Source organism: Mya arenaria, chromosome 4 (genome assembly GCF_026914265.1).
Source record: "Mya arenaria isolate MELC-2E11 chromosome 4, ASM2691426v1".
In the NCBI taxonomy this organism is placed as follows: domain Eukaryota; kingdom Metazoa; phylum Mollusca; class Bivalvia; order Myida; family Myidae; genus Mya; species Mya arenaria.
Genome location: NC_069125.1, coordinates 9,330,941 through 9,475,119, shown reverse-complemented (window position 1 = coordinate 9,475,119; position 144,179 = coordinate 9,330,941). Strand labels below are relative to the sequence as shown.

General features: G+C 32.9%; 2 protein-coding genes and 1 long non-coding RNA gene across 7 annotated transcripts; 1 reads left to right on the top strand and 2 right to left on the bottom strand.

Annotated features, from left to right (window-relative positions):
* Positions 1–30,985: 30,985 nt before the first annotated feature.
* On the bottom strand, positions 30,986–81,176 carry LOC128233028 (rhodopsin, GQ-coupled-like). 5 transcript variants are annotated; one of them, XM_052946884.1, is made up of 3 exons: positions 81,083–81,104; positions 72,953–73,023; positions 30,986–36,012 (listed from the first exon to the last, which is right to left on the bottom strand). In XM_052946884.1, exon 3 carries the CDS (start codon positions 35,161–35,163, stop codon positions 33,688–33,690), a length of 1,476 nt encoding a protein of 491 aa, XP_052802844.1. In that variant the 5' UTR covers positions 35,164–36,012; positions 72,953–73,023; positions 81,083–81,104; the 3' UTR covers positions 30,986–33,687. The 5 variants fall into 5 exon arrangements, with proteins under 5 accessions (XP_052802844.1, XP_052802845.1, XP_052802841.1 ...); XM_052946885.1 differs by lacking the exon at positions 81,083–81,104 and adding an exon at positions 71,649–71,720 and having other exon boundaries at positions 72,953–73,010; XM_052946881.1 differs by lacking the exon at positions 72,953–73,023 and having other exon boundaries at positions 81,083–81,176.
* Positions 64,793–65,206, top strand: LOC128229906 (uncharacterized). The gene has a single exon (XM_052941809.1). The coding sequence runs from the start codon at positions 64,793–64,795 to the stop codon at positions 65,204–65,206; it is 414 nt and encodes a 137-aa protein (XP_052797769.1).
* Positions 81,177–93,633: 12,457 nt separating the features above from the next.
* Positions 93,634–94,615, bottom strand: LOC128233029 (uncharacterized). Its single transcript, XR_008260599.1, has 3 exons — positions 94,519–94,615; positions 94,183–94,279; positions 93,634–93,886 (listed from the first exon to the last, which is right to left on the bottom strand). It is a non-coding gene; the product is annotated as an uncharacterized LOC128233029 (long non-coding RNA).
* Between the last annotated feature and the right edge of the window lie 49,564 nt (positions 94,616–144,179).

Below are 144,179 nucleotides of genomic sequence, written 5' to 3'. Positions count from 1 at the left end.
TCTTTAAATAGTTCTAAGGAGAGTGAAGCATTATTTCTTGAAAGGTGCGTTATAACTGTTTTATGGTGACATTTGAAGCGAGAAATAATTAATTAGCGTTCTAAATATTACCACAAGAAAATGTTTCCATAATGCTACAGTCTTTAACAAGTGAGGTAATTACAATGTGGAGACCATTAAAAAGAAGTTCCATACGGGCATTTTATCTTCGCCCCGTGGACAATATAAGAATTTCTAGCATAGCTAAATTATTGGATCTACTTATCTTAGAAGAAAGATCTTGAAAAAACAACCCATCCTTAATACTAGTGACATTTACTTTTTAACTACTTTTGACACAGATTCGAATAATAAACCGGCGATGTTTTATTACATTATATAATCTGTCATTTTTACCAAGCCCTACGCCCCCCGCCCCTTCCAAAATTAATAAACTATTTAATAATAAATTTATTGGATCACATTGTATTATTTCGGACAATAATAACATCATATTTGTCGTTTCCGGTTGAGGGGTCGCACAAATTTCAACGTGTACATCTCTTAAATATGTGTACTACTGTCAACGCAGTTGACGTTAAGATTTCCGAAATCCCCCGATCAAAAACAGTGGAATTCCAATCCAGCAGGGCGTCATCTCTAGCCGCAAATGAGATGAAATGTGAACAAGAGGATTACGTTGGACATGTTGTCATTGTTAATGGAAATTGAGGTGTCATGTTAATTCCAAATCTCTTCCTTAATTGTCTTTTGTCATTTTCTAAGGCTTAATGTGCTCAACCAAGTTTATAATTGAAATCCTTTTAACGTCTCTTATTTCTTGTGCTGCAAAAGTGGCATCTGACTTATAATGTATTTTAACTGTTTTTGACATATGCTATAACGTTTTTAGAAATTATGTTCATCTAAGGTTATATATTATACATATATTGCATTGAGCGCTAAAGAATACGCCAAAGTTTATTATTTCTGTGAAACATAACTTTAATAAAAATACACGTCATATCACAACAATAAACTATCATTACTTTTACTAACTTTCGAACTACTTTTATTATTGCACCAGTATACATCCGAGGATCGTCGTGGCCGGAAGTGGCCAATGTGTTCCAATTAACATTACTTTATCCTTTTGAGCGTTGTATCAATTAAAACAAAAGTAATCCTTTAAAGTAAAAATAAATTTAGTCGAGTGGAATGTAATCTCATTTCATGCCTGAGTAATACGTACATACAAGTTAAATGAAAGATGAATCCTTCATTGTGACGAAATTGTGTTCTTTACAATAGTTTTGTCCAAAGCACTTGGTAATAACCAACACCATACCCGCTGAAGAGATATGAACAGAATGGTAAGATGTTCAAGACTGTTAACCTAACTAAAGCTTTGAATACCCTTCCACCCCCACCCCTTTCTTTCAAATGACTTTAAACATGATCACACACTTAAGACTTAGATTAAATAAGTAAGTTTTTTTCTTAAAAAGTATCGAAATAGATCTTTGTTGAGTGAAACTTACTGCTTTATTCTTAATTATTTTCCAGGGGTTCTATTGTTGTGTTTTTTCTTCGAAGTCTTGATACATCAAATACCAAAGAAGAGTTTTTTAAACATCAATAAGTGTTTGTCTAATTTAAATAATACTATAATAACATGTTTACAAACATGAAATAAATAACAAAAACAGTTTATATCAACAAACAAATATGACGTTCTTTCAAATTAATTAACTAACATCTAACTATAATATGTGCCTGTGTATGGATCAAACCTTGAATACATATTTTATCTTAAAATGTTTACTCCATGATCGAAGGAAATATTTTTTGCTTTGTGTATAAAAAGACGAGTACATAGAAGTCACAGTGCATTCAATTGTGCATAAATTATATCAAAGGTGCGCTATGGACCCTGAACTGTGCTCTGCAGCAGTAGTCTGAAGACAAGAATTGATCTTCCAGCCGCTCATTTGCATTGGATGATTATATTACCTTAATATCAGTACATGTACTTGGATAGCATTAAGGCTCGGTACTGCTACAATTTATAGGCGTTTTATTTTATCTCATTTCGTGTCGTCTGCAGCAGTGTTCTAAACATATGATTTGATTCAAGCAACAACCGGTCATTTCCGATTCGAACACTCAAGTAATTGCAACTTAGGATTAAAAGATTAGGATTAAATAAAGGCTATAAAATGCTTTTGGTTTTGCATTCAGTACAGTTACTTTTGATATTATCTAAATGAAAGAACTGCAAACTGCATACAAAGGCATGTTTAACACAAACAATCGACGATCAGGGACATATGCTGAACAGTTTCTTTGAACTCGAATTTGTTCTTTTCTTATTTTTACCATGGTAAACCAGATTTCTATGCATTGATAATTTTAAAGATATATAAAAAAACATGTCCTATTTTGTCTAAAAATGTATATTTTATCGAACGCACAGAAAATAGTCAATCTGGTAGAGAATTGAGGCCATTAATCATCAAGTTTCAAGTTCAGAAGAATCACTAGGTACAAGAGACATAAACGAAATTGTAATTATGGCATTAATAAAAAATTCCTACTCGTAAATACGCTGTATGATAATAAATGTATAACTTAATGTAAACAACCACAGCTTATCACGCATTTGATGATTGAGTTGAAGTGTAATTCCGATTAATGTCTTGTTAGCTTTGCCTTTACAAATAGCAAATTAGTTCAGTTAGGTTGCCAGCCCTTTGCATACAAACCATTGGTTAATGTTCACTTAATACACAACCTCTCGTATTGATATTGTGTTTGTAGGTAAGTGGGCGTAGAACATGAACACTAAACTAGAAAAAGAAGATTTAAAGGGCAGATGTTAAGTCAAATTGTCTTTTGATATCTTATTTTAATGGCACACGGTATTAAGTAGATTTAAACATATTTATTTGAACAAAGGGTATAAAAATGCCAATAGAATAAAAAAACCATTTTCAATAATTGCCATAAATATATATATATATATTTTTTTTCAATATTTATGAGATTTTATATTACAGAGATTTGCGTTACAATTGATCTTCAAGTTAAACGAACAAGAGATGCTTGAAATAAGAAAAAAAATACATTTACAAGCATTAAACAGATTTTGAAAATTGTTTATGAAATATCAAACAATGCTCAACTAGCATAAACCAACACTTTGCATTGTAAATATAATTTGTGACTTCAATAATTTTAACTCAAATATCAAAACATGTCATCTGAATCTATCCGAGGAATATTTCCTAAAACTGGCCATGTTCAGGAGTAATACAAAACTTTGCTACTTCCGGGTTTAGTACATTATTCGAGCGAGGACGAGTCATGGAGTTATGGCTTTTATATGCCACAGTTAAATTCGAAAACAACGAAACAATTCCCTTTTTCGTATGACGAACTAGCTTAGAGTAGGGGTTATGACAAAACACACATTCAAGAGCAAACTGCACCGAAAAGCGCTGCAAGTTTGTGAGCCCTGGATATAAAAGGATTATGTAACTGGCACGCTATGGTATGATACTTATCCCAGTTTAATGCTTTAATTGTCCATAATACAACCAAAGTCAACGCCATGAGGATAAATATATATATTTGACAAATCATTAAAACTCCTCTCAACGGTGCAATGTACAGCAGAGGTGACGAAATTGCTGCATATTGTGAAAATCAAGCCTTTACATCGATATCCTTAATAGACTTAACATATATTTCGCATTGAACGCTAATGTATATTTCGCACTATTGTCATCAAAATGAATGCGCTGACAGCTACTCTTATTGCATTTTGTGTCACCGTCGTCCCGTCTCTGGCCACCTTCGGTACGGCCCTTTGAACAACGTTAGTGTATAGAAAATCATCCATGACAACGGGATCGAGAAATCATCCAAATCTTGTAGATAGCGATCATGATTTTCTAACATTTGTGTCGAAGGCGACGGAAATATTGTTCGATCATGCATTACTCTTTCCTGCGACATTTCAGAAGATAACTATCATCAGATCGAATTATATTCAAACAGTTATTTCCACTGCAGTCTTTCATATTTATCCCCAACGTAAATGCTTCTCATATATTCTCAACAAAGACAATATTTGCTAAATTTAATGAGTAATTCTATACCACAAAAAAGATTAACGATGGTTAATTACATACTTGTGTCAAGGACATTATCTGTTTTCTTCTGATTACAAAAAAGTTCAAATTCGTTGAAATTGTTGTAGTTAGATATTTATCCTCTCACTGTTTATTAGTTATGAACAATGACTTGATACTGCTTATCCTGGATTGATATTTCAAACTTTAAAAATATTACTTCCATTGCAAATTATGTAATTGGTCGTATATTATTGTCTTACTTTGATTGAGAATTCGATTATAGAGGAATAAGTTTAAGAAAAGAACCAATAAAATATTAGTTTTATATCATTATGCTTTCATGCTATTATTATTTTACATTCATTTTATACGAATCTAAAACATACAGCGTGTCTACACAATGTTAATCGAAAAGTTTTAGAACGCTATCAACTTGTTATAAAAATTCGTACTTATTAACTGTCGGTACTTGTAAATCTTACTTACATGTATCTGCAATGGCTACATTTATAACTATCATACAATGAACAATTGTAACATATTCTGAATTATTTGTTAGTAACTGTTTTGTTCAAACAGAGAGCGGATGTTCAAAATTGTCCATACACTCCTGTTAATGCCTACTTTGATGGGTGTGGAATATATGTACACATTTATCCGGAAAAGACGATCCATTACATGCAAAACTATGACAATATCGCCCAATATCTAACAAATTCTGTTCAATTTCGTACATATATCCGGATGAAACGATGCCTTGGAATGTTGTAAAACAGAAGATTAAGTTGGATATGTTGTCAATTTTGATAGTAATGGAGGTGTCATGTTTCATTCCAAATCTTGTAATTCCTGCATTATCTTTTGTGATTTTTAAAGGGTTGAATGTGCTGGACAATGTCTAGAAATCCTTTTAAGATTTCTCAATTCTTGTTCTTCAAATATGACATCTGACTTGCAATGTGTTTTGACAGTTATACATAAGACCGTATTGATAAATCACATTCATTTAGGCTCTTGGGTTATAAATAAATCTCTTTTCCTTCCACGTTTTTGCCTTGAACGTTAAAGAATACGCAAAAAGTTCGTAATTCCATGAAATATAACGGCTGTCGGAGCACCTATTGTTTTCATTTTTCTCGTCATATGACAGAGATGGCCGAGGTGTTCCGATTGACATAACTAAGGGCCGAAATCATATCATCCACTCTCACCCACATTCCAACCACATTCTCGTAAGGAACACTCAAGTGATCACTTGAGTGGAATAAGGGGAGTGACACTCAAGTGATCTGTTTATATTCACACGCCTCGCTAACACTCCACTTCATCAAGTGACCACAGTATATTTACATGTATACATGTTTACATGATCATATAGGATTATCTGTTTGACTATTGTGATGTTTACATTATACATTGTAAACATATGTTTATATGAGATTTGAGTACCTTATTGTTAGATATGACGACAAACAAATGACATTAATTGTAATTCTGAAACTGAAATTTACATTTTAAAACAATTGATTAATAAAAATAAACGTTTCGGATTGTAAGTAACTGTTGCAAAATGCGTTTAAATGCATGTGTTTTGTAGTTGTTGTTGTTTTTGTTGTTTTAAATATGCGACCTGGCGGCCTAGCTGCCTCATGTGACTAGCGGACTAAAATTGTTTCCTATTCCAAAGCATTTTATATACGTTCTTTTCTAAAACAGTGATAAATTAAATGTTTCTATTCATAAATCAACATCCTTAAGCGAATATCAGCATTTCCCAACTTTTTCTGGGCTGCTGAATTGAGTTTTGGGGATTTTCAGGCCACTTGGCCACCAGTTCGCTAACTTCACGCTGCTAGGACGCTGGACTGTTTGATCGATGTTTTGAAAAAAATCGCTCCAGCATGAATTTTGCATAGGAAAACAATTGTTTTAGAATAAAACCCATATAAAAATGCTTTAAAGTAGAAAACGAAAACAATTTAAGGCCGTTTTGTTAATGTACGAATAAAAAAACATTGATTTATCAAATTTCCCGATTAAACGCATGAACATTTATCTTAAAAAAGAGAACAAATTTAGGCCGCTATTCCGCCAACTTCACGCCGCTAGGCCGCTAACTTCATGCCGCTAGGCTGCTAACTACGCGTACATTTTGCTGCCTGTCTTTGCAGCCATCGATGAATTGCAACCATCAACATTGCTGGGCGTTCAAAGTCATTACAAAACAAAACAAATATATGACTGGCGCATCCTTTTGAAAATTTGATTTTTTTTATAGATAGCCACGTTATTGAAGGTACATGTACTTCAATGGATTATCCCGGTCTCTTAAATATTTTCTGGGAACGAGGATGTCCCTTATTTGTTTCAAATATCTGATATATTTCATCTTTTCTACTTTTCTTGTACTTTTTTCACTTACACACATTCAAATCGTATTCACAGCCAATCCTCGAGGGCGGTTCAAGTGCCCTAGCCGAACACCCACAAATGTCCCACATACGCAAAACAATTGAGTCTCAGTCAGACCTGTGAATCCGGATATACCTTTCACTCGAAAATATCTCGACCGTTCTGGGATTACTGAGGATTAACTCATTGAGTGTGAGTGAGAGTGATTGTTCTGAATTCGGCCCTATATCTTTTTAAGTGTTTGATCATTGGAAAGTTATCCTTTCAAGTATAAAGCATTTAAAAGACTTGATAGTCGGATGGAATGTCATCTCATTTCGTGACTGAGTAACATGTTCATACAATTTTAATTAAAGGTGAATCCTTTATCATGACGAAATGTAAATGTTCCTCAATGCTCAGGTTCATGCAGTTCAAAACCCGAAAAACCAATAGCGATAATTTCGAGAGTCATAAACCATTCTGCTATTTCATATTGTTCAGATCATTTTACATCCACTACTCTTTTATTTACAGTTACACACATTTCATTGAATTCCCACTCAAACCAAAAAAAGAGGCTTAGACCACTTAGTCTTTCAAAGAGTTTCTTAAACTTGATACAGTCAATGTCATGTATTAATTGATGCCGTACTCATACATAGGCGCATGTGTTGTTTTTATCTCTCTTAAAGATTGTAAACAGTTTTGTCATTGACAATAGTTTGTATAAAGGAAACGGTATAGCATTGTCAGATTGAAACGAAATAGTCAAACAGTATATTCTGGTCCAAACTGTTGTGCATGGCTTGTGTGGTATATAATTATATCCATTCAATTGAATTTATTGTACTCTTATTGTGTGTGGATGTTTATTTAACTTCCAAACATTTCATACAATCAAACAATAATTACCGCTAAGTATGACCATATAAAAACATATCTAAGGGTTTTGCTTATACTTGTATAAAACTCATTAATGGTTTCTTTGCTACCATGCTATTTATTTGAGTCGAAACACTTCTTAAGTACCGACATCTTTCCCGCTGAAGTGATATGAAACGTTTGATAATATGTTCAATATTGTTTACCTAACTAAGGCTTTAAACACCCTAGCATGTCTCTGCTTTGAAATGACTTCCAACATGATCTAACACGTATTACGTTATTGAGTAACTTAAAGAACAATTATTTCCTTAAAAAGTATCTAAGTAGTATTTTGTGAGTGATACTGAATTTTATTTATCAAATATTAACCTTAGCTTTTGTTGTTGTGTTTTTCTCCATTAAATAAATAACTGAATAAACACTTATTTTCTTAAAAAGTATTTTAATAGTTCTTTGTTGAGTGGCACTGATTTGTTTATTCGCATTTAGTATTTTCCTTAGATTTTATGATGTCTTTTATTCTTCGAAGTTTCGATAAATCAAAGAACAGACGATAAGAGTTATTTTTACTTTTAATTTAAATTTGTCTAATTTCAATAATACTATGATTACATGTTTACATACATAAAAAAGAACTAAAAAACATTAACAACATAGATTCCATTGATTAGCTTTATAAAAACAAAGGGAGTGGAAATATGTGTTACTATTACAAGTTAATATCAACAAACAAATTTGGCGAACATTTCTTGGATATGTGCTTACATTCATATTTGAGTTTTTTCAATGATTTTGGTTATTTAACAACAAGCATCTAACTAAAATATGTGCCCGTAAACGTGTCACACCTTGTATACATATGTTCTTTGAAAAGTTTACTTTATGATCAATTGGAATAGTCTTTCCTATTTGTATAAAGATGACGATTATAAAGAAGTCAAAAGTCATTCAAGTGTGCATGAATTATACCAAGGGTGAGCAATGGAACCTGAACTGCGCTCTGCAGCATTGGTCTGAAGAAAAGAATTGATCCTTGCCCCAGCTACTCATTTGCATTGGACGATTAGATGACTTTCATGTCAGTACATGTGCACGCACAATATAAAAGGTCGGTACCGCTACCGGACAGAGGCGTTTGTTTCCTCTTATAACGTGTCGTCTGCAGCAGTGTTCTTAACCTATGATCTGATTCTGGTAACAGCCGGTCATTTCCTATTCAAACACTAAAGTAAACTGCAATTAAAGATTAAATGAAGGCTTTAAAATGGCATTTAAAAGGCTTACAATCGATTGTTTTGCATTCAATACATTTTTTTTAATATAGTACCTTAAAATTAAATGCATACTTCAAACAAACATATTTTTAACGTACACAATTGTATAAAATAATAATCGACTGTTAGAGGCATAATATTGAACCGTTTCTTTGAATTCATTTTTTACCATGATAAACCAGAGATTTTTGCCTTGATAATTAACAAAAAATGTTGTTGTTTTTAAAAACACACTGTATAATATTTCTAAATGCACAAAATAAATCACAATCGTGTCGAGAACTGATGCCCCTCATTATCAAGTTACAAGTTTAGAAGATTCACTGTATATAGGAGTAAATTAATGAGCTTGTTATTATTATGGCGTTAAAGTCCATTTCATACTCGTAAATAAGCCACGAGCCTATAAATATATCTGATAATGGAAATGACCTCAGGCTATTATTCAAATAGCAAATAATTAATTTACCTTAAGTGTAATTCCAATTAATGCCTTGTAAGCATATCCTTTGTATATAGTCTAAAGCAAATTTGTTCAGTTAGGCTGCCAGCTCTATTTAAACAAACCATTTGTTGATGTTCGCTAAATACACAATTCTTAAATTGGGCTTGCATCTATATGTAAGTGGGCGTAGAATATGAACACTAAACCACAAATAGATGAACCAAAGGGCTTTTTTACTCTTTTTGATATCATATTTTAAGGACAGACCATAACTAAAAATAGCCGTCTACTTATCTTACATACAGTTTGCATGCTAATCTTGTTCTTTTAAATTTTACTTGTTTATGCATTTGTATGCAATGAAAAACACCAAAATCATACTAAGAAATGAAGCCACTCATTTTTGACTGGGAGTTCAGAAGCATTATTATAATTATAAAAGAGACAATACAGTTACGTGGTATGATTGCGTAAAGCCACTTCTAATACTCCAAAGAATAATCTATTGTTATAGATATCTCAGATGACAGACATGCTTATCACGCATATAGTAAATAATTGATTTTGTCTAAGTGCAATTACGTTTAATGACCTGTAAGCTGTTCCATTCTTAACTGTATAAAGCAAACTTGTTCCGTTACGCCTCCAGATTATTGTTGCAACATCCTTTGGTAAATGTTCGCTAAATACACAATTTCTAAAACTGGTTATCATATAAATGTGGGTGGGCATAAAACATACACTCAATTACAAAAAGATGAATCAAAGAGCTATTCACACAACTAAAACTTTGATGTCACCTTTTAAAGCTGCACTCTCACAGATTGACAGTGTTGAGCTTAATTAATTTCAAAATGAGCTGTCATTATCAACAATGCCTAATAAATTATTAAAGAAAACTCACAACATGAATGATCACAATCTATATAAAAACAGCTGTTTTTTGCATTTTTCTTGAAGCGAGTGTTTAGCTTTTTCATCAATTAACGAACGTTAATATTAAAACTGCATAAAAAGGCATAAAATGGCTCATTCCAAGATAAAAACAGTTGTCGACACAATCAATCCGAGAGAGTTCAGCTTTAAAGACAGAAAATTTCCATTCTATGCAACTATACTTATATGAAGTATATATATCTATACTCAATTACTAAAATCATCGATAATTTTTAATAATTATGATATTTTATATTACAGAAATTTGCATCACAATTGATCTCGAAAATAAAACAAACACGAGATGCTTGAAATAACAATAATGAGAATTATTAAACAAGCATGAAACTGATCAAAGCATTTTAATATGACCTCACAATTGTTAATGAAATATCAAACAATGTCCGACTATCTTAAGCAAACGCTTTCTATTGGGAATATAATTTGTGACTTCAGGTAATGAGGAATTATTCTAATACAAACATCAAAACATGTCAACTGAATCTATAATAGAAATATCTCCTTGCAATCACCTGAACAATTGTACAAATGGCTTTTGTTCCTTTCACTGAGGGGCTTTAGGTTTGGCTAATCGGTACACCAGTAGTTTGAACGGCACAAGTCATTCGAATCATGGCTGCTTTTTTAATTCTAGACTGAGTTTTAGTGATTTTATAAGACTTCAAGTAACAAAACACCATTATTCCAGGTGATTTTATAAGACTTCAAGTAACAAAACACCGTTATTGCAGGTGGTTCTTTGTTAACCACAATTAAACAGGACAGGTATATCTTTCCCGTCAAAACACTCTTTCAAAAGGAATAAACCCTTTTTTCCGGTTTAAAGACAAACCGGCTGACTGTTTTGTAATGAAATACAGACGCAAAAGACCAAACTGCACCAAATAGCGCTACATGTATAAGTGCCCTGGAAGTAAATTGATGACGTAGGGGCACGCTGTGGTCTGAAATTTATTCCAGCTTTATGCTGTGATTATCCATTATATAACCAAAATCAACGCCATCAAGAAACATCCATACATTTGATAAAATTAATCAATCTAGTAACTACTTTCCGGTGCAACCCTAATCAACCTGAAAAGACTAAATGAATATTTCGAATTGTACGTAAAGGTTTTATTGGCACATTTAGAAAATCCATGAATGTGTTGAAAGCTAATACTATCGCAGTATGTAGCAACGTCGCCATGCTTCTTTATATTTCCGGTACGGCCGTTTGAACTACATCGGTTTTAAAAAAAATTATGCGTAACCGCGTTATCGTAAACATATTCCAGTTACTGTAGATTTTGCTGTTGATTTTCTCTCATTTGTGTATTATAAGTGAAGGAAATTTTGTTTGAGCATGCATTAGCTTATTCAGCGACATAAATTACCACAAAACCGAAACTGATAATAAACAAATGGAAATTTATTCGAACAGTTATCTCCACCGCAGTAATTTCAAATATATCCTTAACATAAATGCTTCTTATATTTGCTAAACCAAATAATTATATACGAATTTACTTTGTTATTATTTTCCGACAATTAGTTTAGCAATATCGCTCAGAAGAGACTCTTTATAACCTCCAAGTAAAAAGGCGTAAATACGTGTGCCAAGAACATTAACTATCTTCCTCTGAAAAAGTTTACAGAGATCAAATTCGTTTGAATTGGCGTAGTTGAACATTTTTTTCTCACTGCAAATGAGTTGATTATGTACGAACGTATTTCAATTTCAATGATCATACACTTATGATTTTAACGTATATAAGCCATTAACTCGAAGTGTTTCTTGATGTTGACTACTAAGTTTGCATTTGTTTTTCCTCTATGAAAGGCATCAGTGTTCATCTAAATCATTTAACGCCTCCATTCCTTCAAAATGATTTACGTCTCATAACAAATAAACACGTTGGCTTCTTAACTGATAAGCCTGTTTATCTGCTGTATAGATATCTACAAAAAATATATATCACAGTTCTTAGTGGGAAGTTATCCTATTCTATTCGCGCAACCGCTTAGAAGAATTTTCCAAACTAATACTATATATAGCAACATGTAATTTGTCTAGAAATATATATCTGGAAATCGCGTTAATCGGATAGTCTGGTATGATGAATTTTGTCTGACTGAAAGCGTCACGTAAACACTCTCCAACTTTTTCTCTGTAAATTGATCAGAGAACCGAAAAGGAAATTTGAGTTAAATCTTGGAATTTACAATACGATTTGATGCTGCAAATCCTTGAGCAATATTACTCGCAGTACAAAACATGTAATTCTTCGTAAATGCTTGTCTTTACTTTGGCGAAGTATTCGATTATTGAAGAACAACTTAATTTTAAAGAATGACCTTGTAAAACTAGTTGTAAAATATATGGTTTAGTTTCAAAATGCTTTCATACTATAATTTTTTTACATGCATTATTTACGGATCAGAAAAATGTTACTTGTTTGCACAGTAATAATCGAATTACTTAAAAGCTATCATGTTGTCATTACAGTTTTTAAACTGCAAATCCTGGAGAAATAGTTCTTACTAACTTTTGTAACTTAAGAAATATTACTCTCAGTGGTAAACATATTTGGTCGTAATTGTTTGTCTTTAGTTAGGCGGAGAAATATTGATTCGAAAATAAACATCATTCGGAAATACAAATGGATGTACAAATTTCTAGACACATCTTGCAATAATGAGTTTGAGGCGGTTACCTATAAACTACCATTGATTACTGTAAGGCGAATAAGTTTTCGACATTGCGTTGTTCATTAACATATCATATTTTTGTAAAATATCAATCCTTATATTTTAAATACTTGCTATCACAAGTTGTTGTCCACTCCTTGCTTTTTTAAGGCCCCAATGGAATGTGAAATAACCACTTTAGAATGTTGTTAATTCAGGCAATGCCAATTTACAGACGTGAATAAATAAGACATATATCAATTTTTTTCAAAACGGCGTCTTGCGACGAGTAAACAGTGTTTACTTTGTTTACAGAAACACAGATATATCTTTACGATCTTCAATTCTTATTGAAATAAGATCTTGTCTCATTTGGCACAAAACTGTTTACCTTGATTATTTCTAATTAGCAAGGTGAATTTCTGTCTTTGTAGAATGTATTTATGTGATATGTATTGCATTCTTTGCATGTTTGCATGGGTTAAAACAATAGTTTAGGTTTCATGAAACGTTTTCTCCATTGGTTTTGTTTAATCATTATTGGCATATATGTTTTGACTCCAATCGGATTGAATGATGACAAGTACATCCATTGATTTGTTTTCTTATTGCCTCTGAACCTCTTACCGTCTCATAGGTTGTGCTTTTGGTTCTGGATACGCTTTGCATCTGTAATTTAAATAACATGAACATCTAACGAAATTAAAAATGAAACTCCCCTCCAAACACAGACTTCCGTTAACAGGCAAAATAATAAGTCCTTAATACTATCGACATTTACTTGGTAACAATTTGTGTCTCAAAATCTAAAAATTAACTGGTAATGTATTAATGTCGTTTTACTACAGGATACAAAATATCTTTTGTAAACAGACCTACACTTCCCCACCCCGTGCCCACATTTTAAAAAAATATTTTAAAATATTAAATTCAACAAACACATTGCTTTATTTCAGACAAAAATAGCATTATATGTGTCAGGTTAGGTTGAGTGGGCGCACCTTATTTGAATGAGAACAATTTAGAAACATGAGTACTATAGCCAAAGTTGTTTACGTTAACATTTCCGAAATCTCCTAAACATAAACAGTCGAATTTAATTCCTGCAGGGCTTTATCTCTAGCCACAAATGAGTTAAAATGTAAAACAGAGGATTCAGTTGGACACTTTGTCAATGTTAACGGTAATGGAGGTGTCATGTTTAATTCCAAATCCTGTAATTCCTGGATTGTCTTTTGTGATTTAGTAAGGTTTTCGAATGTGCTGAACCGAGTCTAAAATAGAAATCCTTTTAACATCTCTCATTTCTTTTGCTTCAAATATGACATCCGACTTAAAATGCATTTTGACAGTTACACATATGCTATAACGTATTTATAAATCACGATCACTTAGGATATATGGTTATAAAAAATTTAAAAATGTCTTTCCTAGTTACTGCATTATGCACCAAAGAAAACGTAAAAAAAATATTTTATTCTGTGAAACAAAATTCCAATCGGAGCACCTCGGCCATTTTTCTTTAAAACAACCTTTGATGTATAAGAACGGTTTACAAAATTAGCAATTTCTCATTCAACTACACTGCAAGTAGTCGCATTGCAAATTCAATTTAGCAGTTAAGCCTTTAGACTTTGCTCTTAGGAATCTAAATGATTTATGCAATAATACATTTCACAGGAAACCGATTATATAAAACATTTCGTAATAGAACAGTTTTTTTTATTATTATTTACTTTTACTAGTACACCTGTATACAACCGACGATGATCGTATGCCGGAATTGGCCGATGTGTTCCAATTGACATAACTGAAATCTTTATCAATTAAAACAACATCAACACTTTAAGCAAAACGAAATTATTTTAAAGACGACTTGATAGTCGGGTTGAATGTAATATCAACTAGTGACTGTGTAATATGTACATACTTGTTGTTTACACTAAAGAAAGATGAATACTTTATTATGATAAAATATGACTGATTATAATTACTCAGGTACATGCCGTTGAAAGCTCGAATAAAGCAGTAACGACAGTTTTGAGAGTCATCAGTCATTCTGCTAACTCACACAGTTAAGTACGTTTAACTTCTACTGACCATGCATAGGTACACATATTTCATTGAATATCTACTCAAAACAAGAATAGTGTGGTAAACAACTCAGTCCTTCAATGAGTTTCATCAATTCGATACAGCTAATGTCGTATTTGTGTTGATGCCGTACACATACATAGGAAAATGTTGTGTATCTCTTTCTTAGAACTAGTAAGCAGTTTTGTCGTTTACAATAGTTTTGTTCAAATGAAATGTATTATTATTGACCTGTGCAACCAAATCAGTCTTTCCTTGTCAAAACATGTTGTGCATGTTTTGTCTGGTAAATACTCCTATCCAGTCTATTCATTTATAGTACTCTTATTGTGTGTGGATGCTTAATTAACTCCCAAGCATTGCATATGTTCAAGCAATAATTATCAACCCTATGTAATTCTATGTAATCACATGAAAATATCTCTATCGAATTTGGCTTATACCTTTTTAATTACCGACACCATTCCCGCTTAATTGATATGAACTAAATGATAAGTTGTTGAAGACTGCAAAACTAAAAAAAGCTTTGAATACGCTATCACCACTCCTCCCTGCTTTCAAATGACTTCGAACATGATCTTACTCTTAACACTCTAATTAAATAAGTTCTTAATTAAAGAGTCATATTTTTCAAAAAGTTACGAAATAATTCGTTGTTAGGTGAAACTGATTTTTTTATTTGTTTTCCTTTGGTTTTATTGTTGTGTTGTTGTTGTTTTTCACAATCTCGCTACATCAAATACCAAACAAGAAGAGTTTTTTTATCTTTAATTATAGTTTGTCTAATTTCAATTATATTATGATAACATGTTTGCATACAAAATAAGTAACAAAAATTATTTCACTTCATATATCTCATTGATTCATTTTATTAAAACGAAAAGAGTGAAAATATGTGTAACTATTACAAGTTAATATTACCAAACAGATTTTGTTAACCTTTCTTTGATATGTCCTTACATTAATTGTTACGTCCTTTTAATGATTTTGGTAATTTATTAACCAGCATCTAACTAAGATATGTGCCTGTAGACGTATCAAATATTGTATACATATTTCTTGCAAATGTTTACTACATGATAGAATAAAATAATCTTTGCTATGCGTATAAGGAGGACAATTACAAAGAAGTCAAAGTCATTCAAGTGCGTATGAATTATTTTAAGGGTGAGCTATGGAACCAGAACTGCGCTCTGCAGCAGTGGTCTGAAGATAATGATTTATCCTTGCTCCAGCCGCTGATTTGCATTGGATGATTAGATGACCTTTATATCAGTACATGTGCACGCACAATATAAAGGGCCGGTACCGCTACCAGACAGAGTTTTTTTTTCTCTTACTGCGTGTCGTCTGCAGCAGTGTTTTTAACATATTATCTGATTCTGGTAACAGCAGGTCATTTCCTTTTCCAACACTCAAGGTAATTGCAATTAAGGATTAAATGAAGGCTTTTAAAAGTCAGTTTAAAGGCTTACATTCGATTGTTTTGCATTCAATGCATTAACCTTTTATAATATTGTCTAATAAAATGAAATGCATACTATAAACAAACATATGTTAAACGCAAAAAAAATGTATAATATAACAATCAACTGTCAGAGACATATGTTGAACCGTTTCTTTGAATTCAAGTTTGTGTTTTTTCTGTTGTTTTTTTTTACCATGGCAAGCCATAGTTCTTTGCTTCGATATTAAAAGAATTTTTTTTGTAAAATACTGTATAATCTTTCTAAATGCACATAATAAAAGAAATCGTGTCGAGAGCTAAAGCCACTCATTATCATGTTTCAAGTTTAGAAGATCCACTAGATATAAAAGAAAATAAATGGACTTGTTATTATGGCGTTAAAGTCAATTTCCTTCTCGTAAATAAGCCATATGCCTATAAATATATCTAATAATGGAAATGACCAGCCTATCATGCACATAGTAAATAATGAATTTACTTCAAGTGGAATACCAATAAATGCCTTGTTAAGCAAGCCCTTTGTATTTAGTCTAAAGCAAATATGTTCAGATATGCTGCCAGCTCTATTTATACAAGCCATTTGTTGATGTTCGCTAAATACACAATTCTTACATTGGGCTTGCATCTATATGTGAGTGGGCGTAGAACATGGACACTAAACTACAAATAGGTGAATCAAGAGGCTTTTTAGTATTATTGATGTCATATTTTAAGGACAGGCCATTTTAAGTAAAATTAAATATATTTATTTGATTAAAGAGTATAAAAATGACAATAAAAATTATAATTTAAGTCAATCAAAGCCACATTTTGTTAAATATTTCTAATATTTAAAAACCCCCAGCTTAGTTTAAAGATATGCAGCATGAGTTGCTTGAAAATAAACATCGATAAAAAATAAACAAGCAGGAAACAGATTGAAGCCTTAGAATGTGTCCTTAAAAGTGTTAATAAATTTACAAACAATGTTTTGCATGTAGATGTATCGTTATAACCATTTATTTAACATTGTAATGTGCAGAGCGGAACACTTTCGAATTTGGTTCTTACCTTTGTTTATTTCAATATTAGTTTCTTTGGATACAATGCTATTTATTCAAGTACAAGACACTTCTAAATTACCGAATCAGTCCCGCTCAATTGCTATGAGTAAATGATAAAGATGTTCCAGGCGGTTAACTTTAGTTATTCCTTGCAAACACTATCATCCGGCTGCTTTCAACTTAACTCGAGAATAATCTTTAAAAGAACTTTTCATTAAAAAACATCGAACCAATATTTTTTTCTTCGTTAAGATCTCTTAAAAACAAAGACTATACAAGTTCAGCTTTTATGTTTAACTTTGTAAATTTCCATGATACTATTATCACATGTTAAGCTACATAAAAGAAATGACCCCCCCCCCCCATAAAAGTATAGAATTATATTGAATGTCAAATATCAACAACAATTTCGGTAACCCTCACCGGATCCTTACATTTATATGTACCTACTTTCAACCATTTTACTAATGAAATCTATTTATCTAAGTACTGGGATGTATCAAACCTTGTAGAAATATGTCATTAAGCGAATTAATGCTACAATGAAGTCATTGCTTAGGGTATAAAAACAACTTAACAAGACTATTCAGAAGATATTAGAATGAATTACAAGAAAATGTGCCTGTTCTATATGTAGGGTTAGCACTGCTCTGTTTAGATAATATGTCGTTTGCAGCAGTGGTCTGAAGATACTAATTAATACTTGCCACGTCCGTTCATTTCCATTAGATGATTGGCATGAACCAAAGACCAATTAATGTTCCCGAATTGAGGGTCGATACCGTAACGAAACATTGCGCTTTTTCGTCGATCACCTGTCGTCTGAGTTTCTTTTAAAATACGAACTGATTGAGGAAATAGCTGGTCATTTCCGTTGCCAAGACTCAAACAAATTGCAAGTTAGGCTTAAATTTCTAATTAAAAACCTTGCAATTGATAAATTTGTATAAATTACGTTCGTTTATCTTTGACAATATTTAAAAAATAACTGTAAACTGTAGACTGCAAACAAATATATGTTTAACGTAAACCAATTTATAATGGATTGTTGTCTGACAGAGACATGTGTTAAACTTAGATGATTTTTACATCAAACATTACATATTCTTATTTTGTCTAAGAGTTGTATGCACTGATAATTATTAATACATATGACATAAATGGATTAGCAAAACACTGTTAAGATACATACCTGCAATTTGATGTTTTAGTGTCCATTGATAAAAGTAAGCAAATTAAATCAGTTTTAAGAAAATAAAAAAAAATAATTACGTAAAAGTCAATTCTAATACTCCTAAGAATAATACATGGCTATAGATATCTCACATGACAGACATGCTTATCACGCATACAGTAAATAATTGATTTGATTTAAGTGAAATTAGGTTTAAAGGCTTGTCAGCATTCCCATTCTATATTGTAGCAAGCGCAATTTTTGAGTTACGCCTCAAGCTTATAGTTCACAACATCCTTTGGTAAATGTTCGCTAAATACTTAACTCCTGCATTGGTTATCATTAGAATATGCTTATGCAAGAAATGTGAACCCTGAATTACAAAAAGATGAATTAAAGTCTATTGACTCAATTACACATTTTATGTCACCTTTAAAGCTACACTCCCACATGTAAACAGTGTTGACTTTTTTATTTATTTTGTCTCAGAATGAGCCGATTTTGTCAACTGAGCCTAAAACGAAGTCATTAAAGATAACCCACAAAACATGATCTCAATTTATTATGAATAATTTCATTTTATATGAAACGTGAGTAACACTTTTTGATATAAGACATCAATTTGTAACGTAAATATGAAACTGCGATTTTCTTTTTTCTGTCAGCAGTCTTATATAACTAATGCATTTAAAATGGCTTTTCCAAGACCAAAATGTTGTCAATAGATTCAATCCGTGATAGAGCAGCTATAAAGACAGGACATTTCATTTGTCTGCAACCATACTTTACTAGACAAGTATAAAAATATAAATATAAAAAAAATTTTTTTTAAATAATCAATTGCTCAGTTCATCGATTAATTTCAATGATTATGATCATTATATTATTTTACAAAAAATGCCTCATAATTGATAATAAAGATAAAGAAACAAGAGATGTTTGAAATAACACAAATGATAATTAATAAACTAGCATGGAACTGATCAAATAATTGTAATATGACCTAAAAATGTTAATGACATACGAAACAATATTTGTTAAATTTACAGAGTAATTCTATTCTACCAGTAACAATGACGATGGTTCAAAGCAATATCGTCCAGGAGAGACTCTTTATAATCTCTAAGCAAAATGGTGTGAATACGTGTGCCAAGAACCTTTTATTTCTTCCGTCTGAAAACAAAAAAAAGAGTTAAGATTCAGTTAAATTGGCATAGTTAAATATATCCTCCAACTGCGTATAAGTGGTGATTATGAATAAACGCATTTTAAATACATAAGTTATACTCATATGATTTTCAGGTACGTTAACAAAACACACTAAGTTCTTCTAGATTTTGCCTTTTACGTGGGCATTTGTGTTTAACACGCTCTTCGAAAAGCATCTGCATCAATCTCCATTAACGCTTTCATTTCTGCAAAATAATTTACGTCTAATAACGGATTAAAGCTGTGGCTACATATAACATAAGCAGGTTCATCTGTCGTGAGGCATCGACATAGCGTATATGTAGACAAAAATAAATATATATCACTGTTTATGGAAGGAAGTTATCCTATCCCATATCCCATATCGTTCGCGAGATCGCATAGAGGATTAGTTTCCAAATTACTTAAAGCAACAGATATCTTTTTTTCTAGAAATATATATCTGGGAATCGCGTTAATCGTTAGTCTGGTACGATGATTGTTGTCTGACTGAAAGCTTCTCTTAAACTACATCTTTTTGTTCCTCTAAAATTAAGAAGAGAACGGAAAAAAAATTGAATAATAATATCAGGGAATTTTACGAAAAACAATTTGAAACTGCAAATCCTTGAGTAATATTTAAAGCTTAAGAAATATTACGTCCAGTGCAAAACATGAAATTGGTTGTAAATGTTTGTCTTACTTTGGCTGAGAATTCGATTATTGAAGAATAACTTAATTTTAAAGAATGACAATGCAAAACAAATTTACAGAAGCCAAGATATATCTCCTCCATCTTTAATTCAAATTTGAATAAGATCTTGTCTCATTTGACACAATACTGTTCACTTAATTTGTTTGTAAGGGCATTTATGTGTCGCATTGTTTATACATTTTTGTGGTTTTAAACAACATTTTTGATTTAATGAACGTATTCTCTATTTTTTTGTTTTATCGTATTTGAGTTGACTCCAATCGAATGAATTGATTAAAATCATTGTTTATTATTTCTTAGGGCCTCCGAAAATCATAACGACTCGTGGACATCATTTTAATGTGTGTATTACTGACAATATTGTTTACATTAGTATTTCCGAATGCCTCTAAATCAAAAACAGTAGAATTCAATTCCTGCAGGGCGTCATCTCTAGCCACAAATTAGTTAAAATGTAAAACGGAGGATTCAGTTGGACATTTTGTCAATGTTTATGGTAACGGATGTGTCATGTTTAATTCCAAATCTTGATATTCCTGCATTGATTTTTTGTGATTTTCTAAGGTTCTCGAATGCGCTTAACCAAGTCTTAAAAAGAAAACCTTTCAACATTTCTCATTGCTTTTGCTTCAAATATGACATCCAACTTACAATGCATTTTGACAGTTATACCTATCACGTTCAGTTAGGATCTCGAATTATATGTACAACTCTTTTCCTTCCGAGTTATTTGCTCATATAAATCTAAATATTTTATGCCAATAAACATTTCACTGGGAAACAATTACTGTTAAAATACATGTAACAGAAACACATATTCCTTTTAATAATTATCTTTACGAATTACTTTTACTATTGCCCCGGTAAATATCCGAGGATCATCGTATGCCTGAAGTGGCCGATATGTTCCAATTGACACAACTAAATCATTTAAGTGTTTTACCATTTGAAACAAAATCAACCCCTTAAAGTTAAAAACAAAATGATTTTAAAGACGACTTGGTTGTCGTGTTGAGTGTCATCTCATTTAGTGACTCCGTAATATGCACATACTTGTTAATGAAAGATGGATATTTTATTATGACAAAAAATAACTGATCATAATTACTTAGGTTCATGCCGTTGAAACCTCGAAGAAAACAATAACGAAAGTTTCGAGAGTCAACTCTCATTCTGCTAACTTACACAGCTAAGTACGTTTAACTTCCAATTATCATGCATAGCTACACATATCTCATTGAATTTCTACTCAAAACAAGAGAAGTGTGTTAGACTACTCAGCCTTTCAAGGAGGCTCATCAATTCGATTAAGGTAATGTCGTATTTGTGTTGATGTCGTACACATTCATAGAAACTTGTGTTTTTTTTCTTTGTTAGAAATAGTAAGCACTTTTGTCGTTAACAATAGTTTTGTCCAAATGAAATGTATAAGCATTGTCTTATTGCAAGATAAGCAGTATTTCCTGGTCCAAACTGTTGTGCATGGGTTGTTTGGTAAATAATCCTTTCCATCCAACGAAAATCTGTGCCTGTATACGCATTAAACTTAACCATTATATCAGTACATGTGCCCACGTAACATTAAGAGTCTATAACGCTACTAGACGGACGCATTTTTCCATCTTATTGCGTGTCGTCTGAAGCAGTGCTTTTAACATATGATCTGATTCTGGTAACAGCCGGTCATTTCCTATTCAAACACTATAGTAAATTGCAATGAAGGATTATATGAAGGCTTTAAAATGTCACTTAAAAGGCTTACGATGGGTTTGCATTCAATAACTTCTTCTTTTTTTATACAGTCTAATAAAATGAAATGAATACTACAAGCAAACATATGTTTAACCTAAACAATTGTAATAGAACAATTGACTGTCAGAGACATATGTTGAACCGTACCTTCGAATCCAAATTTGTTTTTTTTCTTGTTTTTTTTTACCATGACAAACCAGAGTTCTTTGCTTTGATTCTTTATATAAAATGCTATGTTTTGAAAAGAAACTGTATAATCTTTCTAAATGCACAGAGTAAATCACAATCATGTCGAGAACTGTCGTGAGAATCGTGTTGCACTCATTTACAAGTTTCAAGTTCAGAAGATTCACTTGTTATAAGAGAAAATAAATGAACTTGTTATTATGGCGTTAAAGTCAATTTCCTACTCGTAAATAAGTCATATGCATACAAATATATCAGATAATGGAAATGACCTCAGCCTATCATGCACATAGTAAATAATTAATTTACTTTAAGTATAATACCAATTAGTGCCTTGTTAGCATGTCCTTTGTATACAGTTTAAAGCAAATTTGTTCCGCTAGGCCACCAGCTTTATTTATACAAGCCATTAGTTGATGTTCGCTGACTACACATTTCTTTCATTGGGCATGCATCTATATGTGGATGTAGAACATGAACACTAAACTACAAATAGATGAACCAAGGGGCTTTTTAGTCTTTTTGATATCATATTTTAAAGACAGACCATTATAAGTAAAATAAAATATATGAATTTGAACAAAGAGTATAAAATGACAATAAAATTCAAAAATGAAGCCAATCAAAGCCACATTTCTTTTTTCAAAATTTCTGATATTTAATAAAACCAGCTGTGTTTAAAGATATACAACTTGCTTTCAAAAACAAACATTGATACAATATAAACAAGCATGAAACAGACTGAAGCCTTTGATTTTGTCCTAAGAAAAATGTTAATGAAATCCCAAACAATGTTTCGCAAGCTCGTTTTATTTAGTCCTGGGTAATGAATATATACGTACAACGATTACCATTCTTATAACATTGTAATGTGCAGAACAAAACATTGTCGAATTTTGTTCTTAACTTACTTCAATTCAATAAGTTTTGTTTTGATACAATGCTATTTATTTAAGTACAAAACACTTCTTTATTACAGTGATCAATCCCGCACGGGTGATTTGAACCAATTTGTAAGCCTGTAAACCTTAGTAAGGCCTTGAAAGCACTATTGTACTGCTGTTTTCCTTTAACATATAGCGTTATCTTACAGTTTTCTTGTTAAATTAATAGTACTTTCCACTAAACAAACATCAAAAGAAGTTTGCTTCGTTACAGTCTCCTGAATAAAAGGCTAACCAGATAACCAAGTACAGCTTTTTATCTTTAAGTTCGTAATTCCATGGTACTGTCATAACAAACATAATTTAAGAAAATATATACATTGATTCGTATTATATAAATACACTAAGATTAAAATTATTGAAAACTATTCAATGTCAAATATCAACAACAATTTTGGTGAACATCACTATACCTGTACTTTTCCTTATGAAATGGGCAAACATCTATCAAAGATATGGCGTGCATCATATCTTGCAGTAATATTTCGTTGAGATAAAGAATGCTACATAATATAAAAAAAACATATTCATTGCCATGTTTATGAACAAAACTTAAAGACATCTACATAGAAATCATTAGAGTGCAAGACAACGTGCCTGTTCTATATTGTAAGAACTGTTCGGCTCAGATAACGTTGTCTGCAGTAGTGGTATGGTCACACGAATTGATGCTTGTCCCAGCCGTTTTTCCATCCGATGATTGAAATGAATCAATTACCAGTTAATGTGCACAAATTGCATTAAAAACCGATACCGTTACCGGTACATTGCGCTATTCCTTTGATAACGTGTCGTGTAAAGCAGTGGCTCCTAGTACAGGTCACTTAAACGTATCGCAATTGTTTGCTTTGTATATACTAGGTTCGTTTATCTTTGACAATATGTTAACAATTATACTGCAAACAAATATATATGTTTAGCGTAAAAATATATAATATATTAATTGTCTGAGTGCAGAAGCATCATTATGATCATTATAAAAGAGATACTATAGTAACGTGTTATGATTGCGTAAATGTCTCTTTTAAAACTCCTAAGATTAATGTATGGCTATAGAAATCTCACATGACAGACTTGCTTATCACGCATATAGTAAATAATTTATTTTGTTTAAGTGCATTTAAGTTTAATGGCTTGTCAGCATTCCCATTCTATACTGTATAAAGCAGATTTGTTCAGTTACGCCTCCAGCTTATATTTCACAACATCCTTTGGTAAATGTTCGCTCAATACACAATTCCTCATTGGTTATCATTAAAATGTGGGAGTGCAAAAAACATGAACACTAAATTACAAAAAAATGATTCCAAGGGCTATAAGCACAGTTAAAACTTTGATGTCACCTTTTAAAGCTGCACTCTCAAAGTGACAGTGTTGAACTTCATTTATTTCAGAATGAGCTGACATTATCAACAATGCCAAAATAGAAGTCATTAAAGATAACGCACATAAATGATCTCAACTTATATAAAAATAGCTGAATATTTTCATTTTTCTTCAAGCGATTGTAACGCTTTTTAGCATCAATTGTCGAACGTAAATATGAAAACTGCGATCTGCTCTTTTTTAAGCAGTCACTGATTTCCAGACAAATAGGCATAAAATGGCTCATTCCAAAATAAAAAAAGTTGTCGACACAATCAATCCGTGAGAGTACAGATTTAAAGACAAAAAAATTCAATTCTATGCAACTATACTTAAATAAAGTATAAATCAAATCAATGACTAAAATCATCGATTAATTTTAATAATTATGATATTCTATATTACAGAAATTTGCATCAAAATTGATCTCGAAGATGAGACAAACACGAGATGCTTAAAATAACAAAAATGAGAATTATTAAATAAGCATGAAGCTGATCAAAGCATTTTAATATGACTTCGCAATTGTTAATGAAGTATCAAACAATGTTTGCCTGTCTTAAAAAACGCTTTCTATTGGGTTTATAATTTGTGACTTCAAGTAACGAGGAATAATTCTAATACAAACCTCAAAACATGTCAACTGAATCTATGAGAAAAATTTCTCCTTGGAATCAATTGAAAAATGGTACACATGGCTTTTGTTCCTTTCACCGAGGGGCTTGGCGTTTGGCTAATCGGTTCACCAGTAGCTTGAACGATACAATTTTATCGATTCATGGCTGCTTATTAAATTCTATACTATGTGTTAGCGATTTTATAAGACTTCAAATAACATAACATCGTTATTCCAGGTGATTTGTAAGACTTCAAGTAACAAAACACCATTATTTCAGGTGATTTTATAAGACTTCAAATAACAAAACACCATTATTTCAGGTGATTTTATAAGACTTCAAATAATTAAACACCGTTATTCCAGGTGATTTTAGGTATGACGTCACCATTGCGTCATATGTACTTCCGTTGTGTGGAAAATTCTCAATAAAAAAATAATGTTTTTTTTATGACTGATAGACATGTTTTCACATGCTCAATACACTGTTAATCAAAAATATCATTATTCCTGAAACTTTTATACATTGAGTATCTATTATTCCTTGATTTATCATTTAGAATAAAGATTTAAGCATAACCTGCTGCCCTATAGTCAAAAGGTCATTTGGGAAGAACTGTCATGGCGGACTGTGCAATTTTTAGAGTTTGTTTTTCAAGTGGAGAAATTTTTCTTAGGGATAACTTGACCCCCCTTTTGTATTGGCTTAAAAGGTAATTTAAAGCATGTACTTTAAGAATATATATGTTTATCATAGTCTGCATTCGCTCGAAATGCCTTTAAATGTTGTCTAAAAATAATCATTTCACATTGAATTATAGAGGAAATGACAATGGTTGTGTGTAACCTTAATAAGACTTCAAATAGCAAAACACCATTATTACAGGTGATTTTATAAGACTTCAAATAACAAAACATCGTTATACGAGGTGATTTAATAAGACTTCAAGTAACAAAACATCATTATTCCAGGTGATTCTAAAGACTTAAAATTACAAAACACCGTCAATCGTTCCCGTCAAAACACTCTTTTAAACCAAAAGAATCCCTTTTTCCGGTTTAAAGACGTACCGGCTGACAGTTTGTAATTAGATACACACGGTAAAGATCAAACTGCACACAATAGCGGAAAAAGTTTAAGTTCCCTGGAAATAAATATATGACGTTTGTGCACACTGTGGTCTGATAGTTATCCCAGCATTATGTTGTGATTATCCATTATATAACCAAAATCAACGCCATCCATTTGATAAAATTAATAAATCTAGTAACTACTTTCCGGTGCAACCCTAGACAACCTGAATAGACTTAATGAATATTCGCATTGTACGTAAACGTCTTATTGGCATTTTTAGTTTAACGAATGTTAAAAGCAATATCGCTCAGAAGAGACTGCAAGTACCAATAACCTCCAAGTAAAAAGGCGATACTACGTGTGCCAAGAACATTATCTTCCTCTGAAAAAGTTCACAGAGTTCAAATTTGTTTGAATTGGCGTAGTTGAACATTTTTTTCTCACTGCAAATGAGTTGATTATGTACGAACGTATTTCAATTTCAATGATCATACACTTATGATTTTAACGTATATAAGCCATTAACTCTAAGTGCTTCTTGATTTTGACTACTAAGTTTGCATTTGTTTTTCCACTTACACGCTCTATGAAAGGCATCTGTGTTTATCTAAATCATTTAACGCCTCCATTTCTTCAAAATGATTTACGTCTCATAACAAATAAACACGTTGGCTACTTAACTGATAAGCCTGTTTATCTGTCGTATAGATAACCACAAAATAAATATATCACTGTTCATAGTGGTAAGTTATCTTATTCTATTCGCGCAACCGCTTAGAAGAATTTTCCAAAATAGTACTATTTATAGCAACTGTAAATTTGTCTAGAAATATATATCTGCAAATCGCGTTAATCGGATAGTCTGGTACGATGTTTTTCGTCTGACTGAAAGCTTCACGAAAACATTCGTCAATTTTCTATCTCAAATTGATCAGAGAACCGAAAAAGAAATTTGAGTTAAATCCCGGAATTCACGAAAACGATTTGATACTGCAAATCCTGGAGCAATTTTACTCACTGCAAAATATGTATTTGTCGTAAATGTTTGTCTTTACTTTGGCTTAGAATTCGATCATTGAAGAACAACTTAATATTAAAGAATGACCTTGCAAAACTTGTTTTAAAATATAGGGTGTTGTTCAATAATACTTTCATACTATATTTTTACAATCATTATTTACGAATCTGAAAGATGTTGCTTGTTAATCGATTTACTTTAAAAACGCTATCAAGTTGTCATAGCAACAAATTTCGCAAATCCTGGAAAAACATTACTATTACCTTTTTACTTAACTCTTAAGAAATATTACTCGCAGTGCAAAGCATGTATTTGGTCGTATATTTTGTCTTTACATTGCATTTGAATTTGATTTTTGAAGAAGAACTTATTTTTAAGAACAACTTTTTAAATATTCGTTTTTGTTTCATAATGCTTTCATATTGTCATATTTGTACATGCATTATTGCAAAACTATATATTGCCCAGTTTCAAACAAATTCTGCTCAATTTCGTACATATATCCGGATGAAACGATGCCTTGGAATGTTGAGAAAATGACCAGTGTTATCAAATCAACTGACTGTTCAATATGTTGAGACAATCAGGCGGAGTAAAATTGACCAACTTGTACACTAAAGTCACTAAATTGCTATTTTGCCTCTATAAAGGGAATGGTCTTCGGTCAGAAAAACAGCCTTTATATGTGACTTTAATAATCCTTGACCGGACCGAGATACAACGTTACAGCACAAGATTACTTAATCATCAAGATACCGTCATGAGTAAATGTTGAAGTAATCGCATTGACACAGTCATTGAAAACTAGATAACTACTAAATTGTGATTGACTAATTAAATACATACATAGGGATTCGAAAATAAACACGTTCGGAATAACAAATGAATGTAATTTTTCTAGACACATATTGCAATAATGATTTTGAGGCAGTGACCTATCCATAATCTACCATCATGGATGACTGCTAGGCGAATAAGTTATAATAAGTTGCTTTATTTATTTATAAATTTTATTTTTGTAAAATGTTAATCCTTAACTTTTTTGTAATACCTGGTTGTAACCCAACCCCCCAATGTGAATTTGAATTAAAAAAATAGAATGTTTACAATTGAGGCAATGCCGTTTTACAGACGTAAATAAATCAGGCATGTATCAATGATTATCAAAGCTTTTTTTGCGACATGTACCCAGTGTTTATTTTTGTTTACAAAAACACAGATATATCTCCACGATCTTCAATTCTGATTTAAATAAGATCTTGTCTCATTTGGCACAAAACTGTTTACCTGGATTGTTTCTAATTAACGAGGTGAATATCTGTCTTTTGAGAATGCATTTATGTGATATGTATTGCATTGTTTGCACGTTTGCATGGGTTAAAAATAGTTTTGATTTCATGAAACATTTTTTCCATTACTTTTGTTTCATCAAATATGTTTCGACACCAATCGAATTGAATGATGACAGGTGAAACCGTATTTTTTTTTCTTATTGCCACTGAACTTCCCGTATGGTGTGCTTTTTGTTTTTGATATGCTTCGCACCAGTAATTTAAATGATATGAACACCTTACGAAATTAAAAATGAAATTCCCCTCTAAACACAGACTTCCGTGGACAGGAAAGATAATATTAAGTCCTAAATAATAGTGACATTTACTTAGTAACTACTTGTAACACAAATTCGAATAAAAACCGGCAATGTATAATCGTCGTTATTTTACAGTATATAATATATCATTTTTACAAAGACCTACATTCCCCGACCGTTTCCCACATTAATGAAAATATTTAATAATGAATTCAATAAATCACATTGCATTACTTCAGACAAAAATTAGTATTATATTTGTCAGTTCTGGTTGAGTGAGCGCACCTTCTTTGAATGTGAACATTTTTTAAACATGAGTACTACTTACAACGTTGTTATCCTAAATATTTCCGAAATCCACCAATCATAAACAGTTTAATTCCTGCAGGTCTTCAACTCCGGCCACAAATTAGTTAAAGTGTAAAACAGAGGATTAAGTTGGACATTTTATCAATATGTAAATGGTAATGGAGGTGTCACGTTTAATTGCAAATATTGTATTCATGCACTGTCTTTTGTGATTAAATAAGGCTTTCGAATGTTCTGAACAAAGTCATAATTAGAAATCCTTTGAACATCTTTCATTTCTTATGTTTCAAAGATGACATCCGACTTACAATGCATTTTGACAGTTATACCTATCCTATAAAGTATTGATAAACAACATTCATCTACGATCTCGGACTTTATAACGCCACCCTATTGCAATAACTTTATAACTGAATTAAGAAATAGAAGCAGATATGTTTGCATTAAGGTGACGATATACGACTCATGTCCTTCCGAGTTGTTTGCTCTTAGGAATCTTAATGAGTAATGCAATAATACACTTTACTATTGCACCGGTATACATCGGAGGATCGTCGTAGCCAGAAGTGGCTGATGTGTTCCAATTGACATTACTGAATAAATTAGGCGTTTTATCATTTATAACGAAATCAATTTTAAAAAAAAGAGCAAAAAATGAAAATAAAGACGACTTGGTAGTCGGGCGGAATTTAATCTCAATTTATGTGTAATGTGTACATACTTGTTGTACACACGTATGAAAGATGAATACTTTATTATGTCGAAATATAACTGATAATAATTAGTCAGGGACACGCCTTTGCAAGCTCGAAGAAAGCAATAACGAAGGTTTCGAGAGTCATCAGTCATTCTACTCACACAGTTATGTACGTTTTACTTTCACTGATCGTGCATAGCTACACATATTTCATTGAATTTCTACTCAAAACAAAAACAGTGTGTTAGACAACTCAGTCTTTCAAGGTGTTTCATCAATTTGATGAAGCTAATGTCGTATTTGTGTTGATGTCGTATGCATACATAGAATCATGTTGTATTTCTCTTTCTTAGACCTAGTAAGCAGTTTTGTCGTTTAAAAGAGTTTTGTCCAAATGAAATGTATAAGCAATGTCTTATTGCAACCAAATCAGTATTTTCTGGTCCAAAATGTTGTGCACGGTTTGTTTGGTAAACACTCCTATCCAGTCTATTCATTTATAGTACTCTTACTGTGTGTGAATGCTTAATTAACTCTAAAGCATTGCATATGTTCAAGCAATATTTATCAAACCTATGTAATTCTATGTAATCATATGAAAATATCTCTATCGAATTTTGCTTATAACTATGCATTGGTTTTAGCTGCTATGCGTTTTTTACAATAAACATTTTTTAATTACCGACACCATTCTCGCTTAAGTGATATGAACTGAATGATAAGTTGTTGAAGACTGTAAACCTAACTTTAGCCTTGAATACGCTATCACCCCTACTCCCTGCTTTCAAATGACTTCGAACATGATCTTACTCTTAATAATTTAATAAAATTAATTCTTAAATAATGAGTCATATTTTTCAAAAAGTAACGAAAACATTCGTTGTAAGGTGATACTGATTTCGTTTTTAATTTTATTTGTTTTTCTTCGGTTCTATTGTTGTGTTGTTGTTTTATCGAAATCTCGATACCTCAAATACCAAACAAGAAAAGCTTTTTTTTATCTTTAATTAAAGTTTGTCTAATTTCAATAATACTATGATAACATGTTTACATACATAAAATAAATAACAAAAATAATTTAACAACATAGATTACATTTCGTAAAAACAACAAGAGTAAACATATGTGATACTATTACATGTTAATATCAACAAACATAATTGGTGAACCTCACTTGGATATGTCCTTACATTCAAACTCTCAATTTTTTTGGTAATTAATTAAAGATGCACTCTTCCTCCCAAATAAGATTTAACACAATTAATACAAATGTTTTGATATACCAAAAAGGATGATACAGTTTCGAAAACGATGGTTCTTATGAAGGATAACGGGTTTAATTTGAAAGAAATGTGCGGAAAACACGGTATTTCTACCTTATGAGACTAAAGTATACCACAGTAAATCTTTAAGCATTCACCAATCATTTAGTATATTTGCGTTTCCAGCTATAAAATACACAGTTACAATCTTGTTATCAGTAATTAATATTTTCCATAAATGCATTTTTATGTAAGTAAAATATTAAACGTTAAATGTTATCAGTCAAAAGTGATGTTTGTTATACATGTGTATGTACTGATTATGAACTTTAACTAGCATCGAACTAAAATATGTGCTTGTATACGCATCAAACCTTGCACACATATTTAACTTTAAAATGTTTACTACATAGTCGAAGGAATAAGCCTTTGTTTTGTGCATAAAGAAAACATAAAGGTCACAATGGATTTAATTTTAATGAATTATATCAAATTATATCATGGGCGAGCTATGGACCAGGAACTGTGCGCTGCAGCAGTGGTCTGAAGAAGAGATTTGATCCTTGCTCCGGCCGCTCATTTGCATTGGATGATGAGATTCACATTAGATATGTATATGTGCCCGCATAATATTAAGGGTCGGTACCGCAACCAGAAATAGTTTATTTTATATCTTATAACGTGTCATCTGAAGCAGTCTTCTTAACATATGATCTGATTCTGGTAACAGCCGTTCATTTCCGATTTCAACGCTCAAGAAATTGCAAGTAAGGATTAAATGAAGGCTATAAAATGTCACTTAAAAGGCATAGAATCGATTGTTTTGCATTCAATACGATTACTTTTTACATTATCTAAAATCATAATTGCATACTGCAAACAAACATATGTTTAACGCAAACAATTGTATAATAGAATTATTGACTGTCAGAGACATATGTTGAACAGTATTTTTGAACTCAGATTTGTTTTACCATAACAAACAGAGATATATGAATTGATAACTTACAGAAAATGCTCTGTTTTGTCAAAACACTGTATAATTATTCTAATTGCACAGAATAAAGCACAATCGTATCTAGAACTAGAGCCACTTCTTATTAAGTAAAGACGAATCACTAGATATAAGAGAAAATAAATGAACTTGCTATAATTTTGGCTTTAAAGTCAAGTTCCTACTCGTAAGTAAGCTGTATTACCATAAATATATCTGATAATGGAATTGACCCCATGTTGTCATGCACATAGTAGATAATTGATTTAGTATAAATCGTCACCTTAGTGCAAGAACTCAATCGCTGCTTCTATTTTTGAATGCAGTTATCACGTAATTGCACTAAGGTGACGAAATGTTATACCTATTAATGCCTTGTTAGCCTTCCTTTACAGTCTAACGCAAATTTGTTCAGTAACGCTGCCAGTTTTATGCATACTAGCCATTGGTTAATTTTGGCTAAATACACAATTGTTGCAGGATATTGAATCAATATGTGACTAGGCGAATATAACACTTAGAATACAAATAAATGAATCAAATGGCCTTTTTAGAATAAATAAACGTTGATATAATCTTTAAAGGATACACCATTTAAAGATTTTGCAAACATATCTAATTGAACAAAAAGTATAAAAAGAGAAGAAAAAGAAAGAACAAAGTCAAAATTTAAAGCAATTGATTTTTTCAAACGTTAATGAATGATATTTGATATTACATAACAATGCGTTACAGATTATTGCACATCGGATAGGCATTTTCGCAAATTTTAGCAATGCTAAAAAGTCGCTAGAAGACATCTTATTTCGTTTATTGTATGGTATTGATAATTTTATCATCCTGTTTCAAGACAGCGCAGTTAAATATACGAGGACTTTCAATGAAAAGTGAAAAATAATTAATCGTCAGAAACGCCCTTTTAAGAGATCTCTATGACGTCAACAGTAATCTTAATTTTTTCACGTGTAATGACGTCATAAAAAAGGTATCGCACACTTTTTGGACAAACATACAATATTGCGTTTTTTACGTCTATGTTCCCACAAATTGATACTTTAAGGTAAACAAACTAACATATTACTAATGTATTTCAGATCCGGATTGAAAAATCCTATATTCAGACGCGATGCATGGTCGATACTTTGGCCAGACAGTATTTTATATCCAGACCAGAAACACATGATAAATATTATAAATCATACTGAAAAAAACTATATTTCAAATTAAAGCTATAACAGTAAAATCAGCTGTTTTTAAAGAAACAAACAAGAAATGCTTGAAATAACAAACAGGGATATTAAATATACAAGCATGGAACAGATTAATGCCTTAAAATATGTCCGTAAAAATGTTCATGAAATACCAAACTATGTTTTACTCACTCAAACAAACACTTTGCATTAAAAATATAATTTGTAAATTCCGTTAATGAGGAAAACTTTTTATGCAAATATCAACACATGTCACCAGAATCGTCATCTATATGAGGGATATCTATTGGAAAGGGCTCATCCTCTTCAGGAGTGATACTAAACTTTACTCGCTCCGGCTCAGGATTGAGTACATTATACGAGTGGGGCCGAGTCAACGAGTCACGTTCATCTGGCACAGTCAAATGCACACCGTTTTGCTTTATGCGCGTTTTGATTGGACCGTTACGCATCATACTACCACGAACCGGAAATGATTGAGTCCTTCGTAACGCTCCTTCTACAGCTCTGTTTTGAATACTTCGTTTATTGTTTCCTGCCTTAAATGACGTTGATCGAAATGAGCGGAAAGATTTAACACTGTTTTTACGTTTGTCTTTGTAACAGTAATACCGCATTTTACGTCTCATGTAACGTCGAAATGACATTCGAAGAGTTTTATTACGTAACCCGTAAACAGATGAATGTATAACTGGCGCTGAGAGAAATAGCATGATTATGGTGGATGAAAGAACTTCATTGACATGGAAATCCTTTGGGGAGAACACTTCAATTAACAATATCACAGACATGGGAACATAAACAAGAACAAACGAACCAATCAACTGAAAAATGGTACACATGGCTTTTGTTCCTTTCACTGAGAGACTAGTGGTCTGGCTACTCGGAACACCAGTAGCTTGAATGACACAAGTCATTTGAATCATGGTAGCTGCTATTCTACTAGACTGAGTTTTAGCAATTTTATAAATATGCAAGTAACAAAACACCATTATCCCCAGTGGTACGTAAATAGCTGCTAGTATAAATAGGAAGATGAATATCTTTCCCGTTAAAGTACTCGTGCAAACGAAACAAATCCCCTTTTCTGGATGAAAGACGAACCGGCTGTCCCCTAAGAGTGGCGGTAATGATAAAACACACGCTAACAACCAAACTGCACCGAATAACGCGGCAAGTTTCAGTGCTTTGGCTGTAAAGGGATGATTCAGTGGGCATGCTATTGTCTGATACTTATCCCAGCTTAATGCTGTAATAGTCCATGATGTCACAAATGTCAGCGCCATCAAGATAAATCCGTATATTTGACATATTATTAAACCTCCTATCCACTTTCCGGTAAAACTCACAGCAGAAGTTACGACATTAATACATATTGTGAAAATCAACCCTGTACATCCTAAATGCACTAAAAGTATATTCCGCATTGTACGTAAACGTCTATTTGGCACTATTGCCACCACCATGAATGTGTTAAAAGCTAATCCTATTGCAATATATATCACCAACGTCACTCCTCTAGCCGTTTCCGGCACGGCTTTTGTAACAACGCCAGTGTTGAAATAATAATCCGTAACCACAGGATCAATTGAATTATTCCAATTCTTGTAGATAGTGCTGTTGATTTTTTCATAGTTGCTGTTGTTGTCAGATATGTACATTTCTATCTCAGGCGAAGGAAATTCTGTTTGAGCATGCATTAGTTCCTCCTGCGACATTAATTATCACCAAACCGAAATATATCCCTACAGTTATCTCCAACGCAATAGTTCATGTTATATTTCAAAATAATTGCACACTCAAATTGTTCTTATTGCTTTATAAATGCATCATTTACTGACATGACTTGTAGCTCCTTGCAGCCCGTTAGATTAACGATGGTTTAAAGTAGTTTCGTTCAAAAGAAACTCTTTACAATCTTCAAGCAAACCGCAATAAATTGTTTGCCAAGAACATTATCTATTTTCCGATGATTACAAAAAAAACAAAACTTCAAAAGGTTTATTTTTGATTGAATTAGTGTTGTTAAAGATGTCATCTCATCGCCAATGAGTTTATTATGAATAAACGTTTTCCAGGTACATTGATCATACACTGATGCATTTCAGGTAAATAAGCCATACACTTCAAGTGCTTCTAGATTTTGCTTCCTAAATTTGCAATTGTTTTCAACTGACACACTATACGGAAGACATGTGTGATTATTTAACTCAACTCAACGCCTTCATTCCTGCAAAATGATGTCCCATAATAAATAAACACTTTGGTCACATTATCTGATAATCCTGTTCATCTATTGTAGAGGTATCGACATAGCGTATCTGTATTTTATAATAAATATATCACTGTTCATGGTAGGAATATATCCTATATTATTCGTGCAAGCGCACAGTTTATTATTTCCCAGCTGTGTTACTATTTATAGCAGCATATAATTCGTCTAGAGAGATATATAAAAATATCTGGAAATCACGTTAACTTGGATATTATGCCACAATGATTGTCGTCTGACTCAAAGCCTCACGTCTGCTTCCTCCAATATTCCCCTCAGATGGACCAGAGAACAGCTGAAACGAGAATTTGAGTTAATAGCATGGTATTCAGAAAACGTCTTGATATTGCAAATCTATGAGCAATAATTCTATCTTTAGGAACTTAAGGAAGAGGCTTGCAGAACCAGTTTTAAAATACATGGTTTTGTTTCAAACTGCTTTCATGCTATCGTTTGTTTGATCATTTATTATGTACGAATCTGACCTATGTTGGTCGTAAGCACAATTGAATTACTTTGGAACACTATCAAATAGTTATCTCTGTGTTTGCGTACATTTCCCTCCTGTCCATTTGGCCTCTAGTATGACAATATTACGATATACTATTGTTATTTGTTTCGCCACATTTGTTCACATTTCTGTACAAACAGCGAGCGGACGTTCCAATTATCCTAACACTCCTCTTAAAGCTGCACTATCACAGATTGAATGTTTTGACAACTTTTTTTTATTTATTTTTCTTGAAACGAGAATTTATTCGAAAATGCATCGAAACCAGTAATATAAGACTGTTGACAAAAATTCAGACCACAGATTTTCATATTTAAGTTCAAAAATTGATGTTTTATGCATTTTTCTTAAACCGTTAGTAACGGTTTAAGACATAAAACATTAATTTTCGAACAGAAATGTGAAAATCTAAGATCTGATCTTTTGTCAGCAGTCATAAATCACTAGTTTGCAGATATTGACACAAAAATTGGCTCATTCGAAAACAAAAATTAAAAAAAGTCGTCAAATCGGTAAATCTGTGAGAGTGCAGCTTTAACGTATATTTTGACACGTGTGATATATATTTATATAATCGTACTAAATATACGACACGTATTTTTATTGCCTCAAGTTCGAACATATGCCAGGATGAAACGATGCTTTGGATTTTTTAGCAGAATAACCAATCTCATCAAATCAATTAACAGTTCAATATGCTGAGGAAGATGAGCGAAGTAATATTGACCAACTTGTAAACTAAATATCATTTGCAATGGACATGATATCTATCGTAGGTTTATTTTTGCATTTTTTCTATAGGGGAATGCCCATTGATCAGAAACACGGCTTTTATATTTTACTACCACATTCCTCGACCTAAACACAACGTTATAAGACATAACAAGACAACAAACACGACTCAACTATCAACATAATATCATTAGTGTTTACAGTGTTGAGGTAGTTAGAGCTCACTGCCGGCTTAAACCCGTTAACCTTATAACTCGTAAAATTTCGAAACAAACATCATTCGGATATACCTATACGCGTACATGTAAGTATTTCTAAACTCATCTGGCAATAATGGCTTGGAGGCAATTACCTAGTAATTATAAACTGCTATAGGTTATTGCTACATGAACAAGGTATGAATAGCCATATTTTTATTCATTCACATATTTTCTTAAACAAAGATCATTGCTCACAGCTGGTTTTATGAGCGGTGGGTAAAACAAATGGTTGTCAACTTCCTGCCTTTGATGTCAGGAGTACTCTAATGTGAACTTGAAATTGGAAATGTATAATGTAGATGTAAATCGTTTGAAGATGTATCGCAGTGCATTTAAAGAAGTGTTGTTTCATTTATGTAAATAGAAATAAAGCTGTATCAATGACGTTTTTATCTGAACTGAAACAGATCTTGTTTCAATTGACACAAAACTATTTTATTTAAATTATTTTTGAATTTTTAAAATGAATGTCTGTTTTATCTATGTATTGTGTAATGTGTATTTTGCAATCCTGCACGTTCTGGTTGTTTCAAAACTGCATGAATAACGATTTTATAAAAATGTATTGGCTTTTACATTTTGTTTAGTTGAATATATATTAAATTGTATTCCAATCGATTTGAGAAATAGCATTTGCTAGCAATAAGTGTATGATTCGAAGGGCATCTAATCATCTTTACCACATACACAATTTGCCGTTTGCTTAACATTAGGCTTCGTATCTGTATTTGAAATTGAATGACCTAAAGAGCAACCTAAGAAACAAAAATTGCTTTCCAAACAGAAGTCCTCAAAACCAGTGATAAATACTCGGTTACTCATTTTAACAATTCCAAATTATAAACCGATTGTGCATTTTTTTCGTTGTAATTACAGTTGACAAAGCCATAAACCTTCCACCAACACACTCCAAAAACTGTCTAAGTAAACCTTCCAATAGCAAGGTCTTAAAAAATCAAAAAGTATTATTTAAGACGAAAAGCTGCCTTTTTTGTGTCAGTTCCGGAGAAGGCTGCGCATCTTATTTAAAACTCTTGAACTACTTTCATCGCTGTTTAACATTTGTGAAAAGCAACAAATAATAATTATTACTTTACTTTAATTGAGAGTCATCATTTCCCAACTGAGTTAATGTGTAAAACTGAACTGTAGTTAGGTATTTGGATACTTTGATAGTAATGGTGATGTCATATTCTATTCCAAATCCTGTAGTTCCTTCATTTTTATTTTTGATTTTTAAGATTTTTAATGGTATGCATGGATATTGTGCTGATAGAAATTAAAATATTTTAACGACTCGTATCTCAAATATTAACATTAGCAGTAATGTATAAAACTGGTTATTTCCTTTGTAAGCTGAAAAATATATTGATTGGCCAACATGTATCCTGTAAATACCATAAACCAATTAACTCATTTGAATGTGCAAACTAACTAGGATTATAAAGACAAGTTGTCCGTCCGTTATTTTCTTGAGAATAATCAAAATAATTCGGTAAAAAAACTGAATCCTTTAGAACATATTAACGATGTTTGTGTGAGTAAGAACTTCCTTCCATTTCATTACAAGTTAGAAACCTACAATAATATCCCAACTGATCATCGCAGTTTAGGTAAATCCAAAGGCCTTAGAAAACAAAAACTGTTATCGAGAAAGATCATCAATCATTTTGCTATCTCACACAGTAAGGAACGCTCCATGTCCACTTTTTATGTTTGTATTCAGAATAACACAATTTTCATCTAATCTAAAATCAAATAAGTGCTTTAATCCCAAGGTGTTAAACCTTAACAACAATAAAACACTTCAAATTAAATAACAAATTTCTAATAAAACACATATTAATAGGTCTTTATGATGTATCCGCTATGCATCACCGTGCCTTTTGTTTAATAAACTTACAAATAATTATGTTGTTATTGTATGTGAACTAAGTTACCTCTGATGATTTTTGGTATCCCAGCGTGATTGTTGAAGAAAAATGTAAAGCCATGTTCCTATAATGAAACATTTTTCACCATACAACATTATTAACTAACCACTTTACCATGTGTGTCTAGGTTTACTATAATTGAAGGTTATTAGTGCATATACAAATGTTTCCACGTTACTTAATCATACACTGGCCCTATTCTTGGATACAATCCTCGACTTAATGAATTATAGTCCAGTATTCCCAGTAGGTTGGCTAAAACAGACAATACAAAGTCTGTGCATGACGAACAACACGTACAGTGCAACTGGTATACTGTTCAATTAAGACGAATTTACAAACAAAATACATTCCACAGACACCATACTCTATACAATGTTTTGATTGGTGGACTATGTGCCTTTATACGGTGTTTATGTTTAAACTTTTGACTACTGAACTTTTTAGTTTTTCATATAAAATTTAACTTGTGCGTGTTGCTCGTTCATTGATGATATGGTAGTGACAATTCGTTTACCAGTAGATATAAGCTTAGTACACAATTTTATCGTCTACTTCGGACGAATGAAGTGAATATTAGTCAAACGAGAACAATTCGCTCGAAAGATATAATTCACTGAATGAATATGCATGTATGTTTACAAAATATAAGTTTAATTTTGTTGCTGTGCTCAGAAAAAAAGTGTGAATCATCGGAACAGGTAAAGGAGTCACTACTCGCAAAAGGTTGTTATCAATTAAATAAATCGGTTCCTAAAACGCTCTAAGCCACACGGATGACGTAACTATCTTTGGAACGATCAGTGCCCCTATGAGATATGTACCTTAAAAATAGATATTGCTCATGTTCGTAGTCTTCGTTTTTAAAATAATTTATTATTTGAGTTTATATAGCCACTTTCGCTCCAAATCCCTTCCTATACACTCTGCCGTTCAATCATATATTTATAAAGTCAAAACAACCAAGTCCGATGATACAAGTTTTATTGTTAGCAATTATTTATTTCTTAGTTGCAAATTATTTTGTTCTATCAAACGAGAGCAAAGCTGACTCTCAGATCTTAACCTGGCAGTCTGCCTAAACTCGGTCCGTAGACCTGAAGATTAAAACCAAAATACATTCTCTGAGATGTTTATTTGCAGAATATAACCGGCATTCTATACAAGAAACAGAGTTTTTAACGAACTCCTAAGTGAGGTTTTATACACCCTTACTGGCCCTAATTGTCGTTGACCGAAGTGTTTCCCTAATTCCCCCTTAATAGTTAAACAATATCATATAATATATTTATCCTCACGTGACAATAATCAAAGTACTGGATATCGCCACAAAAAGGAAGTTGTCAATCGATAGTGTCTGTGACGTAAAATTTGACTAGACCAAACCCCTTTGATAGGATTTTAGTTAACAAGGTAATTACACTTATTTCTGGACGGTACTTAAAATAGCCATTAGCGGTTGACCTTAGCCGTAGCCGATTGATCTTCGATGGTACCGAGTTGAGCAGAAGGAAGGTCCTTCGATAATTATTATTCAAGTCTTAGGGCCATTCTAAGCATATGCTAAAGCGATCGACTGTTCCATCTGTTCTCAGAATATCTCATCGACGCATGCCGGTAACGGCAATGAAGCTCCAATGAAAATAAACGCTATGGCATTTTGACCACTTAGTAGCTAAAGATAGGAATGATGACCTTAACAGCGATGAATTAATATTGTCGGTGTGTGTGTGTAGGGGGGGGGGGGGGCATTGTGTAACATTTATGCTGATTCTACATCGTTTATTATAAAACTGATAATGAAGTATCCGCTTACCTATCGCATTTTGGCCTTTCAGGAAATGAATCATACTGAAATGATCTCGTGGAATAACGAGTGGAGGTTCTGATCTATAATCAGCAAGATGTAATATAAATCCGTTGTAATTGGAAAGAGCGTCTTTAGGCCTTTCTAATTGCAAACTAAGCCCTTCAATCAACATTCTAAGAATTGCTTCCGACATTCTGATAAGAGAGGCAGTGTTCTCTCGATATTTTAATGACAACAAAAATATTTCCGCGAAGTTGTAAATTTCCAAGAAGCAAGTTTGAAAAATGAAGAAAACGTTTCATAATTGCTCCATTCTTATGTTGTTGATAACTATTACTCTTGCATATCATTTCGAATAAGTAAAATGTTAAATGTAAGAATGTCAAATAAGTGACCAACTTATTACAAGTTTGATTGAGTTCCGACTTAACTAGATCAAACTAACACTCATGATCCCTATAGAAGTAATATCTGACGAAAGCAAATGCTTATTCAAGATACATCAACATATGAACTTATTTAAACTACTTGAATATCGTTCTTCACAAGCTCCAAACATTAGCAATTTGCTTTGATCAAGTAAAGAGTTGAAATGAAACCCATTTCCTATATTTGAAAAAAATATGGTTTTTTGAATTGCTTTATTTCTTTATTTCGAAATCGTCGATCCGTTCTATACATACAAGCCAACCTAGCTCTAATGGGATTTAAGGTAACATGATTGTCACATATTGTGTTGAAGAAGGGGTGTTGAAACTTTAATGTTTCCAAAAAAAGATTTTGGATGAATTATGAGCATATTGCTAGATAAAACTTTGTGTTTTTTTTCCATGTTTTCGCATAACCTCCAGAGTGAAATATCCGTCTAATCTCTAAAATATATAAACATTGAACAAAAGTAATATAAATTACTATTTTTACATATATATTTTAAATTATGCTTTTAAGAGGACTTTAGGTACATGATATTCTCATGTTCTTCTATATAACCGCTAGAACCTTTTTTATATATTATCACAAATAAAATCAGTAATCCTCAAAAAACTTTTGTAGCATCTCATAACATACAATTTTGTTAAATAAAATCACATTTCACATGAGCAAAAACGCGCATTGTGTGGGGTCAAGCCACTGACCGCCGGACTTTTAGATAAATCGCCAGTAAATGAGTTATCATGCCAACAAGTTAATCAATTCGCAAACTGAAAACCTTACAGTATATATTTAAACCATCGTTAGTTTTTACCTCGATATTTAAGTTTTTAACACTAGACGTTCTAATAATAAAACTACGTTGCATGTTGACGCAAACAATAAAACAAAAATGTGGAAATGTGATACATCCCTTTAGAGTTCGTGGAGGTTTATAAATGAGCACAGGCTATGTATGTTTAAAATGCGTTGAACTATATTTTTAATGTAATTTCATGTGTAAGATGTGTATTCTATCCTATTAATGAATACAAAGCCAATATTATGAAACAAAACAGCTGATATCTGTCCTCAGGGAGTTCAAAAGCCCTTTGAAATAAATGATCTCTGTTTGGAAAGTTTATCAATCATTGTGCTTCACGCTGTGAAGTAGTTTGTATCTCTAGCAATACAGTTTACCTTTCGACTGCAACCAATTTAATGAACGATTGGAAACCTCCAGAGAAAACATTCATCATGCTTAAAACCTGCATTTTATTTCTGATTAAACATTTGTAAAGACTCGCCCATTATCATTATACAGTATTTGATAGTTTTTAAAACCACAATGCTCATATACCGATCGCTCAAATGAAAACAAAAAATCTAATTCCCAAGAAGCACAAACCTATACCTAAAATCAGTTGTGTTAACATTGAAACATTTGATATAAAACGGCCGATTACGTTCTCCTTACGTATCTTATTTCTATAAAAATAACTACTAACCAATACTAATATCAATAGTGGAAATACGTAATGGAAAATATATCAATCAATTGTCTAAAAATTATTATTCTGGAAACATATTATTTCCTTTCAAAACAATAAATTTAATTGAGTTGCCAATACTAGAAAAAAAAACACGTAAATAGACTGTGGTTAATAAGACTGTTTAAACACACCGAATGAATTATTTTATGATTCGGTAGATCTTAGCAAAAATGTCTTAATGCATATAATTGCATAAAATGTGTGTTTTCGGTCCGTTATCGCGGTGTATCACACTCGAGATTTTAATCATTTTGCGTGCCTTTGCAGACGGTAACGACCTCGAAAATGTGTATTAACCTTATAATGATTATTCAAAACGTGCCATTTGATAAACGGCAGTCAGATAATTTACCAACCATTTAACAAGACAATGAATTAATGAGTACGTGCCGTGACAGTTGGTTCCAGATTACCATGCATGTGAATAATCCGTTATTGATATAAATGCCAACTGAGAACTCATTGAATGGCATTATCAAATGATTTATTGTTATCATATATCCATCTTACCCTGTATTAACACAATACTCCATGGGTATATTTCACCACTTCTTCCAACTATCTCTTTGCGTCTGTCTAAAGAACACAACAAAACTGATAATGATCTGTACCCATGGCACGTTTTCCATTCTGTGTTAATTATAGAAACAAATAAAGAACGTTATTGACCCACGTTGTGCTTTTCTAACCATTTTACGAAACAGAAACACATAGCCTGCTTTAAATTCATCGCTTGCCATAAAAATATTTAAATCATTTTCTTGTTTGTGATATTTTAGGGTGGGTAATTTAATGTGTAATATGTCCATACCTTATTATTTACTTTACGTACGTACTAACGAACGTAGGAAATGACCTTTGTATGTCATTTCCTAAGGTTGAACCGCAGTTCAATTGCTATTAAATGTTTTTAAGGTGATACTTGTAAATATATTCAATGGAATTTGCCAAAATTATCGTGTACCGTTTGTTGAACGTTCAGGCAGGTATTTTCCTTGAAACCAACTCATTCCTTGTCTTCGAACTGACTCTAAGGTTCAAACAATAACCTGTTTTAAATCACTCAAAAAGCAAAATGCGTTTTGCTATGTTGAATGAGAAATCACATTTTAACGGGCTTGTTTATTATTAGAGAAAATATGAAACAGGTAACAGATTAACCACACGGGCTACATATGTGCTGGTTACTCCGGCCTGACATCGCAATGACTAGAGATTTCAAGTACATGTAGATTTTAACGTCTATAATATAATATTGAAGAAAATGAAATATACTAGAAAATGATTCGCTGGAACGATATGATTCATTTCTAATAAATCATCGTACGTTTACAAAATATACGTTAACTTTGAAAGTGTATTATGATAAAACACACAAAATACAATGGACACTAAGGGTCCAACTTAAGTAATGTGCTTGATTAATGGTAATGTATCAAGGCCCAATATACACTAAACAAAAAATATCGTACTTTACATGTCCATATACAATATTTTTCAGTTTGTGAATACATTTTAGTGTCATTGTGTTGTTATGCATAGTATGATATAATATTTTTTCTCCCACCTCAGATAAGTAGATCCAATAATTTAACCATGCTAGAAATTCTTATTTTGCCCACGGGCGAAGATAAAATGCCCGTATGAAACTCCTTTTTAATGGTCGCCACATTGTAATTATCTCCCTTGTTGAAGACTGTCGTCTGTAGCATCATGGAAACCTTGTCTTTTGGCAATATTTAGAACGCTTATTAATTATTTCTCGCTTCAAATGTCACCTTAAAACAGTTTTCACGCACCTTTCAAGAAGTAATGCTTCATTCTCCTTAGAACTATCAAAAGACCAATTTGACTATTAACATAATCTGAATCACTGCGCGCATATCCATGACAACTACGAATTAATGCATATCCATACGCAATTTTTTTTCACTAAGAACAAAAGATTTCTAGTAAAAAAATAAATCTCGTTTCTTCAAAACACCCTACGCTCGGGTCTGAATGAATCTATTATACACTCTCGGCCATGGAAGATACTTATAATCTTGTATTTGTTTTATACGAAGCATACCGCAACTAATCGAAATACATAAGGAAATAAAATTGACATTGCGGATCTGATCAATAATCTTGATCACTCTATAATATTGATTCGTAATAGCTGGACAAGGGACCTTTGGGTCTTTCTGATGGCAAACAAAACTATTCAATCCGTCTTTGCCAATCCAACACAAAGGTGTCTTCATTGCAACACATTTTTCAGGAGATACTCAGTTTTCGCGGAGGTAGCATATTCGTATAAGTAAAGAATAACCCTTTTTGTCAAATACCTTGTTCTCTGTTTTGGTGATAATAACAGTGAATAACACATAAAAATGGAAAAGGAAGCTTTGAAGCTGTCTCGCTTTGGTCAATCTAGAAATCTGCATATAATGGTGTAAAGGCTGTTGTGATTTGTTGAAGACCTACGCGATGTAATATGCTGATACATTACAAAGTAAAATAGACAATAGAGGGAAAAACTGAAGGTGAATGTAAGTGGTTAATATGTCTTGGGGATTTCAGGAAGTTGATGTGACCAAAGTATGTCAAGTGGGACTAAGTTCCGACTAATTTAGATTAAACTCACTCTCTTGTTACAAACATCAGCAATATATATCGTTAACATATACTTAGTGGAATTTATCCGGAAAGAATTTATAAGAATTATTAAATCATCACTATTCAAAACTTCCGAACTCGATAGGAGAGTTTATTCATAGGTTACCGTGATGTATGTATACGTAGCATATAAACGGGAAAATGTTTTGTTAATGAGACGTAATTTTCTGAGGCGCAATGATAAAATATATGTCATAAAAAAACTGAGAAGATCATAACAGACAACGAGACAATATATAGGATTCAGAATTACCCCTCCGGCTTCAAATAGCGAAATAGCGCATAGATTATTTTTAAGATCTTGGACCGCATATTTAAAGCCTCTTAGTTAAATATATTCACTTAAAATCAAAATATCCTCTTTCGTAATTTGAAATTAAAGAAACCTTAAAATGATTTTTACACTTAAAAATACGAAAAAAGAGAGAAAATGATAAACATATATACATGAGAATAATTTGATGAAACAAAGAGGGTAATTTTAATAATAGTTTCAAAAAATATGTAATTTTCAACAAGATGCTCTATGAAAACGGCCCCTATATTTTTCCTGTATAAAACTTTTCAGTTAAGAACTTAAGAATAACCGTGATATTTTTTGAGGGGAACAACAAATGCATTAGGGATGTGCATGCTACAAACTTAATGACGATACATGAAATACAAGAACTAGTTTACTCCCACAATCGTTCCTTGGATGAAATTACTAAAAACTGGTGTCGGGTGCAAATTAAAAAAAATCCATACTACGCGCTGAAATTTGATTTCGGGAATTACATTTTCGACAGTTAGCGTATAAATGTAATTATCAGTACTACAGGAATAAAATTAATGAAAACATACTGTATTGTAAATTATGTTTGTTTCAAAGGCACACGAATTAAGAGACGATGATGGTTTTAAAAGTGCATCAATCTAGAATGTTCCCAACATATCAGAAGCCATAGGGAATCCAGAAGACATCGTAGGAATTACTTGGAATGAAATATGGTTCCTTCAGTAGAATTTCAGTCAACAAAATGTCAAACTTCTTCTGCTCACTCGTCTGTATTACATTTTATGTCGGATGTCAAGATAGGAAAAATAGATGCTAGAGACTGAGTTCTATAGAAATGTAGTTGCATTGTTGGTTTTCTCTAAAGGTGAAGCATAATATCGATACTAGTCGTACACGTGTTTCACGGATAATCAGGTCAAAAATAAAGAATACTGTAAATAAACGGCTTCCCGTTTACCATCTCTTATTTCTCATGTGTCAGAATTTACAATACAATTTGCAACTTTTATCTTGTGTATACAGCATTTTCTGGGAAACATTGATTCATCACGTTCATCTGTCATTTAGTCAAGAACTTTCTTCCTACTATTGTCTAAGGGTATTGCCTTGGACAGTAAAGCATGTATATGTTGCCTATATTCCGGTATAATTGGCACATGCCATACTAAAATATGCAATTTCAAAGTTTAGAAGTTTACTAATTGCAATGTTAAAGTCGCGTCAATTTAAGTCATCTACCTTCCGAACGGGGTAAGTTTCAGGAGCATAAAGAGACGTTCATTGATAGATTTGACAAAACTGCTATCTTTAACTAAAGTCTGAGGCATTTGTGTGTGTCATTTTGGAGTTCCATTAACTACAACTGAAACTGACAAGTATCCTCTATTTCAGCGATATTTGAAAATGAATAAGTGATATTTCAAACTCATTTTCCCGAAAATCGTCAATAATGTCGCTTTAGGAATATCTGTTTCTAAATAGTAAAGGTCAACAAAAAGTTCCATATGAATTCATTTGCCATGTGATCTGTTAATTTTATGCAACATCTAACAGACTGAAACTAATCAGTAAACATGATATGGACATTGGATGCCAAGAGTGAAGCTTCTGATCTTTTTCATGGATCCGTTTTATTGAACATAGCATCTCTGGGTCTTACTAATTTAGGAATAAGTCCTTTGACTCTTCGTCTCACTCAAATTTGAATGGTTACATTCATCATAGTGATAAGACAGGCAGCTTGAGCAGTAGCATCGTAAACTGTTTTCTTTTAACGCCGATTTGATTATCTCTCGTCGTTTGTTCTTATAAAATATAGTACGTCTTTTCAGATAGTTTTTAAAAGCCTCTAGTGCTTTGTTATGCTTAATCTCTATTCAGGTATCACCATAGGTTTCAGTTTTTTCAGTGCTCTCTCAGAATTTAAAGGGCATTCGATTGCAATTTGTTAGCACTGTAAACCTCGTTGTTTGTGAAAGGCTAAATGGGTTTGCAACAATTCAATTAAAGAATAATGGCTGGAATAATTTCTTGTCTTTTGTATTGCTTAATTTCTATCCAGGTATAACAGTGTTTTACAGATTTACCGTGCTCCCTCTCAGGGTTTGAATGAGTTCGATTGTCTTTAGTTTATAGAGTGAAACTCATTATTTGTATGCCAAATGGGTTTGCAACGTATCAGATGACGAAAAATGGCTTTTGCACAGGTTATTCCGAAATTTATATGTTATACTATTTTAAGTTTTACATTAAGGTCAATGATCTTTGTTTTGCGCGTATCCCTTGATTAATTCATAGTAGGATACAATTGATGGGTTTCACCTTGACATATGTCGTTACGTTTAAGCAGATATATATGGAAAATATTATCGGCAATTGTAATTAAATCAGTGGTCTGTCACTGAAGTGCGAGAAATAAATATGTTAACAGAGCACCAGTATGCATCTCCCCAGAATATCGTCAACACATTAGACACATTCATAGCACACTATGTGCGAAGAACAACATTTGGAATAAAATATGAGACTTCAATAACCATCATAAACTGTCCAACTACAAATAGGTGTTGTCATAATTAAGCTATAAATAACGTAAGGTATTTAAATCGGAGGTTTTGCAGCACGAGAAATGAATGATGTTAAAGGGGTTTCAATTTTGACTTTTTTCAGCACATTAGAAATATTTGCATATCAAAACGATATGAGGTTTTAGTATGAGTTTAGTATTTGAAATCTAAGAGTAACACTGACAAAATCCCAGTGTGTGTATACCACGTGATAAATTGCGTCATAAAGGCTACGTCGGAAGGCCATATCTTGATTTGAAAAAATACCTCAAACAAAGATAACAGTGTACGCCGCTAATAGAGCCCTACCATTGGTCTTTTAGCAGAGTTTGGTTGAGAGTTTAGTTTCTTTAAACACTTCGACAAACCTTTTCATAACACGGCCGTCTGACGGAGCACTGTCAAAACATGATTTTGGAAACAGGTTTGTCGAAGTGTTTGATGAAACTAATCACCTTATAAAACTCCGGCAATAAAACGAAGGCATGGCTCTTTAAGCGGCATAGACTACCCTTTTTTTCATTTAAAATGATGTTGTAAAAGAAAAGTTATCTTTGAATTCAGTCTTCATTTTAAGCAAAATGTTGCCTTCCGATGTAGCAAATATGACGTAATTTATCACGTGGTTTTATTATTTTATGGTTGCTTTTTTCTCTTTGGTTAAACGTCTGTTTCCCACCAGGATCGGAGCGATAAGAAAGTGTTGATAATATGAACATAAAAGCTGGTCTCCGCTTTAAAGAAGAGCATGCGTAAGGCCGTTATTTCTGTGTGGGTAACATACCTGGATTTAACGTTTTGCGGATAAGCAATATTCGACTCTACTACTTATAAAAAAGGATAACATTTTCAATAGGCAAAAGCAATTAAATAATCTTAAAATAGTGGTTGTCTACTTTTTTTACATTTTCTTGAAGGAAACTCCTACTGTAATGTAAAATTAAGATACTAATATCCAACGAAGAATTTCGATGAAATTAAGAAGCTGCCTTTTTGCACATCGCTTAAATATGTCTTCATGGTCTTTTACATCTGAGTGTGTCGTTTACCGTAATATGTTTCAAAATTCCGAAATACTTATTTGGCAATATTCTTTTTATAATTAACCTTTTTGATATTTATATTATACATATAAAGTTCGCTTTCTATTTTTATGTCTATTTAACTGATAACGTATCGTTTATATTCATTTGAACAGCAAATGTTTAGCAATACATTTGTGATGACCTTCATAAAATGTCGTTAATTCTATAAATAGACTAAAACTAGACGTTCTTTTAGTAAACATAAGAGGTATGCCGTCTGCAGAGTTTATAATCTAGAAATACCTCGGAACATAACAATCCTTTGAACATCATTGTAAGAATAGCAGAATTTGGAAAAGAATAAGACACATACGTGATTTGATTACATCAGGAACTAAATGGATTCTTTACTAGAACATAAAGTACTCCATGTACAGTGAACAAGGCTGTATAACGTAGAAATCAGTGTTTAAGAGTATATTCATGTTTCGACTGTGTTCAAGTATAAAACAATACAGCTGATCATCAGTGCTCAAGATGTACAAAGGCCCTTAGAAAACAATAAGCATTAAGTGGGAAGACAATCAATCATTTTGCTACTAAACCTTGTTAAGTATCTTTTAATTGCAATAGTTTTTATTGTTATCTATTTATAACAACAAAACAAATTCACCAGAGAAATATCGGTTATACTACTAAAGCTTCAATCTCAAGGTTTTGGAAACCTGAGGAAAAATAATAACTCCTGCTAAAACGTTCGTTCTATTTCTTAAAAAACACACATACAGACTCGGTTTATATTATCTTTAAATTACGCCTCAATGTTAACTGCCCTTTAATTACAAATACAAAAACAGTTACCACGCTAAATCGATATAGGTAGTTTATGCACAGAATTCTAATGTTGAAAACTATTCGCCAATAACAAACAGGACATGGTCTAAACGCCAAACAAACTAAGAAGGAACGCCAAACAAACGAAGAAGGAACGTCAAACAAACAAAGAAGGAAGGCCAAACAAACGAAGAAGGAACGCCAAACAAACGAAGAAGGAACGCCAAACAAACGGAGAAGGAACGCCAAACAAACAGGACATGGTCTAAACGCCAAACAAACGAAGAAGGAACGCCAAACAAACGAAGAAGGAACGCCAAACAAACGAAGAAGGAACGCATTAGACAACACACACAGAGAAAACCCCAATGAGCTATGTGTTTTTGTTTATGAGTATGTATAATATGTTTATTGTATTGCCTTTTTTTCCTCTAAGACGTTCTCATTCCTATTTTGTAATAGTTAGTTTGTTTGACTGGATGTTTGACTAATTACATTGAAACTTAAGTACCTTTATGGTACAGTCGGGCAATGGAAACCGGCTTTCATGGGCTAGCGATTGGCTAGTAGTAATCTTAATTATCATACTAGTCCACTATTGCATGTTACATCATGGTGCTCAATAATATATGATATCCTCATTCCCGGTTATTGATCGATAACCAGGTATAATCAGTTTCCAACAATACTGCACATTTTCTCCTTACCATATAATCTAATAGTCCATTAAGTTTGAGAATACCAGTTAACCAGAGTGGAAAGTGTCTAAATGCATTAGTGTCAGTAAAAGATATTTACAAAAAAATGTTTCCTCACACTAATACATTGGTCTAATTCCTTGAAAAGTTTCTGAGAACTCTTACTTGATTTTCTGCTGGTAGTACCTGTGCGTTGGATAAAAGATAAAGATAATTGAAATAGAATTTAATGTCTGTGCAAAGAACAAAACACTAACTGTTCAGCCGGGAAAGCGTCTATTAAGACCATACTAAATTACTTGGCAAAAAGACATGCGCCTCTTTATTGATATAAAGAATTCATCAATGTTTTAAAAAAAATATTGATTACCATGGATTGTCTATGTATATGCTGTTAGAACATGAACCAAACAATGCAAATACATTGAAACAAATACCAAATCAAGATTTAAAACTAATTGGGTTTTTTATCAAATATACGAATTGTAATACCGTCTTCCTATGCCTTTCGAATTCCGCTTCCTTGTAGGTTATTTTTTATTTGCAAAAAAATCTAAATAGAAGTCCAATTCGCTGTAAGCAAATAAGAGTTTCAAAAATGTCTAGTAACGTAACTCTTAAATTACTTATTTCACGAACTGACTAGGTAAACATCAGAATAAAAGAAAAAAAATCAACAAGAATAGATTGTGAGTTGGCGAATGAACAAAATTAGTATTGCTATAAGTGATTTGCTATTCTAATGTTTATCATTCCCAACTGAACTCAATTTGACTGTTTATCATGACAATCCGACAAATTCATTGCGTTTCAAAATCAATGATCAATTATGCATTGCTATTGATTAAACTCCAAGTGTATTTTGAATATTATTGTATGAGAAATGATTCTAACAAGAAATAAGAAGGAGAGATTATCTCGAATTTGCTCAGTTATAACAGAATACTGATACATATAACAAGTAAGAATAAGATTTTCATTATTGAAATTTATTTATTTGAAAACGTTTTGTGAAAAACCCCAATGGAATTTCCATTTTAAAACTATATATTACTTGAAAGCGCACAATGTAGTTTGATGCAGGTTTTAATGCAATATCAGGTTTTACTCATTTGACATTAATGATAAAATAAAACAACCAAACATATGATTTAGATTCAGATAAATAATATTAGAGATATGTTGGCGCTTTTTTAACTGGGGAATTGATGGCTACGTAGCTATTAATTTAAACAACATAGTTATAAAGGTTATCATTTTTTATCCGTAACTTAATGGTTTTTTTGTGGTTTTAATCATTTTAATCAAACCAGTTTAACATGAAAATGCATTACAATTTAAAAACAAATAAAATATGTTCGCATCAACCTATATTGTGCGCCTTTAATTGCCGAGAACTTGAAATGGGCGTTGTTAATCAAATAAAACTAATTTATGAGAGGAACTGCCCTTACTATTTAAAAGCATCGGTAGCCATGGGTAACCATAGATATCCATCGGTAAGGTTTTTTTTTTTTCAAAATATCCTCATTGCAAAATAACTTTTCTTTAACTGCCACTTGAATAATGTAAGTCAAAAGGATTTTTTAGAATTCGACACTGGCGATGAATAAACAAAAATCTGTCTTTATAGGTGTAACCAGAATAACATGCATTGGAATAAACAGCAAGCTTTTATAATACAAATGCCAAAGAAAATGTCAAAAACAACTGATTGTTATCATATATCCATCTTACCCTGTATCAGCATAATACTCCAAGGGTATATTTCACCACTTCCTTCAACTATCTGTTTGCGTCTGTCTACATAACAGTGCACACCTGATACTGATCTGTTTGACTGGGAAGTGATGCTTACTACGTTTATTCTAGACATGAATAAGAAACGGTATCGGACTTTCACGTTTATATGATCTTGTAACAGTTTGTTTCCCATTTTACGATAATGAATTTCATATTTTGTTCGCTAACGGGAGATTTAAATTTATCTCTGGCCATAAATATTCTTGTCAGTTTATTTTTACTTTAACGACTTGCTTGTATAATTATATATATCAGCGTCGTATCAGTGTTTAGATTTGTATCATGCAACAATAATTTATAAACACGTCTTGAAGGGCCTTCCACGGGGCAGAAGTGTAGTTTAGGAGTACAACGTACATGCTTTGTTGCATGTTATGGGCAATAAGTAGTCAATATTAATACGATTTGGTGACAAAATGCCCAAGATTACAAAATTAGCATTATAATGTGTATTCCTGATGATATATTTTCAGATAAGAAAAACTATTGAATAAAATAATAAAAATAGTGGTTACAAAAAACTGAAAATATCCTTCAAAATTAGTTGCAATCACCACAACGGCACCAACACTATATTAATGCGAAAAGCTACAGAAACTAGCTCAGTAGCAAAAAGTATTCATTTTGCATAAAGACTTCTCCAAAACAGACAACTTCAAATGCATTTTAATTGAATATCTGATTAAATCTTATTCCATGTAGTCAACGTATAATCAGACCTACACTTGTTGCAACGGATGCATATATTACGCTTGCATAATGTTGAACTTCAATAGTAAATTGATTTATGTTTAGCATTTTTCGTTTGTTTTGAGTCTCCTAATGTCTTTTGGACTGTGAAAGGTCATTAAACGATTACAAGAGCACACGTGTGGAAAGAAAATAGGAGTTAAAGAAAAAGGTCCTTTCGTTCGTTCTTAAACATGGAGGTACGACCTTACCTTTGACATCTATTTCCACTAAACAAACATTGCATAAATTCCATAGGGCTCTGTCCAATACAGCTTACCCAGGGCAAATAACTGGGCCAATATGAAATCTCTTTATTTATAAAATTATAATATAACTGAACTTAACAGCTGCAGCATATACTCAATTGTAAAATATATAATTTCAATCATTGTTTTTTAAGATTCTATGATTTAGTCGTTTTAGGATTGCTTTTTAATCTCTAGTTATACGTCTGGTAGTAACAAGGAGGAAAATACGAACATATAAATCCATTTTAGTTTCAAAAGCAACAAATGCGTGCGATCGATTCTTCAATGTAGGTCACACAATAAAGTTTTTGCAATCAGACAAATTCGTTGTGTTTCAAAATCAATGATTAATTATGCATTGCAATACAGTGTTGACGGTATATAATATTCGACTACGGTAGCTCATATTCTTGAGACAAAGGCCATTTCTTAAAAAAAAATGAAATAGAGGTTGTCCGTTTTCTCAAGGATCCTCTCATGAAATGTGAAATAATGAAGGCCACTGGAAATTTCCGATGCATTTGAGACAATGCCATTTCCCAGACGTAATAAATTTAGCGGCCTATCGCTATGCTTTTCAAAATACGATGTTATGTAAGAGGTATTTTTAATATTTTAACAGAAACAAAGACATATCACCATGATATGTATTCATAACCGATAACATCAGATCTTGTACCATTTAACACAAAACTATTAACTTGAGGTTTATTCACAAACTGCTTATCTTCAAACCACTTTGGGTAATACTTTTAGGCGATATTTATATCATTCACATCTCACCATCATATATTATAGCACCTTCTATAATTAAATTTTGCTATATAGCATTTGTTATCACCCTCATAAAATACTAAAAATAGAATGTTTAATGATAAACATTAGTGGCATGTCATCAAACAACAATAATGTGGAAATGCAATGAACCCCCGAAGAGTTGTATACAGTTTATAATCTAGAACGTGTTCAGCAAATTAGAATCCTTAGATCATATATATGAAAATAATAGAACTTAAAACAGAACATGATACACGCATTATCATTTTAGCTGACTAGATCCAAGTACATCTAGAATAAAAACCACCCTTAAGCTGAATGTACAAATAACTGTGTAACGGACCGTCGGAATCGATTTAGTGATATTTAAAGTTTGAATTGTGTAATTTGTCACTCTTATAATTAGAAAAAAAACAGGTGATCATCCGCGCTCAAATACTTCAAAGGCACTTTGAAAACAATAACCATTGTTTTGAAAACTCATCAATCATTTTGCTACCACAAAATGTTAAGTAGTTTGTATCTATAGCAACATGAACGCTAAATTATGCTTAAACATTATCTTTTTTTCTGATGCAACACTCGTACAGACACGGTCTATGTAATATATTTAATATTCCTCACATATAGTGCCTTCAAATTGCAAAATATTTGCCAAGCGGTCGTTAAACGATCAAGGCGGCTTTATTGCGCAATGAATTCTGATAACGCAAATAGAAACTAAACAAACAAACCCATTAACTTTAGACCTTTATGTGAAAGTATTTAATGGCACAATACTCATAAAACGAACGCTTGACCGACAAAGAAGTAACACATAACAAATACACACAATGAACACTTTCAGCTTTTGTGATCAAACTTAAACGCCACGTAGGAAATATTTAAGGGAAAACTACATTTCAATTGTGTTATTAACTGCTCATAACTGCGATGTCCGTGTGTAACTATTAGATAATAATTCATGCTCTTATTATTGGTATACCATTGTAAACATAGGAAAGGTTCATTATGGAGCAGCCGTAAGTAACTGGTTTTTGATCTTCAAAGCTCAAATTTATCTGTCATTTAACAGTTCAACAAGCTGTAAACTTATATCGGAATCAACAATAAACTGCAAACAATAAAATGTATTCAGACAAATAAAAAACATCAGCTCGTAAAACAGTTAACTGTTTCAACGACAAAATACATACCACAACAAACCGACCCAACGGTATACAACACGACACGAATAAAAACCAATGATAAGAAAGTTTAGTACTTCCCTACCAAGGCTTTTTGGATTCTCGATTTTAATAGAAATGAAAATAAAAAATGAAACCTATAAACAAATCGCCATTCAAACAACAATAGTAATATAAAAAATGTTCTCGCTTATATTTTGCTTATAAAAAAAATGTAAAATAATTTCAGAGTAACCACTTAATATGATGAAAACCACATAAAAAGACTTGCCATTAGGCAAAAACCCTGTTAATAGTCAAAATGCAGAAACCAAAACGACAAATAAACTAAAAAGTATAAACAGAGACATCTCTTCAAAACCGCTTTGCCGATAAATGATGGGATAATCACCTCCAAACATTTGACGAGTTTACTGATTCTAAACCCGACTATCCCGGAAATAGGCGTCAAACACATACTACTCTAAAACAAAATAATGGTATCTGCAAAATGTCAGAAGTTAGCAGAAACATACAAATTATATAAGATATAAGATATATAATGTCATTAAGCAAGATTCATTAAGCTCTCAAACCTATCCACTTTTAAAATCATTCATATAAGTGCTTATTATCACCCATTCTAACATGAGTGCAGTTTTCTCCTTACCATATAATTTAATAATCCATTGATCTTCCGTTTACCGTTGAAACGATTTATCCAAGGAAATATTCTTTTCAATAACAAATTGGTCTCATTCTTGGAAAAAGTCTCTTAGGAATATCCTTAACGGTGTTCGAGTTGTTTAAGTTTGATAGATAACAGAGACATATATTTGAAATTTATCACAATTTCTATTCGCAGAACAATACAGTTACCATTGAAACGGTATAAATTTCCATTTAAACATGAACGAACAGAAACATTGCACCACCATCTTACTCTAGATCTTGTCTTAAGGAATCTTTTAACTCCTACACAAACGCTCAAAATAGATTAATATATCATTGACTTACGTAAAGCCTGAGATATAAACTCAACATTTATGGCAAAACAAACAAAATTTGGTATTAAAACTGCAATTTGAATAATGAAGGACCACGATTGCCCATGCCCATGCAGTGTCAAAAGATTTACACTGTAAGGATGAAAACAGTAAGTTATGAAGTTCCCGATTCATTAGTTATTCATATTCTCAGTAATGCCTTTTTGTAGGTTAATTATGTTAGAATCTGAAAGAAGTTAAAACCATTCATTGTAATTTTGCAAACACGATACGACAGGTATTTGCATATTGATTTGCATTAATATTTTTGTTTAATTTCTAGTTGTTTATTAAAAAGTTCAATTTGTATTTTCGAGGTCAATTAAACTGCAGAATATGTCGATACTGCTTTAAACGGGTCCTAATTGTGTTTTAATCAGCAGTTTCATTAAGGTTTGAAATTTACGAATTAACTAAGTATTTTTACTACAAAAATACAAATATATAAACAACCGGCCAAATGATGCTTGCGGAGTAAGAAATAATAGTTAGTTGATATAAAAAAAATTCTCATGAGGTAATATAGTGATTACTTCGCGACAGACACATTTTTAAAAGCTTTTCAAGAAAATGAAAAAATGGGTATAAGAGTGAGAAATTGGTTAATCTTGGGACAAGTGTGAGATTGATTCGTATGAAGCCAAGTTTACTGACCGTTACAATGCTTAACATTTGATGATAACGATTTTAGTATTTATTTCGTCTGTGTATGTTGTCTTGTTTTGTGTCTCATCCCTGATATAGTGTCTTGCACCCCGCCCCCGCCAACCCTCTCATATCCGGTAAAGTGTCTCGCACCCCTCAACCCTCTCATCCCCTGTATAGTGACTCGCATCCCTCAACCCTCTCAACCATGGTAATGGGTCTCGTTCTCTCAACCCTTTTATTCAAGATATGGGGCCTTTCCGGAACCGGTATTATGTCCCGTCCCTACACCCACACCCCTCCCATCTGCTGTTGCTCTGACTTTGATTCTTCTGCCTTTGACTCGCCCATATTAGTTTTGATTGTTTGGCTTCTCTTTGTAGTTGCAATTGTATTTTTGATATTAAAAAGTTTATATTTGGCTACTAGACTCTTATTTGCATCTTTTAACAAATATAAATACTTATCTTGCCCACGAGCAAATTTCAAGGAGTACCCGTACCAGGTAAAAACATAAATTAAAATACATTTTTGCTATATATTTTGTAAAAGAGTTAAGATAAAAACCATCTACCATAGCTGCTCGTGTAAGATCCAACCCTAAAGCAGGTAAGTCTACAGAAACTCCGTAAACATCGTTTCCGCAAAACACCCTTCGCTTGACCATGGAATATACGTATTTTAACTTTAAATATTAAGGATAAATATTGGAATAAATGGAAAATATATGTCAACCTGTTTATTTAGCATAATAAGTAGTCATAACATTATATGTTTAGCATACAGAATACCATTAATTATCTTTGATATACAATACTACATTACAGCATGTTTATATGGTTATATATGTGAATTGTTATGGTTATATATGTGAATTGTTAAATTGCTAGTAAAAATACAAATAAGTCTAAATATCTCAATAATTTTAACTTTACAAATCAATATTCTAAAATGGACATTCGATATACTGCAGTCAAATTGATAACAAATCATTAGAGAATTGCGATGAATAAATGTATCCGTGACATTATTTACAAGCCTACTATGCATTAGAATTATACAGTAGATATGCCAACTGAAAGCTACATTAATGTCAACAAGATCTGATTTATTGTTATCATTTATCCATCTTACCCTATATTAGCACAAAATTCCAAGAGTATATTTCACCACTTCTTCCACGTATCCCTTTGCGTCTGTCTACAGAACACAACACATATGATAATGATCTGTAAGCCTGGAAAGTTTTCCAATTTGCCTAAATTCTAGCGAACGGTATTGGACTTGCCCCTTCTTATACTGCTCTAGCATTTCCGCTGAAGCACACTCAGAGAGCGGTTCGAATAATTGTTCAAATAATTCTGCAGGTATTGAAAACCTCCAGAAAAAGCCCACGTTTATTATCTTAATTTCTGATGAACACACTTACCGGCTCGGTTTAAATGATCTATTGACTATACATCACGGTGCCTTTCAACATTAAGAGATTTGTAAAAGATAAAGAAGGAAAAGGGGAGGAGGATAAAAAGGAATAAACGAGTAATAATACTAAGTAAATAACTAAAATGGAAACATGATAAATCTTACCTCTTGAACCTTTCTACTTTGAGACATCTATGAATACATTTCTCTCCCCTTCCCGGTCATTGAACAATAACAGGTATACTCATTTACCTACAACTGTGCAGTTTTCAACTCACCATATACATTAAATACCCATTTAACTTGCGTCTACCGGTTTGGTGTCCAAATCTTTGTGCCAATAAACGATATTTTTAAGGTAATATTCCTGCATAAAAAATACACTCGTTTTATTCCTTGCAAAAGTATCTTAGGCGTTTTCTTAATAATATTCGATAAGTCACGGTGCGATGCTCACAAGAGACACATAATGGGAATATATCACAATGTTTATGCATAGAACAATATATATCGTTAATGGTTTAAACGTTATATTCTCCAGTCAGACAAGGTCTACCTTATAAGGTCTATATCACAAACATTATACTTTACATCTTTGATTTTACATTGCTTTTGCATACACGCAATGAAGTCAAATTTTAGACTGAAGTATTGGTACGGATATAAAATAGTTTATGGTAAAACAAATAAAACGCGTTATTAAACTTGCCATTTAAATAATGAAGGACCTCTATAACCAATGCCACTGCAATGCCGCAATGTTTACACTTTAAGGAGAATAATAGTTTAAATCATAAAAATAACGTCAACTTTAACTATGTATACGAAAAATCAGTCAGGAATTACAAAAAAACAAATACACATTCTATATTTTCCGAGTGAAGCCTTTCCCAAAATGATGTAAGAAAATGAAAAATCTAAATAATTTATCGAAATTATGCAGAAAACAAAAACGAAGGTAACGACATTAGGATTAACATTTAGAGATCGATTTTTGTTACTATTAAATGAAATATTTCCTTTGTTTTGTATTCTGTTTAAATTAATTGCATTTTTTATCATAACATATGTGCGGTTCTGCCTTGACAATTGCCGATATTGTAGTTTAAACAACAGGTTGGTTTGAATCGATTGATATGTAATGACGGATTCTGACACTTTCTTGGATTCAAAAAATAATTCTTAGCGATTTAAATCGGAAAAAGGCTAATAGTGTTAGCATAATTAACGGATAATCTGTTTTAGGGGATCTTTTGGCGAGAATCTCGAAATCTCTGTAAAAAAAGTATAAGTATATGCAAATGCATCATCTTATATTACCATTTAATAAACGGAAGTCAATTTAATTATATTTTGGTTAAAACAATATTTATTCGGATAACATTTGTACACAACTTGAGCATAATCCCAATTATTTTGATGGTTAGCATTACATGAAAAAAGACAAGTAATGTATATAAATGCAGCATATAAAAGAAAGCTTTAAAAGTTTATACCATGCCTCGCTTCCCTATATCGTCATGCATCCTTGTCCCGTTCTTTTAATCGAATATTATCAAAAAGAGATATGATGAATAAGGTAGCGGTGTATGAGGCAAAAGTGGATGAAGTGGAGTAAGTGGAACCCTGGAAATTATATAAAGGTTGAGACGGGTAAAACTTTCGCAATAACATGGCCAAACACAATTGAATGAACTCAAAATCTGTTGAAAAATAGTAAAAGGTTAAAAGAAGCTAGAAACATCGCAATGCTATTGTTTTTTTCTTTCACATTTTTGTTTTTAGGGCGGACCCCAGACACTCACCATGAAAGTTCTTTATACTTATTTAATGACAACTCTTCGTTTTAGCGAATATAAACGTTTTATTGAAAACGTATCAAATTTTGCGAGGCTGGTAAAAGGGGGGGGGGGGTAAGCTTATTTTCCCCCGTCATCTTGCATTAGCAATTCTCTTTCGCTGTTTATATTTAATATGTTTTTGGAATATCGATCTAGTTGTTATGAAGAAGGTATATCAGGTTCGATTCAATTCCAACTGAAATAAGCAATCCAATTGTCGAAATCTTTAAAGAAAACAAATGATGATTGAAGCTTTCCACGCGAAATAAAGTATTCATATTGTTTAATTATTGTACTTCACAACTTCCAAACACAAAGGTAAGCATTGATCAAGGAAGGATGAAAAAATAGAGTGCCTTTGGAAGAGATGCGTGTATGTGTTGTTGACGTGGAAGACATCATCTGGGATTTGAATTATTTTTATTTCTATTCTGGTATCGTCGCATTACAAGTGAAGCGTTTAATGGCATGCGATTATTTTTAGAATGTACAGTTAAACGCATTATTTTAAAGATGTCAAATGTATTGCCAACGTAATCGTTTAAGAAACACGGCTTTTCTTCAGGTCAACTCGAAACAAATACGTAATAATTTGAAAGATTTAAATAAGGGCAAGGAGCTTCGTTCTTGCACGTATCACTTGATCAATTCATCAGAGGATAACAAGTGACAGATGGACGTGATGTATCACTTCCCGCAAATGTATACGCAAGATGTATTGTTAATCAAATGTATTTTTCTGAAGTATGAGAAATAAGAGATGTCTTTAGAAACCTTAAAAAATTACGGTTGACATTATTAGAATCAGGTTTAATAGATTCGGGAAAAAACAAACATCTACATTAACATTAACCTTTACAAAACATCGCATACATTTGCATGAGCATTGCTGAATTAAACTCGCAATCATTGATAGTAAATGTCAACGTTAACGTGCATCAACGATTTATAGTTGTTTTGTACGTTGTGACACTAAACCAATGCAATTTACCTTTTTGAAAAATCGATATCTAAGCGCGCTGTTGCACAACAATTTTGTCGAAAGTATGATTTTCCTTGCCATAATTCAGAGGTCAGAAGCTTGATATCAATATTACTTAGTTTTTCATGTGGGCTACAATGACGGTTTAAAATATGCTTTTTAAACTTTATACAACAAAAGAAATATTGTTTTTTTTCAGATTTTATGAGTTGATAGCTTTATGATTGCTATGTATCTTTAGATTTACTGATTTATACAAAGAGGAACTGATAGAGCTGCGGTATATAACCTGTGATGAAAATATAAATATAAAGACTAATTTTCCTTCCAAGATAGTGGTCGTTTTTTCTGTATAAGCATTACGCTATAGCAATAGCCTTCTGAAAGATAAAATAACATCCCACCATAGCGTTCCATATTCTGAAGACAAAAGCAAAAAATACTTATACAGACTTGACATATGGGTTTTCCACTTCTTGCGTTTACTCACAGGAATGCTGCATGTTAGGTGAAACAAGATATTCCCGATACAATTGAGACAGTATCATTTTTCAGACGTATAACACTTTTCAACCTATCGCTATGCTTACTCAAAAAACGATGTCTAACGCCGAATAAGTGGTATTTTACGTATTCTATCATAAACATAGATAGATCGCCGGAGTGTGTGTTCACATCTGGCTGCATCACATTGTACTTGTTTGCCATTTCACTATAAACTGTGCATTTGAATTTATTGACAGCATGTGCATGTTCATGTTATATTTAGCTTAGCCCTATTTGTTATTACCCTCATAAAATGTCGCACAGTTCTGTATGAATAACTAAAAATAGATGTTTTAATGATAAACAAAAGTGGCATGTCGTGCCAAAACTTTAATGTTGAAATGTATTGCAACCCCGTAGAGATGGTAGGAGTTAATAATCTTAAGTCGTCAACAGATTATAATCCTTAGAACATCTAATATGTTAAAATAACATAATTTGGAAAAAAATATGACACATACATTACCTTTTAATCCGACAAGACATAAAACTGCATCTAGAACAAATCCCAACATTGAAAATTGGGAAACGGATAAATGATTTAGTGTGTTAAAGACCGTTGAAATCGTTTGATTTAGTGTAATGGCATGTCTCGGTAATACATCCATACCATCTTATTTACATATATAAAGCTACTATTATAAAAAAAATAGCCGGTGGCAGGGGCTCAGTTAGTTCTAAAGCCCTTTGAAAACATTATCATCCTGTAACTGCCCCGCGCTGTTTAGTATTTTTTCTATAGCAAAACATACTCCATTTCAACTTAAAACAAATCAAAGACATGTAAGACAACTCAAACTTTGAATCACTGGGTGTTGACACCTAACAAAACACCTGAATCATGCTTTAACACTGTTTTAATTTCTGAAGTAACAGACGTTTAGGCAGGTATATAGTTTGAATCTCTCAAATATGAATGTAAGTGCCCTTAAACTACAAATTAATCGTAAAATGAATGTTAAACGATACCGGTTAAATGATTTCTGATAATGCAAATATAAACAAAACAAACAAGCCCATTATATCATATCTTTATGTGATTGTGCTTATTTGCACAATGTCCATAAAACGAACTCTAGACAAAGAAAAACACACAAAACAACTAATAAAAATATTTTTATTTATAATTTGACCAATTTTTATTAGCCACGTAGCCATATCTTATAGAAAAAGCAATATTCGAAATTGTTTATTCAATTGCTCATGGACATATCCGTATGCTATTTTGTGTAAACCTTGCAATCTAGTGTTAATGGCCCATCAAAGCTAAACGAGTATCAGTTGATAGTAGTGTATTAGTGTCGATGGGAATGATCAATTTTGGTTAAAGATTTTGAAAGGTCAGACGGTGAATAAAAACAATAACATAATAATTGGCGACACTTGACATGCTTAAAATCATCAAACATTTACAATCAAACCAATCAATAGTTCTAGCCAAAAACTAACCTCAATGATTGATAAAGGAATAGATAATTACTATACTTACAAAATATATTGTGGTTTTAAAAGTAATCCATCATTCAACAAAATTTCGATTTAACTTATCCTCTTTAAAAAATGATGCATTTTTATGATTAACAGAACTATCTCCCCTTTAAACATGGATACAGTTAAACCTTACCGTATAATCAAATATTCCATTAAGCATTCGTCTACCGGTTCACGAGGACGGAAAGTGTCCCGATATTAGTTCCAACAAACGATGTTTCCAAGTCTATATTCTGTTAATTTGATAAACTGGTCTCATTCTTAGATAAAGTATCTTAGGTATATAACTACACATTGTTCGAGTAGTCCTAGTCCGATGAATGAAAGAGACACATTATGGAAATAAATTACATTGCCTATGCACAGAACAAAACAAATTTGAAACGGTTTGAATTTCCATTTAAACAAAACGAATAGAAAACATAACAAAATTATCATACTCTGGATCTTCGTTTTAAAGGATATTTTATTGCGGAATGCATAAGCGGAAACTAGATTCATATATCATCAACTTACGTATTGATGCGGGTAGTTTGGGCATTAAATCAACATTTATGGCAAAACAAACATATTCTGATATTTAAATTGAAACATGAATAAGGAAGAACCACATTAGCCGGCATTGCAGATTCAAAAGATTTGCATTATAAGGATTAAAACGGTGAATAATAAATGTTTCAATGCATTAGTTATGCATATTCTGAGTAATGATTTTTATGTTAAAAACTTTAGAATCTGAAAGATATTTTAATAATGCATATTTGTTTCTGAAAAAAGCAAGACAGATATCGACATTTTAATTTACATTTACAAATTAGGTTGGGTTTTTTAGCTGTTTATTTAAATTATCCATTGGTTACTTATTTTAGGTTTATTTAATTGAATTCAACATTTGTCGACTCTGCTTCTTAATTTTGCAGTTTCATCAAAGATTCGTCGAAATGACGCATCTCCTAAATATTTTCTCTCAAACATATACTTTTATCTGATCTATCTAATTTTAAATATTTATGTCGATATATAAACTGATGAGACAGTCTCAAATTTGATATTTTGCAACCGTTTTAAACACAAGTGAACGATTGCCTTCAATAATTGTTTCAATGTGCCTCGCACACCCCCTCCCACCGTTTTGTGCCTCGCACACCCCCTCCCACCGTTTTGTGCCTCGCACACCCCCTCCCACCGTTTTGTGCCTCGCACACCCCCTCCCAACGTTTTGTGCCTCGCACACCCCCTCCCACCGTTTTGTGCCTCGCACACCCCCTCCCAACGTTTTGTTTCTCGCACACCTCCTCCCACCGTTTTGTGCCTCGCACACCCCTCCCAACGTTTTGTGCCTCGCACATCCCCTCCCACCGTTTGGTGCCTCGCACACCCCCTCCCACCGTTTTGTGCCTCGCACACCCCCTCCCACCGTTTTGTGCCTCGCACACCCCCTCCCACCGTTTTGTGTCTCGCACACCCCTCCCACCGTTTTGTGCCTCGCACACCCCCTCCCACCGTTTTGTACCTAGCACACCCCCTCCTACCTTTTGTGCCTCGCACACCCCCTCCCACCGTTTTGTGCCTCGCACACCCCCTCCCAACGTTTTGTGCCTCGCACACCCCCTCCCACCGTTTTGTACCTTGCACAACCCCTCCTACCTTTTGTGCCTCGCACACCCCCTCCCACTGATGTTGCTTTGACGTACTTTATTGTGCCTTTAACTACTTGAACAAGTTGAAATTTTATCTAGTGGGCTTGTTCCTGTAGTTATCATTGTATGATTGATACTACGAGGGGTGTTCAAAAACTTTCGGGACAAGTGTCGTAACATTCTTTTTTCATATTTGTATACTGATGAAATCAAATGCTGTCACGGTTTTATTCATTCACATTTTCGAATGCTTTATTTATTATTTTTACCTCAGCGTTTAATCTAAAAAAAATAATAAAATCATGAATACATATATGCTTTGATTTAGACGATTTATTTTGTCGTTATGGTAAACGATGGGTATATTTAAGCTAGGCATTTTTACATCAACATCCAAACTGACTGTAGAACTACGAATTTATTTTAAATTTATGTTCCTTATTAAATTAGGTCTGTAAATTGAAGGTAACCCGGGAATCGACTGAACGTCCAAGACGTCATTTCCGGTCTGCACGGTAAATAGGTAGTGGCGTTCAGTGACTTCATGAAGAGTGAAACCAGAACATTGATATTCCGTCAATTTTTACATAACGTCAGTCTTTTTATTGTCAATAACGACCACCGTATTATTCTTCTGCTTCACATAAACAAATTAGAATTGCAATGTATTTTAAACTCATTGAAATAAGCAAGCTTTTTTCAAATGATGACAGGTGTACATATGTAAAGCGTTTCGTTCATGAACCTATTTTATTGGCCGAGCTGTTCGAGAGAAGTTTTACGAAATTGTCATTGTCAGCCATTTTATGAACGCAATATTGCAATTTCAATTTCTTTAACAAACATTATGGAATCAAAGAGCTGCATGTGGACCTTATTTGCAATATGTTGCATAGAACAAATTATCTCAAGGATTCCTTTTCATATAACAGTATGCACGTATGGAATGAAATACCTATAGAAGTAAAAAATGTCCATAAATTGGCAACGTTCAAATTTAAGTATAAAACTTTCGTTTTGATTAAACATTTAAACAATCTAGTAAAGACTTGAACTCCGATTGAATATATCTAAACAATTTGTTTAAACGTTATATTCATTATTATATTTCTCACTTATTGTAAAATAATTTGGGTGTTTGTCGGTTAGGGGTTGAAATTCATGTATTCACCACAGTTAATTATTCATTACTGCTTCATATGATGATTTATTTTTATCTTTTTAATGATAGTATACATGTGTGAATTGTATACATGTGTTTGCCATGATTAACATGTTTAATTATGCATCAATGTTTTATATGACTTGTTGTTTATCGGTTTTGATGATATTTGAATAATAGTATGTGTTGTGTAAAGATGTCATTATGTTTTGTTTTAGAAGGCCATATTGAAAATATGATGTTTTATAGTTGACACTGTAAATATGTCATAAAGTTTTACCTTCATAAAAGAAAGATGTTATTATTATTATTATATCCCATTTACCAATCCACATATATGGGTAAGGTATATATTCAATTTCGACATTTGCCATGTTATTTTGGCATTGAAATGTAAATGTAAGCATTTACCATCAAACCCTAACTAACATTTTTTCCTACAGATGCTGTAATTATTAAGACATTAAACCTGTTTTGAAGCACTAACAGAAACAGTATGAAGTATGTTATGATGAATAAGAAATCACTATAACGGGTCTATTTTGGAACGGCAGCTTGCACTGCTGATGAATTACAGTAGGTGTAAGATTATGTAATATCGTTTAGAAGAGAGGTAATAACCATCATGCATTCGAGAGCAGTGGGCTCACTTTACTTCAAATCGAATGATATAAAAGTCATGTAGGTTTTATTATGCCGTAAGTTACAAAACATATGCAATATGTATTGTAGAATATATTTTCTTAGGTTCATTAACTCCAATATATCGTCAATATGGTGATGAGTTCTTAATTGTATGCAATAAAACTGTTTGCTGGATTTTCTAACTTTCTTGCTGTCTTGTTATCTTTTAGTGTTACGGAACATAAGGCAACGTAAAATTAATCTGCATACATAATGCAATTGCGTAGGCATTGTGGATATCAAGGGTGAAGTAACAGATTATTTCGAGCTGTTCTTAATATGTTTTCGTTATAATTGGACAAAGCATTCTCGGGTCTTTCTTAAAGCAAACTAACTCCTTTCAATCCGTCTATGTCCATTCGGATTCGAAGAAGTATATTTGTCATATTGACAAGAGACGCGTAAGCAACGGAAGTAGCATCAACTGGCGCACGTATGATTCCAACGGCGGTCACGAGGAGTAGTGGTGACTGTTAACAAGACTCTTTAAAAGACTGTTATTTTGGAAAAAGTCTTTTTGAGACATGTGATGATGATTTATCGATTTTTACATAAAGTATGGTTTGGGTATACCAGAAAAAATATCTGAAATATTTCTGATATTGATATGTCGTGACACGCCTTTTACAGTTTTAAAACCTATCTTTTAAATTAATGAATATTGAGTTTGCTTATATATTAACGGCGAAATCAATTTAAACACATATTCGTTTATATTGATAATTAAAAGAAGTCACTCTATGTGGCGCAATTTTCGAAACAGACATGGACCCTCACCTGACATAATGGGTACATCACCTCACGCAACCTCCCCCATCGATATAACATTGTTGGCCATGTTACCGCCCTGGTTCATTATGGTAAGTATGACGGCATAATGGAGAGTTCGCTTAAGAAGTTCATTCGAATAGATTTTGAAACGTTTAAGAACTACGATTTTCTTGAATTTTCAGAAACAATTTTTCTTTTCTCCTTTTTGCGATAACAAAACTGTTTTATTTGTTTGTTGTTTTAACGTCCTATAAAATGCGTTTGATCAAAGTATTATAGATGTGATTTTGATCCAACTGAAAATATTAAAACCTTATTATCGATTCCAAAATGAGGAACTCCCAAACGTATAAAATGTTATTAATGCTTGGCACAGGAGAATAATTGACTTGGAATGTTTCACCTGGTATTAGAATAATTTCGAGTGTTTTGTATTGCTTAATATTGTGTTTAGCGTATTTCCCGTGCTAAAAAATATCTGATAAAACAATAAGCACAGTTATATCGTCCCTTCTTACTCAGGTATCCAATGTCCTTTTGGTAGAGTATATGATTCTTAATACATGGTTCCTTTATTTAAACCACTCAAAGTCAGTTTAAAATAAGATAAGGCTTGCTTTTCAATTGTTTCTATCAAGGCTATTTGACGTATTTTAAATAATAAAGTAATCGTTTATATACATTTTTTTCAATGCCTGTTAAAAGCGATGTTTTTGAAAAACAAGTACAGTACTAAGTAACAACATACATTTGTATACAAAAGAAACTATAGAAAAAGGTCCAAAAGCAATAAATAAAACAAATGGGCAATGACACATGGTAAACGCTTATCGCACATATCAGAAAAACGAACACTCATAAACCAGAAAAACGGAATAACATCAACTCGAAACTCCACCAACAACACACTACATATATATATATGAAGTTAAACTAGGGGATGCATAAAGGATTTTTAGGTACCACCTGTGACCGGTTAGTAAAATATCAATTTACTGGGGGTTTAGACTGGTGTGTTTTCATAACTTCATACTTATCCCAACAATAACATGAAAATGTAAATGGTATATCCATAAACTCTAGGAAAAAAACAAGAACATGTTATAACAAAACTAATACGTCCACCCAAATGATGTGCATTTATTGTTTAAAGCTATAAAAATCTACACAGTTTACATTCATGACTGCATCTGCCTTCGGGATCTTCTTCTGATAAGGCAATTCACATCTCTGCATCCAGGAGACCAACCAGTTAAAATGTTGCTTCAAAGATTCATTTATGTTAGGTTAAGAATATTTTTTCATTGAAAAGATAAACATTTTACCGTGCTCCCCAAGGGCTTAAATGACATTTAATTGTATTACGTTTGTACAATGAAATTCGATACTTGTGTTAGTCCTTACTTGTGTTAAACGAACTAATTAAAGAACAGTGGGTTTCTTTCGGGTTAAACCGAAATAATAACCTAATATTTTGTAATACTTAAGCATTGCCCTGGGTTTGTGCGCGTATCACATGCTTATTTCATGATAAGTTTTATGAAACATTTACGTGTTACATTATATATATACATTATACATTCAAGCAAATTTATAACATATCATTGGCAAAATGTTTTTTTCTTCATCATGTGATGTAAGATACCCCTTTAAAACCTAAGAAAAACGTATTCATTAAAGGATTAAGAAACAATATTACGCCTCCATTAGCATTGACGTTGACAAAATATATCATACTTTGTTCTGAAGATCTGATATTTTTTGTCCATAATTCAGAAGTAAAATTCTATGATAGAGTCCCTTTGGAGAGCAACTATAAAAGTCATTAGTGATGAGCAGGATACAAATTGAATGGCAATGCATGAAATGCATACAGTTGTCTCCTCACACAATCATTGCTTGCAGGAAATGAGTAAAAACCGATATATGCTGCAAAACATATAATTAGCATTACAAAAAAGTAGAATTCATACTAGCAGATGCGCTGCAACTAAGAGCTAATGCATTTAAGAGTGCCATAAATGCGATTAACAGCCCACAACAGGCACAACTACGAAGCCAACGCAGCGCGAAGACTTCAAGGGGAACGAAACTAGTTTGAAATGCTACGTGTGACTGGTCTAGTTTGGTTGGTATAACATGACCTCGTGATCAGTGAAAATTGTCATATGAACGCGCTTTGTTTAATTGATTAAAAGCAAGTTCAATTTAGTATATTCGCAAACAATATGTTTCTCGAGTGATTTTATTACTATCTATTCTAGTAACTTTGTATAATTCAGAACACAGACAAAGCAATATGATTCATTGAACTGTATGTATATCCAATCGGTCTTACCCAACGAACGCTGAACATATGGTAGAGCGTCACACATAATGGTGATGTTTTTATGCTACGGTATCTTTCCAAACAAACAACTGATAAAGTGGTAATTATATATATCTCATTATCTCTAATAAATTCCTTAAAGATTGTTCAGTGAATATGATGCTTGCAGTGTCAATTCCGTTTTTTAATCTTGCAATATTGAAACCCCTGAGTGTTTCTAAGAATTATAGTTTTCTTTTCATATATCAGGCGATATATTTATCGGTTTGCAATGTTTGTGATGACATATAGAAATACAACTTGTTATTGCATAAGGATAAAAATTAATTGAAATATCAACGGAAAATGCTGTAAGCCCTCCTTACTCATAACCACAGAAATACTGCATTTTTCATATAGTACAAAAACATTTAGGAGTGGATTTCAGGGCAGTCCTCAAGTTCCATGAATGTAATGAATATACCCACATATGGCATATATATTAACATTTTGAGTTTTATATTAAACTTTACTCTGTTACATTTTGTCTGAGAATCAATGGCTGAGCAATTTATATGGGCTTTGTGTAAGCATTCGTATAGAGGGTCAAAGATTTTACTCATAAAAGTCAATCATTGACAAATTGCGTAATTTACACACCGTTATTCATAAAATACACTTTTGTTAATCCTGTTTATTATCAGACAATTGCAAGCATTCTCCTGAGCGTTTTTGCTGAATTGAACGTATGGCACTACTTAATGTAGCAACACAAACGATCATTGTACAAATAACCTGCTAGCCGAAATTTGAAGATTAATTACATTACAGATTGTGGGGGATTTTCTACTATCTGAATAATTTATAAGAAGCCAATATTGTTTATCTAAACAGCTGATCATTTGCACTGAAGAAGTTTAAAGGCCTGAAGAAAACAATTAGCATTGTTTGGAAAGGTCAGCAATCTTTTTGCTAACTTACATTGTTAAGAATGTTCACTTCCACAAGTTTTGGATTGTTTCCAACAACACAAATTTTGTTTCAAATGAAACAATATCCAAGAGATATTCGAATACTTAAGCTTTAAATCAGAAGGTTTTGGGAAACGTCATTTTTTCTTGTGAACGAAATAACCAGCTCGGTTCAAATAATCATTTTACGATGCTTGCCTATAAATAGCAAATACAAATATTGACAAAGAAGAAAAAGAGGATGATGAAAAAGAAACACGAATAACAATACGGAATTAATATTAAAATACATGATTTATATTTACCCCCAAAACATATCTACATTAAAAATGATACATATGTAAATAACTTATTTCCATACCCGGTCATTGAACGATAACCAGGTATAATAATGTCACAGCAAGAATAAGATTTTCACCTTACCATATCCTTTCATAACCCATTTGACATGCGCCTGCCGATTTGATGTCCGAATATGAGTGGCAATGTACGTTCCTATTCAAAGAAAATGATTCTGCACATTAATAAATTAGTCTTATTCTTGGAAAATAGTTTCACACTTGATATTCTTCGATAAGTCTCTGTGTGTTGGATAAAAGAGACAGAAAATAAAAATATATCACAATATATGAGCACCAAAAACACATTTATAATTCAAACGTGATATTTCCCACATACAAGGTGTATATCACCATCACCGCCACATCACACAACATCGTTGTTTCTTTTTGGCGTTTACATACTCGCAAAGTAGTCAAATATTTTACTGACATAGTGTTTTTGATGTACATGATCTATGGTTAATCAAACAGAACGTTTTGTTAGCATTGCAATTCGAATAATGAAGGATCACAAAAACCAAAGCCAGTGCTGTGTGAACAGGTCCACACTTACAGGAAAAAAATAGTAAAAAGCATATAAGGTAAAGTATTCGATATTCTGCCATGTACTATAAACAAAATATGCATAATTAATGCATTGTCTGAGTCAAGTATTTTTTCTAGGGATATGATATTTAAGTTTAAATTGTTTTAATTGAGGTGTCTTAAATTGACTGCAAAATAGTCTCAAAAGAAATTTAGGGTCGGCCTTTATACGGTCTAAATTTGGTATAGAAAAGATGGTATATGATTGTTAAATGACATGTACCTATTTTAGGAGTTAAATAATAATTATGATGTATAGATACTGAAATGTATCTTAATGTATTTCAGATTATGTATTTAGTTTAAGAGTGAGTCCTAATATTATAAGCATGGACATTCATTCTTAATTATCTCTGATAATAAAGTATACTTTTTAGCATATTCGCAATGTATGACAATACAAACTAGTTTCATGTACAAAAAGTATTCCTTTGTTAATTGAAAATCATTACCTTTAATATCAGAAATATTGCCTTGCTAAGAAAGAAAACAGATATGCATACAAATAAGTAAAATACCATCATAACTAAAAACAAGATTGAACAACGCAAACTTTATAAACGTGTCAGAACAATGTTTATGCAAATACGTACACTGAACTTGACATTTGATTAACGGAAATCAAACTAATTGCCAAGTATTTGTTAATGACGGTGAATAAATGCATATATATACCATGGCAATGATACCATATTACCATGCATTGGAATTATTCAGCAAACATTAATGAAATAAATGACACTTGAAAACTCATTTAATGCCACCAGCAAATGATAAATTGTTATCATCTATCAATCTTACCCTCTATATCATCAACAACATACTCCAAGGGTATATTTCACCACTTCTTCCAACTAAGCCTTTGCGTTTGTCTACAAAACATGAGAAACCGATAATAATCTGTAAGCAAGAAACGTCTACCATCCTATATGCATTCTAAAAAAAACTAATATTACACTTTATTGGACGAACCCTCTGCCTAGCAATTTGTTTACAAATTTTCGATAAATAAATCTACGTTTGCTCGCAAGCTTAAAGGGGCTATACACCGTATGATGAAATAGCTGAAAAAAAAATTGTCGAAATGTTTCGTTTTTTACATTTAAAAGATTTCTAGGTATGTACACCCAATAGAATTCATTCTTATTCGTTATTTGCTAGTCGATGTTATCACGTGATATTACCAAGTTAGGTACAAAGCTTATATATTCCAAAGGTTCAGAGTAAACCATCGTAGCACAATGGATACGACACTAATCTGCAATTTTAGCGACACCGGTTCGAACGAGGTTCGTTACAGATAAAAATAAATTTATGGGCCAATCTGGTGTATAGTCCCTTTAAGGGTTTCATTTTATCCCTTATTATACAATAGCTTATGTGTTGTTATTGTCACGACCAGTGTATCATTGTTCAGTTCTACGTCACTTTTGTTTAGTAGTATTCATCCTAAAAACTATTTTTAAATGACGGCAAGTGCACACGTGTGACCAGTAAATAGGGGGCATAACATGATTTTAGTAACTTAAACATTTCTTTCAGCTGTTCTTCTTCAGTTTAATGTAATTACTATTTTTAGCCATTTCTTTGCCTGAACTATTTGACCGTCGAATCTTTAAAATAGTGCGCAATGAATATCTTGCTTATCTTTGTATATCATTGTTAGGTAAAAACACGTTGATATATTAATTTCTGACATTCTTCAGATCTTGTCTCACTTGAATGTAAATGGTCCAATGTATCATGGTGCCATACCTACCGTGTGTTGACATATTTGTAAAGTTAAAACCATTTTGCCTAAAGGGTTGTCTCCGTTAGAAATTCAAATAAGAGATCGTGTGATCATTAATCTCTTTAACTGTTTCTCTAGATGTGTTTCCGTCAGAAATTTAAATAAGAGATAGTTTGATCAATGTTGATTAATTAAGTGTTGTGTGTCATGTCTATTTTATTTAGGATTGTTGGGATAATAGGGAGATATTTGCACGTAAGCTGGTTTAAACCCCCAGTAAATTTACAATTTAGTCACGGTTCTAAGATGGTACCTAACAATCGTTAGTAAACATGCCTAGTTTTTTTATATAGTTTTTTATATAATATATATGCACTGTGGAGTTTTGTGCTGTTCGCCCATATTTCTTCTTTGTCATTTTTTGTTGTTGAGTTCAATGTCGTTTACCCTATGCCAATGAACGGGGTGTATGGCTACTGAGCTTGTTTCTGTAGTTTTCACATAAATATTGACGGAAACCGTAAATAAAGCTATCACAACTAATAATGATTTATAGGACTGCTGTCATTTGTATAAACCAGCGGTTATCTTTTGGTCCAATTCCTTGTTTGGTCAAATCATCGAAACCAGCGTGTGATTCGGCTATTTGTTTGACAAATTTCCTTACCTCATGGAGTAAAGTAACATATTTTTATCTGAACAAAGATTGCGAATCTGACCATAAGAATCGTACGAATCCCAACTTATCCGACGATTTTACAGACAAAGGGACACAAACATAATTAAAGATGATTTCTGGATGAGTATAAAAGTAATATTGTCTCCTTCATTTGAAATAGACTCTATATTTGCTGAACTTGTTTGATTAGTTATATATACTTTTTCTGGCGTTTTAATTAATTCCACACGTACTTGATGTACAAACTTATATGTCACAAACAAGAACAAAGAAATTATTCAAATTCAGAACCAGACATTTATAGACATAATTATCTGATGAATATATTGAGATAAAATGTTCAAAAACGTGACATTTCAAGCCATTTTGTGGATGAGATAGAGTAAATTGTGTACTTAATCATTTACTGTTAGTTTAGAAGTTTTCTTTCTAGCTATGAACTATGAAATAAAACTAAGTCCTCTCTCTCTCTCATTCTCTCTCTCTCTGTCTCTCTGTCTCTCTATCTATCTCTCTCTCTCTCTCTCTCTTCTCAAAGCCATCTCTTCTGTCATGTCTTCATTTGCCCCGCCTGTGTCCCCCTTGCTTTTACCTTATCTTCTATTCACTCCTCTCTTTGGGTCTAAACGAATCCAACTTTTAATTATCATTGTCAAAAAACCTTTGACTGCAGTTTAAAAAAAACAACATTCTATGTTGTTAGAAAAATATAAATTTACAACGAGGTAAAAAGTGATTTTTGTTTATATTAAAAAAATATCTCTTCTTTACAAGGAACTAAGCATAATTTGTATACGGCCTAAGACACGCAATGATATTATAGTGGTTTCATGACAGTATTTTAATGGAAATGTAAGTTTCAAGAAAACGAACATTCGATCAATTTTGTAAAAGTTTACAAAACGGTGACGTTGATCAATATTACGTTCCTTAGTGTTCATGATGGTTGAAAACGTAATGTGTTTTGAGAATGTGAAAAACGTTGTTGTGACCAAAATATATGAAGTGTGATAAAGTTCAATCTAAATAATATTTAAACATTATTCCGGTTTCAAAATCTCATATTTCGTTTCCTTGAAAAAGTATTGAAAGAAAAAAAATGATCTTGCCGAGGAAAGGATTTAATAAAAGCGTAACCTAACAATCTATCATCCCTCCGTTTTCGCAATAAGGTATGTGTAATAGTGATGTCAAATAAATCGAGATTTAATTTGATCTCAGTTAGATAACAACCCATGCCTGGTCCCAAAAGTAGCATATTTAGGGAAAACAAATGCTTATTACAGCTTTGCACAAGATGGGAATGTTGAATTGTTTATTATCGTTTTTCATATCTTCCAAACACTAGAGCTAAGCTTTTTATCATGAACAATCAATCGCATGAATCTTAAATTAGAAAATATTCGCAGGAAACTATCGTTGGCGTTGTGGAAGACATTTTCTGGTATTTGAAATTGTTCTGATGTATTATTTTAGTCCGGTATCGCCCTGTAATTCGTTCAAGTCTACCATGCTCATATGATTTTTAATAACATTCGATTACTGTTTATTCCAGTAAAGCGACAGACATCATTAAACAAATGTTTTTACATCATGTTAATTGAAGCACAATGCTTTATCAATGTTGCGTCTCTTCTAACATGGAAAATTATTTTGACACTTTTACTAGTAAATTTATATTCTTCTTCAAATTAGCATCATTGTTAAATAAAATTTTGTTTCAAACTTTAGGTCAGTGAATTTGCTGGTTATTCTCTCAATACTGCCATTGGTACATTCTTAGACTTCTATCAGTTGTTATAGATATAATGTCAAACTAAATTAACTAAACTTGACAGTTGTGTAATGGTGAAAGAACTGTATGTTATTGTGTTTGGTATAATAAATCAAATATTGCTTGTCTACCAGTATGACAGCGTCGCCTCGGGTAACACATGTTTCCCTCAAGTTGACAATGTGTACTTTGTTGTTGTAAGCTTATTAATACTCGCACTCGGGCCTTGCCCATACGGCGAGTGCTCCGAAGATTGTGAGTCAATTTAGGTTTTTAGAGCATAATGCACAGACAGAATGTAACCCTGGTAAGAGCTACCATGGCTCTTTAAAGCGCTCCAGTGTAAAGCACTTTCACACGGGACCCCCATTTAACGTCCCTCCCGGAAGACAAGTAGTATTTTTTAGTGATGCGACGGGGAATCGAACCTGCGACCCCTGGATTCATAGTCAAGTGTGTTACCACTAGACCATGAATACGCCACACTGTGACACTAGAAGCTATGCGATATTTATATACTGCCACACACTGACAGTCCGGTGATGACCAATTGACATGATAATGACACATAGCAGGCGCGTCTAAGAATAAAATGTTTGCTTTCCCAAGCCCGATGTGTAAGCGCTAAAATGTGTTGTAAGTCTGTAAAAATCATCGAGTGTCTGAATTTTACCAAACTTTTTAATAGCATTCGTTGTGTATCCAGACTGGCTTTGTTTCATTTTAAGTCTCCCATTGCCACTAAACCGGTTTTATGTTTAAACTTTTTGCTACTGAGCATGTTTCTGTAGCTTTTTGCATATATATTCTAAATAATTACAGAATAAATTGATTGAACATAAACAAAGTCTTAAAGGAATGTTCTCCTGCATCTTCTTTTATCATTTTAGTTCTACTCCCTTGAATTGATGGATGGCTTTTTCCCTTAATTTCGTTGTAGGCAATTTGCATTTCTTTGAATAACCTGAAAATGCTATTACTCATAGTTAATTCATGAAATATCGTTGTTTTGTGTTACATCATTTATGATTTTGTAAAAGCTGCATAGTTTTAGATCATGTTTCACAAAGTTCTTAGACGATAAAGAAAAAGGAAACAGTGTGTTCATGAAAAAAACACATCTGAAAGCGACTAAAAGAATATTTTCCGTTTTGTCTCCTGTTGAGATGTTTAATAAAAAACAGCTAATTATGACCCAGACTTCTTTAATCAATTGAATTCAATGAATGTGAGCTCTACATGTCTATCTTGCCAATCATTATGATAAAATTATGTTAAAAGGCTAATAATCAGGGTGAGTCTTCTGACATCTCGTTAAGCCCACGTTGGATGATTGTAATTGTTGGTTTTGACGGTCGTTTGTTTTGCTCATTATAACATAGTATTTCAATTATAATTGTCATATCTGTTATTGTCATTTTAAACTCGACCGTCCCCTTTAAAGAAGTAAGGCAAACTACTTGCCTTAAAACTCGACGCAGACGTCGACGCAGGTATTTCCACATAACTCTAATACACTTCATTCTACTTGATACATCACACAGGGTCTCAGGTTAACGATTTAGGGCACCGTGTTACCGTGTAATCAGGGCATCGAGATTCCGGTTAATTTTTTAGGGTATGTTGGGATTCTACTCATTACTTCTATACCCTTCATTAGATAGAAGTATACAGCACACGTTTTTATAACCATCATACAAGTAGTAGCGTAAATTTAGATAAATATACCTGGCTCTTGATCGACTTATTAAGTTTGAAGGCAACCCCGTTCATTCAATAGACCTCGTACATCCTACAGTTGCCCAAGTTCTTCTCAAAGACAGGTTACAAAACTTCATGTTATCATATATACTATGGTACTTAATCGACTTAGAACGTTTGCTTAATGTGTGAAGGTAACTTAGGTGTTTAACTTATAGTTAAGATACCGTTTATTCAATAGACTTTAACCTTGTGGCTCACAATTATATATCATCTTATCTTGACAACTGAATGGTCTTTTCTTCAAAATTCATCTATTGATTATACATGTGAAATTTCTCTTCTTAATTAAAAGAAATGGCAATGGTGTGTATTCCGTTAAAAGTTGTACGACAAGACCTAATAGTAAACCTTCGAGCACTTCTAAATCTGTCAATTATTAGTGAACGCTACAGCTAGAAACGTATTGCGATATTTTTTGCAAGGTCACCCACTGGATTAAATACAAACAAATACTTGATACTGGAAATAATATGAAATCATCACACTAAATAAATATTCTATAATTGTTGGATTCCACAAAGTGAGCGCAGGGAAGGTTAAAATTTATTTATCGCAAAAAGCGGTTTATGCCACAGTATCTTCGCGAACAAAAACCACACAAAATTGAACAAACAGCCAACTATCCACTTTGAAATAAACATAATTATGTAACCATTCCTAGAAGTTTAAATATTTAATCAAAATCAACAATTTCATCGTAAGTTGATTAGTGAAACCGACTTGCTGTTCATGTTCGCAACTGTAACACGCGTAACGAATAAAAGTCACGTTTAAAAGAGACATACAAAGGCTCAATTGTACCAAAGTATTATCTTGTCGGGGAAAGACTGTCTAATATCAACCACACAAGAATCAGAAATGCTTGCAGTAATCTTAATGCACACCAATTTATAAATTGTCTGCGTGATAATCTTATTTGTGTAAATGAATAATTACCAGAAGATGCAGAACTTTTTTTCTATAAATGAAGAAGATATGGCGATGCTGCAATACTTGAATATGTCATCCTGTCGGTGCAACAAATTACTATTTGGAATAGAAAATAATACAGGCGATGAAATATACTACGTGTCGCTTTTGATACCACCGTCAAGCACGATAAAAATGTTCTGGGAAATTATTACAATTAATGATTAATTTTATTTCCTTTTTGTGGCGAACGATTTCTTTTTTACTTATTTTAATAAGTAAGCAAATTCATGTTTTTTTAAATACATTAAACGTTTAAGTTTAGCATTAAATGATAATGACGTTACATTGATGCACAGGGAGGGTTGACACTAACGTTTTCATAACTTGTATCATCACCTGTTTGCTATTTTTATTTAATATCAAGCATGTGTATATCTTAATAGTATGTGACATAATGTTACCAAGTAATACCACTTTCAAATGATATTAAAAACTGTTTGATAATATCATATAAACATTCGGCTTCAATCTCATAAAGAATAAAAGTACATCTTCAGTCTATTCCGGAAATATAGAAAGCCGTATGGAAAGTTCAACTTGTTAAATTCTAGTGTGTAATACCCCGACAATACTTTAAACATACGTCAAATCTTGTTAGCCGCAAACTTAAACCCTAAAATACGGAATCACTTTGACACTGCAATTTCTTTTACATTTTTTTTCACTCTGCTCACTTTAAGGTAAAGAGAAATATTACGTATATTTTATATCAATATCTACTTTCATACATCAGACAGAACACTTCCAATCAAAGTTATAAAAACACGAACATTCAAAATCATATACACACGCACACACACACACATGTCAACACGACAAGAAACGCGCTGAAACTAACATTATCTGTTTTCAGGGTTTGGTAAGGGTTAGGTACTTAAATCGTCTTTTGGACGTCGTCAAAACATTAAGGGATTTAGGGACACTTAATAAAATAGAACACAGAGTAAAAGGGACACATTCCATGGAACTTTATAATATAATTGAAAGAAAAAAAGGACACGACTTGATCCTGACAGACAAACACGGAGTTCACATCTGATAAAAGGAATTATTTTAATATAATGCCCTTTATTGTTTAAATAGACAAAATTCACCTGACTTTGGCCTGCCTAAGGACAGACAAAACAATTAACACCGATGACTGTAAGTATGACTGTTCACACTAATCTGAACCAAATATATACTCAACATGAGACAGACACCAAACAGACACAGATAATTGCGATTATTTGAAGAGTCACAATTATAATTAAAACCTATACTCAACGAGAAATAGACCAGAAAATGAACACAGAATACATAAACACTAGTGAACTTGCCAAAATAATTAAACATTAGTTTCCATGAACAGTTTTGATAACTGATACAAATGTAATTTTATATTCTAGTATACAGGTACCTCATATCTGCTGATGCCCGCAAATATCAACCGAGGTCAAACGCCGTGGAAAGGTTAACAACGCATATTCCGATCGTTCGACGCCGGCTTTACCTTTAATTTGAGGAAACTTTTAATGTTATCATTATTTCTGATATATGTTTTAATTTCTATGTTTGTCTGGAAATTGGAACACTCTAGAAAGCAATATGTATTTCAAGTTTCAAACCAAAAAAAAAACCGAATTCGTTCAGCTTTTGTCAGCTTTATCAGACAGCGCAGGTTATTTTTTTTTAACTCAGTATGAATGCTTCAATGAGGTATCTGTGATAATATATAGTTTACTGTTTAAATATGTATTTAAATTTGTCTCGAAAATCTATCAAAACTATATTAAAAACACATTACCAAGCGATAGGCAACATTTTATACATAATTGAGATGATACCCTTCAAATGCCTGGAATAGCTACATAAATATATACATATCTGATTAAATGGCTTCGATTTCCAGATTGTTGTTGTTTTGTAGCTTTTTAGATTTTTAATTGTTTTGTTTATTTGCCTTTTGTTTATTTACTTTGATAATCATACACTTATTAAACATAACTAAACTAGTCTAGTTTCTCTTACCTTGTACATACGTGAGTTTAATCCAGCAGTACAGTCCATTAGTCTTCCACCTTCAAACTTCTCTCTCAACACGAGTGGCGTCTGGAAATATTTCTGTGCATATAGCCGAACGCTTTACCTGAATTATATGTGGATTTTAATTGGCTCCAGCTGTTTCTTCAACTTCAAAGATTTCTGCTGCGTTTTTGTTTACGTATGAGTACATTTGTATGGGGAGATGAACCGTTACCCACAAGTAGGTATTAACTTTACAATATTCTTTAAAACTTTAAATGGATATCCATTAACTTATTTGCAACTATAAACTAAACGACTACAATTTGTTACGCCATAGAGACATTAAAAGTATTAACGAATGCAATTTCACAGTTGTGATTTACTTATCTGCACTTTCTAAAAGTAATTACTATAGGGTTCAAAAATACTTTATGTTAATGTTTTTTTTTAAATATATTAATATGTATTTGTTTAAAATTGATGCTTTATATTATCTGTCCTGACTGACTTGGATTCAAACCTATATTGCTCGTAAAATCCGACCTTCGGCCTTCAAAACATAACACGCTTAGTCGTAAACATTTTCAGTTTAGCAGACTCGACGGCATTATTTCGTTCCCCGCCTAGTAAAACAGATTAAAACCTAGAACATAGTGTTCAATAAACCCAGGGAACATCACAAGCTGACAAGTACACCAGAGGTTGAATATACCCGGGGACGTGACAGGATAAAATTCCATCAAAGATTAAATATACCCTTGGTACATCGCAAGCTGAGTACTCCAGTGCAGATTGAACATGCCCTTGGTACATGGCAAGCTGACTACGCAATAGGAGATTGAACATAATTTCGATACGTGGCAAGCTACTACGCCATCTGTGATTGATCATAACTTTGATACATTGTAAGCTGACTACGTCATCGGAAATTGATCATAACTTGGTACATGACAACCTGACAATCCAAACGGAGAACTGATATACTTATAAGGGATATTAAAAATAGAACACATAGTAATAGGGACACATTTCCTATAAAATGTTCACAGTTTATGCTTAAAATAGCACACATTCTTATCAATGATTAATGTTGTACTCATAGTTAAATTCATGTTTATCGCTATGTATTTAAGGCCTCACCACAAAGTCATTGTCTTTTTCAGAAACAAATAAATAGAACGAATTTCAGTTTTCTTTTTTTCTACTAAACTGGAGCGGGCAATAAGCGATCGGTTAAAAGTTATAAATGATTGTACCTTAACATGGGAAAAATGCCAAATGAAGACAAAACATGTCTATAAAATGAACGTAATATTACTTAATTTCTGAATAAAAATGATTTTCGACTTAAATGAAGGCAAAAAGGTCATACAATAAATGACTTTACCAACACACGATTTACTGTGTAAAGCTCATGTAAGATACAGTATTCAGCGTTTTAAGCTTTTTGAACACGATAGTGTTGGGTTGGGGGGGGGGGGGGGGGGGGTAGGGGTCTTGGGTGATCCATAAATGTGTACGAAGAATTTAAGAATTTACCCCTGCACGTTTGAACTTTGTTTATCAAACGTTTATAATTTGTCAATGAGAATTCTATCTGAAATACAATAATATCTGTTTTCTTTAAATTTTACGCATTATTACAGTATTCCGATATATTGTTAAGTTGCTGTGTAAGTTCTTCGCGGACATATGAGTACAGTTAAGCTCTGATTTAACCATATACGATTGTATGTAATTGTCGTGTTTTGGAACCTTAAACTGTATATGTTACGCAAGTTTAAACGTAAAGTGTAAACAAGTTACCCTGCATCATGAGACTTTTGAGACCAAAGCTTTGAAAATCCTTTATAATAATTGAGGCATCTTTATAAATAAGTTAATTCGTCAAATACTGCAGATTTCTGCAGTGTTATTTTATGCTGAGAAAAATATGTTTTTTGTTTAGAAAATAAGTGTTTTAAATTGCTTAATACTAAGGTATTTTTGTTCCTGTCCTTTGATCTATGAAAATACACCCACCAAAGTATCAATCTCTTTTTGATTTCCAATTTTGACCTCTCCTTACCAAACAGATTGGAACAGAACTAAGTAATTCGTTAGCTTAACTACGTTTAATTGTTTAACTTGCTCATTGCATTTGTGAAAAGACAAAATATTTTCTTTTCACTGGAGAAGAGGTGTTTTTCATTTATGGCATGGGGCGCGCGGCGTTACAGTTTACGGCGTCCTGTAACAACTCGACTTTTATGATACAATGAACGAAGTCCGTAAAACTGAACAAATTGTTAACCAATCACGTTTTAAGCGATATCCATTAATGGAAAGTATTTTTAATATGTACTTTAAAATTCTTACATGTCTAGACTTTCAAATACGAATAAAATTAATGATGCATCTAATTCTTCAAAGTGATCGTAAATTGATAACCATAAAACATAGATTTACAACCTTTTCCTAAGTGCTATTCTTTTAAGAACATTTACTATTTGTCATCATCAAAAGTTAAAGATAGAATTTAAAATAGGAAATGGTGATAATTGGTGTACTTTGAACACGCACTGTCTTTGCGATGATAATCGCAACCATCCACTTATTGACGCATATATATTACGCAATTCGTTGTTTAAGTACAAACATTGAGTGCTTTTTAAATAAATTTACGGGCAGAAGCTCTGTGATAAATGTCCTTACGATATTTTTTTATTGAAACGCAGTTACCGTCCAAAACGAGGTATTGCCTGGAAATTTACGTCCTTATGCCATTTTATACGATTAAAACGGGTTCCGATTCGGATAGAAACATCCGACCCAAGGGCAGCGGATAAGCCGGTAATGCAATAAATCGCAGTTAAACAATTTCATTTTTTACTTAAGGTATTGTCAATTTAAACATTTTATTGAGCTTTATTAAAATGACTTAATAAACTTATCACAAACCATTCAGTTGCAGAAGTAAGAAAAGGCGCGTTGATGCAAGTTACTCACCTAGCATTATGGGAAACAAACATGGCTAATTTCACCGAGAGTACCGGTGTCCGATGTACAAGAACAGTTGGTCCTGAGTTTTTAGGGTGCATGTTTACAAATTAAATATTGCTTCTATACACATGCATATACTTTAACATGTAGCTTATATCAATATTTTACGAAGTTTGATGAACACGGCTTTCCACTTTTATTTGATAAATAAATAGACCTGTGACTCAACCAAAGAGTAAAGACTTAAAGATTGACTTGGTGTTACTTGTCCCTTGACATATATAGTATTTATTTTATAACGATTGTGAAACAAGTAATAACAACATGATAGTAAATACTCTCGCTGGCACAAGTTTACGCTTGAGTACCTGGAGGAAACCCATTTGTCTGGCTTGGTGACTGCAAACCAATTCACATGCGCCGAAGTCGGGAATCTAACTCGTGTCGCCTTGATGAGAAGCAAATGCGCTAACCACTGCGCTAACCGGATAAATATAATATGTGTTAGTTACAGTAATTGAGTGCAATTTTGTTTAAATTTTGTTTGATAATTTGCTATTATGAATAATTTAAAATCAAATAAAAATATACATAAAAGAAACACAATTAAAATATATGTTTGTTAAAAAACCAACATCCACAGAAAAAGGAAAAATGTAATTTGTCCGTAACGGAATGCTATCAAAAGACAAAATCAAGTTCAATTCGGATAAATATATTTGCTTAAAAAGAAGTAAATAAAAAAAACTGATGTTTTATTAAGAACAGTTTTTTTTTGGTATTTTTTCACAAATAAACGAAATCATTATGGTGCTCAAGGAAATTCCTGCCTCACTCACTTACTACACCCTGCTTGAACTACAAAAAATATGTTTAGTATCTTACCAACATATAAGCTAGTTCTCTGATAGCCCAAAAGAACCTTAATATTAAATGTTGATACCTTGGTTACCAATTATGATAATTGTATCATCTGAACCGTATTTTCTTGAATATTAATATGCAAAAAAAATGGATATCATAAGTTTAGTTTTATCAGTGTGTATATTGTTTATTTCTTTCGATCGGCTAAAACTGACCTATTTTGCAGTCTTTAAAACTGCACTCTCTCAGATTGAACGTTTTGACCACTTTTTATTGTTTGTCATGGAACGAGCCATTATTTATGACTTTCCATGGAAACCAGTTAAATAAGACTGCTGACAAAAAGTTAGATCGCAGATTTATATTTTTAAGTTCAAAAACTGATGTTTTATGCATTTATCTTAAACCGTTAGTAACGGATCAGGCCATAAATCATTTATTTTCGAAAGGAAATATGAAAATCTACGATCTGATTTTTTATCAGCAATCTTATTTCATTGGTTTGCAGATATTTACGCAAATATTTGCTCTTTCCAAGACAAAAATGTTGTAAAAATGATAAATCTTTGAGAGTGCAGCTTTTAAGGCAAAATAAAAACCTTTTTGTAACACTTACCGGTCATATTTTGCATTTTCTTTTTCTTGTAACAAAACATTTTCAAATTATACTAAAAACATGAGGTCACCAGGCATTGAAAGTTTGCTGGTCGGAAACCGCAACAGCGTATTGATAATAAATGTGTCAGTAGTTTGCTCTTCATATTTATATTACCTTAATGGCATTTTAATTGCCCTTTTAGCATTGTTAAAGACATTTCACTACCAACATAATTGCATAGTCACGGTATATCTCATAATTGTATCAGTAAGAAATCTAAATAATTTAATAACTTATATTCAGTTCATTTTAACACATACATAAATGCACGTCTAATCACAAATAAATGAAGACAAGTAGCTAACTTTTGTATATTTATGATATCAACTAATAGTGAATAATTTGAAATTAGTACTCGAAAAGGTATTAAACAGCATTTTGTTAATGGAATTACGATTTCAGATAATAAAACAGGTAATATAAATGTTAATCGCGGACATAAATGCTAATAAAACATGTTAGACATACAATCGTTCCCAAAGTGACATTTAATATTTTGAACTACAGTGTAAGTAATATGTACTTGCTAAAAAACAAGACAAACCAATTAAAATATCCCCCGAGAGTCTAAATTAAGAACAGCAACATGCAAATGAAGGGTTGACAGCAAAACATATGTATGTTTCGCCGACATCTACTTTTGTTAAATTATCGTTTTAATTAAGAACGCTTGATTGTTTTGCAATTTGATACCAGACGTACTGTAACAAGTTGTATAAAGGATATTTCACCGATTGAGTTCCAAAGGTGTAATCCAAGAGAGGCGTAGCCACGAGTGAAATATTCACTTCAGGTGCTCACGAGCTTGAAAGTTTTCAATCTCACGCTGAAGCAAACCCGTTTTCTTTTTTAATTATTAAATGCTTAAAATGGGTATTAAATCATTTTAATTACTTGTTTTATATTAGAAAAATCGCGTCAAACTGTATAAGGACGTAACATCATGACCTTGTTGATAATGTAGTCCGTCCCTATGTGCGCTGGTGTTGATTTTGGATAGCACAGAACGGGCTAAATTGTCAAAACACTGATAAATACCGTATTGTCAATATCGTTTTATTCCATTAATGAGTCTTTATTAAACACCGGAAAGCATATACATGTAATAATTAAATCCTACTTTAAGTAGAATTGTGCTCAATAAAACAGTAAAGGTATCCGATAACACCATATGCAAAATGTTGACGCACAAGTGACCAAATGATATCCTGATATCCTTTTGAATGGTTTTAAACATTAAAATGAAAATATAAGAAACAAACAGTGAGTGATATATTAATCGAGCGCTATTTGTGCCTTGACAAAGTCAAAATAGGTCATTTGACGCCCGAATTTAGTTGAAATAAAGAGAAAATATACACACTTTAGCGGTATTTGTCATTAATATTTCAAATTGGTTACCAGTGAGTAATATATTTCAAATGGTTACAACAGCATATGTCGTCACTCAATAGGCATGATGCTTTTTCAATATTTTGAATCGGAGAATTATTATCATCATTATCATTATTGGAGAATCTGCTTGTTTGTGAGTATTCATTAACATCAATAGTGCAAGCGCTATCAAGTTACATTTTACGAGTGAAAATTACGTCTAGATTTTCAGAAAGTAAAGCTTTGCAAATGACCTTGAAGTTGTGCCAAAATGTTTAATGAGCCTCCTCCAATAGATAAAATGCCTTAAAATGACGTATGAATGTAAAAGATGAAAATTAATCTAGTGTTTCAACCATACCTTTGTTGCAAGCCATATCCAGTGTAAAGGTTTAAAAATATATTTTGCTGCAAATCAAAGACATCTCAAGGGTAAAGCTTAAAAAGTGGCCTTGTGCTGCAATCAAAGTTTTACGTATACAGGGAGTGTCCCTGTTGTTTTCATTCTACAATTGACTATCACCTTCTTCGTCAGCTAAAGCTTTGAAGTAAACCTTCCAAATAAATAAAATAAAGGTTTGAAAATGACCTTGTACTACCATCAATGATTTGCAGTATACCTCCACCTGGTAGATACAGTGAGGTTAATACTTTAAATTGACATTGTGTTTCAGCCAATAATTTGAATTATACCTCCAAGAAACAAAAAGGAATCGTAAATGGTTGCAAATGACCCTGCAACTCAACCAAAGAGATAGAGTTTAAAGCAAAGAGTAAAAGAAATACTTTCAATCAAAGCTCTTACGAATACCTCCCAGTAAAATTGAATCGAGGGTAAAGATAAGAAAATGGCAATATGCCTCAACCTATGCTTGGAAGTAAAGCTTGTTCAAGAGAGAAATGTAAGGCTGTACAAATTTAAAAAAACAACAACATTGCACCTCAACCAAAACAATTGACATATGCCTCCTCCAAAAGAAAGAAAGGGAAAGTAAAGGTTGTAAATAATACTGTGCTTCAAACAAGACGTTTAAGTTTACCTGCTTCAACCAAGAAGTATGTCATTGACAAGTTTTAAAAGTGAACTTCTACTTCAACCAAAGCTATGGGCTATGTATCTTACAATACAGGAAGGAAAAAATGACCTTGTCCTACATCCAAAGCGTTGAAGTGTACCAACCCCAAGGGATAGGAAGGAAATTCATGGTCGAAAAATGACCTTGTGCTGCATCCAAAGCATTGACGTTTAACACCTCCAGGGGTTAGGAAGGAAATGGTTGAAAAATAACCTTGTGCTGCATCCATTTTTCTTTTATTAAACGCATGGTACAAATACGTAGATACACTTTTAACTATATTAACATTAGATGATGCCATGAGTATTCTAAACTTGTTAATGCTAGGATTAACATAATATTTCTGTGGTATATATTGGGATCGCAGATCCTCGTAGAAATCACAAACAAGTAGAAAGTGGTATTCATTTTCAATACATTCAAAGTGGCATACTTTGCATAATCTTTGATCTCTTTAGATATCAGTATAACGACCCTTTTCAATTTCTAAATCGTGAGAACTAGTTCTAAAAGATACAAATATAAATCTAAATCTTCTGATATTTAAAACATCTAAATATATTTCGTATCCAAATGATGACTTGAACCCGAAATATGAGCATAATTTTCTACTATTACTGACTTTACTATGCCAATCTTGTTTAAACATGTCATATAATCTATTTTTAAACGACTTAATAAAAAATATTTCCGAACAAACGTTTTGGTTGTCCCAAATGTAACCAAAACCTATTGATTGTAGACATACACGTAATTTTGTAACCCAGTTATTTCTACCATGTAGGTCATCATTACACATCATGATATAGCATTTCTTAACAAATCTATGATCAGGCATTTTTAGTATTTTAAGCCAATATCTAACACAACGTTTATAAGATTCTATAAACATTGGGTATCTACCACAATCCCCTAAAACAGTGTCATTTGTTGTATGTAACTTAGCACACATAAACCTTTTACATGCATAAATATGAACCCTTTCGAGGTCATCATATTTTCCGAGACCCCATACTTCTGCTCCATATAGGAGTTGTGAGCATATTTTTGCATCAAAAAGTTTGAAGAATACTCCATTTGGCATTTGACCACATTTATATAAAGAACATAACAATGATACCAGCACATGTTTATCCTTTATGCAAAGTTCATATACCATACAATTAAATGAAAGTTGCGGTGTAAACGTAAGTCCTACATAACAAAATTTATTGACCACTTCTAAAGTAGTAGTGTTGTAGAACCATTTCTCAGTTCTTGAGAGTCTTCCACCTTTTTAAAGACAACAATTTTGGTTTTAGTTTCGTTAACCTTTAACTTGTATGTGACACAAAAGTCTGAAAGTAAATTTTACTGTTTTTGCAAACCGTACACAGTATCTGACAATAACGCTATATCATCGGCAAACATAAGTAAAAACAGATTAACAGTCCCTGGATGCAACTGAATTCCATGGACATTATTACTTTCTAGAAAAGTAACTAATTCGTCAATAAAAAAGGAAAATAATATTGGACTTGCTAAACAGCCCTGTTTTAATCCAACAGAGCTTTGTATATAGTTACTACGACATCCATTACATCTTATACATGATTTTACAGAATTATACATACTAAGTAAAGACCTAAATAATTTTCCTTTAACTCCTTTCCTATTTAGAACCTGCCATAGATAGTTTCTATAAATAGTATCAAAACATTTTTGAAAGTCAACAAAAGCAACATACAATTTGCCTTTCTTTTTATAAAGCATGCGTTCTATAATAGAATTTAATATAAACGCATTATCCACGGTGCTATAGTCGGCTTTAAATCCAGCTTGGTTTTCAGAAATTTTACAAAAGACTTGCGCAAAGAAGTTTAGACGAGAGACTAATATACCACAGTATATTTTATTCAATACATTTTGTAAGGAGATTCATCTATAATTATCAGCGTTATTTATATCACCCTTTTTATGGATTGTTACAATTATTGACTCACACCAAGAGTTTGGGTATTCTCCGTTCTTAAAAAGTCTATTAAATAAATTAACAAGTATAACACATATTTCATCAATTGCATACATAAAAAACTCTGGTATAATGTCATCAGGTCCCGATGCTTTTCCGGCTTTTTGGTTTTTAATGGAAAGTCTTACTTCATCTTCACTAATGTCTGTATTAAATATAAATTCTTCTATCTCATCCAAGTGTTCATCTGTTTCAACACCTATCAAACGTTCATCTATGTCCGCCGCTATATTATTATTTAATAAATTACCAAAGTGCCTAACCCATTCTTCGGTTGATATTTTGTTTTGGTTGTCTCGACATTTGTTTGTAAGACGTTTAACTTTTGTCCAAAATGACTTAGAATCATTAAAGTTACTTGTTATGTTATCTAACCGTTCGCTATAATGCAACTGAGATTTATGTTTACACATATTTTTAAACTTTATTCGTGCATTTTTATATTTTTCTATATTTCGCTCTGTTCTGTTCTGACGGTATTCGCGTAAGACTTTACATTTTCCCCTTTTCAAGTTATGGCATTCAGCGTCAAACCATGTTGGGTTAATGGAAGAACGTTCACTAAATCTTTTTATGAAACTTTTCCTACAGTTTTCAAATTGTCAGTTAGACAGTCTATTATATGATTTATATCCTGTGATAAGTCGTTTATTAAATCACAAGTATTAGTTAATAATTCGGCAGTAAAGGTAGTGCGCATTCGATCTTGAAACTTCGCCTTTTCATGTTTTGGTATATAGTACTTTTTACGTTCATCGGTCACAGTTTCGTTTATAGCTGTGTTTAGAAGTATTCTACCTTTAATCTGCATAAATATTGGAAAATGTTGCGATTCACATCTCTCATCGATGTTAAAGTCCGTTATTAAGGATAAAATATCTGTTGAACATATGCAGTAGTCAATAACACTACATCCTATTTGGTATATAAACGTTAAGTTGCCAACACCTTTATCGCGACCAAACCGCCAATTTAATATCAGTATCATTTCATTATTCGGATTATCAGTGGCTAAAGTAGCGAGTTTATCTTCTAGGAAATGTATGCCTTTCACAGTTATATTATTGTAAAAAGGCGACTCGTTTGGCGGTAAATATACAAACAGCAATAACGTATCTTTTTCTATGTTCATAAAGCGTCTATTTATCTTAAGAACTATGCCAATCTTGAAATCAAAGTTAATGTATTCAATATATTGCATGATGGTCTTTCGGACATACACAGACATACCACCCATGGCTCTGCCACGCCTTGAAATTTTTGTTTACTGGCAAAAAAATGCAATCGTGTAGCTGACTTAGATATTTAGACTGTGTATTACTTTCCTCCCATGTCTCCGCTAGGGCAAATATATCAAAATAGAATATATATTTTAAAAGTCATTAAAATAACATTTAGAGGTTAGTCCTTCTATGTTCCAACATCCGATATTTAGTACACAACAATTAGGGCCTTGACCATTGTGTTATTGCTTTTTATTTGTGTTAGGGGTGGTCGTCTCCGTTTCCATATTCTCATTTACTTGGGCGGTGCGTCGCTTTGCATTTATAAACAATCTGTGTTTCTGAGGGGTGAATTTTTCAGTTTCTCTGATGTGAAGTTTTCCCTTCAGGAAGTATCCGCTTTATCCTTTAGATTTTAAGTCAGCGAGGGTTGTCATTTGTCGCGAAGTAAGAATTTCTGTTACACGAATGCCCTGTTCACGAAGTAAACCTCTGCCCGAAAACAAGTAATGTTTATGCTCATAGATATTAAACTCTACAAAAACAACTCCATCTTTCCCGCCTGCTCTGTGAGAAGATGCAATGTGGTCTTGGCTCCATTCAAAATCTGGTTTCGCAACTTTCAGAACCTTCTCCACGAGATTTATTTTCAATGATGTACTTGTTTCATTTTCAGTACTTTTAAGCCCAAAGATTCTTAACTTATTTTTATTTTCCCTTTGCTCGAGTTTACAAACAGTGTCGTCGATTCTCTCTACTATATCCAGTTTTGAATCGCAAATATCTTTAAGAGTGTCAATATCTAGCAACAGCATATCACGGTCACCCTCTAATTGTTCAATATGATCTTTTAAATTGTGCTTATATTTTTCATGAGTATCTTGTCTACTATCAATGTTGTTCATTCGTGTCTGTAACCCTTCGCAAACAGTTTTTACTTCATGAACATCAACAATAATTTTTGATACATCTGTTTTGATATCTTTAATTTCGCACTTTAAATCATTGTTACATTTACTAATTGCCAATAATATTTCATCTTTGTCACTCATTGGCCCTGGATTTGATTCAATGTCCTTTGAAAGAAGTAGAAACCTTGAGGAGAACGTTGTATACTTGTTTGAGGACCACACAGTCTGGTCATGGATGTTACTCATGAAGCATGACACATGTTGTCAGGAAAATAAGTGGATGTAGATACTAACGAGTGCAGCCAGTTGGTTAACGATACACTTGTCAAACATAAAAACGTTAACAGTGAGCAGCAGAGAAGAACACGTAAATGGATGTCGGTTCCATTGGTAAACGGCGAGTATTTCTCCTTCGAAGAATATCCACGGAAACCTCTACCTGGACCAAACGACCCAATGCGCTGGCGATATACGACGATGTCTATATTCATTGCGTATTGTCTCCAATTGTACTTCGTAAAGAGTGTCCAGCTTAAGCTCAGGCAATTTCCTCGTGCAGATGTATATACCCGATAATGACTGGGTCAAATAACTAGTCTTGTTCGCAGTACTATAAAACGTTATAAGGTAGACAAAGGAGCGCTTACTGGTGCGTAGCACTATCGATGGTACATGTTTATATCTTCAAAGTTTAAAGCAAAAGTCTTTTCATATATATTCAACTAAAACAGTTTTTGTTTTAATATATTTTGATTTATAATACAAGCCTGTGTATTTAGCAATCCATTCATATATATTATTCCTCATTCAGTAATGTTTAACACGAGTACCCTTATGAAAATCGCGAGCTAGAAGACGAGCTTGTCAAGGGATCGTACGATCAACTTCCCAATCTAGTTCGCGAGCAAGCGCGCCCGAGCTTTAAGCTATTATGGGCCGTAATTGAAACAAATACCAGCTCGTACGTGTTCGTTTAAGCTCGTACACGCTCAAAATTAAGATAGTACAAGCTTAAAAACAAGATCGTACAAGCTCGTCACGAGCAGCTTTACAGGCTTGTATGAGCAATTTTACGAGCTTGACAAGCACGTTACATTTCACGTCGCGAGCTTGTACAAGCTCGTCATGGGCAGCTTTACGAGCTTGTATGAGCAATATTACGAGCTTGATAAGCTCGTTACAATTCACTTTGCGAGCTTGTGCAAGCCTATCTGAAGTTTAAATAAGAGGACCCTTATTCACCTAACCTTATTCTAGCCCCTGGCGTGTGCTTTTAAAGAAAAACATAAACTATTCATGAATGACAATTTGGACAAATCATGTTCATGAACTCCCACTTAGTTAATGAACTTGACAGTTCATGAACATGATTTTTTCAAAATGTCATTCATGAACTAAGTTCATGAATAGTTAATGTTATTCGCAACAGGGTAATAATTTCATCATTACTACACGTCCATTTATAACAGTTTTAATTTTTTATGACACTTGACACAATTAGAAAGGAGTCATTGAATTGCTCATTGCAGTCCTTGACATTTACATCTAGTCTCTGTAGACAGGTCCATTTTCCTTAAATACACTTGATAAGGAAACGAATCTGCGAAAAACTTTTTTGCAGTCATTCTTCTCGTGCTTGTTTTTGTTGAAGTGTTCTCTCCTTAACTCTGGAAGCTTTTGTCTGAGACTTTGACATCCATCTTCCAACCTGAAAAATATTTCTTTTTTTATTTGTACTGCCAATATTTTCCAATAACTAACGGCCAGTTGGTTATCAAATCAGTGCGAATTAAGATTTCAATGTAGCAGGTATATAAATTAATGATAGATTATTGTATTTGTTCAAACTAAAGTGCTCAAATTTATTGAGTCTTATTTTTAAAAAATATTTTTATAAGTGTTTGTCCGTTACAAATAAAATCCACTCCACACATTCACCATATTGTTTTCAAAATCAGAATGAAAATCTTACCATGGGAATTGAAAAATAGTCTATATACTCACTGATGGATTTGGCAATTTACAGCTTTGAATGTTTTTCTCCTTCACTGGTTCATTCTTTTATGGACTGATGATTTTTTTGTTAGCTCCTTTAGGCCGGCTAAAATAGACGAAACAACATTTCAGACACTAAACCATAATTTGCATGCATAGTGGTTTTTTAAAAGGTCAAGGGTCAGCAGCGATGCAAAAGCCCATTGAAGGACCAAACTTTAAAATGTTAAAAAAAATCAATTTCTACTTAGTTTTGAGGTTCAATATTTCACTAGCATGATTCATACCCATTTATCCATTGCAACATGGAAATCTTACCATGTGCTTTAAAAATAGTCTACTCACTGATGGATTTGGCAATTTGCAGCTTTGAATGTTTTTCTCCTTCCCTGGTTGATTCTTTTTTGAACTGATGATTTCTTTGTTAGCTCAATTAGGCCGGCTAAAATAGACGAAACAACATTTCAGACACTTAACTATAACTTACTACACCAAAACATGTTGCCAATAATAGATGTTTCACTCCCCTAAAAGATCGTTCCTCAAAACTATATAAGGACTTTTTAAACGTTTTAGTTTTTGACCTTCCCACCCACTTTTGCATCGCTGCCGGACATTTATAGCAATTGATTCTTTTTTTAGACAAAAATAGCCTACTTACATTAAGTAACAAATATAATAGCTGTTAAAATATATAACAATGAAGTATTAGCTGTACGCTAGTCACAAACATTCATTTAACTGTGTTTCTACAAAAACGTATTTCGTACGTTTGTCGCGAAAATGTATTACAACAAAACATATTTGTTCATTACTTTAAAATGTTGCTATGTTATTTTAAACAATAATGTTAGCGTAAAAGATCCTTATAAATGTAATTGAATTATACCCCAAACTTTGCTTGAACTTACCTTTAATAAACGAAACAACACTTCAGTTTATTTGGCGCATTATTTCGACAAACATTTTCGACTTTCCAATAGACCATAATCCTTTGCGGTCCAGGGTGACTTCCGGTTTATTTCCGGGTTATAACGAAGTACAATAACAGCGGACTAATTATCATTCCAGGTTTGTTATAATTTATTTATTTATATTAGATTTGTCATTTTAATGAATTTATATTACATTATTGTGATATTATTTGAATGACATTTGTTATTTGAGCTATAAATCGCTTGATTGTTTACCTGGACACTTAGTTCTGGTGGGTGGGGTAGATGGTTCAGAAAAGACTGCGGTACTATTCTTATTGGAGTATTATTAACAACAAATAATTCTCATCTATTCTAAAAATATTTGTTTGAAAATCAATACAAATAATACATTAGTCTGTTTTACTTGAAAATCAATACAAATAATACATTAGTCTGTTTTACTATCTGACCATCAAAATCTATTATAAGGAATCTGTATGTACATGACCAGGTATAACTAATAGTCTTATGAATGAACATATATAAATCCTCATCAATATAAGGTATGATATTTATAATGCTTTGTGTATTTTATTACTATGTAATAAACATTTTACTTAGAAAGAGCAATTATGTCATGCTGTCACCTGTGTAGTCTTCTGAATAATTTGTTACTAGTTAGTTACATGTATGTTTAAATATTATGATGGCCACAGGACTAGTCACATACACCCAGGCCTGCACTTAAATTGTCCAGATTGTCTTAAACCCCATCCATAAATAAGTCTGAGAGTTATTTACTTTTTTTTATAAAAAATATACTTTTATGTTCCATTCCTTTCTTTACAGATATTATTCAAATATGCTGATGTTATCTTCTGAGATCATTGCTTTCAATGAAGAACATCACTACAATTGGTTGGACTGCTAGATTGGTAGCAACGTGATGGACAGCTAGTGCCTGTTGAAACACTAATGTTGGCTGGGCATCTATTGCTTACTGGGCCGCTATATTGGATGGACCATACGTGTTGATTGAACAATTATAAATGGTTGGACCGGAAGTGTTGGTTGGACCACCAGTGTTGTTTGGACTGCTTGTTGGACAGAATGTGTGATGGACAACTAGTGTTATTTGAATCACTGTTGGATAGACAGTTATTTTTGTTTGGACAGCTATAATCAGTTGATTTACAAGTTTTGGTTGAACAATATTTAATGGAAGCACAAGTGTTGGTTGGACTGCATTTAATGGATGGATATCTACTTGTGCCTGATTTGACCAAAATGAAGTGATGAAGTGATGATTGAACTGCTGCTGTAGGTTGTCAGGTCATATTGGTTGGATTCCCATTGCTAGTACTTGTTGGATCTTTTTGTTGGTTAAATTAACTGTTGTTTTTTGAGTGTTATTATTAATGATATTCATACATGTATAATATGTTTAATACGTGCTTAGTATTCAACACTTATGATGATGATTATTATTATAAGAGATATTATTATTCAGTAATCATAAATAATTATAAATATATATAATTAAATAAAAAAAATTATGTCCTTGTACTTAAGTTATGTTTTACATTTACAATGTGCATCAATGTGAATTTGGTAATTTTTCTGATATTTTATGGACTTAGTCTTTTTTCAGAGTTTGTTAAAATTTCTAAGTTCTCATAGCTTGCTCCATATAATATAATTTGTGGTCCAAGCTCGTGCAAGCTCGTAAAGATAGCAAGCTCGCACGAGCTTGCTCTTGTCAAAACCTTGCGCGATCTCATACAAGCTTGTACGAGCAAGCAACAGGGGAAATTAAGATTGTGAAAGGTCGTAACGAGCTTGTCGCGAGCTCGTACGATCTTATTGAAAGAGCGTATTTTCATAAGGGTAAATCACTAGATAAGTCAGACCATAAATAACACGTCTTGACTGTTGCACAAAAATAACTCATTTTAGGACATTCTGGGTTGAAAAATGGCATTGTTCTACATCCACAGTTAGAACGTATACCTCATTCATAAGAGGGGAATGAATAACTTTGATGCTCATTTTACACGTTCATTTTACTTAAAATATAAAGGAAATTGTTTAATTCAAGCAAGACAGTTACTAAAAGGCACTCGGCGAGTATGTGGTGGTAACATACTTTTGAATGTTATAAACATGTACACACAATTAAGTTATACCATTTTAAAAGGTATTGCTGGTGATAACTTGTGTGTTTAAAATGACTGAAAATACGTTTAGATAAAATTTGTTTATTTCTTTAGTATTCACTGAAACTGGACGACCTATTTGGAATTGTTTCAATGGTGTTATATGATACCCGGATTAACTGATATTCTTTCTCTACTCATTAAACGCTTTTAAGTGATGGCAATATAATATCGGGTCATCAAGCACACACAAAATACCAATTCAAGTATTGCATACCGGCACTAGCAATAACGAGACCCGTATACAATTATAAATTCATTCCGAACAAGAAGGAACATACATAGAAAAAAACACAAAAGATCATTTTATGCTCAATAGAACAAAATCATAACAGAACTAAAAGCATTAAAGTGTAGATGCATAGACAACCGGATTTCACCAGACTATATTTCACTTCGAATTATTTTTCCAAGGGATTATGAATGCCGGCAAAGTAGTGACTAGTAGTTTCTTATACAATAACATAGTTACTGACATGGAAGTTTCTGTTGCAGTTTTTGTATTTGTATCCATGCAAAAATCTCAACAGAATGAACGCATTCACGAAAATGTAAAATAAAACATGCCAAATAAAAACATACTAACATTTAGCTATGTAATATGTTTGCAGCATCATACCAAAGGTGTCGTTCAAATCTTGCACACGCAGGTTAAATACAAACCTTACCAAAACCGCAGGCTGTGATCAATATATAGTCTTGCAATATCAATTACAAGTCTCGTGTTTTGGAACCAGATCAAAACCCATAATTCAATATAAGTTTGGATATTATTCCAAATACCATGGTGCGGTTATGTCTTCACACTGCATGAGCAATTTGCAATGCCATAAACATCTGATCATTCTAATAGAATGTGACAGGTGCATTAAGGCAAGAAAGAAGTAAAATTATCTTAGATCAATGCATGTTGTTCTGTACCAGACGAACTGCTAAACGCCTAGTTCTATAAATGTCAACATAGATATAACTATACAACATTATAGTTCACCTACGTATGCAGACGGATGAGTCACACAAAATGACCAGAAATAATGTTCAAACTTAAGATGGAATATACGTCAATAATTGGAACCGTGCACCATATTTGATGTACAAACAAAGTTTTACCTGTGTATGTGTATAAAAAAACTCTATTTCACTAAAACTTTAGTAGCGGAATGTATTGATTTGATTTGACTACATCCGGATACCAGAAAGACAAAGAATATAAGAACAGTACAGGTCATCTCATTAATGTAGCAACTGCATGTACGCCGCACATTGTTGTTTTCATTGCATTATCGTGATTAAATAATTGGTTCATTAACATTATATTGTTACTGCCTTTACAAGGTTAGTGTATTTCTAAGGATGTTTAGAAACTTGAAATACATATAACCAGTATCTAAATGCATGTTACACCCTTCTGTTTCCACTAACTTTTTTTCAAAACGGTTGTCCCACTAACTGATACAAGATCTATTGATATTGGTGGTCTACAATAAAAACTACTGGCGCAGTATTAACTCACATATTGAGTCTGAGTGTAGGCATGCGTCTCGGAAAACTGAAGAGTTATTTTCATAATATCTATAAGATCACTATCTTGGACAAAAGATGTATGCGTGATTGTGGAGCAGATCATTTGCAACAAATACAACAATTTTAATGATCCTTTCTCTTGAAAAAGCATTTTGATAACTATGTTCAAAATGTGCTTGTCCTTCTCTGAGTCTCAAACTCAGACTCGATGTGTAAGTGAAAACAGGCTCAGGGACAAGCCCATACGTCTAAGATTTCAATGAAATCCTGTAAAAAGACAACATAATCAAGCTAAAATACATATAGAGACATAACAATAGTTCAATACATTACTTTGACTTTCGATTTTAATAACATTGAAGAATTAATTTTTGTCATGTTTTCCGATGACTTGAATGATTACAACAGATTGTATCATTACCAACTCGCCATTCGCAACAGTATTTATATTGAAATATAATTTTATTGTTTCTCTTGTTTTAACCCGTTTCAATATTAACAAATTGAACGTATTTGTATATTGTCCTGGAAAGAAACATCCATGACGAAGGTATTTCCGCTAAAACGTCAAAATACAGTACTAATAACCCTATACTAGTCAAGTCGCTGATCTCCTTCATAACACATGGAGCAGCAAGTATTTCATAAACATATACATCATGTCTACTTACAGTATAAGAACTTGTTCACAATTATCCTAACTTAACCGATTTCAGAAGTCACCCGTGTTCCTCTATGAATGAACAAACAAACGTACATAACATTCTTAGGCATTTAAAAGTAGCACATTGTTAAACTTATAACAAATCGCATTATCAAAGACAGTTGTCAAGGAGTTCTACCATTATTTTCCATTTAATATTAAAAAACAAATTATTGCGATAACATTATTGGTTTGAACCAGGTTTTTTGCAACAAGGCCACGCTAAATTTACTTTTTGTTCAACGTCATTTGGACGGGTTTAATAAAGTTGTAATAGTTATTTCATTTTGCAACATTTTGGTGTAAATTCAAAATAAACTAGTATTGATCGTGAACACAAAATTGAGAAAATATAAAAATATCAATGTAGTGCAGCTTTTACGTTTGTACATATTTCAGATTAAGTAAGGACTGACATTCTAAATAGAAACAGCCCCTGGCCGTCATGTTTAAAACTTGTATAAATGAAAAAAAAATTAAACTAGTATATTCATAAATCAAACTAAGATGTAATTTAATATACATAATAAAGTCCGATTTATAAAATGAACCTGCCAGTACATAATAAACAATATATAAAAAACATTTTCCTGACGTGTTACATTTCTGGATATTGAAAGTCAATTGTATAATAAAAAATATTTTTCAAATATAGTACCATGTGTTTGCTTTATGTTCTTGACAATTGTTTCCCCTGCCTGGTAGATGGTATTAAAATCAAAGTCGAACGCATTTCATAGAATCGATTGGTTAAGCCTAACACATGAAATATATGTTGGTACCATTGGGTTTCACAATTACCTCTGTCATTTTACTTGTACAACCAAAACAAGAATCATATATTTTTCAGATAGTTTTGTTTGTTAGTTTACGAAGACGGATTAATGTGAACATATTGAACTCGTAGAATTTACTTCTTCCTAGACTTGGATTGTAAACAAAATACAGTTTATTTTAATAAAGATAAATCAAACACATGCATGCAAAATGAGGTATGTGAGACTGATCGCATTTTTTGCGATTGTGCTGTATGAATGCAGTTGTGCACGCGAGCAAATTCAATATACTGTTATCGTTTTTATTATTCTATTATGAATACAAATGCATTTTCGTGAACGAAATATGCTCGGGCGTAGTGTGGTCGTGTAATTGTTACATTTTTACAATTTAAAACTGTTTATCTACTCCCTAATAGCAAGTGGCATTATTATATTACCTTTAAGTACCTTTTAATTCTATTTTCGCAAGAGAATGTTTCTGTTTTAACCTTTGTATTGTCTCTCATAACCGCTAATGTATACCAGCCTCAGGGAGTGTTGTGGGAATTTAATCTGATTCATTCGTTCGCAGGTGATTTGGTGTATCCTGTCGTTGAATACTTACAAATTTATGTTTAGCATTTATGTTCCTTTTGCTTTATTTTTCATGGTTTTCAAGACATGCTGGCTCTAATCAGGCTTATACTTGTATTTTTGTGTAATAATGTATTAATATTGGACATGTGTGAGGTTGTGACCAAAACACTTAAAGTTCCCAGTATACTTTTCTGACCGTTGGCATGGCGGCTATCGTACCATTTATCGGTAACACATTTTTTATGCGTATGTGGTCTTTGGGCGCGTGTGTTTGTAGTATTTGAACCTTTTTGTTCACTCTCAGTGTCGTTCCGGTCTCTATATAGTGTTTATATTTGAATGTTTAACTACTGGGCTGTCTTTGTAGATTTCATTATAGTGTCACGTTAAACGGCATGCTGTGCAAGCATCGAATTAGCTGTAAACAAGGTGGACGACAACAGCATCATAGTGGGATGTCAACGCTCGTCTGTTAAGTTTTCTTAATCGAAAAAAGGCATGACTTAACAAAATTTAATATAGAGACCAGGTATTTGAGTACCGATATATTGCCTATTTTGCGTTTTGCTTTTGGCAAACAACATGTGTATAAAGACTTATATGGATTTCTGTCGTTAGAATATTTTACTTATGGCTTCATTTTAATTGTTTGAACGTCGGCGATGCCGAGGATGACGATGAAAACGACTACAAATTCGACGATATTCTTCGGATAAACAGACAAGCTTCAATTAATTCTGTTTTCACGTACTTTTTTTTATGTATTTGGCGTACGGACAGGTCGTGAACAGTGATAACCGCTACAGCTTAGCTATGACACAACTATAATTTACCGAAATTATGCATACATCCAATGCGTTTTTGGAAGTCGGATGTACTCAAGAACTAGTGTGATACCTTGGTCAGTTATTTGGTTACTACTGCGTGATGTCCAGAGGCAATCAATGGAAAAACATGAAATTACAGAAATATTTTCCCCATATGGTATCAAGAAAAAAAGCATCTGTATTACAGCATGCATTTTTCATTCATACATAAATCAGCAACAAATATATTCAATGTGATGGCTTTGTTCAATCAATAGATTTATGTTTCGTCTGTGTGGATGTCTACATGTTTTAAATATGTGTCCGAGACAAGTATGATAGATCTATGACAGTTTTAAACACACAAAAATAATCTACCGACTGTGAAAAAGTTCGTGTAAAACCGGTTTAGAGGGCAGGGGTTTTAAGACCGACTTATTGCGTATACATGTCTACCAATCTATAGATTAAACTGATTGACTTAATTCGTTCTACATTAACCAAATTACCATTCGGGTGGCGCCGTTTGTTTCGTATCAAAATACTTGTATTGATTATTTAAACTTACAATTTGTATACAATTCATACTGTAGCATTGTCTTATTAAAGTCAAGGAATGAGGTTATATTGAAAGCATCGATATAAACGACCACATATATATACTTAGATAATATAGGGTAAATACACCTTTTTGAGTTCGTTACCATCTGCAAAGGCTCACAAAATGATTCACAACCCGAGAGCGTAGCACCAAAACAACTGCAGATAATACTAACTAGTATACACACCCTAACTTGTCAGGAGAAGACAACTCAGAAGAAAATATGTAAGTTATATGTGGTTTATTTTATGGTTGATATTTGTATTCAGCTATATATGCTGAAATATTTTTGTGCAAAAGTTTTGCATTATGACCCACTTTCGGTCAGAAACCAGGATCGCTCAGCCTCTTATTGTTATGATGCGGGCCCTGATAGCGCTTATGTAAAACAAATAGCCGGATTTTAACGGCACGTGAATTTACTGAATAATGCACGTTTTCTACCGATAACGCCTACATTTTTGCGTCGTAACACAACACGATAACGGACTGAAACACACATGTTATGCAATAATACTAGGTTAGTTTATCTGGCAAGGTGGAATAATTCATCGGGTGAGTATTAAATTTATGATGAACTTTGTGTATTAAAACTAAATCAAATACTTAAATTAACTTGTAGTTTATTTTTAAAAAAATTATCGGCACACTAAATACCAATGTTATATTATGCCGAAAACAGAGTTCTCAAAATTATATTTTATTCAATACTTTCGGCAAAATCGGCAAAGTTATTGCATTTAACAACGTCACTTATCATTCAAAACATCAAATATTATAAAAGTACAAAAACATGCATCAATTATCAAACATTTCATCATAATGTTACAATCATTTCGCAAGTCACAGATTACACAGCTAAATTTCATAATGCTTTGATACTGGAAGAGTCTTTAAAAGAAAGATGTATAATCTTTAAAATTGTGGAAACATGTAAGTGCTTAAAGTCCATGTCCCGATTCGATAGCAAAGTAATCCTAATTATACACTCTTTGCCAGGAAAAATTAGATGGAATAGATGAGCTAAATAATACTCCCTATATTAATAGCTCAGTAAGTTTTAAAGACGACATTTGCAATTTTGGACATAGGTCAACCTGTGTAGAATCTTTGATATCAGATCCAAACCTTCAAATAACAATTAATGCCTTTGTTGCATATAAAACAATTAGATAGAGGACAATTATACAGTTAGAAACGAGAATGGAATCCCAGCAAAACTAAAATGAATAGTATACCACTCCATCGTTTAATGTAGTCATGTGATTGCAGATATTAAATAGCTTAAATATAATTATAAATGCAACGTTTCAACACAACATATACACTTGTGCTGCAGTGTATTAATTCAATATCAGCAATGTTTTTCAAACAACTGATTTTCTTTTCAATAATTGTACACGTTATCGATCCAATTCACCGGCTTAGATCTTTTGCATACATTATATATGTCGATGTCGTCAAATAGCAAATGCAACGCCGAAACAACGGTACAAATGAAAAGAAACGTATTTGTTGAAAAGCATTTAATAACAAGCACAGTAACATGTACAGAATGTCCTTCGCCCTTTGACCAATGGTTAAATGTCTCGTTCCAGAAAGGTGTAGATTTAACGTCATTTTAGCACTTTCATCGCGGGAAGCATTTACGGTCTAGTAAACATGCAAGCCGACTTGTTAACATTGTCTTTAAATTAAGAGGTCATGTTTACCAAAGCCACTTTGTTATTTCATATGGTTTAATGTAACCTTCAAATGTTCATATTGCTCTTTAAATATTATGACATCTCGGTTAATTGTTTGTACTTTTATATTGTTTTTTTAACAATTTTAATATGTGTTTACGTTTAACGTGATTCGGTTTGTCTGTTTAAAAAGGGATGGTATCTGCTTATAAACTTTTCCTGAAAAGGTTTTGGTAATTTTTACATTGTCATTCAAAAAACATAAACTATTCATGTCATTTCTTCGTCTTTTATTTTTTTAAACATTTAAAATGCCTCTTTAACGCACAGTAGTTTTCTTAACTAATCATTAAAATGTAAATAAAACGAACACATGTGATCAACAATATTTAATTACGCCAAAGGCTTACTCTTCGTAATTTGAAAGCAGCAGTACATTTTTAAAGCTGATAGTTTCGATGATAAGCATGCTTACAATACACATTGATTTAATGACAAATGTCAAACATAAACTCAATAAAATATTTAATTATTATATTTGAGAAATAGCAGCACAGAAAGGCTATTGATAAACAAATAACTCAATGGAATAAGAATTAAATCAACGATTAAAGACGTTTTCTGCAAACAATAATGCATTTTACCAATTTATTATTCAATCTCCATAAGCAAAGTATTTACATTTTTAACTTTAAGATCCAATAACGAGGCTTAATCGAAAATACTCCAATCTGAAATGGATTTTAAATAAAAAAAGAGATGCAGTGTGCTAGTAAAACCCATTTAAATTGAATGCTTTTGCCGTCTTGTAACTAAAACGAACCTTGTAACCGGCTTAGTTAATTAAAATTAATGAAGCATGTGTTTGAAAGAAGCAATTCGTCTGGTCTCAGTGACCTACTGATATATATATTGCAAACATATGTTCATACTTGAAGTGAATATTACCTTGAACACAACAGAGGCTTAAGCAGTAAAATTTGATTTGGCAGTTTGATACTATAATGAAACGATAATTACTGTTCCACAGTTCATTAATGATATTTTATGGTGTACTTCAATGCAGAGGTCAATGCCGATATATATTTTTTTATATATAAACATACAGTGAAAACGGAATAACTTTGAAGTGAAAATTATTTAAACAATAATTAGATACCGACATGTACGAGCTAAGCAGTTAATATCAAACTATGAGCTCAATTATTATAGGCCTAAAACGTCTCATTACATCATGCAAATACTTTATCGGCACAAAACGCTACAAGGTAACATACATTGAACGAGGCACACGCGCCCCCAAGCAAGTACACTAAACGAGCCACAAAACGCATCATGATAACACACATATAACATTTGGCACAAAACGCTACGAGGCAACAGTGAAGGGACGAGGCGCAAAATACCACAAGGCAATTTAAACTGACCTTGCCCTAACTATTTTTAGGATACCTGCACTGAACGATTGGCAAACAAATGGTAGAAAGCAACAGGAACTGAATTAGGCATGAAAGGTTACCATGCAATGTACATTGAACAGACTCAAAGCGTCTCATGATAACTTACACCGAACGAGGCACAAAACGACACAAGGTCAAATGGACTGAACGAGGTATAAAACGATACCGAAAATGGACGGGGTACAAAAACACACAAATCAACAGACAGTGATACCAACAGAACGAACAAAACAGACGATATCAATATTCAAATAACGTTATCGATATATGTTGGGGCTACGTTTCGATCCATAGAATCACTAATTGAACTTCGGTAACTCTGTATTTACTACTTGTATCAATACAGCATCAAAAGACCACTGTTTGAGCAACAGACAATTAAGACAATACAGTCCTATTCTTTAGCAGAAAGACTGCACAGGTGTTGCATTCAAAGCATCAAAAAAGTACGGTGAAATACGTTTATAAATTGCCAAAGGCATGTTTTACTGAAAACAACAAACCTTTCATTTGCTGATGATAATCTGTCTTCAAGTTTGCTTTCACCATTTGGATTAAGAGATATTTGAGAAAGAAGAATACTTATGTATAAATAATACTTTGTTACGTCAATAAAATTTGTTGGAATTCATTCACCTGAAATAAATTCATTTCACAATTAACGTTATAGCTTATAGCAGATATAATACAGTCAAAACTACAGGTTAAAAAATGTTTTTAAAAATGAATCCTTTCAAATGTGAATTATAAGTTGTTAGTACTTGGAAGCAGAATTAACGTGTTTCAAAAACAGATTTGGCAAGAACTCTTTCTTTAAAATGCATATTAGTTAAAATCTCTGTTCTTAGGCGTAACGAAACTTGGAAATTATACACCTATTACTTATGTGCAAAACTACAGGAACAAGCTCAGTAGCCAAATGTTTAACCATAAACCCCGTTTAATGGCACAGGGTAAATGCCAAAGACATAGAACACAAAAATAAAAAGTCACAATCAAGAAACATGGAACAGTAGTACAAAACTCCACAAACAGCACAGAGCATATATGCAATATAAAAAAACTTGGTATGTTTATCAAGGATTGTTAGGTACCGCCTTGGAACGGTCAGTAAAATGTAAATTCTATGGGGGTTTAAACAAGTTTGTGTGCACAACCTTAAATAAACAAGATTTTCTGAAAGTGAACAATAAACACTCATAAAATTATATTAGGTAAGTGTTCAAATGGTCTTTAAACGGTGACGCAATTTAAAATATGTACATTACAAACCATGTTTTCATCATTAATGGGTTTTGAAAAAGGGACAATGAAGGGCTTCCTGATGTTAAAGTTGAAAACCTAGTTATCGTCTTTGTGCCTAATTGAAATGTTGGATACCTTGTCTACTGTACATTTTAGAAACATTATGTTCTTTTTGAAAAAGTATTGACGGGAAATTCATAGTCATTATATATTCTAACACAACGAAATATTTACTGACTTAAAGATGCCGTTGCTGTTTTCTTATTATCATTCGCGTTCCAGTTTCTATCATACCATCCAAGTCCCGAAGCCATCCAACATAGAATATTTGCCTACTCTTCTGCACATGCAATGAACCGAAACAAGTAACAATCTTGTATTAACGCAATAAAACATTATCTAAACGGGAGGGCGTTTTGATTGAATTCGAATACCTTGAAAACTCATTATCTATTACATAGCTTTACCGTCGGGTTTCCTTGATCTACTGTTTGTATTTCGTTTTGGAACATTCCTAACCAAAGATTTGGTAAATAATTTGCATACTGAAAAACTGATATAGATTCAAGACGCTAAATTATTAGACAAGTTGATAATGAAAGGTTTGTGAAACGAAAGTTTGTTAAAAGCATAGAAGAAAACGTAATATAGGTAAATTGTAAAATGTTTAATGAAATGTTTTGATCAACTAAATTGACAAAGTTGTGCTGTACAGTTTTAATCGTAAACAGGCAAATCACAGTTGTGTAAGGGGCGTTTTTCGGGATACTAATTGTATATCAGCTATTCTGTCATGTTGTCATTCGACAGGGTTAATAATGACCTAGATCATTCATGCCAACAACGATTTTAAAATGGCAATACATTTAAGAAGCCACCTAGCTGGTCTAAATGTAGGCGACTTTCTATAAATGTCATCATTGGTAAAACCACCTTTAAGGTTCCCTGCTTGCGATCAGACAGATGAGTGAGGACGATGTCAATAATTGCTGTTCAAACTTAAGGTTTAAGTTTGGAACTGAAAGAACAGATAAGCCATAAAATAATTTATTTTATACATATGTGTAAAAGAGTGGGACATATTGGTAAATAATTACTTGATCCTTTTACTCTGGCTGAAGTTGAAATGATAACATTTGATCATTTTTATTCCAGCATGAGAAGAACATTTTTAATACTTGTAACTTGTGAACGGAGCTTTAAAAAAACAGCATAAACACACTGTTTTTATTTTAAAAAACTCTACCTTACCTTATTTTGTAAGCTTATTATCCTTCTCCATTTGTGGATTCTCTTTCTTGCGGACATTCCTTGTTTTGATATGCATCCATGCTAGTGATAATGAACAGACTTATTAATAATGACAATCTTACTGTACATTCTAAGGAACCCCTTTATTTTGTATTTAGGTTAGTAATCCATACAGTCTGCGTTTGCGCTATAAATAATCATTTTTACTATACTTCAGCATTATTTTGCCTTTTTTCTAAATCAAATGCGTCTCACATTGTACTGTAGAACTAGACGTTAGGAAAAAGATAAGGGGAGTTTGTTATATTCCTGACCACTTAGGTTTGTTTGAATTATTTAGTTAATAGTCCAGGATTATTAGAATAAACTTCGATATAAACACGATCTCACACTTAAATAAACATATATCCTCTATGTCTATTATTTTACGTATAAAACAAATGTTGAATAATATCATAAAGAGATGATGTTAAAACGGTTTGTGCAGTTTTGTGCTGTTCTTCAATATTTCTTGTTTGTGATTTTTTTGTTTTTGTGTTCTATGCCTTTGGCGTTTACCCAGTGCCATTAAACCGGCTTAATGTTTAAACTTTTTACTACTGAGCTTGTTTCTGTAGTTTTTCACATAAGTAATGATCCTCTCGTGTCGCATGCATACAAAAAAGCTAAGGCGAAAGAAGCCACGAAACGCATGCAACTCAAAACGACCAAACACATTCAAGTGTATTGTTCTCTTAGACTTTTTGATATGAGTTACTAAAGATCGATATATTTTAAATTTGCATTTTGCTGGGTTTTTTTGTTACATAAAACTGAAATTTTGATAAAACAACAACAACACTTTAATATCAAACAATTGAAAAAAACGGATAATAAGGCAACATATAGTTTTGCATTTACAAACGAATATATTAGTTATGAGGGATAAATCTCACTTTATTTCCTTAGCTGTATGTCTGAAAATATATCTTTCAAATATTTTTAATTCCTCAACTTATTAATTATTAAGACGGTACCATATCAATTTCTTATTCTTAAGAGTACATTGTTCCTATTTCTGTCTGCAAATGACTTCTAAGACTATATCTTATTGGTGTTATAAATTACCTGATTGTTTGCAATATTGTGTACAAAGAAACATATTTTGGCTGTATTGTCATAGTTAAGTGAATGAGATACAATTGCAAAAAACTTCAAAAGTGTTCGGATTTGGTATCTCAACTAGTACATGTTTACAACAATGATACGTTTTCAAGACAATAACTCAAGCTAAATTACACAAAACGAAGCCATTACAGCTACCAAGTAGAATATTTTGAGTTCTTGGCCAATATTTTTTATAATGTAATAATAAAACAGCTGCAGAAACACATTATTTGAATCATAGAAGAGACCAATTTGAGTGGATTGGATTCCGTGCCAGTGATTGTAAATAACATTCAAATATTTCGAAACTCATTTAGTTGGAAGTTCATTAACTACAAAACCTTTACAAAAGGACTGGAAGACATACTACGAATATAAGACAGGTAAACATGATAGTATCCATTTGTAGAATTTACAACAGTGCTGCGAATAGAATGCAATTTAAATATAAACACGTTTTCTTTTGGATGATAGTTAGCCTCAACCAAAAAAAAAAAGTATGCGGACATGTATACAATTAAGCGCAAGGTTAAATGTTTGATTGCTTAATAGAGTTATTATGTACCGTTATAATACGGTTACCTGCAATATAAATTGTGAAATGGTATCACAGAGTAACGGCAGGATCGTGTTCGTAAGTCCTATAAGTACAACTGTATGCAAGTATATTAGCAGAACGAGATCATGGTGCATTTACTAAAGGCGATGTTTACTCCGCCCCAAATCAACGATTGCCCACTTAACGTAACAAGTTTCTTGATTATCAAAATACCGCAGGTTATGTATATAAAAGGATAAAGTGACAAAAACGTTATATTTTAACTGACAGACTCCGAAATTTAAGGAATTGGAATGTGCCACTGCTATCATTGAAAGCCAACAACAGCGGTTATTTCAAACAAGTTTGTAATGTTTGTTGTTACTGTTCTATTTTGCGGTATAACGCTTAGTTTATTTACAAACAGTCGTAAAGGGGCATGGCGCATGAAATAGAACATCCACTAATATGGGATTTGCTGTAAATGTGCGTATTGTCTCTAGTTACCTGTGTTTTAAGTTTCCTATGAATATCCTGCATTTTCTTGACCGTTCCAAGGCGGTACCTAACAATCCTTGATAAGCATACCTAGTTTTTTATATATAGTATGTATGCACTGTGCTGCTTGTGGAGTTTTGTGATGTACTTCCACGTTTCTTGTTTGTGATTTTATGTTCTATATCATTGGCGTTTACCCAGTGCCATTAAACCGGGTTTATGTTTAAACATTTTGCTACTGAGCTTGTTTCTGTAGCTTTTCACATAAATATTGAACTGGTTGTTAGGTTTGACCAGAGTTAACGGTTATTTTTTTCGCACGCAGTCGACGCCATCATCGACGATTAAAACGACATCAATGCCATAACTAAAGCTATCTAAGAAGGTGATTATACCGCCGCATGCACAAGTGTCGGGAAATACTTCCTTACCAACCAGATAGACAGATGCGTGCTTTTCCTGTGGATATAAATATTGCCATATATTTTTGAATGATAAATATATGGAATAGACACAAACGAATTATGGGTAAAGCTTATTAAACAGTTCGAAGGGTTGCAGTGTATTAAACTTAATGTAGTTATACAAGTATTGTGCGCGATGTGGCAACTGAACGCAATTTATCTTAACATCCAACCATCAGTGACAAAGATATTGACTGGAAACAAAATATCAGAGTGATGTCGTCTCTATTTTTTTATATTCCTAATAAAACACTTCTGCAGTTTCAATACTCTAAAATTTTGAATTATGGTTGAAATTGTTATTAAGTAATAGTATGTCTTAGTTCACTTACATGTATTAGTGATATATAGGATGTCTTGATGTTTATTCTATTATTATATAAGATATGCATTATCTGCAAACACTATCTTGTATATATTCTCATGGGACTTGGCCTTTTGATAATTTGTAAACAAATCTTGGATCTTGAATCTTTTCAATTTGGGTCGTTAATTCTGTATAGTATAGTATTGGGTGAATTAGATGTATAACCCCATGTTGTCAAAAGGTTGAAATCTGAGCAATTGATGTAATATTTAATGGTATTTTGACATACTTATTTTGCTTGAGCTCGATAAAAGTCACAGTTATATTTTTTTAAGTAGAACGATTGTTAAAGAATCATTAGAACATTTACGATTCGCATAGTTTTGGACAAATCAATCTGTTACCCCACATGCTTTTCAGAAACCTATAGCAATGATAAAGTCAGTACTGTTAATAGTATGTAAATGTTTATATTATGGATTTTTAAATTTAAAAAAGTTCTGAAAGGTTTACGTAGACACTAGGTATTTTCTTCGTGATTCAATTAAGTGCACATCTGTATCCCAATACAATTCTGTATTGTTGTATTTTGTGTTCATAAACTTTTGTTATTTAAACCTATGTCAAGTTTTTTAAAAATAAACAGCATTTATAATAATTGCATCTTAAAATTAAGTATCAGTATTATCTTCCAATGAATCTTATGTTGGCATTTGTTGTCTTATATCAATACTTTGAGTTCTTGTTTTCGTTTCGTTTTGTATCAAGTCAGAAATTATTTGGCCCCGATGATCTTCGGATTTTAAAAGCAATGTTTCTACTATTATGATCAGTGTTCAGTTGTATAACGGACGTGTTCTCATTTCCTAGGCAGTGCTGATGAGGTCTGCAAGTTTGTGGTGTTGTAAATTGAAGTATGGTGGAAAGGCAACTGGAATATTTTAAACTTACGGCAATCGCCTCGTAAGCTTACAACACATATTCTGATACTTCGATCTTTGTCTTTACCTTTAAATTGAGAAAACTGTAATGTTATTATTAGATTTTTCCCACGTTTTTCAGGAATTGGAACACTCTTAAGCAATATTATTTATAAAAACATACACCAACCAAATAGGCTCAGTAAGTTGAGATCAGCTTTATCAGATAGCGCATGTTTAAACTAGTTTAACTAAGGAGAACGATTGAACATTGAATTGCAATGATAAGGTTTCGTGTTATGGAACCATTTTATGTTTCAATATATGTTAAAATTTGTCTCCAGAATATACTACTTATACTTTAAAAACACATTAACAGTCGATATGCAACATTTCAAACACAATTAAGATGGTATCATTAAAGTGCCTAGTAGTTTTCATGATTATACTACATAGGTTTCTATAACATATTGTCTAGGTTTCCAGTTATTGTTTTAGGTGGAATGTTATCATTTGATCTTTCAGAATTTACGTCGATAATCTTACAATTGCATATTAAATACAAAACATTAGTTGCTCAAACCTTGTTTATATGTGAATATAATCCAGCACTGCATTCAAATTTGAAACTCGACTCAACACTGTTGGCGTCTGGAAATATTTGTGTGCGTATCACCGTACGTTTCACCTGAAATACATACAGATTTTAATTGGTTCCAGCTGATTCGTCAACTTCAAAGATTTCTACTGCAGTTTTGTAATAAATTATTTAAGTTTGATTACGTTTGTTCTATTCCCTGATCATAGGCATGAACTATAGTACGCGCTATTGACTGTTCAATGACTATCCTTCGACTTTTTTGTAATGCTAATTTAAACGATTACAATTTGTAACGCCATTTAGTCCTTAATGGTATGGAACGAATGCATAGTAGTGAATTTTTCCTGCACTATCCCAGGCTTGATCGACCCTAGCTATGTTCACCTAATGAAATGAATGTCAAAATCAGTCGATGTAAAAACAGGAAATATTTAAAGAATGGAAATATTGCTATTTAATTCCGAAAACCCGTGAGAAAAATTTTGCTATTTTTATTTCCAGTCACTCGTTATTTTCCACAGCTAATGCCATTTAAAACCTATTTGCTTTGTCTCATTTTTAAACTTTCAGACTACAAGGTTATCAAATCCTTTATTTTTCCACAAAAAAAATTAAATTTAAAAACCAGTTCAAATCATTCACAAATGACAAAACACATTGTAATTTACCGGATAATACATGGTTGGCCATGGCTTTTGGTTAATAATTGCCCAAGTGAAAACAATTGCTCTCGGGAAATATTATTATCACTAAGGCAGGAATCAACAATAAGACATGGTCAACCATGTATTATTCTATAAATAATATAATTGCTAGATCAAGAAAGATGAAATATTTAGGTACTTCATTTCACTTGTGCAAAGACTTTAAAATGGATTAGCGGTTCAGGTAGTTAATGACGTTACAGTTAGCGGATTCAAACTCTTCGAAAGTTATGTTGCATAAATGCAGTTCGTAAAACTGCACATCTTGATAACCGAAATAATGTCGTTTAAACCGAATCCATCACTGCATATTATCGTTAGTATAAACTTCATTCATTTATCAAGTTACCAGCCTTTCAAATTCGAATAAAATTTATGATGTATTTATCTCTTTCAAATGAGTGTAAGTTAAAAACCATTAAACATAGATTTGAGGCTTTTCATAGAGTTATTCTGTTAGGAACCTTACCTAATAGTAATCATTATTTCAACTATGAAATATATTTATACAAATATATCATCATACAAGTTATGTAAATTGTTTTGCATTGAAGGTGCATCAACCATGAGATGATATGATAATTGAAGTTAATCACAACGCTCCATTCTCTTATTCTTCTTTAATAAAACAATGAACTTTACCAAGACATTATCCCAGAAGCCAAACTTTTACGGAAAACAAACATTCACGGGAAATGGGCAAGGCCTTAAAGACAGTTTACGAGGGATAGCGTCATAAAAAAACGAAGCCAAACTTAACATAATCAAAAAACACTAATTTCCTTTATTCAGGTTAAGTATTACATTTAATGTGTTTCCGATTCGATAATGAATATCCGACCCGAGGCCATGCGCGTAAACCTGTTAACGAGTAAAAATTAAATATTTCGACAAGTTCTTTTTTCATTTGTACAAAGGTTAAAAAACAACAAGTTGATGCTTTAATGCCACATGAAATTTTATTTTAAACGTACTTGCTTGCTAAATATTTCAAACTTATTATTATTTATGTTTATTAACTTTGTAAGTTATTACAGTATATGCCCTTTTTTCTTTCGACTGATATAAAATTCTCATTGCTCTTTTGTGTCTAATCGTTAAATAGTTTGTTAATATTTTGGGAAAAATTCTACAGTTTCTCATTTTTCTCACAACAATACAATGAGAGCTACAAGAAAGAGCCAAGAATTCAATAATTACAAAATAAACCCAGTTTCAGGCACAGTGCAAGGGCCCAAGGTGACAATGAACTAGAGACTCAAACGAAAAACATCCCTTTCAATTGATAATACAAACAACAACGTTGGGTTACCAATCATCTACACATCATTATTCTTGTGGATGGACACCTTCAATATTGTAAAAGCCTTATGGCAATAATATATCTCCTTAGTTTTCACTTCATCACCTTAATAGCATTTTAACTCCGTCTCCGTATCAACGTTTTTGCATAGTCATAGTAAATATTATTAGTGTGTCAGCAAGGCAATCTAATTCTCTAATAAATTATATTTTGTACATTGTCAACACTTGCCTAAAGGCAGTTGTTAGAGCAATAAAAATGATTGCGCAAAGCTTACTTTGCGCCACTATGATCTATAATAGTAGGGAGCAATTTGAATGAGTACTTCAAAAGCTAATAAAAGCATTATGTTAATGTATTCAGTTTGTAAATCAGGTAAAATAAAATATCAGCACGGATATAATGCTAATAATTTTTTATGGACATGAAAGCATTTGAAGCTTGCTAGGAAAATTAATTCAGGGGTTTGGTTACACAAACTGTTTCGTTGTAATGAAACAAAAAGAACTTTGTTTCGCGGTCTTATTCAATATTTCATTTCACCTGGTTCACGAACCAATTACTCGTTAAGTGAACCTCAAGATCTTAAAAAAGTACAATCGTAATCGCCATTATGTCGTCGTTTTCAACGAACGAGTATTGCATGAAACGCTCAAAATGCATTAATATCTTAAGCTTATTAACTTTTACCCAATTTGTATATAGAACGTGTTTCTAAGTTATTTAATCTGAAGTTTAAGTGCACAATGTTCGGAGAATATCGTGTCCTTGACCTTTACACTATTGATCACGTTTTTCTCATTTATTTAGTCTTGATATCAAATTGGTGGACAAGCAAATCAATATGTTCGGACTTTCGTACCTTTAGGCCACCCCAAATTGATATTTCGTTCCGCGGATTTACCGCTCCTATTTTTTTGAAAATGTAAAAAAAATTTTTTTTATTTTTTTTGTGCGCCCGCACCTCCATTTTGATCGCCAAGCAGATTTTTTTCAGGTAATAATTTATTAAAAGGCTAAAAAAAATCAAGTATAATTTTTCTACGCTAGTTTTCGTGTTTTTGTAAAGGGAAGTTACCGATGCGTAGTGTTTTTATACTGTATATCGATTGGTTTAGCATGGGTTTCAATAAATTCAATCAAAGTGGCGGCTTCCGGTATAAACAATGTGGCTCGAAGTTTGGAAATTAAATCATATTTTTGACAATAAATATGTTTTGAGCATGCTTGAAGTCATTGTTGATCGTCTCATGCACTAAAGGATCATTATTTAAAGCAATCATTATGCAATAAAGCATGTGTACTGGTATCTAAGACTGATAACGATTATAATGCGTAATTAGTGACTCGTTTTGAATGGAAATCAGACAGGTCAACTTAACTGCAACATGAGTCATTGTTTGGTCCAAATTGATGTATCAAGCTCATTTTTGATCAAATTCTGACAAAACAACAGTTTTGAACAAATATCTTTTCACAATACGCGATATAAACACTGGTCTGGATATACCTCAACATAAGTAAGCCTAAGTTTATCACCTTATATTTTGTTTTTATTTGCAGCATAATCCGGGATTGTAATGCTCTTGTCAATTGTAACCACTGCCCCGCCCACCCCTCGCCCTTGTTCCAGGGGTATACCGGGGACAGCAGAGGCAATGGGCTGTGTTTAAACCTTTCAGGTGGCCCCGCAGTGCCTTGTGAATGTGGTTGTGTCTTCATATTGGAAATAGTCAGGAATGGGCCTCACATAGGTATTCGGAGTTGCGGGGCCATTTGGTGAGGATTTTACCAGCAGTGTGTCCCTGCAGGTCGGGTATTTTACCCGGGTTTTGAGAGACCTGAAGTCAAAGTCCCTGCTATTACGGACTTAGGGGGGGGGGGGGGGGGGGCATATACAATTGGCTGGTGCATATAAACATCTAAATAACCAAAAAAAGTACTCTGAAAAATACCCTTGTTCTTTTTGTTTTAATAAGCACATGTCATTGCATTTCCTGTGATAATAAAAACAAAATTTAGTCTATGTTACAGGAGTCTGATGTTTGATGATGCCTGTGTAAGTGATCATTTTTTACAAACCCAAATCAATCCTACGTTATGTCTAAATACAGTTGCATATGATGTTAAACTGATTCAGGTAGATTTATATAAGTAGTTTCAAACTTTTTACTAAAAGCAGGGTTATTTATGATTATGAATGACATGTCGAAATATTACAAAACAAAATTGCTGCGAATATGAGATCTGTTTAATGTTATGCACTTCTTGCTTGATCGCATTTGCCACGGAAACATTGTTTTAATATTTACTTACTAAAGCAGTTACTATAAACATTTATAACCTGGTTTGCCTGTGGAAACAGTCTTGAAATCTGGATATATACTGCAACAACGGCAGTTCTGTAGTTGCTTAGGAAACCAAGTAAATTGTCACCAGGTAAAAATGTTGTCAATAATCATTTTTATTCACATATATGTTGTTATTCAACAAAGAACATTCATAGCAACGGGTATGTTTTTCCATGTCTTAGGGGTTTTATTTTTTGCAATATCAAAATAATGATTAATTACTATGTTATCATGATGGTGTATATGTATGTAATGAGTGTGTATGTATAAAAGACTTCCATTAAGAAATTGAAACTAGAAGTATGAACTTCCTTACCAGCAATGTTAGAATGGTTTCACTGAAATGTGGAATTTTAGTTTCTCAAAAACTACAGTTTTCGACGTTTCTCTTCTGGCGGTTTGGCCGCCATATTAGTAATCAACCTGTTCCATGTTCATGCAACTCCTGTATGTAGTTGTTACGGCATTTAATAAATGCAAATTTACAAACATATTATGGCTGTTAGTTTATTACTTATAAACTAGAGATATGGGAGTCATAACAGGGCCTTGCATAACATACATAACATTTCATGGGACATAGACGTATTTATGGAGCTTGCTAAAATAGTGTTTTTGTTGATTTGATTATGTCGTTACCTTCGTGCAATAACTCAATGACTGCATAAAGAATAGAAGCAGATATTGAATTCTTGCACTTAGGTGACGATGTAAACTGTTTCGATGTAAAGACACGTATAGAATAGAGTTATTTATTTCGCGGTCTAACTGCCAATTTATTTCACCTAGTTCATGATCCAGTTAAATAGTAATTTTGAGTAGACATGCACTTATATGAGATATAAAATATAATATGAGTGTCATAATACAAAAAAACATAACAAATATGTTTAAAAATACATTAATTTAAAAATGTCATTATGACATTCACTATTTCCATTTCAAGCAAAAAGAGGTGAAATTGAAGGTATAACAAAAAAATATTTATTTCGCGGTTTAACTGCCAATTTATTACACCTTGTTCACGATCCAATTGAATGGTAATGTTGAGAACACATGCATTTAAAATATGATAATGTGAGAGTCATAACTGGGCCTAGAAAAATACATAAAAAAGCATGTAAAACATACATTTGTTTTCTAAATGTCATTATGACATTCACTATTTTCAATTCAAGTGTAAAAAGGTGAAATTTTAAATAACTAGAACAGTCATTAAAATATTTTCGAAAAGTCTCAATCGAAAACAACATCAATCAATTGGAGAGAAAAAAAATAGAAATTAATAAATATCGGATTCACACACAAATACTTATTTATAAAGAATGGCTATTTGTTTTAAACTTGAGGTTGACATTATATTAATAAGTTTATACAAAAAGACGATGATGAAGTAACAAAGGACATACAGATTGTTTTTGAAAAAAAGTATTATTATATAATTAATATAGTCGTGCCCGTTTGATAAATTCTAAAGGTATCCGATGTGCATGGAGTTGACGTCAAATTTATCTTGGAATCAATCAAAATGACAAATGGCTGAAAATGAAATGTATAGAACGTACATTTAGTAATACATTAAACAATCTCTTTTGCCTCGACAGAGGTCCAAAAATATTATTTAAAGTGCGATTTCAGTTGAAATAAAGAAAAAATATTCACACTTCTTTGTCATTTATGTATTCATAAAGGTAAGCAGAAGATTATATATTTAAAATGACAATAAAATTCCATGTCATCAACAGGCATCAAACAGTCACAATAATGTTAATTCAGCTATAAGATGACAAGAAGTGATATAGATGTTCAAGACGTAAAAGTTTAAAAATGACTTTGGGTTTCAACCAATGCTGCCAAGTATACATCCTCTGAGAGATAAACATGTGCAATAAAGTTTTAGAAATGGCGTTTTGCTTTAAACAAATAGTAAAGATACCCCCTCAATCAGATCAAAAATGGAATAAAGGTTTGAAACTGAACCTATGCTATGAATCAAAGCTTATAAGAAAACCTCGTGCAAGAGATACACAGGGTAGTATATGTTTTAAAAATGACCTCATATTTCAAACGAAGCTTTGAAGTATATCTCCGCCATGAGATTGAAATGAGGGTAATACATTGCAAACAACCCTGTGCTTCAACCTAAGCTATGAAGTAAACATCATTTAAGGAGCTAGGATGGGAAGTAAAGAATGAAAATAGCATTAAACTTCAACCAAAAAGTTGACGTTAACCTTTTCCAAAAGAAGGAAAAGGGAAGCTAACGGTTGATGATGACATTGAACTTTTCTAAAAAAGAGAAAGAAAATATAAATGATGAAAGTGACACTATGCTAAAAATAAAGCGTTGAAGTCTACCTGATTATGAAAGGAAAATGGGAAGTTAAGGCTTGAAAATGACCATTTACTTTAATAACAGATTTAAGGTATATATACCTTCGTCAAGAGATAGGAGTGAAAGTAATGGTTGAAGATTAACCTTTAGATTAGAACTTATTAACATAAACTTGCAGTGTGAGTTTGGTTTGTTGTCACTATGCCGAACAAGTGGAATTCTTCTTGGTTCTCCGGTTTGCCTTACAACACAAGACGATACTCCAAATGTAATACTGAGTGACAAAAGTAATGTTGTAATAACTGGTGTCAAATTCCTTGTAAAAGACATTTGAACATTGTTAAATTTAAGCTCGTCAAAATGGCATTCACTAATTATGTTTGTTTTATCATTACCCATACTTGCAAATATAAATGACTGGAAAAAACATCATATAAAAAAATAATTTAAAATGGTATTGTTTCCGATTTCTTGTTTAATAGTCTGTCAAATGAGTTAAACATAAAATTGAATTCAAATACATAAATCTACTTTGCCTCAACCTATATTGTGTCCTTTGGCAACTACACGGACAACGCGAGAAGCATTGTTTGCCAAATTAAAAACTAATATGACAGGAGTGTAAACATTAAGCTGTTGAATGCACTGTCGTCAGCATTTCAGCAGAATGTATTTAATTACAACATATGTTTTGCAAATGACTATAGTAGATTCCAGAATAACAAAACATTTACTGTTTGAATTGTTGCCGTTGCTGTTTTGTAATATCAATCGCGTTCTATTTCCAGCAAATGCCATTTAGTTCTAAAGAACATACGCCTACTCACCACGACTGGGAATGAACCGAAACAAACCACAAGCTTGTACTTACGCAATCAAACATGATCTTAACCATGAACTGGCGGGGAAGATATCTTAAATTATATTTAGTTACCTGGATTACTCATTATGGCTCAAAGTTCGTTACTGTCGAGTGTCTTCTAGACTTTTCAACATTCCTAACGGAACATTATGTAAATTAAATGGGGATTTCTTTTTATATTTTTTTCTGCAGTTTCCAGGCTCCGAAATATCGGATCAATACGTAGAAAACACCATCCTGGTATATTCAGGTCATGGATTTACGGTCGCGATATCCTCCTTCATAACACTGCCTTGGGAAAACAATAAAGAATACAGTTAAACACGCTATATGCATGTATAAATTCAACAATGAAAATTCAGCAAGCCGCATTAAAAAATAAAGATCACGGCTAGTTTGTCCTGATCATGTAGCAGGCTAGTTATGTGTGTAAATTGCTCCCCTATACACAATGATGTTCATTAAAGTTTTTTTTTATATAAACCCCCAATCAATAACATATTATTTTAGTGGACCTGCTGGGTATATTCCAGGAGGTATCACTAAATCCTTAAAAACTGCGATTTTTTTAAGACGTCATTTTCGGAAAGTAAGTTCGGGAATTTCGTGTTTTCTATAATCAAAGGTTAGTGCAGTTTGGTCGGTAAAAACTAAGAACAGAACGTAAAACAATGAATTAGTCAAAGGATGCATAAACTGAAAGGCATATTACGATAGGCCAGTCCGCTGGCCATCCTCACATCCCGTTTGCTGTATAAGCATGTAGCCGTCTTGGCCGTTACATTGTCTGTCGGCGGATAACAGTTTTCACACGGACAGCGAAGTGATACGGCACGTCGAAAAAGTGTCCTTTTTAATAATAAAATTATCCTCTATAAATTTAAAATGAAGGACCAATAATATCAATATGATAACAAATAAATATAAATTAATGGTGTGATGGTGACTCAAGGGACAAACAAAGGCAACCAACACAGATCACTGTGATATTGTGCAAATTCACAATAATCAAATCCCAACAAGTATAATGTACACAAAATACAAAAATACTATCGCTCTTGCCAAAATACTTAACCAGAAACATCACTTATTGTCTTGATTAAAATCATTACAAATATAATTTGATATTTAAGTATATATTTCATATCTGCTTATATCGTCAAGTTTAAAACTTACCTCCACCGCCTCGTAAGTTTAACAAATGTTTTTGATCTTTCGTTCTTTACCATAAATTTGAAGATCTTTGTACTGCTAACATTATTTCTGATATAACTTTTCCACGTTCTTCAAGGATTCAGAAAAGTCCAAATATCAATATTCAGATTAAAACATACAAAAGCCAGTTACGTTCAGAAAGTTCATATTAGCCTCAACAGCCAGCACATGTCTTAAAAACTAAACTAAGGAGAACGGCTGAACATTGAATTTGAATGTTGAAGTTTTGTGATATTGAAATGATAATGTAAAAACTAATTGATTGTCTAGAAACCTTATAACAAATATATTTAAAAAACTATTAACAGGCGATAAGCAACAATTCAAAACAAATAAAGATAATATCTTTAAAATGCCAAGTAAATTTCATAATTATATGACATCAGTTTCCATAACTAATGTCCTCGAGTTCATGTACCTGTTGTTCTTTTTGTTTAAGTCTGACATTTTATTCACTTTGATAATCATACACTCGCATATTAAATACAAAAACATAAGTTATTCCTACCTTTGTATACATCAATTTAATCCAAAACTTCAATCAAACATTGAAACTCGCCTCTCAATACCAGTGGCGTCTGGAAATATTTAAGTGCAAATCAGCCGACGTTTTACCCAGAAATACATATAGATTTAAATTGCTCTAGTTGATTATGCAACTTCAAAGATGTATGCTGCATGTGTGTTTAGATTTAATTGTGTATGATTACGTTTGTTCTTGAGTTGAACGATTACAATATGTAACTTCATATAGGCCTAAATGGTATACTACGCATGCAATCTTATGGTAGTGATTCAATTACCCGCTCTTTCCAACTTAACCTAAATATATACCTTCATATATACATTATGCTAAAGGTTATAGAACATTATTATATAACATCATTTAATAAAATGCATTTTACAAAAATTGTTTAAACCGACTGTTACCTACATTTCTCGCCAAGCAAAGTACTGTGCTGAATCGCTAAGAATTTCAGTTTTATAACTTGACAGACATGATGTAATTTTGTTTATTTTCCGTATGGTAATAATACTAATTATTTTAATCTAGAACGTATCATGAAACCTCTTGATAAGTAAACATGGCTCGCTCCCTTCCTTGGCCCGGTCTTAGTTTGCACAAGCTATTACTTAGATGATCTTTCAATCTGGCGGGAAACTAAATTAAATGGTTAATAAGGAAAGATAGTAATGATGAAGGCTTTAACGATTACGCAGTAAATATAGGTTAGTATCTAATGATATTGTTTAGAAAAGATTAAGTCAGTCTTTAAAGGCGAGAAAACCTTATTTCATGTGGCTCAGCGTAGAACCAAACGTCCTTCAACATGCTGGTAACCTGCATATCTTTCTGAATAAACATAGGTTTAATGTCAAGTTGAAAACCACATCGGAGACTAAATATCCAGGTACTTGACAACAACATAGGATATTAAATGTACCAAAAGTAAGTGACAACGTGACAACTCAACATAAAATTTAATTTACCCAGTTTACAAGCCAAGCAACACATGTACGATGGAATATACATAAGGTACACGACCAGCTGACAACCCAATGGGAGATTGAATGTACCTAAAAGGTAAAATGCCAAGCTGAACTCCTTATTGAAGATTCTATATACACAGGTTAATTGCTTATATGACAACCCTTTTGCAGTTTGACAATCACATCAGATTGAATATAATCGGGGAACGTTCCGATCTAACGAGCCTATGAGCTTTAAAACACATAGGAAACATGCAAGCTGAGAAGCTCATCGGATATTGAATATACCTACGGTGCCCGACAACCTATAAGCCTCAACGGATATTCAATATACCAAGGGTTCTTACAAAGATAACAACACAGATCGAAATTGTATACAACCTGACAAGCTGAAAACCCCAGCGGGGTGAATGTACTCAGGGAACATGACAAGCAGCTGACAATCTCATCCGAGATTAAATATACCCATTCTTATAAAATGTGAGTTGTATGTTTAGAAATTCTTATGTATGATTAATTATGTTTGTCACTAAACAGTCGCAGTAAACTCACGACTATCACAATGAAGATTGTTATCACATTTTTGTCATATTAGATGACAATATAATAGACGTTTATCACTTAATTCACAACGCTCCACTTTTCTGAATTGAATAAAGCAAAGAAGTTTTCAAAGACAGTAGTCCAGAAGCCTAACTTTTTCCAAAAAACAAACAATCGCGGAAAATGGGAAGGCCTTAAAGACAATTCATGAGAGATAGCGTCACAAAGACAAACTTAAAATACATAAAAAACAAATGTGAAGCCACTTGATTCCTTCTTCAGGTTAAGTTATTCATTTAACGTGTTTCCGGTTCAATTATGAATATCCGACCCGAGACCATGAGCGTCGGCCGGTAACGAGAAAACATCAGGTTTTTGACAATTGTGCAATGACATTTAAAAAAAAAGGTTGGTTCAAAAATTTAAAAAAAAACATTATCAGTATTGTAAAATCGTATTTCGTATATGCCTGTCAAATTCCTAATAGCGACTGACTCAAGAACTTCCCTCAAGTCTGTATTTTATGATCGTCAAAAAATCCCAAGAACATTTACTTTGTTACAAATGGCCGCTTTACGTCTACAGGAAATGACGATTAGTGTGTACCCGTAAAATAAGAACCGTTTTTTTTGTTTAATTTTGTGCTGTGACATTTAATAATTGTTTTCGTAATAGCAATTTATTAATTTTGCTTAAACACATAATATTTTGTTCATATTTTCATCAATTAAGTAAATTTTGTTACTTCTGTCTTCGTTTCGCTGTAGAAGCCTCCCTTGACTTCATTACACAAATTTACGTAACACATTCGAATTCATACGCGCATTTGACAGATGGCGGTAATTTAATTCAAATTGAAACCGAAAAATAAGAAGGTATAATTAAATAGGCAGGTTTATAATATATGAAATATTACGATAAAACGATTTTCTTGTGACCTGCATCACGTCTCGTTCGTTGAGTAAACATGTATACGAACTCAACGTGATACAGATCACCAGAAAAGCGTCCTATCATATAATCCCCTATATATAAATACTCATTTCTGAATGTCATAATGAAATGATTACCAACAATACAGTGAAAGAAAATCAAAAACTGCGACGTTGCGCAGGACCTGTGAGATGCCAAACGGAAATTTCAAGCAAGGCTAATTTCAAGGAAATACCTGTTCAGTGTTCAAGAATTATTGGTTATAAGATTTGTTTGTGATACCGATGACTTTAAAGTAAATCGCAGTTCCTTAAAGCTGCACATTTACACATATTCCATTTTTACAATATTGTATTTGTTTATCTTTGAAAGAGCAAATTTTTGCGTCAATAACTGCAAACCAATGATATAAGATTGCTGACAAAAATCAGATCGTAGATTTTCATATTTCCTTTCGAAAATTAATGTTTTATGGCTTAAACCGTTACTAACGGTTTAGGAAAAATGCATAAAACATCAACTCTTTAACTTAAATATCAAAATATGCGGTCTATTTTTTGTCAACAGTCCTATATAATTGGTTTCCATTGATTTTTGCAAAAATTGGCTCCTTCCAAGACAAAAAAAAGTTGTCAAAACGTTCAATCTGTGAGAGTGCAGCTTTATTTCATAACTGCTTCTACTTGCAATACATGTAATATTTTAGGGATCCGACCCACAACAAAGCTAGTTTTCTGGCAGAACCATTTAATTTATTCTTAATGCTAAATGTTGATGCCTTATGGCCACATGATTTAAAACGAAATTGGTTGCTTAATAATATACATTATTCATTTATTGTTTACGTTTATAATTGTTAAACAATTGAACTTACGTCACATTGTAACTTATTAAGTTACTACAATATATTTCCATTTTTTCTCCTTTGACTGATATCAAATGTTCACTGGCCGATATTTCGATCGTAAAGCTGACAAAAACCTTTGGAAATAGGTTTGGTTTACATTTTCTTATTTTACCCACACTATTATAATAATAGCTACCGGAAAGAGCTCAGCAGTCGAACTTTAAAAATTAAACCCTGTTTAGAGACACATGCCAAAGGCCCGAAATGAAAATGAATTAGATACACAAGCGTATAATCAACCCTTTAAAAACATTGGATAAGCACCTAAAACTATCATACTTGTGGCTCAGGCACCTTAAATACTGAAAAAATCGTAATGTCAATAAATTATCAACAGTGTGCTACTCAGTATCTTAAAAGCATTATTGCTTTATAATAATTTTATAAATATATTTTACTTTCATTGTTATTGCATAGTCATAGTGTGTCTGATAAGTGTGTCAGTAGGGAAATCTTGTTCTTTAAAATAAAAATCATATTTATTACACTTAAGTACTTAACCAAGGCAGTTGTTGTTACAAAAACAAATGCACAAAGCTAAATTTTGCGCGTTTATGATCTACAATAGTAGAGATCAATTTCGATAAGTACTTTGATAGCTAATAAAACATTTTAATGTATTCAAATGATCAAACAGGTAGTATAAAAGTGTCGCACGGATATAATGCAAATAATATTACATTTGACAAAACTATTTTAGTAGCTCGCTAAGAAAGTTTATCCATTGGATTGGTTATGTAAACTGTTTCGTTTTAACATAACAAATATAAATTATTTGTTTAGCGTTCTTTCTGCCAATTTTGTTCCAACTGGTTCACGTACCAATCATATTGTAAGCTGGACATTACGTGCTCTTAACAAACCTATGCAAACAAAAGTTTTAAACGAATAGGCATTTCATGAAACGCTAAAAAAACAATAACCAATTCCACTTCATTATCCTCCACTTCTTAAAACGTTTAAAAAGTTCTTGCCGAGTTTGTCAAATAGCAAATCACATGTCTTATCCATTTTATTTTTACTCAATTTTGTATTTATGTTTAAACATCATATGTTGTCTATGTGTTCAGTGCAGTTTCCAAACCTATGCATAATATATAAGTTTATACAACTGATGTATGTAGGTATTATGGAATTAAATAAATGCCCATTTACAAACATATTCTGGTCTTTTCTTTTCTAATTACTAGCTACGAATATGAGAGTCATTACTGAGTCTGGCAAAATACAGAAACACAACATGTTAAACATAAATTTGTTTCATCACCAGAGTGTTTATTTTCAATTCAAGTGTTAAAAATTTCAAATTGTATATAAGAAGGAAACACATTCACTTAATGCCTGTTGTCTGAACGTTTAAATAAAAGGGAAGAAATATCAAATAATGTTATTTATGTAAGTACGATATACTGATCGAAGTGATGTACTATTTCAATGATATACCATTTACTCTAAGAATGTTTTAAGGTTATATCGTACCCATAACAAAAAGAATCCATGCAATAAACATAAACATTTAATTGAAGACACTGATGTCATTAGAACATTTCAATTATTTAACACTTAAACTACCCAAAGACTACATGAGCAAAATGTTGACGCCTTATGACCCCAAGTTATCTTTGTATCATTTCCAATCGTTTAATGTTTGAAAATAGAATTTAAGAAACGAAAAGATAGAACAATATTAAATTAATTAGCGCTTGCAGCCTCGACAAAGGTGAAGAAAATAAAAAAAAAATCACTAGCGACTACGGTTAAAAAAGAACAAATATACGATCAACTGCTTTTCTTGTAATTTATGTATTCATATTGGTAATCGGCAAGTAATGTATTTAAAACGATTATAAAATTCCTTGTGCTCAACAGGCATCAAACAGTTTACAGTATTGATGATGATGCTACCATCTAGAAAATTGCACGTCTAGATGATCAAGGCGTTAGATTTTAAAAATGATCTTGGTTTTCAACCAAAGATGTTATAGATGATCATGTGCGATAAAGATTTAACGATGACCCTGTGCCTTAAAGAAAGCTTATAAGTAAACTTCGTCCAAGAGATAGACAGTTGAGTAAATGGTTAACGAATGGCTTGATGTTTTAAACGAAGCTTTAACGTATATTCCCGTCAACAGAATGAAATGAATGTAAAGCTTTGAAAATGATCTGTTTCAACCTTAGCTTTTATGTATGCATCCTCCAAAAGAGCTATACCGGGAAAATTGAAAATGCCTTTGTATTTCAAACAGATAGTTGACGTATACCTTCTCCAAAAGAAGGAAGAGTGGGGGTTTAGCGTTGTAAATGACATTGAACGTCCACCCGAAATATTGGATAATTCCTTCTCAATTAGAACATAAAGGGAAGTAAAGGGTTGAAACTGACATTGAACTTTATCCAAATAGTTGAAGTATACCTTCTCAAATAAAAAGAAAAGGTTAGTAAAATATTGAATTTGTCATTGTGTTGAAAACATAACATTCAGTTAATCCTTAATTAAAAATGAAAGGGAAGTAATGGTTGACCTTTAACTCAAACCAATTCTTTGAAGTATATATACCTCCACCAAGAGATAGATAGGAAAGTAAAGGTTATAACATGACCCTATTGCGTTCAATAGCTTTGAATTATACGTCATCCAAAAGCGAAAACGATATACGCTTAATACGCATAATTCACGTTCATTTCTTACAACAAATGTAAATAACATAAACTTATAAGTTTATTGTTTATTTTAAGCCCGTCAAAAAGCACTCACAGATTATGTTGTACCATTAACCATACTTGTTTGTTAAATAATCTGTACAAAAACATATGTTGTTGTTTTTTTTATCATGATAAAGTTAAACATATGAATGTATTTAAATATATAGAAATATTCCCTCGACCTATATTTTGCCCCTTGGCAACAACACGGACAATGCAAGTAGCTTTGTATACCAAAAAATAACGTGGTGAAATGTAAACATTTAACTGTTGACGCGCTGTCGGCTGCATTTCAGCAGAATGTTTTTCACTCCGAAAGATGTTTTTTTTTTTATTTCTTTAGTGCAAGTGACTAGTAATTTCTGGTACAACAAAATATTTACTGATTGAAATTTTGCCTTTGCTGTTTGTAACATCATTCGCGGTCTGTTTTCTTTCTACAGAACATGCGCCTACTCACCAACAAAGGTAATGAACCGAAACAAACCACGAGCTCGTACTTTCGAAATCAAACATGATCTTAACAATGAAATGACGGGGATGCTTTCTTGATTAAATTTGGTTACCTGGATAACTCATTATGGTTCAACGTTCTTTAATGTCGAGTGCCTTCTTCTAATGTTTTCAACATTCCTAACGGAACATGTAAATTATATAGGCATTTTATCTCCCATTTTTTCTGCAGTTTCAAGACTCTGTTATTTATGTGTGCCACAAAATTGTCAATATAGTAACGAACGAATGTTGCTTGTTTTGCATAATATTACAGGGGCGTAGGTATAGTTTTGCTAATCATATTGTAAATATACATTACCAACTCAATAGTGTAGAATTTATGATTTTGGACGCTATAAAAGAATATGTCGAATGTTTTTTTTTAAAAATTGCTTAGGTTACTTATGCTACTGTATAATTGAGTTTACATGCATTTGCGCAAAGAAAAATATCTCATGGCGCAAAAAGAAATTGGAAAAGCAACACAAAAAGTAAAAAGTCGTTTCTAAGTAAAGACATTTATCTGAGAATCTATGAATAAAAAGCAAATAAATTTTGGAAAAAAAGGACTTAGAAAGGAAAGAAAAAGAAAAGACCAACCCGATGGAATGTAGCGTAACAATGACAATATCAACAGAACATATTCTCCAAAATTAAAACAAAATGGCTTTGAAACATTATTTTAACCTTTGGTGGGAAACACTGCCAAATCAACTTCATTTGTAATTCTCGATGATTATCCGGAATTCCCACAGCATATTATATGAATAAATTGTTTACTCTTAAAGCTGTTGGTATTGATAATGTTCCCACTCAAACAAATGTGACGAACTTCTAAATATTTTTATTTTTTATTTTTTCAAGGGAATGAGTGGGCCAAATGAGTGTTCGGGAGGATTTTTTCTTCGTGATTCAAAATTGTTTACACTTAATTGTAATAATCATGTAACTCTGTATTCACTTTCATATCTTTAATTCTATGACTATTGATAAAAATTGGGACAAATAGCTGGTTATGGCCACACAGACTAGTTAAAGCCTCAAATGAAGTCCCTTTTATTGACCATTCAAAGGCGATAATTGATCTATATACTGCTTAATTTGTTGTATTTAGTTTATTATACTGTCATTTGTGGCCGATAACTCGTACTCTAAATACTTTAAAAATTGTTAACTTATGTTGGGACAAATGTGGGGTCATATGCTAGATTTATCCTCCCCCCTCCCGTGGTTCACTGACCGATCCAAGGCTCAAATAGAAAAAAAATAACGGTTAATTTAGTTTGAAGAATGTCTGGTCTGAATGTTGTGTTCGTTCTTTGTATAAGTGCATTTTAATATGTTGTATCATACCAATATTTTAATATTTGTTCTACTTCTTGTTTTTCGTCCCGTGTTAGTGTTATGAAGACTTTCACGGGGAACCGAAAACCAGAAAATAGTACGGTTTATTAATTGCAAGGTGTGTACTGTTTTGATAGGTGACAAACCAATCTTAGTTGTATGACGGATGTTTCCTTATATTCTAGGTTATGCTATAAAAGCCACTAACTTGCCATTTTTTTTCAAACGAAGGTCAATGGGAAAGCAAATGAAAGCAAATGAAATTCATTTAAGCTTCTTTTTTATTAATGAAAATGTTGCATAAATCGCGAGATTGTAAAGACAAACCTTAGTAAAAAAAATCAACACACTTACAACCACTTATAGCCTGTGATCAATATATAGTTTTGGAATACCAATCACAAGTCTCATATTTTGGAACCACATACCGTTGTAAGGTTATGTCATAATCATCTGATCATTCACATAGAATGAGACAGATGCATTAAGTCAAGATGGAAGAAAAATTATCTAAGATCAATGCATGTTGTTATGTACCAGGCGATCTGCCAATCGCCTTGGTCTTCAAATGTCACCATAAATTTAACTATGCTAAATTATAGTACACGTCCGGAATCAGACTGATGAGTCAGAATTATTAGACAAGAATGTTCAAACTTGTTAAATCTAATATAAACATTAGGAATTGGACTTGTGCGCAATAATGGTTGTACAAAGAAGGTCTTATTAGTGCACATGTTAAAATAAACGCTCTATGGCAATGCAACAGTGATTACGCAGCATGAGTTTGCCTAGGCTGAATCTTGAATACAAACATGTCCAAGTATAAAAACGTACATGCAACGAGGCTAACGAGGCTTTGTCATAACCCCAACATTTAAGTGAAACTTTTGAAAAATGATTGAGCATAAATCGCTTAAGCTTTTTAGCAAGATTTCTGATAAGGAAAGTTCAAACAAAACGGACGCATGATCAATTAAATCTGACGTCTTTCATAACCATGCTTTAAATTCGCTGCGATCAGATATTACCAATTCAGCACCTTTATTCATTTTGTTATTGAAATGTATACAGGGCATTTATTTGAATTGCAAGAACATGCCAAACCATGTACTCTGAATCAAGGAGCGAATTCCTTTTTTATAATACTGACAATTTTTTTTTTAATCAAAATCTCTTCTTTAACCGAACAATGAATACTAATGATGCCAAATAACATAAATAAAATAAAATACGTATAAAAATCACAACAGTATCATAAAAGTAAGAAAAACAAATATAAACCTATATACCGAAAGAAGGACACTTTTTCAACGATAGTAATACCTTTCTGAGTATAACCTCATTTAAAGATAATACAGATAAATCTCCGTTGTGGACTTGTTAACGTTGTTATAGTCAGAAAGTGAACACAATAGTTTGCACAAAAGTTAAGCAAATGCTTGTTTTAGAACATACTTCATTTAAATACAATAATTTTATTCTTAGACATACATGTACATAATTCTGATCAAATGACTATGAATGCCTATCCTTTACTGTTTGCTGTTTCAACATAAAAGTAAGTTTAATAACTCAATATCAAAAAGGTGTACCAAATCATGATAACAATCTCAGAATGATTTTAAATAGTTTCCTTCCATATTAAGTAAATATATTGATCCCTATAAATCAATTATAGATTAGCCGTTATATTGTATCTCATTGAGTGGGCACAAAAAGTTGTTCCACATGAGTGGCTGTTATCAATAATTTCCTTTGGTGTTCGTGAGTATTACTTTACTGTTATCGTAACTTTAAATAATACACCCATATACCCAAACTACCAAAAGTGTAACTGGCTTTGTTTAAACATGTTTCATTGCTAGATTGCTGTATTGGAGAGTCAATTGTAAATGTGTAAATGTCTTAAACGAATGGAATTAAGATCAACGTGCTTTATTTATCCGTTTTGTTGTCTGGTAGATAGGTTTTCGAAATTCAAGACTGACAATTAACATACAATCGAATTTTCACAGCATCATGCATTAAGTTTACGATTGTGCCATTGTCTCTAAGTTTAATTCTAGTTTTGTTTAAAGACGAGACCACGTAACCTTCTTGATCACTTTTGCAGAATAAAATGTTCCTAGTAGTGTTTTAATCCATACGATATGTTTTATACAACGAACTTCTGTGCTTTTTATAGTTTGGTATATACAAGTAAATGTTTAAATTAATATTAAATGAGACAATTGTTGAAGCATTACTACTGTCGTAATGTTGATAGCTATGATTGTTAATTAACATTTGACTCATAAGTGATAAGACTAATGCAGAAACAACTTAATATCTAAATCAAAGGAGAAACCTATTTGAGTTGATAGGCTCCCTAGTGTGAATAAATAAGTTCAAATTGCTTTCAAATAATTCGAAAAATATTCGATTTTTACAAAAAAATCTCTAAAACACAACTAAATGACTGGTAGATTGACTAAGAATTTAAGTAAAGATCCTGTGTCCCCTTTTTGAAATCAGAGTTTTAACAGTGCTGCAAATGCTAGTCGATACAAATATGTATCAGGTTAAACGTTCGAAAAGGTTTACAAATTCTTCCCTCCAAATATTTGTGATTTTACTTGTGACCTTTTGAACATTAACTCAAAATACTTACTGTGTGATGTTCTTTGATTATAGGCATATTTTGTTTTTCTTTTTTGATTCTTGAATAAAATATTTCCGGGCATAATGCGATCGGAAATCGTTCCATCTTTTTCATTTAGAACAGTTTGTCGAAAAACAACTTCTTTTTTATACTTTTAATAAGTTTAATTTCGCAAAATAAGGAGTGCGTTTTTTTACTTTTGTATCATCTTTTACGACCACCTATGTATACCAGCCACACGATGTTATGTGGGAAATCAATCTGATTCGATTGGAAGAAATGTCTGTATCTGGTTATTATTTTATTGTAACTTTATTCTTTCATTGTTTTCAAGTTTATGCTGGCTCTGATAAGGCTTTTACCTTTTAATAATTGATAATTTTAGGAAACGTGTGAGGTTCTGGCCATATAAAATTAAAACTATAAACGTCCAACAGACTCGTAATTAAATGAGCTCAAGTTTCACTGACCAAATTCAAGGCGACAGTCCCATCATTTACCGGGAAATATTTATTAGTAAATGGTGTTTTGGTGGTGTTTGTTTGTACGTGTGTTATTTGTATGTTTTGTACATATTTTTGTTTTGTTCAGTGTCGTGTTGACCCTAACATTGTGTCTCTAAAAATGGTTTTTATGGGTTTTTTATTTTCTTTAAAATGATGAGGAAGACGGCATCAATTTGACACAGTTGTCACAATTTTTGGCACGTTTTTTTCTGCAAAAGCATAACACAGGCCAGCTAAAATTAATTATGTTTTTATGCGTACGATATTCATGCCATATACGTCCAGGCAGGTTGTCAACCGGTTATGCAAAGCGGTGATAACCGCTACGGCTGGGCTATTACACAATCATCACAATCATAACTGAAATACTTATGGCATGCAATGCGTCTTACAGAGTCGGATGTACTTGATAATTTATAGAGCTGATAGTATGACTGCTTGACCATTAAAAGGGTAACTGTTTGTGTGATGTATCTTGTCCAAAGACAATAGACTGGAGAAAACATCATATGACGGGATGGGTTATTTGCTTTTTAATATCAAAGAAAGGGCATCTGTATATCGGCATGCAATTTATATATAAATGCTGGCCTTTTTAATTTAACGATGAACTATTTTTCTATGTGTATGTCGTTCTTGTTTTCAATATGTGTTAAAGCCATCTGCCATGGCAGCGATTGCACGCACCAATGTTTTGTATTTTATGAAACATTCAGCTTTAAGTATGATATTGGGGACTTTTAGTTTCTTATCATGGATATAATAAAATATATTATTCAACTATTTAACTTCTTTTGTTTTACATAAACTAAACCAATATATATGCAAAAAGCTACAAAAACATGCTCAGTAGCAAAAAGTTTAAACATAAAACCGGTTTGGTGGCAATGGGCAACGCCAAAGACATAGAACACAAAATCACAGACAAGAAACATAGAACAGCAAACTCGTGAACGGTCGTTGGGTTTATTGCAACAATATTTGCATTAGTCATAAAAGCATTTTTGTATGCAGGAACCAAACCGAACCAATGTCTAGTCCCTGTTTACTGTTTATACCTAATAATATATGCACATTCATCCTTTGATCACTAATAACCTTTATGTATTTATACCATTCAACAAACACGGTTTTATAGCAAGGTTCAATGAAAAAAATATGCATGTAAACTATTTTTAAACGGACCACAACTGGCATCAAAAATACTTAACGTCCCCATTACAATCGGCATGCTATCAAGTAACTATAAATCCTAATTAATTTTATTAGGTGTCATAAACAGAGAAACACCCAGAAACACAGTACCTTCTTGTGTTTATAAATCAAGTTAATCATCCATTCATTTCTTTGAGCAAGAATTCCATGTTGTGTTGGTACTTAAAGCCTTTTCGAAACAAAGTTGTATAATCTATAAAATTGTGGATAAATGCACTTAATCCATGTCCTGTATCGAGAGGGAATTATAATAATAATACACACATCAGAAATATCAGAATGCATGGATTGAAAAACATTACGTCTGCGTTAATATTAATAAAATATGCAAAAATACAGTGATTTCAATAATGAATTGATATACATAATAGTACGCACTACATTTGTATTTTAGCCTTTCATCTTGAAGTATGAATGTCCTGAGCAAATTTAAACCAGGTTAACCAGTGTAGAATGTTTAATTATAGATCCAAATGCTACAGATATCACTTAATGCTTATTAACCATAAAGCAATTAAAAACGACAAACAACAAGACAATTACTTTGTAAAAACCGAAAATGGATACCTTTAATAGTTAAAACAAATATTTTACCTTTCCGGCGTTGAATGGAGTAATATAAGTTTGCGTGTTATATATCTTAAATATAATTATAAGTGCAATATTTGAAAACAACAAAACTATATCTACTCACCTACTAAGTTCTATTTCATTTAGGATACTTGTCGATATAGACAAAAAATAAAACACATTAAACTCCAAAACAGCTGTACAAATGCAAACGAACGGACGTGTGCAAAATCATTTAAAAACATGTACAGTATGTCAAATCGTGATATGTCCATCTCCTTTTTGACCAATGGTTAAATGTATCTGTCCTGTGACCTGCAAATTTAAGGTCATAATAGCATATTTACTGCCATCCAATACAACAGGGAAGCAATTACGGTCTAGTTAACATGTTGTCCGACTTGTTAACATTACCTCTTAAGTTCATGATCATGTTTTACCAATGCCACTTTGTCATTTAATATAGTTTGATGTAACCTTCGAATGTTCATATTGCTCTATAAACATAATGACATCTCGAGATGAATGTTTTTTGTTTTATTTTTAACAATTGTAAAAATAAAATTGTCATTCGGAAATAAAACATTGTTTTACGTTTTACAAAAGAAAAAACACATAAACAATGCATGTCATTTCTTTGCTATGTATTGTTTTAAAATTCTTAAATGACTCTTAACCGAAAAGTAAATGCTTATGTTTCATTCTACTTTTTTGCCTACTGCTGTACATATAATTCTAAAATGTAATATAGATAGAAAGAACATTGCTTAACATGGAAAATATGCAAAAGACTAACTTTGCGTTATTTCAAATCTATTGCTACAACAGTACATTTTGATAGCTTATAGTATTGATTGAGAAAAACGCCTTCAATGTACTTAGGTTTTATGACAAATAACGCAATAGAGAATTTAAATAAATCAAATTTGCATTTTAGAGCAATTTCATTTCAGAAAGGCTATTTATTAACAGAATGCTCTTATATTGAAACAAAAAGAAAAAAAAAAACACATCACACACAGCTCTCTTTGCACACAACAATAAATTGACCGATTTTAATCATTTGCTATACACAGAGCTGTAAAGTCGAATGTAAAACCAACGACATGTGTTACAGCCAGCTTCAAGAATAAAAATGGAGAGGTAATGTCAAAAAAAGTCAAATCATATTTTTACTTTTAATTAAAAAATGCAGTCTTTATAGTAAAAATCATTCAAATTGAAAGATCTTGCCGTTTTGTAATTAGAACGTACCCAGTAACCAGGTCTTCTAATCAAATTAAGCATGTGTTTTTAAACAGCATAGTGCCTGGTCATACTTGCCTACTGTGATAAATTGAAAACATATGTTCATACTTCACATAAATATGACATAGACTTAAGCGAAAGAAATGGATGTGGCAATTTGACATTATTATGAAATGATCAATAATTTTCCACGATATATATTTATTTTCCTACATACTAACATGCAATGGACACTAAAGGACAATTAAGTGAATATATGTATTGAAACTAAAATCCTCAAAAATACAATTGAAGCGACAGGTACGAAGCCTGGATTTTAAACCTATCTGTGAACCCAAGGACCAAAGAGCCATTTATATTAAACGTTTAACAAAACACCTCAAGACAACATACATTGAAATAGGCTAAAACACAACCAGGAAACATACACTGAAAGAGGAACAGCACTCCACATGGCAACATACACTGGACGAATCACAAACGTCACAAGCAACAAACACTAAATGACGAACAACATACCACAAGGCAACATACACTGAACGAAGTAAAATTGGCGAAAGGCAACATACACTGGACGAACCACAGCACACCACAAGGCAACACGCACTTAAGTAGGCACAGCTAGCCACAAGGCAACACAAACTGAACTAAGCACATCTAACAATAAGGCAACACACACTGAACTAGGCACAGCTAGCCACAAGCCAAAAACACTGAACGAGGCACAGCCAGCCACAAGGCAACATACACTGAACGAGGCACAGCTAGTCACAAGGCAACACACACTGAACGAGGCACAGCTAGTCACAAGGCATCACACACTGAACGAGGCACAGCTAGTCACAAGGCAACATACACTGAACGAGGCACAGCTAGTCACAAGGCAACATACACTGAACGGGGCACAGCCAGCCACAAGCCGAAAACACTGAACGAGGCACAGCTAGTCACAAGGCAACATACACTGAACGAGGCACAGCTAGTCACAAGGCAACAAACACTGAACGAGGCACAGCTAGTCACAAGGCAACACATACTGAACGAGGCACAACTAGTCACAAGGCAACACACAATGAACGAGGCACAGCTAGTCACAAGGCAACATACACTGAACGAGGCACAGCTAGTCACAAGGCAACACACACTGAACGAGGCACAGCCAGCCACAAGGCAACACACACTGAACGAGGCACAGCTAGTCACAAGGCAACATTCACTGAACTAGGCACAGCTAGTCACAAGGCAACACACACTGAACGAGGCACAGCTAGTCACAAGGCAACACACACTGAACGAGGCACAGTTAGTCACAAGGCAACACACACTGAACGAGGCACAGCTAGTCACAAGGCAACATATACTGAACGAGGCACAGCTAGTCACAAGGCAGCACACACTGAACGAAGCACAGCTAGTCACAAGGCAACACACACTGAACGAGGCACAGCAAGTCACAAGGCAACACACACTGAACGAGGCACAGTTGGTCACAAGGGCAACATACACTGAACGAGGCACAGATGGTCACAAGGCAACATACACTGAACGAGGCACAGCTAGCTATAAGGTAACAAACCTTGAACGAGGCACAGCTAGTCACAAGGCAACATACACTGACTGAGGCAGAGCTAGTCACAAGGCAACACACACTGAACGAGGCACAGCCAGCCACAAGGCAACACACACTGAACGAGGCACAGCTAGTCACAAGGCAACATTCACTGAACTAGGCACAGCTAGTCACAAGGCAACACACACTGAACGAGGCACAGCTAGTCACAAGGCAACACACACTGAACGAGGCACAGCTAGTCACAAGGCAACACACACTGAACGAGGCACAGCTAGTCACAAGGCAACATACACTGAACGAGGCACAGCTAGTCACAAGGCAGCACACACTGAACGAGGCACAGCTAGCTATAAGGCAACAAACCTTGAACGAGGCACAGCTAGTCACAAGGCAACATACACTGACCGAGGCACAGCTAGTCACAAGGCAACATACACTGAACGAGGCACTGCTAGCTATAAGGCAACACACATTGAACGAGGCACAGCTAGCCACAAGGCAACATACACTGAACGAGGCACTGCTAGCTATAAGGCAACACACATTGAACGAGGCACAGCTAGCCACAAGGCAACATACACTGAACGAGGCACAGCTAGTCACAAGGCAACATACACTGAACGAGGCACAGCTAGTCACAAGGCAACACACACTAAACGAGGCACAGCTAGTCACAAGGCAACACACACTGAACGAGGCACAGCTAGTCACAAGGCAACACACACTGAACGAGGCACAGTTAGTCACAAGGCAACACACACTGAACGAGGCACAGCTAGCTATAAGGCAACAAACCTTGAACGAGGCACAGCTAGCCACAAGGCAACATACACTGAACGAGGCACAGCTAGTCACAAGGCAACACACAGTGAACGAGGCACAGCTAGCTATAAGGTAACATACACTGAACGAGGCACAGCTAGTCATAAGGCAACATACACTAAACGAGGCACAGCTAGTCATAAGGCAACATACACTGAACAAGGCACAGCTAGTCACAAGGCAACACACACTGAACGAGGCACAGCTAGTCACAAGGCAACACACACTGAACGAGGCACAGCTAGTCACAAGGCAACACACACTGAACGAGGCACAGCTAGCTATAAGGCAACAAATCTTGAACGAGGCACAGCTAGTCACAAGGCAACATTCACTGAACTAGGCACAGCTAGTCACAAGGCAACACACACTGAACGAGGCACAGCTAGTCACAAGGCAACACAACTGAACGAGGCACAGTTAGTCACAAGGCAACACACACTGAACGAGGCACAGCTAGTCACAAGGCAACATACACTGAACGAGGCACAGCTAGTCACAAGGCAGCACACACTGAACGAAGCACAGCTAGTCACAAGGCAACACACACTGAACGAGGCACAGCAAGTCACAAGGCAACACACACTGAACAAGGCACAGTTGGTCACAAGGGTAATATACACTGAACGAGGCACAGATAGTCACAAGGCAACATACACTGAACGAGGCACAGCTAGCTATAAGGCAACAAACCTTGAACGAGGCACAGCTAGTCACAAGGCAACATACACTGACCGAGGCACAGCTAGTCACAAGGCAACATACACTGAACGAGGCACTGCTAGCTATAAGGCAACACACATTGAACGAGGCACAGCTAGCCACAAGGCAACATACACTGAACGAGGCACAGCTAGTCATAAGGCGACACACACTGAACGAGGCACAGCTAGCTATAAGGCAACATACACTGAACGAGGCACAGCTAGTCATAAGGCAACATACACTGAACGAGGCACAGCTAGTCACAAGGCAACACACACTGAACGAGGCACAGCTAGTCACAAGGCAACACACACTGAACGAGGCACAGCTAGTCACAAGGCAACACACACTGAACGAGGCACAGCTAGTCACAAGGCAACACACACTGAACGAGGCACCGCTAGCTATAAGGCAACAAACCTTGAACGAGGCACAGCTAGCCACAAGGCAACATACACTGAACGAGGCACAGCTAGTCACAAGGCAACACACAGTGAACGAGGCACAGCTAGCTATAAGGTAACATACACTGAACGAGGCACAGCTAGTCATAAGGCAACATACACTAAACGAGGCACAGCTAGTCATAAGGCAACATACACTGAACAAGGCACAGCTAGTCACAAGGCAACACACACTGAACGAGACACAGCTAGTCACAAGGCAACACACACTGAACGAGGCACAGCTAGTCACAAGGCAACACACACTGAACGAGGCACAGCTAGCTATAAGGCAACAAATCTTGAACGAGGCACAGCTAGTCACAAGGCAACATTCACTGAACTAGGCTCAGCTAGCCATAAGGCAAAATACACTGAAGTAGGCACAGCTAGCCACAAAGCAACATACACTTGACTAGGCATAGCACGCCACAAAGAAACATACTCTGCACTAGGCACAAGGCAATATATACTGAACACAAGGCCTTATACACTAGATGAGGTACAAAACGTAACAAACTAACAGACAGTATAATCTGTAAACTGAAAAAATAGATGATATCAATATCAAAATATCGTTATATATTAATGCTCAAAGCGGTCAGTGCGAATAAAATTTCATGTTTTGACTTTGCTGTTCCATACAGCACAAAAAACGACTGTTTGATTTACAGGCAACACAATCCTGTTCCTACGCAGGTAGTCTGCACAGATGACGAAGACAAAATATCACAGAAGTTTGTTTTTATCCTTTCGTTATAATAAACCTATGTCTTATTTCAAACAACAAACGCTTCATTTGTTGATGGTAATCTTTCTTTGAGCATGATTGCTTTTAACTTGCGCATTTGATTTTTTGATATAATAGAATGATAAGCTACCCACAATAATACGTTAATATGAAAACAGAGCTTGTATTATTTAACTGAAATGAATAAAATTCACATATTAAATCGTATTTCATGGTTAAGATTATATAATGAATTATAAGAGTTCATTTCTTAAACATTTTTTTTTCATTTTATCCCATGTGCTTACTTGTTATGCTTTGAAAGCAGGAATGAGGTGTTTCAAAAGCACATATGGTAATGATACATTCTTTAAAATACATAATATAAAGCTCTATGAAATGTTTTTAAGGTGAAACAAAACGTTGAAAATATTTGTAACATCTTTCCAAAATATGAAATGATCATTATGTTAGCTCGTGTTAAAGACACATTAACGAGGTTCTCTTAACTGACATTAACAGGAAATAAGTATAGCAGTTTATTACGTTAGTTTCCAGATAGTCTTGATAGTTAATGCAATTTAGAATTATTACTTGTTAATGTCTTCATCAGAAATGAGTTTCGAAAGAGTGACGGTAAATGGCTGCTCGGTGGTATAATTTCGGGTCGACTAAAGTACACATCAATGACCTACAATAGTAATAACTGTTAAGAAAGCTATGATGGAAATGTCTAAGAAATACATTAATAAACCATCCAGCTGATGTGATTCGTGGCTTAATTGGCGGAAGGTAGTTAAATTGTGTGTCGAAAGCTTTGGGAGTCCACTGCACTAAACACGATTGCGGGCTCCAGCGGTCGATTAAGAAAAACCGGAGGTCAATCTTAGCTTATCATTTATATTACCACGGTAATGGTGGCAAAGATGTTTTCAAAACAAACACTAACATTCCAACCAGTCCTGTACAAGTTCAAAGGCAATTGCTAAACATTAAAAATTGTTTCTAAAATCTTATTACAAGTCTCAGACAGAGCCTAGCATTTGGTTGAAACGCAGTTTTAAGGTTTCACTTTGCATTTACACTTTGCACTGTCAAAATAGTCTTTACTTCAAATAGATTTAATGAGATGCCTCTCATAAACAAAACCAAATAATCTAATCAATTTTACTGTTGTGTACCGGGCGACGTTCTATAAATGTCATCATAGATTTAAAAGTATGTTATGAGATCCGACAAATAAGTCAGGTTGATGGCAAGAACAACTGTTAAAACTAAATGTTTATCAAGTTTGGAGAAATATGTGATGGTAAAGTAATGTCTACCTATAGGTATTGTATAAAGCATACACATGTATGGTTTTAGAAATGATTAATTCGATCTCACGAATAAAACATGAGAAAGTAATCACCAACCGTATGTGAATGAATACAACCAAGCACATTCAAGATAAATTTCAACTCAAACGTTCGTTCGTTCTATTTTGAAAGATGGAAAGCGTAAGCAAAAAAGGTATTGTACATCGACTTTGTTACAATAACTCAGGAGATATATCGTAAAGAAAATGTGGTTAGGAATGTCAAGAAGTAAAACATTCACTGTTTCATAATTGTCCAGTATGTGCATGTATTTTATGTCCATTCGATGTAGACCATATACTGTTAATTAGTGATGTTCCGATGATCGATTATAATCAAAAATCGATTGGTTGGGCCTGAAATCGGCGACAATCGATAATATTTAGTTATAATCGATTATCAAAAAGACTAAATTAAAATATATAAGTAAGTGTTCAGATGTTATCTTTAACAAAATGGCTGATGAAAGCCACAATAAGCAAGAAAATGAACCATTTTTATACAACAACACTTAAAAACTTCAATCATAGAAATAAGGTATATGCATATAATGATTAAGAGTTTAATACTCTACATGAATAAAACTACAACTCAGGTTCTATCTAGTATTCTAAAAACCGATTGTACTATCGATAATCGGTTACTTGAGTGGAACCGATCATCGATAGTAAAATTGCAACCGATTCCCAACACTAATGTTAACGCCAAACTTTGATAGCGCTACAGCACAATGATCAATCGGCCTTACGTGTTACATACAATACGTCTCACAGAGTCGGATGTACTCAAGAACTTATAGAGCTGTTTGAGTAACAGCTTGACCATTGATTTGGTAACTACTGCGTGATGTATTTCGTCTACAGGCAATTTTCTGGGGGAAAACATTATAAGCCGCATTAATGCATTTACAATATTTCATAGAATAGACAGCACTTGGAAATCGGTGCATGTAATATTAAAGCTTTATGAACAATAAACAATGTAAATCTAACAACAACTCTCAAATAATCGTTACTTTTTCGATTTATCGGTTAACGGTATTTTTCAAACTACACCACTTACAAACACTAATTTACATTGATGTGTCAGTGGTTGTCTTCCTTGTTTTGAATATTTGGTATTCATCTGCTATAACAGAAATTACACACGGAAAATCAATCCGCTAAACTTTGAATATATCATGGACGTATCAGGTTTAAACTTATTCATTATATTTTTATTGTAAATTATTTAAAAAAACAAACTTTGTTTACCATCACTGATCGACTAATACATCTAGAAGTTCGTTTGAAAAATACCACACTATTAATTATGGAAAACAAACCCAATTCTAATGTGAAAAACTACAGAAACAAGCTCAGAAGCAAAAAGTTTAAACATAAACTCGGTTTAATGGCACTGGGTAAACGCCTAAGTAGTATGTAGACACGTCCTCGATGAGTAAAGTATGTGTAATAAATAAATTTGCAAAATAAAAATCTGACCCAGTAATGTACATTGAAATATTTCCACACAACATATCAAGCAGTCGTTGTGTCTAAAGTGTACACTGATTTTAAAGACAAAGATTAACAGAAAGCAAGCAAGACACTTAACGCCTCAAAACTTCACAACAGACGTTGGTTTAAAAACAAACTTGAAAGATCTTGTTATATGCTTCCTTCAATCAAGGTACTACAAATTCCAATAAGTTCCTCCTGGGTTGCGAAACGAATCACTCTCAAAACAATGAACATTTGAGTCTCCTGGTTATCACCTATTAAGTTAATTATTCATTTCTTTCTACGATCAGGGTGTCATATTCCTTTAAAATTGAAGAATTTGTATTAAAGACGTTTCATATATAAATATGTTCATTAATTTGAAGATGACCGTTTTTAGGAGATACAATGACAACACAAAATAATACAATTCTTAACATGGAATTATCAAAATAGACGGATTAAACAAAATACTTGTGTAGAAACATATCATTAGAGTAGTCCTTAAAAATTGTAACAAAATTTAGTAGTGAATAGCCGTATGCAATGATACGTATTACAATAATATTCCAGTCTTTTAATTTGTGGAAAGCCATGTGCATGGCCTTTTGTCATTTGAATGCAATGCAAATAAAGCAAAGGTCAATAGCTCCTTAAAATTAAAGCAATACTATATATAATATAAAGAAAAGGACAATAACTCCTTACAAAAACGAGACACCAGGCTTAATTAATTAAAAACAAATTATCGTTTGATAAAGTAATTACAATTTACCTATAAAGTATTTTAAATAAAATAATGACTGAGAAATCTTATTACAATATGTAAAACAGGTCAGATTCACCTCAGTTTAATTTACAACGTTATTTTAATAAAAGGATTTTCCTTTATCAGCTTTATACTCACCGATAGTGCAGGCTAAGAACAAGTCCAGCAATGAAACAAAAGTCCGAATGCAAAAGAACGCACTTGTACAAACACAAAAAATTACAAGCATATTAACATGTACAATATGTCAATCGTGATATGTCCGTCACCATTTCACCAATGGTTTAATGTATTTGACCTGAGACCTGTATATTTAAGGTGATGCTCTCACATTTACCGCGATCACATACAACACGGAAGCAGTTTCGGTCTAGTAAACATGTTAACCGACTTGTAAACATCTCCTTTTATTAACACGATCATGTTTTACCAATGCCACTTTGTTGATTTGTACGGTTTGATGTGATATTCAAGTGTCCATATTTCTCTATGATCATTGTAATAGTTTTTTGCGTT

Excerpts from the sequence above, each read along its gene's own strand:
- LOC128233028 (XM_052946881.1), bottom strand. The coding sequence starts at position 35,163 with ATGTCGCAGGAGGAACTAATGCATGCTCAAACAGAATTTCCTTCGCCT.
- LOC128229906 (XM_052941809.1), top strand. The coding sequence starts at position 64,793 with ATGTGCCTCGCACACCCCCTCCCACCGTTTTGTGCCTCGCACACCCCC.